Here is a 121,896-nt window from a genome sequence, read left to right as displayed (position 1 = left end):
CCCCATACAGCGATCTGGAACAGACATACTCATCCCCCATACAGCGATCTGGAACAGACATACTCATCCCGCATACAGCGATCTAGGACAGACATACTCACAGCGCTGCCAATATTGAGAAAGGCTTAAAAAAAAGTCACGGTATAAAAAACTGTAGAATTCAATAGGGAAGTGGAGGCAGACTTGACTAAGCACTGTTGTAAAGCTAAGAGTTGAAGAACTTGGAGTTAAAAGAGGGCAATTCATTATTATCACCAATTGGCATAAATGTTTTATGATGCCTATACAATGGATCAATGTCACACAGGAGTCAGGAGATGACCAATAATCAGTGAAACCAAAAGAGGACATGGACCCGTGTATTCTGGGTTGCCGCAAAGACTTCTGCATCCGCAGTGCAGTGCAGTATAGTGCGTGCGTGTGTGTGTGCGTGCGTGTGTGTGTATGGTCGACGTCACTTCGCTACAGTCTGCGGAGAAGCCTGAGAGCAAGCGAGCAGTAGCTTACTTCCTCGATCGACGGAATCACAGACGAGAAACTGAAGGGAAGACAAGAACAAGAAAACTCACGAAACAAGAAATAATCCACACGTTTGCAAGACGAGGTAAGTCAACGGAAAATGACTTTCGGTCATTCGGCCAATTGAGGAAATATATTTTTGTAACTTTTTTCGGTTTTGTTGTGTTTTGCAACCTAGTTTGAGAAGTTTTTCAGGGTTGATTATTGAATGCTTAAATAGCCTTTATACTTTTTACTAGTAGTTGCACTTGCGTGAATAGCGTACTAGTATTTCGAGTACTAGCCTACAACTGTAATGTTATCTGTTGTTTATGGCGGGCACTGACATGCGCCACATTCCAGATAAAAAAAATTGCACAGTAACCTACAGTTTCATGACGTGCAAGAGACGAATGAATCCTTCAAGAGAACGTTGGCCTTGACGAATACTTCAAATGTTTCTAAACTGTAAACGCCGGGGTCTTTTTATGAACAGACTGTCATATAAATCCAGACTTTTCTCAATTATGAGACATCAAGAAACTATTATTTTCTATTTGTAGAAAAGAGTGATGATACTGTACATAATAGCCTACCTTGCTTCCAAAGCGCTCTGGAGTTTCTCAAGATCACGACACGTTGAATTGACGTCTGTGCCCAGTGAGAAGGCATTGATGGAGAAACCGTTTTAAAGGCATCCACTTATCAACACTGTTCAATTCATTTCCCAATTACTTTACATTTCATGACCAATTCTGCATGTTTGTTGTTGGCTAATAACTGTTGAAATGAAAGGTACTTGACTGTGAAACTTTGGTCCCCCGGGGCCCTTTTGTATGCAGGTTTGCTTGCTAAGGGAATCCCCCTTTCATGTTGCATTGCATTGTGAGTCACCACTGGGCCCAATCACAATGCCTACTGGATTTGGTGAAGCACATTCACATCCAACTAACAGTGCAAAGATGAAACAAGAAGAAGACATGATCTCTGCACACCCAGCTGTTGACCAACTTGAACTGATCAGATGATGATGTTGAAGACACTGATCTCATTCTTCTCAAAAGGAAGTGTGTGTGTGTGTGTGTGTGTGTGTGTGTGTGTGTGCGTGTGTGTGTGTGTGTTCCGGTGCATGGAGTAAATTGACTCTTTAATATCTTATTCCGTTGTGTCTCACTATAAAGACTGGACTGATCATCGTGTTGCAGCCTCCATCACAGAGGGTGATCAGCTTTATCCATACGCTTCACTTTCATTGCCTGGAGTGTAGCCCATTGTGTGAGTGTGCGTGCGTGTTTATTTGCGCTGCTCAACAATCAGAAGATCATACCCCGACTGGAACATTGTTCAGCTCACTAGCTGCATGGCTTTGGCTGTGACTGCACTGGAGATGTTATGTCATAGATTAACAGGCTGAATAGTGGTCACTTTGAATGGCCCCATTAGAGTTTGAGTTATGAGTCTGTGTAAGAAGGCCTGTAGTCATTACCGCTCGCTCTCCGTTCATCCATCTCTCCCTCTCTCCCTTCATCTCGGTCTCTCTGTTAGATCATAAGTATTTGTTCTCGCCCGTTGGTTTGGTGACAGACTTCAACTTTATAGGATAAATTGCACTATAGATGGTAACACAAAAGGTGGACGGGGACATATATATATTTTTATCAGGTCAGATGAACACTCCAAACAGCCTACCAGACCGCTCTGAGGCGTCCGCATGGTCCTAAAGCACACCCTGGCTTCGTTTTGGATCACATTTTAATGATAAAACTGGGGGGGGGGGGGGACAAATGCAATTTCAGAATGTGGGTGGACAAATTGTACAGTACACTACTGGCCCAGTAGCCTTGAGTTACGAAGGAGGAGATTAGAGTCCAGGTCCTCTACAGTCTACTACAGGTCTTGTCTCCTGCAGGGTCTACTAGAAGTGGTCTGCTGTGAAAGAAATAACCATGACTGCCATAGATCGTATGAGCTTGTTCCAGGACTGCTGTCTCACTAGTGTGTGTGTGTGTGTCAGAGGGGTTTAAGCTTACACTTGTGTGACGGTCTCTCAGCTATAATAAGTGTTTGTCTCTGTGTATGGTGTGTGTGCTTGCATGTCTACTAGCATGAGTCTACCGTTGTTGCGTTGTTTGATCTCCACAGGGTGATGATGCAATGATGCTTCACTTCCCTGTCCAGATCTGTATTCTCTACATAAAAGTTTGGACTAACACACAGTTTCACACTCCGCCCACACATGCGCTCACGCACGCACGCACGCAAGCAAGCAGACACACTATTAGTGTTCGGTTTAAAGCTGGAATCCACATTAGGTGAAACAGCGCCAATGGTTGCCCAGGCGCATTTGTTACTGTTTTTGTTTTGTTTATGGAAGGAGGAAAGGAGCATCCAGCATATTGGTAAAACAAAAATGGAATATAAACTCTGTTTTACCACATGTGCAATGATGTCCAATGGGGAAGAACTGTCTTTGTTGTGATATCGCAAATGGACATGGCAGTTTCACTGCTAATGAGTCCAGCTTTAAGACCCACGTGATTTGATAGGATGTCTGATGCTTATTTATCACAGTTTCGTTGTGTGCTGTAATAGAATCCTCTACAGCCTTGTAAATACACCTGGCTACCCATGGCTGACTAGTAACTTACACGTTTCCAGTCTGCGCTAGTCATTTACCAAAAAGCTCTGCCACAGTTGGCCAGGCTAATGATGGCCAGTGTACTGTAGCACAGCTGTGTGATGTCATTGTCTGAGGTGCTGTCAGTCAGCTGTCTGTGAGTCAGAAGGGGATGATGTGTGAATGCATGACTGCATTGGGACAATATGCATATGTTTATTCAACACAGTTGCTGTGATTCACTAGATTGTCATACTATAAACAAACAAAGTGTTTGGAGAGGGAGGTGGACAGTGGACACAGGCGATGGGAGAGGAGGAAGAAAGAAAGCGATATGGAAAGGAGTATGAGCTCACAGCCAGGCTCATTGCTACCACATACAGAGAGAGAGAGAGAACCGGCTGGTGGACAAGATTATAGTGCTGAGCGATTAACCGAAATATCAGTTCTTTTTAGTTTTTTAAACAACTAATTGACCAACCTATTTGAATTCCATTTAGTTAGTTTTTTTAATGTGAGCTCAATGTGCACACTGCGCTGCACCTTTTCTGGAGATAAATTAGATCATGCCAGAACTGTGTGATATAGTAGTGAGTTGTAGTTTCCAACAGGCAATGTTTTACATAGTTTTGCGCAGAAAACATCAGAATTAACTACAATGACCATAATCCATTTTGCGTCTACTTGTACGGTCTGAGTTTATTTTACTCATGCTACGTAAGAGACAGAAGGATGTGCGATCAAGAGGATACATAGCAGAGCAGTTTACACACGCTCACCCATCACTCACATGCTACTGATGTACAGAGCAGTTTACACGCGCTCACCCATCACTCACATGCTACTGATGTACAGAGCAGTTTACACACGCTCACCCATCACTCACATGCTACTGATGTACAGAGCAGTTTACACACGCTCACCCATCACTCACATGCTACTGATGTACAGAGCAGTTTACACACGCTCGCCCATCACTCACATGCTACTGATGTACAGAGCAGTTTACACACGCTCACCCATCACTCACATGCTACTGATGTACAGAGCAGTTTACACACGCTCACCCATCACTCACATGCTACTGATGTACAGAGCAGTTTACACACGCTCACCCATCACTCACATGCTACTGATGTACAGAGCAGTTTACACACGCTCACCCATCACTCACATGCTACTGATGTACAGAGCAGTTTACACACGCTCACCCATCACTCACATGCTACTGATGTACAGAGCAGCTTACACACGCTCACCCATCACTTACATGCTACTGATGTACAGAGCAGTTTACACACGCTCACCCATCACTCACATGCTACTGATGTACAGAGCAGTTTCTTCGTGAGGTATCTCTACCTGAAAGTACATGATCTAAGTGATTGCTGGTAGGTTTTCAACAGTCATAAAAGTATGCTTTATTTACTTTGAAGAACTAATAAAATAGTGATTTTGTCAGACAGCATAGACAGCAGGTGTATAGAGATGAGATGATGACTTGGAATGAAATAATAAAGTCAGCAAATAAAACAAATGTAATATATACAACAACTGAAATATTTTATTAAAATAAAGTAATGTCAATAAGTGATGGTTAATAAGTGATAAGCAGTAATGGTAACTACCATCATGGGACTTTTATTCATTGTTTTATTCTGTGTTGTTGCAGCATTCAATCCACATAATGCATAGAGCATTTCATGTTTTAAAAAATGATCGGGCCTTCTGAGTGGCACAGCGGTCTAAGGCACTGCATCACAGTGCTAGAGGTGTCACTACAGACCTGGGTTTGATCCCAGGCTGTATCATAACTGGCCGTGATCGGGAGTCCTATAGGGCGGTGCACAATTGTCCCAGTGTCGTCCAGGTTAGGGGAGGGTTTGGCCGGGGAGGGGGGGCTTTACTTGGCTCATCGCGCTCTAGTGACTCCTTGTGGCAGGCCGGGCACTTGCAGGTTGACCTTGGTCGTCAGTTGAACGGTGTTTCCTTCCGATACATTGGTGCGGCTGGCACCAATCTCTGATAGCCTGGTAACACACACACACACACACACACACACACAGTTTATTATTGATCAACACCCGGAATCATCACAGCTCAAAGCTTGAACACATCGACTCCTGCTTTAATACATGCTGAATGTCATTCCTCTGTCTATCATTTTTCTGTCCTCTCTTACTTTTTCTCTTTTTTCTTTCCTTGTTTTTGCCATCATTTCTTTGTCTTCTGACATATTTTTGACGTGTATGGGTGGTGGTGTAAAGCTGGGGAACAGAAACACAGGAATGTTGTTGAGGAGCCCTCTTTAGACTTTGGACTTGTTGAGACTTGCTCCCTCCCAGGATGCAGGGAAATACCTTCAGTACCAGAGCTACAGTACACTCAGAGAGAATCACAGAGATCACACACACACATTCTTCAACACCTGCTACTATCATTTCACACCATACACACATTCTCACTGACAAAATTATAAATGAAGCTGTTCTTGACCGAAGTGCTTAAATGCCATGTTTTCTGTGTTCCTATTGTAGGCTATGTGTGTGTGTTGGTTTGGATTAGGGTTCTTCTAATGTGAGATTGAACCATCAGAGTTTAAGTTGAACCTAAGGTAAGGTTAAAGTCAAGTGGATGTGAGATATGTGAGAAGGGCGTTGACTCAGCTCCGTTTCTCATTAGTAGGTTTAGGCCTATGTCACAGAAAGAGTTTCTGTTTGTTAAGGTGACTCAGAATATCTTTATTTCTCATACACACCCATACTCTCCCTCGCTAACTAGACTCACTCACTCACTCACGCACGCACACTCACTGACACACGCACGCACACACACACTGTCCCACATACGCACTCACACACACACACAAATATACTCACTCACATAAATAGTGGCTGGTTGCACCACGGGTGGCTGGTTGCACCTTAATTGGGGAGGACAGGCTCATAGTGATGGCTGGAATGGAATTAATGGAATGGTATCAAACACATAAGAGTAAATACATAGTTTTACCTTCGCTAAGAACACAAAATCTACTTAAGATTTCCCATCCTAGATAAAGCAGATACATTTTCTTTCCATAGTTGAGTTAAATGAACTGTTATTCACTATTAACCATTTATAACTTGTTAACTGTTATAACATTACTGTAAAATGAATAGCTCTATGTGTTTGATGCCATTCCATTGACTCCATTCCAGACATTACTATGTGCCGTCCTCCCCTCACCAGCCTCCTGTAATATACACACATATGGATACATACAGAACCAGTCAAAAGTTTGGACACACCTACTCATTCAAGGGTCCTTTATTTTTGATTATTTTCTACATTGCAGAATAATAGTGAATAGATCAAACTGAAATATCACATATGGAATCATGTAGTAACCAAAAGAGTGTTCAACAAATCAAAATATATTTTATATTTGAGATTCTTCAAAGTAGCCACCCTTTTCCTTGATGACAGCTTTGCACACTCTTGGCATTCTCTCAACCAGCTTCACCTGGAATGCTTTTCCAACTGTCTTGAAGGAGTTCCCACATATCCTCAGCACTTGTTGGCTATTTTTCTTTCCCTCTGCGGTCCAACTCATCCCAAACCATCTCAATTGGGTTGAGGTCAGATGATTGTGGAGGCCAGGTCATATGATGCAGCACTCCATCACTCTACTTGGTCAAATAGCCCTTACACAGCCTGGAGGTGTGTTTTGGGTCATTGTCCTGTTGAAAAACATATGATAGTCCCACTAAGCACAAACCAGATGGGATGGCGTATCGCTGTAGAATGCTCTGATAGCCATGCTGGTTAAGTGTGCCTTGAATTCTAAATAAATCACTGACGGTGTCACCAGCAAAGCACCCCCAACCATCACACCTCCTCCCCCATGCTTCACAGTGGGAACCACACATGAGCTGATCATCCATTCACCTACTCTGTGTCTCACAGAGACACGATAGTTGGAACAAAAAATCTCCAATTTGGTCTCATCAGACCAAAGGACAGATCTCCACCGGTCTAATGTCCATTGCTCGTGTTTCTTGGCCCAAGCAAGTCTCTTCTTATTGATGGCCTTGAGTAGTGGTTTCTTTGCAGCAATTTGACCATGAAGGCCTGATTCACACAGTCTCCTTTGAACAGTTGATGTTGAGATGTGTCTGTTACTTGAACTCTGTGATGCATTTATTTGGGCTGCAATTTCTGAGGCTGGTAACTCTGATGACTTATCCTCTGCAGCAGAGGTAACTCTGGGTCTTCCTTTCCTGTGGTGGTCCTCATGAGAGACAGTTTCATCATAGCGCTTTGGTGGTTTTTGCAACTGCACTTGAAGAAACTTTCAAAGTTCTTGAAATTTTCCCGATTTTTTTGACCTTCATGTCTTAAAGTAATGATGGACTGTCATTTTCCTTTGCTTATTTTAGCTTGCCATCATATGGACTTGGTCTTTTATAACGACACAAGGCGAGACCCAGATGTAGACACAGGAGGCAGATGGTTTGAGCTCTGATACTTATTATAATCCAAGGAGTAGGCAAAAGGCAGGTCAGGACAGGCAAGAGTTCATAACCAGGTCAGAGTCCAAAACGATACAGGGCAGCAGGCAGGCTCGAGGTCAAGGGCAGGCAGAATGGTCAGGCAGGCGGGCTCAGAGCCAGGACAGGCAAGAGTTCATAACCAGGTCAGAGTCCAAAACGATACAGGGCAGCAGGCAGGCTCGAGGTCAAGGGCAGGCAGAATGGTCAGGCAGGCGGGCTCAGAGCCAGGACAGGCAAGAGTTCATAACCAGGTCAGAGTCCAAAACGGTACAGGGAGGCAGGCAGGCTCGAGGTCAAGGGCAGGCAGAATGGTCAGGCAGGTGGGCTCAGAGCCAGGACAGGCAAGAGTTCATAACCAGGTCAGAGTCCAAAACGATACAGGGCAGCAGGCAGGCTCGAGGTCAAGGGCAGGCAGAATGGTCAGGCAGGCGGGCTCAGAGCCAGGACAGGCAAGAGTTCATAACCAGGTCAGAGTCCAAAACGGTACAGGGAGGCAGGCAGGCTCGAGGTCAAGGGCAGGCAGAATGGTCAGGCAGGCGGGCTCAGAGCCAGGACAGGCAAGGGTCAGAACCATGAGGACGAGAAAAACAGGCTGCAATAAAACAGCTGGATTGACTTGAGCTAGGAGAAAAAACGCTGGTTCACTTGACAAACAAGACAAACTGGCACAGACAGACAGAAAACACAGGTATAAATATACAGGGAATAATGGGGAAGATGGGCGGCACCTGGGGGGGTGGAGACAAGCACAAGGACGGTTGAAACGGATCAGGTTGTGACACTTTTACCAAATAGGGCTATATTCTGTATACCACCCCTACCTTGTCAAAACACAATTGATTAGCTCAAACGCATTAAGAAGGAAAGAAATTCCACAAATTAACTTTTATCAAAGCACACCACATGAAGCTGGTTGAGAGAATGCCAAGAGTGTGCAAAGCTGTCATCAAGGCAAAGGGTGGCTACTTTGAAGAATCTCAAATATAAAATATATTTTGATTTCTTTAACACTTTTTTTGGTAACTACCTGATTCTATATGTGTTATTTCATAGTTTCGATGTCTTCACTATTATTCTACAATGTAGAAAATTGTAAAATAAAGAAAAACCCTCAAATTAGTAGGTGTGTCCAAACTTTTGACTCATGAAACAATGAATAAAACAATTATCCACATTAGTAGCATGTGACTGATGCTGGTGGATGTGTGTGTTTGCATGCGCGTGCGTGTGCGCATACCCCTCATAACAGATGGTGATGTTACTGAATCACGGCTGTCATGTGCGTATGAACAGGAGGCTGAGTGACGGACATGTCACTGCAAATATGTTGCCGTGGTTACATTCTGCTTGGCCATGTCTTTGAACAGGTGGCCCAGTGACACATCACCATGGCGCCCTTTTTGCGGATTGCCTTCAACTCCTACGACCTGGGTGTGCTGTCTCCGCTGGCCCCTTCTGATCCCCCCTTCTGTGCCATCAAGATGAAGGAGGCCCTCACCACCGGTGATAATCTGACTATTACTGTAGTTATTACTGTGTTATAGTAGGACTATTTTAGTCCCATTGTCCCATAGAATCACATTGTAACCTGTAACCAGTGTGGTACAGATGTGCACATTTTTTGATTGTTACACAAGAGTATGAAAAATCAGTCTCTTATCTTATCTTTTTAACCTTTATCTAACCTTTCTCTCTCCTTCCCCCTCTTTCCCTCTCTCCCTCCTTCTCTCCAGAGCGTGGTAAGACCCTGGTTCAGAGGAAGCCCACCATGTTCCCAGCCTGGAAGGCCAGCTTCGACGCCCACATCTACGAGGGGCGTGTCTTGCAGGTGCTGCTGATGAAGACTGCCGAGGAGCCATTGGCCGAGGTCACAGTGGGCGTGTCCGTCCTTGCCGAGCGCTGCAAAAAGGGCAACGGCCGTGCTGAATTTTGGGTAGGAGGTCTGCAGTCGGATTCTCTACCTTCCTGCCTGAATTATGTGTCTAATTTACAGATGATTGTTTGTGTTCAGGTGGACCTGCAGCCCTCAGGGAAGGTGATGATGGCAGTGCAGTTCTTCTTGGAGGGAGCAACTGATACAGGTGAGAGTCAGGAGACAAAGCCCACCTCTCTTCGTCTCATCCTCCACTTTTCCCTTCCTACCTGGCCTGTTTTGAATGCATCTTTTATGTGATGTTTGTCACACTGAAGCCTTCTGTCTGTTCCCTTGGTTCTCATCTGTTCTCTGCACTTACTTCTTGAATACAGACAGAGCAGACAGCACAGCACACACATTCTTGCAGTCATGTACAGGTCTTGTATATCAATCCCGGTTTTCTAAACATAGTTCTCTATTCTTGGCTTTCCTATATAAGGTTTTACCTGTTTTCTCATACTAACAGTGGACCAAGCACTCCAAATGTTGTCCCTACTGTTCCTAACGTTACATTCATGTTTCTAAATTGATGCGCTTCACTGACACTTCTCTCCCTGTCACCCATAGAGGGCAAGCTGCCCACGAAGGAGGAGGAAGGGGGGCCCACCATAAACCGCAGGCGAGGAGCCATCAAACAGGCCAAGATCCACGAGGTCAAATGTCACGAGTTCATCGCCACCTTCTTCAGACAGCCCACCTTCTGCTCCGTCTGCAGAGAGTTTGTCTGGTCAGTTATTCAGTCTGTCCAGCCATCTGGCTCTTTACTCCTAGCTCTATTATCTGTTAGCTTTTTGCTAACAGAAGTGATTCAATATTTACCCGTTTTAATATCGGTTCCATTCATCTAATTTAAGTGGCAACGTCTTGGTCGGTCTACTTCATGCTGAGAGACTGAGTGGGGAGATAATATTAGATAATGTCTTAGTAATCTCCTCCTATCTCAAATCAAATCAAATGTATTTATATGGCCCTTCGTACATCAGCTGATATCTCAAAGTACTGTACAGAAACCCAGCCTAAAACCCCAAACAGCAAGCAATGCAGGTGTCCTATCTATCTAACTTTAGACTTAGGGTTGGTGGCTAAGGAAGTGGGTCAGAAATCCTGCATTGTGTGGAAATACCAGCACAACATTTAGCAGTGTATTTGCAAAATCAGCACCGCTTACACTGCTAGTAATTTATTTTCAAGTGCTGTAGTGTGTTGTGTTCTACTAGAATAGGTGGTGTCTGTAGAGACGGTGACAGAGTCTCCGTTTGCTGCTGTATAAACAGTGCTCAACTGTCAGCTACAGTCACAACCACAATTATTGGCAACCTTGATAAAGATTAGCAAAAAAATACTGTACACTCTTAGAAAAAAAGGCTTCCAAAAGAGTTCTTGTCTCCATAGGAGAACCCTTTTTGGTTCCAAGTAGAAGCCTTTTGGGTTTCATATGGGACCCTATGTGGAAAGGGTTCTATGTAGAAACCAAAAGGGCACTTCAAAGGGTTCATTCTTTTACAGTAGGTTGTAGATAGCACCTTTTTTTTCTAAGAGTGTATAAAATCAACAGCATACAAATACTGAGCTATATTGTATGCTCAAACAAATACTAATACAACTGCTCTGAGAAAAAGATGGCTATCAAAATTATTGGCACCCCTGTTTTCAATACTTTGTGCACCCTCCCCTAGCAAAAATAGCGGCACTTAGCCTTGTTCTATAATGTTTTATGGGATTGAAGGGAGGGATGTTAGTCCATTCCTCCATACAGCATCTTTCCAGATCCTTGATATTCTTCGGTCTGTGCATATGGACTGCCCAACAAGGCCCCATGACCAGTGGAAGCAAAAAAGGCTCATGTGGAAGCAAAACAGCCCCATAACATCAATATACCATATTTTACAGTAGGCATGCGGTTATTTTCTGCATGTGCATCCTTCTTTCAAGGCCAAACCCACCACTGGTGTGTGTGGCCAAAGAGCTCTATTTGTGTCTCATCTGACCATAGCACCTGGTTCTAATCCAAGTGCCAATGTCGTTTACCAAACTCTAGGCGTTTACATTTGTTGGTTTCTCTCAATAAAGGCTTTTCTATGGCAACCCTTCCAAATAGTCTATTGGCATGGAGGTGGCGTCTAATTCTAGATTTGGAGACTTGGCAGCCCCAGGATGTGACCAAGTTCTGTAATTCTCCAACTGTTGCCATTGCTCTTTTCTTTGCCTCCCAAACCATCTTCCTCACTGTGCGTGGGGACGAGATACATGTGGGTCCACTTCCAGGCAAGTAATCCACTGTTTCAGTGGTTATAAACTTCTTCATTGTTTCCCTAATAGTGGTAAGCTGTATATTTGTTTGTTTTTTTCAGTCTGTTTTTTTTGTACACATTGCCTGATTTTATGAAAGTCAAAAACCATTTGTCTCTTTTCATTAGCGAGTTCTTTGCCTATCCCCATGGTGATGGATGACAAGTGGACCAACTTCTTTAACCCCAGTGAAACAGGAAGCCCTGAAAGGCCACAAACAGTTCCTTAAGCAGAAATTCACTTCAAACAAAGTTGAATGTTAATGCAGATTCAATTTTGTTCGATTTTATTCATAAGAATCGTTAGGGCTGCCAATAATTCTGCCAAGTATCTCTTTTTAGATTTTATTTTATGACTAAAAAAAGTTTTTTCTCCGAGCAATTGTATTAGTATGAAATAATATAATTTCCCCATATTTTTTGCATACAAAATAGCTCAGTATTTATGTTCTTTATTTTATACAGTCGTCTTTGCTCGTCTTTATCAAGGGTGCCAATCATTTTGGTCGTGACTGTACAGTATGTACTCCATTCTCACTTTATCTCCTTTCATCATCAGCACAACACCTAATCATTAGGTGATCATCATCTTCACTGGCCCTCCATAGTCTCTCACTCCTATACCTTTGTATTCTACAGGGGCCTCAACAAGCAAGGCTACAAGTGCAGACGTAAGTGTACAATAACATGGACAACCTACTGCTATACAAACCAATGCACACAACATCATAGATACACATTATAAACACTGTAGTTATGACCACTCCCACACTGCAGGGCAGACTATACAGCACTACCAGTGACTTTCATATCTGCCTGTATGAACGGTGCTCACCTGCCATCAATATACTCCATATCCCTTCTCTCCCAGAATGCAATGCAGCCATCCACAAGAAATGCATCGACAAGATCATTGGCAGGTGTACGGGCACGGCCGCCAACAGCCGGGAGACTGTGGTACGTTGGGACTACTTATTCATTCATTGATTAGGACATTTCCTTATTTACTTGTCCTGTGTCAGTCCAACGTGTAGTTTTCTCCCTCTCCCTGCAACCGTGAGTGTGAGTGTCATTCCAGTTTATCTAATCTGTTTAGTTAGGCTATTACATGTTATTCACTGATTATACAAAAAAAACTACACCTGCTCTTTCCATGACATAGACTGACCAGGTGAAAGCTATGATCCCTTATTGATGTCACTTGGTAAATCTATTTCAGTGTAGATGAAAGGGAGAAGACAGGTTAGATGGATTTTTAAGCCTTGAGACAGTTGAGACATGGATTGCGTATGTGTGCCATTCAGAGAGTGAATGGGAAAAAATAAAGAAATGTAAGCCCCTTTGAATGGGGTATGGTTGTAATCAAATTTTAATCAATCAAATGTATTTATGAAGCCCTTTTTACATCAGCCAATGTCACAAAGTGCTGTACAGAAACCCAGCTTAAACCCCAAGCAGCAGCAATGCAGGTGTAGAAGCACGGTGGCTAGGAAAAACTCCCTAGAAAGTCAGGAATCTAGGAAGAAACCTAGAGAGGAACCAAGCTCTGAGGGCTGGCCAATCCTCTTGTGGCTGTGCCGGGTGGAGATTATAGCAGAACATGGCCAAGATGTTAATATGTTCATAGATGACCAGCAGGGTCAGATAATAATAATCACAGTGGTTGTAGAGGGTGCAACAGGTCAGCACCTCAGTGGTAAATATCAGTTGGCTTTTCATAGCCGATCATTCAGAGTTAGAGACAGCAGGTGCGGTAGAGAGAGAGAGTCCAAATCAGCAGGTCCGGGACAAGGTAGCACGTCTGGTGAACAGGTCAGGGTTCCATAGCCGCAGGCAGAACAGTTGAAACTGGAGCAGCAGCATGACCAGGTGGACTGGGGACAGCAAGGAGTTATCATGTCATGAGGCATGGTCCTAGGGCTCAGGTTCTCAGAGAGAGAGAATTAGAGGGAGCATACTTAAATTTACACAGGACACCGGATAAGACATGAGAAATACTCAAGATATAACAGACTAATCCTAGCCCCCCGACACATACACTATTGCAGCATAAATACTGGAGGCTGAGACAGGAGGGGTCGGTGCCAGGTGCACAGGTTTGTGTCAAGAACTGCAACGCGGCTGGGGTTTTCATGCTCAACATTTTCCTGTGTGTTTCAAGAATGGTCCACCACCCAGAGGACATCCAGCCAACATCCCTTTGGAATGCTTTCGACACCATGAGGGTGTACAGAGGGCAAAAGGGGGGATACAACTCAATATTAGGGAGGTGTTCCTAATGTTTGGTATACTCAGTGTATATGACTATGATCAGTTACTGTGTCTTGTAAAAGACTCACGTATGGCCTCGTGTCAATTGAGAAGTCAGTAGTTCTCAATGATCTCCTCAGGGACCCCCAGTCGTTCCAGAGTTAGCACACCTGATTCAATTTGTTAATAAACACAATAATAAAATCTATGGATTTTTTACAATATGATATGGCTATTACACCAAAATAAATAAATAAACTCTCTGGTTCTACAAATAATCTTTGAGATTGAGAAAGGTTCTTTGTAGAACCATTCTCCATAAAAAAAGGGTTCTATATAACCCCAAAAAGGGTTGTAACCATAGCGGGGTTTCCTAAACTCGGTCCTGGGCCCCCCCCTTGGTGCACTTTTAGTTTTTTGCCCTCGCATTACACAGCTGATTCAAATAATCAAAGCTTGATGATTAGTTAATTATTTGAATCAGCTGTGTAGTGCACAGTCAAAAACAAAAATGTGCACCAAGGGGGGGCCCAGGACCGAGTTTAGGAAACTCTGTTTTATAGAACATTAGGAAAGGGTTCTTTATAGCTCTATACAGATTATATTTAGAAACTTAAACATGGTTCTTTATAGAACCTTCAACAAAAGGTTCCATATAGCACCAAAATGTGTTCTGCTATGGTTACAGCCAAATAACCCTTATTTGTAACTATATAGAACCATTTGTTTTTAGTGTGTAGCTGTGATGCCATTAGCTGTCGAAGTGTCATAGGGTCAGAGTCCAAACTAGCAGGCATCAATCAGACCTGCAACCAATCGGATGAGGTCCCCTCACATTCCAGTCAATATTAATCAATAGAGTGGACAAAAGAGCACAGATAACTGAGCTTAGTTACATTCAAAAGTGAGGGATTCTGCATTCACTCACACCTGAGGAGTGGTGAGAAGGGGCATGTTCTGAGTGAGAGAGGGGCTTAAATAAGGCCATCTGTAGACTAGAGATAGAGCAGGAGAGGAGACCAAGAGAAAGTGTGTCTGTCAGTCTGTGGCCTTCTAAGGAACCCCACGGACACTACTACAGGAAGCATCACACCACGGGATGCAAAACAAAAGGAGAGGGGGAGAGAGCATGGCAGGAGAGAGAGAGACAGAGAGAGAGAGAGGAAGAGAAATGGGGATGATGAGACAGGTGCGCAGGGCCATGAGGTACCCTCGCAGGCGGGTGTTTTGCCCCCAGTTGGTACCGATGGATCTGGGTGTTGATGAGTTGTGTGTGTGTCCATCACAGTTCCAGAAGGAGCGCTTTAAGATCGACATGCCACACCGCTTCAAGAACCACAACTACATGAGTCCCACCTTCTGTGACCACTGTGGCAGTCTGCTGTGGGGCCTGGTCAAACAGGGCCTCAAGTGTGAAGGTAGGGAGCTGTGTGTGTGCTGTGTTTGTTGTGTTTGTGTTGTCATTGTATTTACCTATACAGTATACTGTAACTCTTTCTATTCTCTTGTAGATTGTGCCATGAATGTGCATCATAAGTGTCAGGATAAAGTGGCCAACCTTTGTGGAATCAACCAGAAACTACTAGCTGAAGCGCTTACTCAAGTCAGCCAGGTAAGTGAGAGAGTTTGTTGTGTGTATGTGCAAGCGTGCAGGCATGTGGTCTGTGTGTTCCGTGTATGTGGACGTACGTTCTTGCAAGCAATTGCAGCAAAAGCAGTCATCTCGCTGTGATGTTCTCAGATGGATTTAGAGCTCTCAACATGTAAAAATACAAAATCATTTTGTGGAATTGAACAAGATCACTTTCTCTTGGTTACAGACAGCCAAAATCAATGTGTGCTTAAAGCTGAAGTTGCAATGAGTCAGCTGGCATTTGAATGGCGTCTCTGCGTTGCTCAGAGGACGATGGACAGAAAATGCGCTGTCGTCAGTTATATGAAATGGTGCCAATTTTGTACTGTCACTAAGTATGATCATATTTATTTTACAGTTATAAGACAGGTGAAATATTATAGTAAGTCAATTAGAATTAGATTGTTAGTATATTTAGAAATCATTTCAATTATTTCAATCATTTAAAGCCCTATTCCCGTACTTTTTTTCAAAAGGAAAAAAAGTCATACATGATTTTTCATATTTTCATATTTTTATCATGTTTGTACTGTGTAACTGAGCTTGTGTCCTCAAAAGTGACTGCACATCACCGATGTATACATTTTTTTACCAGAAAGGTGAGATTTGAATCTTTCTGGCAGTATAAGAATTGTTTGTATTTATTATCAATCCCCGTTAGCTGCTGCCAAGGCAGTAGCTACTCTTCCTGGGGTCCAGCAACATTGGGGCAGTTATACATTTTAAAAACATTACAATACATTCATAACAGATTTCACAACATATTAAGTGTGTGCCCTCAGGCCTCTACTCTACTACCACTTATCTATAACACTAAATCTATGTGTAAGTGTGTGTTTATTGCGTATGTTATCGTTTGTATGCATGTGTCTATCTTTGTGTTGCTTCAGAGTCCCCGCTGTTCCATAAGGTGCACTTTTATCTGTTTTTTTATCTGATTTTACTGCTCGCATCAGTTACTTGATGTGGAATAGAGCTCCATGTAGTCATGGCTCTATGTAGTACTGTGCGCCTCCCATAGTCTGTTCTGGGCTTGGGGACTGTGAAGAGACCTCTTGTGGCATTTCTTGTGGGTTATGCATGGGTGTCCGAGCTGTGTGCCAGTAGTTTAAACAGATAGCTTGGTGCATTCAACATATCAATAGCACTCACAAATACAAGTAGTAAGGAAGTCATTCTCTCCTCCACTTTGAGCCAGGAGAGATTGACATGCATATTATTAATGTTAGCTCTTTGTGTACATCCAAAGGCCAGCCATGCTGCCCTGTTCTGAGCCAAATGCAATTAACCTAAAGTCACTCTTTGTTGCACCTGACCACACGACTGAGCAGTAGTCCAAGTGTGACAAAACTAGGGCCTGTAGGACCTGCCTTGGTGATAGTGCTGTTAAGAAGGCAGAGCAGCACTTTATTATGGACAGACTTATCCCCATCTTAGCTACTGTTGTATCAATATGTTTTGACCATGATAGTTTACAATCCAGGGTTACTCCAAGCAGGTTAGTCACCTCAACTTGCTCAATTTCCACATTATTCATTACAAGATTTAGTTGAGGTTTAGGGTTTAGTGAATGATTTGTCCCAAATACAATGCCTTTAGTTAGTACAGATTGAAAAAAGTAACGGGCCTAGACAGCTGCCCTGGGGAATTCCTGATTCCCCTGGATTATGTTGGAGAGGCTTCCATTAAAGAACACCCTCTGTGTTCAGTTAGACAGGTAACTCTTTATCCACAATATAGCAGGGGGTGTAAAGCCATAACATATACGTTATGGCTTCCTTAGTCCGGCTTAATTTACTCTTGAGAGTTGAAATAGTAGAATGCACAAGGTGCAATTTCGAAATTGGTTAGCGCATCATCAGTTCCTCTTGTCATGTTAGTCATTGCATACCATAAGAGAGCTATTACTTGTCAGAAATGTCCAGATCAAGTTTGGTACAGCAAATTGGCCAGTGTTACCTAGTGTTGATTTTTCAGTGTAACATTTCTAGTGTTGATTCAGGAGTTGTTGTCTAGTGGACGGGTGGGGTGTTGGGGTTGAGATTTGGGTTAGTGGGGTTGGGGTTGGTGGTGATGGCCCTTTCCCTGCCAGTGTAGGAAGTGGCCCCTTTTCCAGCACAGGTTGCAGCGGCGTGTTGAGATACAGTCTGAGGTGGGATGGATGTCTTTACAGATGATGGCTGTGCAGGTTGCGGCCAGATGGCCCAGTTGGCCACAGTTCCTGCATAGTTTGGGCATGCTGTAGTAGTGGACAGAGCACCTGTTGTTCCCAAGTGTGATGGTTCTGGGGAGGTGTTGGACTCCGCCCACTCCATTTGATCCGGTCTTAACTGGACCAGCCATTTTCGTGCCCCAGTCCAGACATTGTTACCTTTCCTTCAAATCAAATCAAATGTATTTATATAGCCCTTCGTACATCAGCTGATATCTCAACGTGCTGTACAGAAACCCAGCCTAAAACTCCAAACAGCAAGCAATGCAGGTGTAGAAGCACGGTGGCTAGGAAAAACTCCCTAGAAAGGCCAAAACCTAGGAAGAAACCTAGAGAGAAACCAGGCTATGAGGGGTAGGCCAGTCCTCTTCTGGCTGTGCCGGGTGGAGATTATAACAGAACATGGCCAAGATGTTCAAATGTTCATAAATGACCAGCATGGTCAAATAATAATAATCACAGGCAGAACAGTTGAAACTGGAGCAGGTGGACTGGGGACAGCAAGGAGTCATCATGCCAGGTAGTCCTGAGGCATGGTCATAGGGCTCAGGTTCTCAGAGAGAGAGAAAGAAAGAGAGAATTAGAGAGAGCATACTTAAATTCACACAGGACACCGGATAAGACAGGAGAAGTACTCCAGATATAACAAACTGACCCTAGCCCTCCGACACAAACTACTGCAGCATAAATACTGGAGGCTGAGACAGGAGGGGTCAGGAGACACTGTGGCCCCATCCGATGATACCCCCGGACAGGGCCAAACAGGAAGGATATAACCCCACCCACTTTGCCAAAGCACAGAGCCCCCACACCACTAGAGGGATATCTTCAACCACCAACTTACCATCCTGAGACACGGCCGAGTATAGCCCACAAAGATCTTCGCCACGGCACAACCCAAGGGGGGGCGCCAACCCAGACAGGAAGATCACATCAGTGACTCAACCCACTCAAGTGGGTTGAGTCACTCAACTTCATCCATCCAACTTCAACCCACTCAACTTCATCCATAAGCCCTTCAGGTGTCGGGTGGACTGGGGCGTCAGGTCGGGCCGCGGTCAAGCCACTGTTACCTTTCCTTCTTCCACAGTCCTTCCGGGGTGTTGAGTGATCATGGACTAGGGGAACAGCACCAGCTGCGGTAAAGCCACTGCCAAATCAAATACAAGCGAGACAGATAGAAAAAGATGGTAGAGAGAGGGATACAACCCCTGGACATCCCCACCACACAGGGATGGGCATAATAAAGAGAAACCAGAGCTGTAACTAGTTACATTTTAGGTCCATTTATTTGGTTATTTCAAAATTCATTACATGTTAAAATGTCAAATCAAATTCCAAATAATAAACAATTCAAACAACAATCTGAGGAGCAAGCAGCCATGGAAGGTTGCCCGAGACCCAGAGGTCAATTGTCACTCCCCTGTGGTCCGCTCGCTCCTGGTGAAGGTCTGGTGTTTGGTCCCTCCTCGTCTGGTGCTGGGACTGGCCAATTGGTTCTGGATTGGTGCTGGGACTGGTGCTGGATCTGCAGAGGGGAGGAATGACAACCTGAGGAGCAAGCAGGCACACAAGGGAGCCCTAGATCCAGGGGTCAGTGATGGCATTCGCCTGTTGTCCGATCGCTCTGGGTGAAGGTCTGATGTTTAGCCCCCCCCTCCTCCCTCTTGTGGTGGTGGCTGGTTCCTGGTTGTGGGCTGGTGCCGGTTCTGTGAGCGCGTTAGTGGGAGGTAGGGGTAGAGAGACATGAAGAGAGAGAGAAGTAGAGATTGTGTCCATCGGCCTTTTGGCTGGCTTGGAAAATGTACCGTTTCCATCAGACTTCACTCGCGTAGAAAAGTTGGATGGAAACATAGTTAGTGTTGATTTAAGACTGAAGACTTTGCTGTGTCAGTGGTGAAAAGGAAAGTGTTTTTATTTGCTTCTCCCTCTCATCACCCTTTTGTAAACATTTTCTCTCTCCATCTGTCGCCTGTATGTTTTTCAGAAATCCTCCTCTCGGCGCTCAGACCCAACCCTACCTGACCCAGATATAGGGGTCTATGAGGAAGTCATTAGGAACTCCATTGGTGGTCTGGATGGTCAGTGTGTGTTTGATTTTATGAACATATTTGATGATGATGTGTGATGTTAAATTCACTGAAATCAAGTTGGTGTAAATTGTTTGAAGACAAATAAGTTTTTATATATACCCTTACAGAAAAAACACGATTTAACATGTGAAAACGTGTTTTTGGAACACTCCACATGATCACTTGTGAAATTTGTGTGTTTTTTCCATAAGGGGTAATGTTAATTATAATAATGATGATGATAATGATGATTGGGATGATGACTTTATAATGACCTGTGTGGGTTCCCCAGATGGCCCCTCCTATGCCAGGCTGTGGGAGGGCTCAAGCCCTCACCCCGCATCTCGCCTTACCCACCTGACACGCATCAACGTAGACAACTTTGTTTTTCACAAGGTCCTGGGCAAGGGCAGCTTTGGCAAGGTAAGCCTGGTACAGCAGACAGTCAGGATCCTAGAGCAGCACAGTTCACATACTGGACACCAGTAGACACAACAGACTTTATGGGACGATATTACCACCAAAATAATATTTAAATCAGGTTCACCCCTCTTCTTTTGTTTTCTCTTGTCTTCTTCTCTTCTTTCCTTTATTCTGTTATTTTCCTCTCATTTTATTCCCCTTACTGTCCCCCACCCTTCTCTCCCCAGGTCCTGCTGGCAGAGTTGAAAGGTCAGGGGGAGTGGTTTGCGGTGAAGGCTCTGAAGAAAGATGTGGTTCTGATGGATGATGATGTGGAGTGTACCATGGTGGAGAAGAGAGTCCTGGCCCTGGCCTGGGACAACCCCTTCCTCACACACCTCTACTCCACCTTCCAGTCCAAGGTACGGACTCTAGCCCTACACACACTCCTTGGTCCTCTTACTGTGTGTCAATCTGGCTATTACAGCAACATATAGCAATGTGATGTGCTGAAGAGAAGCAAAACCACAAAAGAAAGATTAGCCGTTGTTTTTTTCTGATTAGCATTAGCAAAAGATAAGTGTCTACAAAAGCTGTCTCCAATAAGAAGTGATATAAACGCATAACAAACTCGCTTTCATAGCTTATTACACTACTACTGTACTGGGGACTATACATTATGTGTTATGATGCCTGACGTTGAGCGTGTTGTCAACAGGAACACTTGTTCTTTGTCATGGAGTATCTGAATGGAGGAGACCTGATGTTCCATATTCAGGAGAAGGGACGCTTTGACCTCTACAGGGCAACGTGAGTTTCACCTGTCAGAAACACTGATAGTGTATAGATTCAGATAGTTTGAGTGAGGTCAAACACAGAGGAGGTACAGAGTCTCGTGAATGTTGAGCTCTTCTGAGTGTGTATCTGAAACTGGATGTTAAACTAACTGGTGCTCAGTTTGGGATTATGGAGATGTTCAGTCCTCGGGAGCCTGTATAGCCTCTGTGCTCAGGACAGGTGAGATGAGGAGGCATTCACTTCGACACGGTTGATCCAGCATGGGCTAGACAGTTTCAGAGAGAGAGAGAGATATTCACCCTCTCGCTGTATTAATCATTAACCAATTGTGCGTGTGTTTGTTTGCACACCACACAAGCTGGCATCGCAGAATGGAGTCTTGGTTTGGTTTCTTGGACAGATTGGTAAACTGCTGAGTTTCCAATGAGTTTCACTATCTCAGAACATAATGAACCTGTATTCACTGACTGACCCTAACCTCTTAACCCAGTGGCACAGACACAGTGGGCCATGACTAAATCACACTTAAGACATTACAGTAAATACACACTGTTTCTTAAAAAGAGTTGCCTCTTCACCATTTGGCATGTATTGTGCTGTTCCCTCAGACACAGTGTGTGCGTGTGTGTGCGCGCGTGCGTGTCTACATGCATACAGTGCCTTGCGAAAGTATTCGGCCCACTTGAACTTTGCGACCTTATGCCACATTTCAGGCTTCAAACATAAAGATATAAAACTGTATTTTTTTGTGAAGAATCAACAACAAGTGGGACACAATCATGAAGTGGAATGACATTTATTGGATATTTCAAACTTTTTTAACAAATCAATAACTGAAAAATTGGGCGTGCAAAATTATTCAGCCCCTTTACTTTCAGTGCAGCAAACTCTCTCCAGAAGTTCAGTGAGGATCTCTGAATGATCCAATGTTGACCTAAATGACTAATGATGATAAATACAATCCACCTGTGTGTAATCAAGTCTCCGTATAAATGCACCTGCACTGTGATAGTCTCAGAGGTCCGTTAAAAGCGCAGAGAGCATCATGAAGAACAAGGAACACACCAGGCAGGTCCGAGATACTGTTGTGAAGAAGTTTAAAGCCGTATTTGGATACAAAAAGATTTCCCAAGCTTTAAACATCCCAAGGAGCACTGTGCAAGCGATAATATTGAAATGGAAGGAGTATCAGACCACTGCAAATCTACCAAGACCTGGCCGTCCCTCTAAACTTTCAGCTCATACAAGGAGAAGACTGATCAGAGATGCAGCCAAGAGGCCCATGATCACTCTGGATGAACTGCAGAGATATACAGCTGAGGTGGGAGACTCTGTCCATAGGACAACAATCAGTCGTATATTGCACAAATCTGGCCTTTATGGAAGAGTGGCAAGAAGAAAGCCATTTCTTAAAGATATCCATAAAAAGTGTTGTTTAAAGTTTGCCACAAGCCACCTGGGAGACACACCAAACATGTGGAAGAAGGTGCTCTGGTCAGATAAAACCAAAATTGAACTTTTTGGCAACAATGCAAAACGTTATGTTTGGTTTAAAAGCAACACAGCTGAACACACCATCCCCACTGTCAAACATGGTGGTGGCAGCATCATGGTTTGGGCCTGCTTTTCTTCAGCAGGGACAGGGAAGATGGTTAAAATTGATGGGAAGATGGATGGAGCCAAATACAGGACCATTCTGGAAGAAAACCTGATGGAGTCTGCAAAAGACCTGAGACTGGGACGGAGATTTGTCTTCCAACAAGACAATGATCCAAAACATAAAGCAAAATCTACAATGGAATGGTTCAAAAATAAACATATCCAGGTGTTAGAATGGCCAAGTCAAAGTCCAGACCTGAAATCAATCGAGAATCTGTGGAAAGAACTGAAAACTGCTGTTCACAAATGCTCTCCATCCAACCTCACTGAGCTCGAGCTGTTTTGCAAGGAGGAATGGGAAAAAATGTCAGTCTCTCGATGTGCAAAACTGATAGAGACATACCCCAAGCGACTTACAGCTGTAATCGCAGCAAAAGGTGGCGCTACAAAGTATTAACTTTGCACGCCCAATTTTTCAGTTTTTGATTTGTTAAAAAAGTTTGAAATATCCAATAAATGTCGTTCCACTTCATGATTGTGTCCCACTTGTTGTTGATTCTTCACAAAAAAATACAGTTTTATATCTTTATGCTTGAAGCCTGAAATGTGGCAAAAGGTCGCAAAGTTCAAGGGGGCCGAATACTTTCGCAAGGCACTGTATGTATCACTGGCCACTTCAATAAATGGATCACTAGTCACTTTATACAATGCACTCTAAATAATGCCACTTTAATAATGTTTACATATCTTACATGACTCATATCACATGTAAACTCAGTAAAAAAAGAAACGTCCTCTCACTGTCAACTGCATTTATTTTCAGCAAACTTAACATGTTCATACAAATATTTACACATAACAAGATTCAACAACAGACATGTGACTAACAGAAATTGAATAATGTGTCCCTGAACAAAGGGGGTGTCAAAATCAAAAGTAACAGTCAGTATCTGGTGTGGCCACCAGCTGCATTAAGTACTACAGTGCATCTCCTCCTCATGGACCACCAGATTTGCCAGTTCTTGCTGTGAGATGTTACCCCACTCTTCCACCAAGGCACCTGCAAGTTCCCGGATATTTCTGGGGGGAATGGCCCTAGCCCTCACCCTCCAATCCAACAGGTCTCAGACGTGCTCAATGGGATTGAGATCCGGGCTCTTTGCTGGCCATGGCAGAACACTGACATTCCTGTCTTGCAGGAAATCACGCACAGAACGAGCAGTATGGCTGGTGGCATTGTCATGCTGGAGGGTCATGTCAGGATGAGCACCACATGTCTTCCCTGTAACGCACAGCGTTGAGATTGCCTGCAACGACAACAAGCTCAGTCCAATGATGCTGTGACACACCGCCCCAGACCATGACGGACCCTCCACCTCCAAATCGATCCCGCTCCAGAGTAGAGGCCTCGGTGTAACGCTCATTCCTTCGACGATAAACGCGAATCCGACCATCACCCCTGGTGAGACAGACAAAACCACGACTCGTCTGTGAAGAGCACTTTTTGCCAGTCCTGTCTGGTTCAGCGAGGGTCGGTTTGTGCCCATAGGCGACGTTGTTGCCGGTGATGTCTGGTGAGGACCTGCCTTACAACAGGCCTACAAGCCCTCAGTCCAGCCTCTCTCAGCCTATTGCGGACTGTTTGAGCACTGATGGAGGGATTGTGTGTTACTGGTGTAACTCGGGCAGTTGTTGCCATCCTGTACCTGTCCCACAGGTGTGATGTTCGGATGTACCGATCCTGTGCAGGTGTTGTTACATGTGGTCTGCCACTGCGAGGACGATCAGCTGTCCATCCTGTCTCCCTGTAGCGCTGTCTTAGGCGTCTCACAGTACAGACATTGGAATTTATTGCTCTGGCCACATCTGCAGTCCTCATCTGCAGTCCTCATGCCTCCTTGCAGCATGCCTAAGGCACGTTCACGCAGATGAGCAGGGACCCTGGGCATCTTTCTTTTGGTGTTTTTCAGAGTCAGTAGAAAGGCCTCTTTATTGTCCTAAGTTTTCATAACTGTGACCTTAATTGCCTACCGTCTGTAAGCTGTTAGTGTCTTAACGACCGTTCCACAGGTGCATGTTCATTAATTATTTATGGTTCATTGAACAAGCATGGGAAACAGTGTTTAAACCCTTTACGATGAAGATCTGTGAAGTTATTTGGATTTTTACTAATTATCTTTAAAAGACAGGGTCCTGAAAAAGGGACGTTTATATACTGTATTTTATACCATCTATTGCACCTTGCCTATGCCGCTTGGCCATCTCTCATCCATATTCTTACATGTACATATTCTCATTCACCCCTAGATTTGTGTGTATTAGGTAGTTGTTGGGGAATCGCTACAGTCGCATTAATATCTGCTAACCATGTGTATGTGACAAATAAAGTTGGATTTGATTTTATTTAGTATACTATGGTATAAATACTATAGTATTCACTGTTGTGTTTTTTAAGACTTTATTGTAGTATTCACTGTATTTTTTTGTGTTTTTAATATCCAATCTTTAAAAAATCGAGCTGCTGTCACGCCCTGACCTTAGATATCTCTGTTTTCTATATATTTTGGTTAGGTCAGGGTGTGTACTCTAGGTTTTTGTATGTCTAGGGTTTTTTGTATGTCTAGGGTTTTTGTATGTCTATGTTGGCCTGATATGGTTCCCAATCAGAGACAGCTGTTTATCGTTGTCTCTGATTGGGGATCATATTTAGGCATGCCTTTTTCCCACTTTCTGATGTGGGATCTGTTCTATGTTTAGTTGCCTGTCTGCATTATTCGTATAGCTTCACGTTTCGTTTGTGCTTGTTTGTTTTGTTTTGCTGAGTTTCGGTTTTATTAAAAACATGTGGAACTCATCTTTATAACGAACGTGACAGCTCTACTACAGTATGCTGGGAAATCTGAAAATGATGAGCATGGTTTTGATGGGAATGTTTTACTCTCCACAAAGTAAAACTGACTCAATCACAATCTCACACTCAACACATGTTAACACCAACACTGTTTTTTTTTTAAACCACTAGTGTTAATTTCACTCTTAGAGAGTTAATGTAACTACTGAATCAACACTAGAATGTTACACTGAAAAATCAACACTAAGTAACACTGGCCAATTTGCTGTGTACTTGTTAGTGATTGTGAGAGTCAAGGGAGAAACCTGTCTGCACAAAATCCACTTCCTGTCAATCAATCAGTCTCTTAATCCTAATCTCTCCATCCATATCAAGGCCCAATCAGTTCCCCCACCCCAGAGGTGAAAAGAAAAGCAGGTCAGAGATAGGCTAATCCTTTAGCTGTGGCTACGCTGGGGCCACTGGGCCAAGAGCATCTCTCAGGTTTCATTCATCCTTACAGTATGCAGCCATTGTTCAGCAGCCTCCTCTGTGTACCACACTATACAAATGGCATCTTCAGTAATACAGCTAGCTACACACTGGACTGGAGTCCTCAGGTACAGACAGCATTGTTCCGGGGCCAACTCAATAGGGAGATGGATAGATAGAGTAGTACTCTGCTGCCAGCTAGCTGGACCTCTAGACTGTGTAGTGATGTTTATATTTATTTTTCCTCCCTCCTTTCTTCTCTCCCTCCCTCCAGGTTCTACTCTGCTGAGATCATCTGTGGCCTTCAGTTTCTGCACTCCAAAGGGATCATTTACAGGTAAGTCACAAACACCATCATCGGCACTCTAATGTACACTCATTAACCACTCACTCAATCACATTACCATACAGATGAAAGAGAATGGCCAGAGCCCCTCCACCAAGGATTGATATAGTGATAGTGTCACATTGTGGGACAGTGAGTATGTGATTATTAGCTGTCATAACTCTAGTCACCCTCTCACCCTTTCCCCTCCACACCTTTCTTCCCATCCTATCTTTCCTCCTACTCTCCCTTACTTGTTTTGTCTCTCTACCCTCAGAGACCTGAAGTTGGACAATGTGATGTTGGATCATAGTGGTCACGTAAAGATAGCAGACTTTGGCATGTGTAAGGAGAACGTGTTTGGGGAGAACCAGGCTACAACCTTCTGTGGGACTCCTGACTACATCGCTCCAGAGGTATGGAACACAGACATATACATGGATGCGTCATCTCAAACGACACCCTATTCCTTATTTAGTACCCTGCTTTTGACCAGAGCCAGAGTAGTGCACTTAATAGGGAATAGGGTATTATTTGAAAAACTATCACTGTGAGGGTCTCACTATGATGATATCCTGTCACTTTTAGATCCTGCTGGGTCAGAAGTACTCCTTCTCTGTGGACTGGTGGTCGTTTGGAGTGCTGCTATACGAGATGCTGATTGGCCAGTCCCCCTTCCATGGTGATGATGAGGACGAGCTGTTTGAGTCTATCCGTACAGACACGCCCCACTACCCTCGCTGGATCACCAAGGAGGCCAAGGACCTGATGGAGAGGGTCTGTATGCCCCCCCCATACAGTGTCCCAATTCTGCCGCTGAGTTTGTTTCTCTCCTCCTTCGTGTGTTTTTATCCCTTTCTCACTGTGTTTCTCTCCTCCGCCCCTGCAGCTGTTTGAGAGAGACTCCACTCGCAGGCTAGGCATCGTGGGTAACATCCGTGTTCACCCCTTCTTCAAAACCATCAGCTGGTCTGCCCTCGAGAAAAGGGAGGTGGAACCCCCCTTCAGACCCAAAGTGGTACGGTCTAGACATGAGGTTTTATAGTGATGATATAGGACAGTTGTAATAGGCCTACCACAATATAACATATTTGGGGTAGTTTCAAAGGGGAGAAGAGGCTGTCACTGACAGCCATTCGTGTATCAAGTCAAAGATCTACAGTAATTCAACTACTGAATGCTCTGTAGAAATCCGGCATGTGCTGTTTATTATTTGAATCATCACTTACTGTCTCCATCTATCATGTATCCTCTCTTCTGATTGGCATATCTCTTCTGCCAATCACAGAAAGCCCCAAATGACTGCAGCAACTTTGACAGGGAGTTCCTCAGTGAGAAGCCCCGCCTCTCCCATGGTGACAAGAACTTCATGGATTCCATGGACCAATCAGCTTTCGCCGGCTTCTCCTTCATCAACCCAGAGATGGAGCACCTCTTGGAAAAGTGACGGAGGGGTCTCTCAGCCAATCCCCATGCTCTTAATTCTCAGTGACATCACTGGGGTCATAGGGGAAAGGTGAAGCCAGGATTACATTACTACTGTTTTAGGGTCACTTTGTCAAGGTGTATTCATTCATGTGATCAAACCTTCAACTTGAGTGAGCTGTTCTACGTTCAGTATTTGTGACTGTAATAGAAACACAAGTTTCCTCTTCGGGTACTTACTTAGTGAAATGATAAGAGTTAAACTTATACAGGAATTGGCCTCTGTTGTACAGATAGGTGTTATTGTGTGCATGCTAGTGTCCAGGTGTACTAGGGGCCTTATATTTTAATGGTCGTGTGTGTGTGTGTGTGTGTGTGTGTGTGTGTGTCTAAGGAAATGGAAATGTCAATGCAGAGGGTTTTGTGTGAATGAGCTGTTTGCATGCATAAAGACCTCATACCAACACCAACCACCTCTCAATCTCAACAACCTCTGAATGTGTGTCACGTACTCTTGAAAGATTAACTGAATCAAAGTTCAGTTTGTCACTGCATGGGGAGCCCTTGCATCTACTAGCCAAGTACGAGGGAGTTGTGGTCTGTGTTTGCCATAACAAGACCAAGTTCAGACTGAGCAACTACAGGTATCCCTGCCATTCCATGTAGCGTCATCTGGGACAGGGACAGATTTGGTGTAAGTGAATAAGTGCTTATTGTGTATGATGCTATATGAATGTCTTTATTTGAGTGGTACTTAGCAAGATTCTGTATATAGATCTATATGTATATTGTTGTTGCGTATATTATTGGTGCGCTAAGGATTAGCTTTTTTTACTGTCTCCATTTTACATCTTAATAAAAAATCATCAACTCCCAGTGTCTTTAGTCACTTGCCAAGTGTTACTCACTCTGTGATGAACATACAAAACAGTGATGTTTTATAAACCACACTCTCAGTGAACTCATCAAGAAATTGCCTATTAGCAAGATTGACCAATCAAATACCTTTGCTTTGTGCAAATTGTGAACTCTTTTTTTTATTGTATGTAATGTTGAATCTAAATTAAATTCCCATGAGAATTTACCTTAATTTCTGATTTAGTTCTTGTATCTAAAAATCAATATTGGAGTGACGATGCCTCCTACCGGGCCACTTGCATAATGTACACAAATCGTTCTGGCGACGTAAAGGGTCTTCACCATAGATATTGGTCGTTACTAGTTACCACAGCCACAAAGTCGTAAACCCGCCTAAATCTGAAAATAAACTCAATCATTGGTTACAGGGATTTATCTCTGAATGGTAGAATATTGCTCACAAAGGCTGAGGGTATTTCCAGGCTCACTTATGCTGCATGTCGAAAATCAGATAAGCAAGAACATTGATAATGTGCCTTTTAATCTTGTATGGAAGAACAGGACACATTATATCAAGACACACTGTGATTATTAAGAGGGTTGGTCTCAATTTTCTTGATTTTTCCACTTTGAATAGCACTCAAGATTAATTGGATTAAGCAATTCCTGAAGAATCTTAGCTGTATATGGAATTGTATCTCTCGATATGTTTTTTCTCCTTTAGGTGGCCTCAAAATGTTCCTAATGTGTAATTACAATATTGAAAAAATCCCGAATAATTCATCTAATTTCCATAACAATCCCTTTTAGCATGGTTTTTGATCTACAAGCACAATTTTTCTCCATACAGATATTTTATCTGGAATAATAGATTTAGGCATTTTATACAAAGGCAAGTCCCTGTTTTTTGATAAATGGTTCCTAAACAATCTCCTATTGGTGAGTCAACTGTTTGTTCAATGATAAAGGTGTTTTCTTTTATTATGTCAAATTGTTTAGCTTTTCATAAGATACTGATAACCACAGTTCACTGATTACATTTATATATTTTGTATATCTATTTGTGTGTGACTGAATATGCTCCTGATGATTTTTAGGTCATGTTTCGTGCACTCACCTTTCTGCTGAACGTGTTCACGCTGCGCTTTATGTCCAAAGAGCTGATTGGCGTGGTTAACGTCAGGTAAAACTGGTTTACTACACCTGGGGTGTATTCATTACTCGGATTCCGTTGCAAAAACGTTTGGCAAGGGAAACTGTTTACTCCAAACAGAACACATTTTACAACGAAAACAAGAGTTTCTATAGGACAAATTTCAGGGAGGTCCCTCCGCGTTTAGTTCGTTTGCTCTTTTTTCTTCCATTTGTTTCTTAAACAGTTACCATGTTACCATGATGAATACACACTCCTGCTGCAGTATGGGCTGCTGTGAACCTGCATTGAAACAAATACTAACACCACATAGTGTGTGTGTGTGTGTGTGTGTGTGTGTGTGTGTGTGTGTGTGTGTGTGTGTGTGTGTGTGTGTGTGTGTGTGTACAGGTTGATTCTGCTGTACTCCATGCTGGTCCTCTTATCCAGAGAAGCCTTCAGGAGAGCCTGTTTGTGTGGCGGAACAGATCACAACTGGAGACACGTCATCAACCTGCTATGGCTGCCACGAGTGGGACTATAGGGGAGCTACTGCTGTAGTGTTGTTGGCTCTTTCATCAGCACTATCTGCTCTACATCTTCTCTGCTGCTCAGGTACAGGTTGGATGATGCTGCCTCATCCCCTACACACTGATCTCATGTCAGTTTTGTCTACATTAGGATTTTGGGTAGTGTAATCGGATCCTTCGTTGAGCACTCAGGTACAGAGTAGGAGGGACAGGGAAAAAGGATAGGTGCAGAGGGTGTAGTCAGAGGAAGCTGTAGACAGTGAAAGAGAATATATACAGTACCAGTCAAAAGTTTGGACACACCTACTGATTCAATGGTTTTTCTTTATTTTTACTATTTTTCTGCATTGTAGAATACTAGTGAATACATCAAACCTATGAAATAACACATATGGGATCATATAGTAATCAAAAAAGTGTTAAACAAATCAAAATACATTTTATATTTGAGATTGTTCAAAGTAGCCACCCTTTGCCTTGATGACAGCTTGCACACTCATGACATTCTCTCAACCAGCTTCATGAGGTAGTCACCTGGAATGCATTTCAATTAACAACAGGTGTGCCTTGTTAAAAGTTAATTTGTGGAATTTATTTTCTTCTTAATGTGCTTGAGCCAATCAGTTGTGTTGTGACATAGTAAGGGTGGTAAAAGGAAGATAGCCCTATTTGGTAAAATACCAAATCCATAGTACGGCAAGAACAGCTCAAATAAAAAGAGAAACAACAGAGAAACAAAAGAGAAACAACAGCCCATTACTTTAAGACATGAAGGTCAGTCAAGCCGGACATTTTCAAGAACTTTGAACGTTTTTTCAAGTGCAGTCACAAAAAACATCAAGCGCTATGATGAAACTGGTTCTCATTCGTGGATCAGGCCTTCATGGTCCAATTGCTGCAAAGATACCACTACTAAAGGACACCAATAAGAAGAGACTTGCTTGGGCGAAGAAACACGAGCAATGGACATTAGACCGGTGGAAATCTGTCCTTTCGGTCTGATGAGTCCAAATTTTAGATTTTAGATTTCAATTCCTATGTCTTTGTGAGACGCAGAGTAGGTGAACGGATGATCTTCGCATGTGTGGGGCCCACCGTGAAGCATGGTGGAGGAGGTTTGGTTGTGCTTTGCTGGTGACACTGTGATTTATTTAGAATTCAAGGTACACCTAACCAGTATGGCTACCACAGCATTTTTGCAGTGATTTGCCATCCCATCTGTTTTGCGTTTAGTGGGACTATCATTTGTATTTCAACAGGACAATGACCAAACACACCTCCAGGCTGTGTAAGGGCTATTTGACCAATTAGGAGAGTGGTGGAGGGCTGCATCAGATGACCTGGCCTCTGTTGGGGAATAATCAGAATTAGTTGTGTAACATAATTAAGATGTTTTATTTTCATTATATGCTTGTGAGTTACTTCTCATCAGAATGTATTTTGTTGTACTATAGTGCTGGCCGGTTGCAGTTATCTGTTCTCTGTCATGGGGTCAGTTACTTGGACCGCAGAGAGGGGAGGGGCCAAGCTTGTCTTCATATGTAAACATATCTTTTAAACCAATTATTTCTTGGCTCCACAATGTCTGTGTGCCAGTCACTGTGTCTCTGTGATCTTGTCCAGGAGGGGTGTATTTGATATATGCCTGTAAATATAGGTTTTGTTTTATGGTCCTGAGAGTGAGAACATGGTTTAGGAGACAAAGCTGAACAATAATTTATACCCAATGCTGTCTGGCTATATGTGTCTTTGCTATAAAGGATCTCAGTTGCAATGTGTAAGGACTCTCAGAGAATTCATTTATAGACACTGAATTGATCTGAGAGTCACAGGGTTGTGATGGAGCTCATATAATTAAAGATGGACTTTATGATAACTATGACTTGTGTGTGGTTTGCTCTCATGATTTGGTAAATACAGGAAATGTCCACGACACCTCCACAATCACCTGACCTCAACCCAATTGAGATGGTTTGGGATGAGTTGGACAGCAGAGTGAAGGAAAAGTAGCCAACAAGTGCTGAGCATATGTGGGAACTCCTTCATACTAGTTGGAAAAGCATTCCTCGTGAAGCTAGTTGACAGAATTTGTGGGTGTGCCAAGGGTGTGCAGAACTGTCATCAAGGCAAAGGGTGGCTACTTTGAAGAATCTCAAATATAAAATATATTTTGATATGTTTAACACTTTTTTTGGTCACTACATGATTCCATATGTGTCATTTCATAGTTTTGATGTCTTCTCTATTATTCTACAATGTAGAAAATAGTAAAAATAAAGAAAAACCCTTGAATCAGTAGGTGTTGGTACTGTTTTTAATACTTTGTTTATTGACTTTTCAGCACCAGCATTTAGAAAATAATTGCCCTTGTAAGTTATTTGGTAGTAGTATAAAACAACACATCAAAGACAACAATACAGCAGAACATAGAGAGAGAAAAATAATACAACATTTAAAACTGGTTCTCAGAGTAAATTAAAAATAATAAGGAAAAATACACTGCTCAAAAAAATAAAGGGAACACTTAAACAACACAATGTAACTCCAAGTCAATCACACTTCTGTGAAATCAAACTGTCCACTTAGGAAGCAACACTGATTGACAATAAATTGCACATGCTGTTGTGCAAATGGGATAGACAACAGGTGGAAATGAATGGCAATTAGCAAGACACCCCCACTCTAGTGGTAGCATGAGACGGAGTCTACAACCCACACAAGTGGCTCAGGTAGTGCAGCTCATCCAGGATGGCACATCAATGCGAGCTGTGGCAAGAAGGTTTGCTGTGTCTGTCAGAGCATGGAGGCGCTACCAGGAGACAGGCCAATACACCAGGAGACGTGGAGGAGGCCGTAGGAGGGCAACAACCCAGCAGCAGGACCGCTACCTCCGCCTTTGTGCAAGGAGCACTGCCAGAGTCCTGCAAAATGACCTCCAGCAGGCCACAAATGTGAATGTGTCTGCTCAAACGGTCAGAAACAGACTCCATGAGGGTGGTATGAGGGCCCGACGTCCACAGGTGGGGGTTGTGCTTACAGCCCAACACCGTGCAGGACGTTTGGCATTTGCCAGAGAACACCAAGATTGGCAAATTCGCCACTGGCGCCCTGTGCTCTTCACAGATGAAAGCAGGTTCACACTGAGCACATGTGACAGACGTGACAGTCTGGAGACGCCGTGGAGAACGTTCTGCTGCCTGCGACATCCTCCAGCATGACCGGTTTGGCGGTGGGTCAGTCATGGTGTGGAGTGGGGTGGCATTTTTTTGGGGTGCTGCACAGCCCTCCATGTGCTCGCCAGAGGTAGCCTGACTGCCATTAGGTGCCGAGATGAGACCCTCAGACCCCTTGTGAGACCATATGCTGGTGCGGTTGGCCCTGGGTTCCTCCTAATGCAAGACAATGCTAGACCTCCTGTGGCTGAAGTGTGTCAGAAGTTCCTCCAAGAGGAAGGCATTGATGCTATGGACTGGCCCGCCCGTTCCCCAGACCTGAATCCAATTGAGCACATCTGGGACATCATGTCTCACTCCATCCACCAACGCCAAGTTGCACCACAGACTGTCCAGGAGTTGGCGGATGCTTTAGTCCAGGTCTGGGAGAAATTTGGGACAAATGTCTGGGACAAATGGTTGCCTGACTAGCCGTCAGGCCCTGAGCTCCTCCAAGATTGAAGGGATTTGACAGCATTAGACAATTCTTCAGCAGTGATTGGCTGCTCAAATTTTTGAACCAAATCCCGGCTGACAGAAGGCACAGGAAGTGAGTGGAAGAAATCATCCAATTCCAATGTATCCGCTTTACATTCTGAAGTATATAGAGACTGGTAAAATCTCTTGAACTCATCATTGATCCCTCTAGGATCTAATGATATCCCAGATGATGTACGAATTTTAGGAATCTGAAATGATGATGATAGCTGACGTAACTTGTGAGCTAATAATTTACTGGCTTTTTCTCCTTGTTCATAGTAAGTGCTCCTAGACTTGACAAGCAGTTCAGTAACCTGGTCTGTGTCAAATGTGTCAAATTCTGCTTGCAGAGTTAAACGTTCCTTATAAATATCTGGGGAGGGTGAAATGTCATAAATGTCATCTAATTGGGCAATACAGTGTGTTAACATAGATAGCCTATCCCTTTTCAGTTTGTTCTCATGTGCGGTGTAGGAAATCATTTCCCCTCTGATGTAAGCTTTCAAAGTTTCCCAGAGAGTAGACACAGAGATGTTCGGGGTTCTATTTGTAATCATGAAAAAGTCGATTTGACTCAAAACAAAATTGACAAAGTGTTCATTGCTGAGCAGTTGGGTATTTAGCCACCAAGGCCGTCGCAGATTTTCAACATTTTGAAAGGCTACTTCCATAGTAACCGGGGCGTGGTCAGATACAACAATTGGATTGTATGACCATGAAGATATGGAATGGAGGAGCCTGTCATCTACAAGGAAGTAGTCTATGCGTGTAAAAGTCTGGTGAACTGCTGAGAAAAAGAGAGTGTGCTTTTCCAGCTGGATTAAACATTCTCCAAGGACCTGAAACTGTGAATTCAGACAAAGGTTCGGACAACTCTACCTGAGGTTGATAAGGTGGTAGGTTTAGTGGAGGATCGATCCAAATGTGGGTCTAACAGTTAAAGTCACCACCTAAGATCAACATATGGGAAGACATATCTGGGTGTGTAGAGAAAACCGATTTGGAAAACAAATCACCATTGTCCCAATTAGGAGCATAAATATTAAGAAGTACCTTTGTATTGAGCAGCCTACCACTGACAATTAGGTATCTACTATGGGGATCTGCGATCACATTGGAACATGTAAAAGGTATCGATCTGTGAAGTAAAATAGCCACCCCTCTTGCCTTTGAAATGAGTAATGGAACACCTGACCCACCCATCTGCACCTAAGACTTGAGTGATGTGATACCTTCAGATGAGTTTCTTGGAGAAAGATGTGAGCTTTCAATTGATGAAGGTGCTGTAGCACCTTACTACATTTAAAAAAAAAAAAAATACCCCTTTTTCTCCCCAATTTCGTGGTATCCAATTGTTGTAGTAGCTACTATCTTGTCTCATCGCTACAACTCCCGTACGGGCTCGGGAGAGACGAAGGTTGAAAGTCATGCATCCTCCGATACACAACCCAACCAAGCCGCACTGCTTCTTAACACAGCACGCATCCAACCCGGAAGCCAGCCGCACCAATGCGCCGGAGGAAACACCGTGCACCTGGCCACCTTGGTTAGCGCACACTGCGCCCAGCCCGCCACAGGAGTCGCTGGTGCGCGATGAGACAAGGACACCCCTACCGACCAAGCCCTCCCTAACCCGGGCGACGCTAGGCCAATTGTGCGTCGCCCCACGGACCTCCCGGTCGCGGCCTGTTACGACAGAGCCTGGGCGCGAACCCAGGGACTCTGATGGCACAGCTGGCGCTGCAGCCTTACTACATTTAACTGGGTTATTTATGCCCCTGCAGTTTCAAGTGAGAAAATTAAAGCCATTCCCTCCAGCTGGATGGGCTACACTAGGCTGCGTCATGTCTTAAGAGAGAAATGACATGTAAAGGACAAGGTACAATGTAAACTGAAGATCTTAGTTGAACCTAAAAGCGCAAATTTAAAAAACAAAGACAAGCGACGAGGCACAAAAGACATAAACTAGATACGGTCACGATCGTCGTAATGAGTGGACCAAGGCGCAGCGTGATTGAAGTTCCACATCTTTATTTCGGTGAAATTTTAAACAAAAACAATAAATCAATAACGAAACGTGAAGAAGTGGTGCACATGCACAAACACAAAACAATATCCCACAAACACAGGATGGAAAAATGGCTACCTAAATATGATCCCCAATTAGAGGCAATGATTACCAGCTGCCTCTAATTGAGAACCATACAAAACACCAACATAGAAATGTTGAACTAGAACACCCCCTAGTCACGCCCTGACCTACTACACCATAGAGAAACAAGGGCTCTCTGGTCAGGGCGTGACAGTACACCCCCCGCCCCCAAAGGTGCAGACTCCGGCCGCAAAACCTGAAACCAAATGGGGGGGTTGGGGTGGGTGACTAGTGTCGGTGGCTGCTCCTGTGCGGGTCGTAACCCCCCCCCCCCAGACCCCGGATCCGACCATGGCGCCGGGCTGAACGCCGCCCTCTGCACTGTGGACTGGGCACCGGGGCAGAGGGCTCCGGCCCTGGAGCTGGACTGGACACTGTGCCTGGACTGGGCTCCGGCGCAGAGGAAGACTTCGGCCTTGGAGCTGGACTGGACACTGTGCCTGGACTGGGCACCGGCGCAGAGGAAGACTTCTGCCTTGGAGCTGGTACCGGAAGTACCTGGCTGGGGAGATGCACTGGAGGCCTGGTGCGTGGAGCTGGCACAGGTGGCACCGGACTGGTGGCACGCACTTCAGGGAGAGTGCGGGGAGCTGGCACAGGACATAATGGACTGGGGAGACGCACTGTAGCCCTGGTGTGTGGATGTGTGGGGAGAACGTTTTGGAAGGGTGGGGAGAACTGGCACAGGACTCACCAGACTGCTGACAGGCTCTTCAGGTCGGATGCCATGCAGAACACACCTACACGACATTTCTCTCATCTCTCTCCCAACTTCTCCATTGCCTCCCTGACGGTCTCTGGCTCTTCATGGTGAGTACGGGGAGCTGGCACAGATGGCACCGGACTGATGACACGCTCTTCCACTCTCCGCCACCCCTCGTGCCCCCCTCCAAAAAAAGCTTGGTGTTTCTGTGGCCGCGGTCCCCGGCGTCGTCACTGTCCTCCCACCTTCCTTGGTGTCTCACAACCTCCCATAATTTCTTCCCAGGTCCAAAACTCCTTTACCTCCATCACACGCTGCTTGGTCCTTGCTTGGTGGGATATTCTGTCACGATCGTTATGAGAGACGGACCAAGGCGCAGCATGTGTAGAGTTCCACGTCTTTATTTTGGTGAAACTTTAAACAATAAACCAATAACAAAACGTGAAGAAGTGATGCACAAACACAAAACAATATCCCACAAAGACAGGTGGGAAAAATGGCTACCTAAATATGATCCCCAATTAGAGGCAACGATTACCAACTGCCTCTATTTGGGAACCATACAAAACACCAACATAGAAATGTTGAATTAGAACACCCCCTAGTCACGCCCTGACCTACTACACTATAGAGAAACAAGGGCTCTCTATGGTCAGGGCGTGACAGATACATGTCTGATTATCTGTAATAATGGTATGGGGGGGGTCTCCTGGGTGGCACAGTGGTTAAGGGCGCTGTACTGCAGCGCCAGCTGTGCCATCAGAGACCCTGGGCCCTCTCAGGCGCCGCTCCAGAATCTCCCATAAGTGTTCAATGGGGTTGAGATCTCATATACACACCCCCTTTTGAGACCCCTCTTTCAAAGTCACTGAGATCTGCTCTTTCAGCCATGGTATCCAAAATATTCGGTAACTGGGCATTTTTATGCATGACCCTAAGCATGATGGGATTGCGTATTTAACTCAGGAACCACACCTGTGTAGAAGCACCTGCTTTCAATATAATTTGTATCCCTCATTTACTCAAGTGTTTCCTTTATTTTGGCAGTCACCTGTATGTGAGCAAGTCTACAGTCATTGGAGCAAGCACTAAAAACACTGTTTCACCTGCACGTTTTGTAATGCTTCAGAAGTGTTTTTGTATTTAATTTACTTTTATTTAACTAGGCAAGTCAGTTAAGAACAAATTATTATTTACAATGACGGCCTACAGGTGGATTTTGGCTGATTGTTTTGTTGTTTTGTTGTTGGCTGATTGTTTTGTTGTTGGATTTTGGCTGATTGTTTTGTTGCCTAGGCCCGATAAGATACTAGTGCATTAGGGCATCTTGTCATCCCATATTGTTGTTAAAAACATAGCAAAATAGTACATTTTTAGTTTTGTAGAACGCGCATGTAATATAATGGATCTACCAATTTACTCTGCATGATGGCAGGGAATATTGTCTAGTATAAATAATGGAAATTCAATGGAAGTATTTGCATCGAGTTTCCCACCACCCCACATCTGTCCTTTAGTGCGTCTCTTGGTGCTGTTGCCATGGAAATGGAGCAGACCTAATTACTGCTTGAGTCTCCACCCTGCGAAAGAAAAAAAAGTCTATAGTCATATGGAAAAAAAGTCTATAATCCTACCTGCCGAGTCTAAACCAACATTGTCTTTTGGCCTACAGAAATATACCATACAAATGAAAAGTTGCCTTTAGTCTATAGAGAATTCGATGCAGACAAGTCAAAAGATAGGGTATTGAATTGCATTGTTGATATATCTACTGGTCTGAATAAATATAGATAGCAAGACAGATGCACAGCACTGTAAATACAGAAAGCTAAAACATACATGGCTAAATATACGCACAATGCACAAGACAGCACTTTGCAATCCATATTGCGTTTCATACAGTTAGTGTGCTGTATAATTTATTGCCCGGCACAGCCAGGAGAGGACTGGCCACCCCTCAGAGCCTGGTTCCTCTCTTGGTTTCTTCCTAGGTTCTGGCCTTTCTAGGGAGTTTTTCCTAGCCACCGTGCTTCTACACCTGCATTGCTTGCTGTTTGGGGTCTTGGGCTGGGTTTATGTACAGCACATTGTGACATCGGCTGATGTAGAAAGGGCTTTATAAATACATTTGATTGCATGGCTCACGACGATAGCCTGTGTAGGCCTATTTTATTTTGCTTATCCTTGACCGCGTGTCTTTGTTTTTGAATTGATTTAGATATGCTGTTGTAATTTAAACAAAGACATCACAAAGTTTGGGGCAGAGTATGTTCATATTTTTCCTCTAATCGCTGAATTATATGACCAAGTCCATCGGTGCGGGACGCCTTTTCCTCTTGACAGCCCCAGTTTGAGAAAGTGAATGATCGAGCATGCGCAGTTGAGGTTTGTAACAAGGAAGCAGAGAACAAGAGAGGCTTGCGAGGGAGATGTTTTAAATTTACTTGGAAAAACTAGGAAACGGTGAGATTCACGTAAGTTTATAAAATACTTAGCTAATATTTACAATGTACTAACGGGCAAACGTATTTTCAGCTGCCTTAGTGGCTCACGTGTGTTTTTTCCTGGTGTAAAAGAAGCTGTGTTGTGCTCTATTGAGTACGCAGCGCCATACTAATACTTGACATTTCAGCTGCAAACTTGCTCGTGGACAGTGGGAACGGTGTGCAAGCTTCGCGCACCCGATCATTTTCATTGCACAGATTGATATCCACGATCAACATCGCAAAACCGCCAGAGTCACGCCTGGTTGTGTTATTCTCTTTTCAATGTTGTGAATTCAATTTTGATCACGACCACAATATAGAATTTAAAGTTGAGCTGGGCGCATGACGCTTTTGCCTGCAATATTGTGTCAACAGATTGTCATATTGCTGATGCTGACACAACCTTTCCCTGAAAAGTCTGACAATTTTTTTTTGTAGTCAATATGTTTTATTTCATGGTTGTTTAGCTTGCGATGTATCATTGCAAGCGTCTAATGTAACATTGTAAAATAATATACCGTGTAGCCGATTACACCGTTCCACGCTATTCTGTGGCAAAATGTGACCTATACTGTTTATTGCAACCTAACATAAACAAAGTATCAACATATGTGTAGGCAGGCTTTAGCATTTTTGTTCTGGTTTTGCCACGCCATGGTCAACCTACCCCTTTTCTGAGATGGGACGTCGTTAACCTACTGGCGGGAACACCTGTCACTGCAGGCTCCTATATATATATATATATAGCATACTCATATATATATAGTGCAGTTTATAACCTAAAAAGTGCACACTCATCGTTTGATATCACTGCTTTGTCACATTGACGTTATCGGAGGATATCAGGCAGGGATTTCTCAGGATGAGTTCAGTTAATGACTTCTTAAATGAATAAAGATGTCAACAACTCATAGGCTGATTGAAGGCTGTGTGTGTGGTAGGAATGGGTCTAGGCCAGATAGCCTGCTTTAAGCAGGGCTCTAATCCTTCCTGAGACTGATCACCCTTGACAGAGAAGGGAGAGAGATGGACAGTCTATTGAATTGAAAGAAAGCTTAAAGGCAGGGCCGGTCCTTGACGTTGAAAAGACGTCTAAAATATTTTCCAGTTTAGGTTCTGAATTATGGGGGGAAAGTAAGTATTTTCCAGGACGTTGAAAAAGCATAAAAAACATAGAAAAATACATATATTCCGGATGTTGAAGTCCGGTTCATTTTTGGTTATGAATGAAAGTTTAAAATACATGTTTCCCGTATGTTGAAAATACCTATTTTCCAGACTTTTAAAATATATATTTTCCGCACGTTGAAATCCGGACCCGACCAAAAATCAATGTCCGTTGATGTTGAAATCAAGGCTGGTCTGGACCACACCAAATCTGAAGCAAACATAAACATAGATGATTGGTTTTTGGTCCGGACCAAATATGAACCAATGTCCGTGGAAATCAAGACCGGTACAGACTGCAACAAAAAAAACGACCTCCAAAAGGCGACGGCTAAGTGGTAAGCCTACAGTTTGTAAAACACCAAAAAAATACGTCGGTTCCTGTTTATTTGGGTGTGGCCTACCATGTCTGCCCGCAATGGAATTTTATGAATGCCCATCCATGTGGTAGACCCACCATTTGTAAAACAGGCCGTTGCATTGGCTTTATTAGTCCTTATTCCTGTGTTAAATCAATTTGACTATTTTAAGCTCTGAATATCAGCTACCCAACTTTTTAGGAGTTATGGTGAGCCTATTTGCAATGTGTTTACACAGCAGGACATGCAGAAGTATATTATTTTTTCGCATGATCAGCTTGTCAAAAATGTACAAATACAAACTTGAAACCACTGATCATGACAATGGGGTGAAACTCCTGAACAGCTGTGAATGGCCATTCCATATTGTCCGTTTTACTTTGATCTGGCCTGCTTTTAGGATATGTTTGTTAGCATATCTTTTATTTGATTGGGTAGCATTTAGGTTAGGCTATTTGATTGGAGAAACCTGCATGATGTAAAAAGTGTCAGTCTCAATACATTCATACAGTCTATCTCCAGCCTGTAGGCTACAGAAAAGGCCATAAACTTTCCCGTAGCACTCGCTAGCACGTGCTCCAGCAAGTATATTTCACTGGCCAATTCCTCTTTGGCTGCCTTTCCTTCCAGTTCTCTGCTGCCAATGACTGGAACGAATTGCAAAAATCACTGAAGCTGGAGACTCGTATCTCCCTCTCTAACTTTAAGCACCAGCTGTCAGAGCAGCTCACAGATCACTGCACCTGTACATAGCCCATCTGTAAATAGCCCATCCAACTACCTCATCCCCATACTGTTATTTTTTTTCTCTCCTTTGCCCCCCAGTATCTCTACTTGCACATTCATCTTCTGCACATCAATCACTCCAGTGTTTTAATTGCTAAATTGTAATTATTTTGCCACTATGGCCTATTTATTGCCTTACCTCCCTTATCTTACCTCATTTGCACACACTGTATATAGACTTTTCTATTGTGTTATTGACTGTACGTTTGTTTATTCCATGTGTAACTCTGTTGTTTGTGTCACACTGCTTTGCTTTATCTTGGCCAGGTCACAGTTGGAAATGAGAACTTGTTCTCAACTAGCCTACCTGGTTAAATAAAAGTGAAATACAATGTTGGGGTAGAGCACCGCAGCGATGTGTCTCCAACAGCACCCTGAAGGGGCACGCTGGAAATGGACAAGCAACATATTTTGCACCCCAGCCTTTGACAAAGTGGGCACTGCTTATCACAGGGCGGCATCAATGCTCACCTAAAAAGGCCATATGCCACAAGTTGAGAGAAATTGTCATTGTTTTGGGGCAGAATTATGTTTTGTTGTTGGATGTGCGTCTTGGTCAGTTTAGCTCAGAAAATGCCACCCTTGTCAATCTGCCGCCATAGGCAGATGCCTAATGTTTATTTAATGTCGTCTTTGTATCTTTTTCAGTTGGATCTAAAGTGGTTTTAGCTACTGCTAATACAGTCTTCTGGGTGGTGTTGGGAACACAGTGGGGGCATCATGAACTCCGAGGCACAGGAATCTGGTGAGTCTCACAATGGTTCAATGGCAGTGGTGTATTTTTCTGTCTTTATAAATTAGTTTGTGTGTCTTTCAGCAGGGGGCTCTGACCTTGAGTCTGACTTCAACTGGGATGAATATCTGGAGGAGAATGGAGTATTGGCTGTTCCACATCATGCCTTCAAACATGTATGTCTTATTTCACTGCATCAGGGCCCATTTGTAGATATGGTACTCATAGTTAGGGCCCAGAGTTTTTCCTGGTCAGGGCCCTATTTATTCTATATCCACTCACACGTTAATTATAGTTGTCTTTCCCCTTCCCTCCCTGTCAGGTGGACCGTAGCCTGCAGACAGGGCTGGCCCCAGGGATGATGCTGGAGGTGTCTGTGCGTTCAGAGCCTGACCAACCCTACTGGGTAGCTACCATCATCACTGCCTGTGGCCAACTGCTGCTGCTGCGCTATGAGGGTTACCACGACGACCGACGAGCAGACTTCTGGTCTGACATCATGACCTCTGACCTACACCCTCTGGGGTGGGGTAGGCAGCAGGGGCGACCAATGAGACCACCCAATGGTGAGGGGGTGACATATACGTTTGTGTTGCTGTAGACCGGTTGGGCCCTGTGCTCAAATAAATGTATTGGAATACACAGTTTTTCATATACAGTTGAAGTCGGAAGTTTACTTACACCTTAGCCAAATGCATTTAAACTCAGTTTTTCACAATTCCTGACATTTAATCCAAGTAGAAATTACCTGTTTTAGGCCAGTTGGCATCACCACTTTATTTTAAGAATGTGAAATGTCAGAATAATAGTAGAGAGAATAATTTATTTATTTCATCACATTCCCAGTGGGTCAGAAGTTTACATACACTCAATTAGTATTTGGTAGCATTGCCTTTAAATTGTTTAACTTGGGTCAAACGTTTCAGGTAGCCTTCCACAAGCTTCCCACAATACGTTGGGTGAATTTTGCCCCATTCCTCCTGACAGAGCTGGTGTAACAGTCAGGTTTGTAGGCCTCCTTGCTCGCACACGCTTTTTCAGTTCTGCCCATAAATGTTTCATAGGATGAGGTCAGGGATGGCCACTCCAATACTTTGCCTTTGTTGTCCTTAATCCTTTTTTCCACAACTTTGGAAGTATGCTTGGGGTCATTGTCCATTTGGAAGATCCATTTGTGACCAAGCTTTAACCTCTTGAAGCTAGGGGGCACTTTTTATTTTTGGAAAAATAACGTTCCCAAAGTAAACGGCCTATTTGTCAGGACCAGATGCTAGAATATGCATATAATTGACAGCTTAGGATATAAAACACTCTAAAGATTCCAAAACTGTAAAAATATTGTCTGGGAGTATAACAGAACTGATATTGCAGGCAAAAGCCTGATAAAAATCCAATCAGGAAGTTACTCTTATTTTGAAAGCTCTGTGTTCCTATGCATCCCTATTGACCATTGAAAGGGATATCAACCAGATTCCTTTTCTATGGTTTCCCTAAGGTGTCTACAGCCTTTAGACATAGTTTCAGGCCTTTATTTTGAAGAATGAGCGTGAACGACCACATTACATAAGTGGTCAGGTGGGGGCTCTCAGAGTGATTATTGCGCAAAAAGAGAGATGCAGCCATTGTTCCTCCCGGTCCTAGTGAAAAGCCAACTGTCCCGGTTGATATATTATCGAATAGATATTTGAAAAATACCTTGAGGATTGATTATAAAAAACGTTTGACATGTTTCTGTCGACATTATGGATATAATTTGGAATTTTTGTCTGCGTTGTCGTAACCGCTAATTCTGGTGGATTCCTGGGCATAACGCACCAAACTAACGGAGGTATTTGGATATAAAAAATATCTTTATGGAACAAAAGGAGCATTTGCTGTCTAACTGTCTAACTCGTCTCGTGAGTGAAAACATCCGAAGATCATCAAAGGTAAACGATTAATTTGATTGCTTTTCTGATTATCGTGACCATTTTCCTGATGCTAGGTGTACGTAATGCTATGCTAGGCTATCGATAAACTTACACATGCTTGTATTGCTTTCGCTGTAAAGCATGATTTCAAAATCTGAAACGACAGGTTAATTAACAAAAGGCTGAGCTGTGTTTCGCTATATTTCACTTGTGATATCATGAATATGAATATTTTCTAGTAATATTTTTTGACTGTTGCGCTATGCTATTCAGCGTTGCTGATGACAAATATACCGGATCCGGGATGGGTAGTTCTAAGAGGTTTTTAACTTCCTGATGTCTTGAGATGTTGCTTCAATATAATATCCCCATAATTTTCCTTCCTCATGTTGCCATCTATTTTGTGAAGTGCACCAGTCCCTCCTTTAGCAAAGCACCCCCACAACATGATGCTGCCACCCCCGTGCTTCACGGTTGGGATGGTGTTCTTCGGCTTGCAAGCATCTCCCTTTTTACTCCAAACATAACGATGGTCATTATGGCCAAACAGTTCTATTTTTGTTTCATCAGACCAGAGGACATTTCTCCAAAAAGTACGATCTTTGTCCCCATGTGCAGTTGCAAACCGTAGTCTGGCTTTTTTATCGCGGTTTTGGAGCAGTGGCTTCTTCCTTGCTGAGCGGCCTTTCAGGTTATGTCAATATTTGACTTGTTTTACTGTGGAAGTGGATACTTTTGTACTTGTTTCCTCCAGCATCTCCACAAGGTCCCTTGCTGTTATTCTGGGATTGATTTGCAGTTTTCGCACCAAAGTACGTTCATCTCTAGGAGACAGAACGTGTCTCCTTCCAGAGCGGTATGATGGCTGTGTGGTCCTGTGATGTTTAGAATTGTGTGCTACAGATGAGCGTGGTACCTTCAGGCATTTGGAAATTGCTCCCAAGGATGAACCAGATTGTGGAGGTCTACAATTTATCTTCTGAGGTCTTGGCTGATTTCTTTTGTTTTTCCCATGATGTCAAGCAAATCGGCACTGAGTTGGAAGGTAGGCCTTGAAATACATCCACAGGTACACCTCCAATTGACTCAAATTATGTCAATTAGCCTATCAGAAGCTTCTAAAGCCATGACATAATTTTCTGGAATTTTCCAAGATGTTTAAAGGCACAGTCAACTTAGTGTATGTAAACTTCTGACCCACTGGAATTGTGATACAGTGAATTATAAATGAAATAATCTCTCTGTAAACAATTGTTGGAAAAATTACCTGTGTTTCATGCACAAAGTAGATGTCCTAACCGACTTGCCAAAACTATAGTTTGTTAACAAGAAATTTGTGGAGTGGTTGAAAAACGAGTTTTAATGACTCCAACCTAAGTGTACAGTATGGGAACTTCTGACTTCAACTGTATACAATAATTAACAGCTTAAAGATGCACACAATTTCTGAATGTGATGTGGGTCCAGGTGTCCGTGAGAAACATGGTGACTGGGAGGCTGTCCTAGAGGAGGCTCTGGCTCAGGGAGGGAGTGCACCAGCACACCTGCTGCAGGGGGTGAGTCTGGGAGAGGGAGGAGTGGGGACACCAGGACCATAACTATAGCTAGGACCTATTCATCATCACCTCTCATGTCAGAAAAGCTTGATTATTTTTTTACATTTTCAGTATTTTTTTTAAATAAAAAAATGTCAACATGTCCAGGCTCAGGCAGGGGGAGACCCAGCAGACTTGTTTCCCATGGGGTGGTGTGTGGAGCTGCAGGACAGTATGGACCCAGGGGTGGCCTGGGGGGCGCAGGTGGAGGACAACATAGGGGGCCGTCTGTGTCTGCGCTACGCTGGGACAGAGGGGCTCACCCAGTCACTGGCCAGGCGATGGGTATTCTACCTGGACCCCCTCCTGCACCCACCTGGCTGGGCTGAGGAGAACAGCTGCTCTCTCACCCCACCTGCTGGTAAGGAACAGAACTGCCTCTGCACCTTGTGGTGCACCTTGTGATGCTTTTGACCAACCCTGGTCCTTGAATAAGGTGTATTAATGCTGGGCTGGTTGCCTGCTGACCACTGTTGCCTGCTGACCACTGCTTGTGTTTGTTTGGATGCTTTGTGTGTGTTTAAGTATTAATGAGAGTTACTTAGTGATAATGTCACTGTTGTGTTTCAGTACTTTGTGGTTTGCGCAGTGAAGCAGAGTGGGAGGAGGTGAGAAAGACCATCAGACAGCCTAAAGAAGAAGCCTTCAATCGAGACTTCTTTAAGGTATGCTTTACATCTCCCTCTCTCTGCCCTCTCTGTCTCCCTCTGACATATCTTCTGTGTGTTTGTAGGACAGGCCAGTCCTCTCTCCTCACTGCTTCTCTGAGGGGATGAAGTTGGAGGCGGTGAACCCCGCTGCCCCCTTCAACATCAGCCCAGCTACTGTTACCAAGGTAACGCCCCCATGTCACCAACAGACGTTAAACACTTTTTTGCATTGAAGTGTGTAGACTACCACTGTAAGCAGTAGGCCTACTGTAGACAATGTTTCAGAATTTGTGGCAGTGCAGCATATTTAGGTTTGGGGAAAAGTATATACAAAATATTATTGATTTATCAAACAATCTTTTTACAGGTCTTCTTCAATTTCCAATTGGTTTTGTCTTTCTGACATGTTCAGACACAGCAAAAGAAAACATTCTGCCAACCTCTCCAAAGACAATTGATTAAGTTCGCCTTGCATTGCTATTTCCTTAGAAACTGTCTTGGCCTAATTACAATACTTCCAAAGTATACAGCAAATAAGGGCATTATTGTCACCATAGAAGGGGAATGATGGGCAGTTTTCATGTGGAGTTATAATGCTCGTTCATGCGTACACAGTTTCCCCACAGGTCTGATTTATAACGGGAAACGTGTGGTGTGCTCCCAAGTTTATAAATCTCAATATTTTTGTGCGTGCACAGTCTTTTCAGAAGTGGCACACAGCTATTTAGTGTTACATTTACACAATGGTTATAAATGATGTCACCACAGTAACACCCCCACCGCACCCACACAGCTTCTTCCGTGTTTATCAATTACGTATAGTGTGTGATAGGTTGCACCTAGTTGTATGGGGCTGCATCAGTGATGTCATCATTGTGTTCCCCAGGTGTTGAGTGAACAGTACTTCCTGGTGCAGATGGACAGTCTACAGGGAGACAGTGAGGGGGCGGGGCCTGGCTCATCATTCCTCTGTCACCATGGAAGCACTGAAATCTTCCCTGTCCAGTGGAGCCTTAAAAATGGGGTACCCCTCAGTCCCCCTCCAGGTGAGGCAGAATAAACCAGAGGTGTGGACTCGAGTCACATGACTTGATAGAAAATAAAATAACTTCAGACTTGGAGCATCAAGACTCGTGACTCGATTTTGACTTGAGACTGAACTTATCTGGCCAGGGTTTTGTTACTAATTTTGTGGCAGAGAGTCTCCGGATATTCAATGCCTGCTTTTTATTTTATTTTTACCCATCTAGCAATAGGTGCTCTTTGTTGCGAGGCATTGGAAAACCTTCCTGGTCTTTGTGGTTGAATATGTGTTTGAAAATCACTGATCGACTGAAGGACCTTACAATTATCTGTATGTGTGGGGTACAGAGATGAGATAGTCATTCAAAAATCATGTTAAACAGTATTATTGCATACATACAGAGTGAGTCCATGCAGCTTTTTAAATGTATTTATTAGGCAAGTCATTTAAGAACAAATTCTTATTTACAATGAAGGCCTACCCCAGGCTAAACCAGGACTACGCTGGGCCAATTGTGTGCTGCCCTATGGGACTCCCAATCACGGCCCGGGTGTGATACTGCCTGGATTCGAACCGGGTACCTTAGACTGCTGCGCCACTTGGGAGCCCGTTATGTGACTTGTTAAGCAAATGTTTATTCCTGAACGTATTAAGGCTTGCCATAACAAAGGTGTTGAATACTTATTGGCTCAAGACATTTCAGCGTTTAATTTTTAATTCATTTGCCAAAATGTCTAAACGTAATTACACTTTGACAGTACGGGGTATTGTGTGTGTAGGCCAGAGACACAATCTCAATTTAATCCATTTTAAATTCAGGATGTAACACAGCAAAGTGGGAAACTGTCGAGGGGTGTGAATACTTTCTGAAGGCACTGTACAGCCTACCATTTGGATTTTATATTTATTCCTTTGTTTATTCAATCTGGCCACTAACATAGACCTACGGCATTGCACAAAATTCTTCTTTCAAAAACATCTCATCTGTGCTTCAGAACCAAAAAGTGGCGCATCTTGACTGTTGACCAGTCATCAGCATTGGTGCGCAAAGACGGGCTCACATCCAGATTAATGACCAGACAAGACGGCACTTTAATTTTCTCAGGTTTTTCCTGGCACTTTTTTTTCTTCATATAAAATACCATTTAGCAATCTGCTACTCACGCATCTTTACCAGAACAAAAGACTAGCTGGATATTTCAGATGGGACTAGTTTGGATGGGTTAGTTATATAGCTCAGTGGTGGGTAGGACTTCTGGCTACAGATAGTTCTAACCTCAATACTCATGGGATGAAGATGCAACATATTCTGGCTAACTAATTATGATATTTGTGAGGAAGAAAAAGTCTACAGACAAACCATGCTTTCCAACCGATCCTGCAACCTCCGCTGGATACAGGCACGATATCCCAGGTGGATATTGAATGCTAACATGAAGGACTTTCAGCTCCAAGTGCAGGTGTCTTGTGCTTTTGAAAACGCAGCACCGTTTATATCTGAAATGACAAGCGACATCTGTTAGTGTTCAAATACTGGAGAGTTGAGACCAAATCACGGACGCTGGACAGAGTGGATTTCAGTTGTAACGAAAGACAGTTTTAATGAGTCAGAGATATCTTGTCCCGCAGTTTTACGTGCACGGACCTAGTTCACATAACTCGGCAAGGAGCCAGGTGAAAAAGAGGCCTATACAATGGTTACATACATTTTTATACATAGAATAAAGTAGGTGGAGTCTTGTCGTTTCGGTCTTCTTGACTGGTCGGAGGGTTGGAGGCGGGCCTTGCTCTAGCCAGAGCGGGCCCCATTGGTGCACAGCAAAAGTTCTTTGCTCTTGGGACCGGCCAGTTAGAGGGAGATGAGATGTGTGTTTATATAAGGAAGAGGGGGTCAGTCTTCTGGCTGGGTGTATGTGTTCTTACGACGGAATGTCTTTGTTTATATGAGCTATGTGTATGAATATTTATATAACAAATCCCCCTCTTCACGTCTATTAGACGTGAACTATAGCAGAAAGGTGGCGGTTGCAATCGTGGGTATACATAAGGTGGTGCTCCTAACCTTGTCTGATTTGCATGGTGGGTCTGTAGGTGTAGTGCTACGTTTGGGACGGGAGTGATTGGAGGGAGTGATATCAGGAAAGGAGTTAGGGACATGTGTAGGGGTTGGTGTATGTGATGTGGCAGGGTGAAATAGTTGTTCAATTAACCATGTGAAAGTCCTAGGGTTACTCCAAATATCAGTATGAATATCACAAATAAGGGACCAGATATCCCCAGCCTCACCCAGAGAGGGAGAAATTTCCCTCTAACTGGGCGAGGTTCCCTTCTCAGGGGAGGCGGAGTTTGATGCCGCATCACCTGAGGAAGGAGTGTCTTCATTTGGAATTGAATTTAGGCCGCTCAAATCAGCTCTGACTTCAGTCAGTGTTCTAGAAGGAATTGGGGCTGGGGTGCAATGTGTAAGGCGGTGTCAAGGTGTGCCTGATTTACCTTTGACCTGGACTGAGTGTGAAGTAACCTCCTTCACTTCGTACGGTCCAGTCCACCTGGGTTCCAGCCACTTTCTCTTGTGGACTGTAACCTTCACCCCGTCACCAACCTTTACCTTCAGTAGTGGCGTGTCCCCCGGCAGCTCCCCCTCCTGGACCTTGTGAACCTGGGTAGAGAGTGCTGCAGAGAGAACCGTCAGTTTTTTCACATAATTAGACATTACAATTTGTTGTACATCAAGGGCGGGCATATGACCTCCCTCCCTTGGTGGACCATGCATGACTCTACCAGTCATTATCCCAAAGCTATCTTAGCTTTTGGTTTGACGTTCCACCAGATTTTGGGATTGGGGCCTGTACACAGATCCAAATCTGTGGGTTATGCCAAATCTTTCTTCCACCTGTCTCAGGTGTTTGTTAAATGTGAGCCATTTGTCAAATTTGATTTGTCTTGGGATGCCATACCTGGGTATTAGTTTGGTTTGTAGCCACTTAAAGACTGACCTAGCATCCTCCCCTTTTGTTATTATTGCCTCTACCCATTTGGAGAACCTATCTACTATGACTAGGAGATAGAGTTTGCCTTTAGATAAATTTTCGGGGCCCATGTCGGTGTAGTCTATACTAATATCCTGAAAACATGCATTAGGTATTACGTATGAGCCCATTGGTGTTTGATATGGTTTCTTTGGGTTGTGTCTGTCACAACCATTGCATTCGTCACAAAATAAATCATCGTCATAAAATAAGTCAGTCATATTTTTTATGTGAGGGTGCCACCAGATGTGCGAGGCCTTTTTGGAGGGTCTTTAGTTTGCCTTCGTGTGTGGGGCCATGTGTTTCTCATAAAAGTTCTGGGTCCATCAGTGTGGCCTGCTTCATGGGCATGGGCTGAGTCTGTATAGATATTCAGTCTTTCCTTTTCCTCTGATGAGGACCTGCGTCAATCCGATGATTTCAGCTAATTTGGCCGATGCTGGTTGAGGGTTGATGGCTGATTGAAGGGTGACATGTGAACCGTCTGGGAGTTGCTGTTTCCTTCTTCTGCCGTGGGTGGTGGGCATTTTTATGACCAGGGGATGGTGCTCCCAGTCATTCCCTGGAACTGCGGTTGGTTGTATGCGGGTTGCTGATGCATGGGTGTGGGTCCTGGTTGCTGATGTTCGTACTGTTGAGGTCTATTTCCACCCCTTTCCTTCCCATATGGACCTCTCGTAGAGTTCCACTGGCGTTGTTGTGGTGTGAGTGGGTATGGACACTCTCGTGAGTAGTGCCCTGGAGTTCTACAGTTGAAACAAACCCCTCTTTTTGGATGGCCTGGTATCCATTGCGGCTGGTATGCAAATTGTGGTTGCGGGGGATACCAAGGCCCCGGGTTGGCTGGTTGAGGACCGGCCTGCTGTTGAATCATCTGGGAGATAGTCTGGGCCACTATTTGAGAGATGTCTGTTTTGGTGCCCGTCTCCTTCGTTTCTTCCGCCACCATCTGTTTCTTAGGTTTTTCTCCTTGTTGTGCTTCCTTCAATTGGAGTTTCAGGAGTTGTACCTGGAGGGACTGCACCTGGCTCTCAGCACCCCCTCTTTCCTTGTTGTGCTGGGTCACATGGTGGTGCACATGAGTGTTGAATTGGGTCAGAGGAAGTGCAAACAACCCTACCGTTCCTCTGAGTTTGGTTTTAACATCTCCGGGACACCCGTTGACCACCATTTCCTTCCACATGCTGAGTGTGGTATCAGTGTGATCGAATGGTTCTTCGTGGACCGATCTCCATGTGGTCTTAGCCCTGTCCAGGTATGCTGCAGGTTGCTCACCTGGGTTGATTGTAAAGGAGGATAAGGTGGCATGGTTTCTTTCTGTAGGGTATGCTCTCCGTAGAACTTCCCATAATCTGGTACGGAAGTGGTCTATGGGCAGTGTTGGGGCCCGCCATCCAAGGTCAGCTGCTGTCATGAGGGCCTCCATGGTTCCGTGGTCGGTGGCTCTTGCTAGAAGTGCTTTCATATCTCCTAGGCAGAGTTGCAGGCCTGACGTAAGTGTCTGCAGTTGAAGTAGCCACGCTGAAGCTCCTCCATGTAGGCTAGGCATCTGTCCCATCAGTGTTGTTAAATCAGTCATTTTCCAGGGCTGGTACTCCACAGTGTGTGCATCACCTGGTGTCGGTCGCAGGGGGTACTGTCCTGCCATCTCCTGCTCTCGCTCTCTTCTATCAGCAATTCTGGAGGACCGACGGAGTGTTTCGGACCCCATTGATTCGGTAACTTTGGTTACTGTTCCTCTCATTATGCCTTCCACACGGTAGGCTCCCTCTCTGTTGTTATCTTGGTTAGCTATTAGCTCCCTGAGTTCCTTAGCTCGAGCTATTGATGATTTCAGCAGCTCCTGCATCTTAGTCACGTTTGGAGCTCCCATCGGAGCTGGGGTGAGCACCATGTCAATTTCTTCTTCGTTTTCGATATCCATGTTCTGATGACAGTCCTCCCTATCCGTCTGATAGAAGTGGTTTGAATCTAATCTTGTTTGTAGGTGTCCTCTGGTTTCAGAGGTGAGCGAGTTCACAGAGGAGCATTGCGGCCTCCGTTCCTGGGGGAGGTCTCCTGCTCCTGGAATCCCAGTTTCGAACTGTTCACATACCATATGGCCAGCCGTTATCCCCAGGGTAATTTCCCCTTTTAACTCCCCTTGGTCTATTCTCAGAACTGGAGCCTGTATTGTGGGAGGTGCCCTGGGCAGGAATGGGTTGTGTGACGGGCTCCGGTGATTTTGTCCCTTTGAGTATGGCGGGGGCTGAACTGCCTCCATTGTCAATTGTGGATATAGTGAGGGAGAAACGGCCACAGGGGGAGCCGTGGGCAAGTTCTCAGGCGGAGCTTTAACATCCCCCGACGCCACAATAGCCACGCCCATCATGTCTGGTGTGTTTTTGGGCAGCACCCTCCTACTCTCCTGTATGGCCCATGTACCTATCTTGAGCTCCCCCTCTGCTCTCTCTCTCTCTCTTGTACCTACTTTTTTGAACCTGTGTATGTTGTTTCTCTCCGCCTCACTCGCTTTTGCATGCTCTACTGCGTCCTCTAATTCTGTCTGCATATCTTGGAGTTTCGCCCCTGTAGGTGGTCCTCCGCTAAAATAACCTGCTTGTGTCCATCTTATCCGTAATCCTTTCCACACTTTCTCCACTTTCCCATACTGTTTTTTACCTCCCGCTCTATCAATCATACTCTGATCTAAATAATCATTGAATTTTAGTTTGGGCGTGGTAGCTGCAGACATTTTATCTAGTTCGTCTGATAATGTGTATAATGCGTTATTTAGGTATATTCAATCCTTACTATGTGGTGTTTATTTCTATCGTTGTATGCTTAGCCTGTCCCTGGTCGAGACAAAGGGGGTTATCAGTATGTGACGCCCGCCACGTGTGTATTTCACCGGTATTTTATTTGAATTTGTTCAGCGATTCGTTTAGGTATTTTCTATAAATGATTCTGCGATTTCCTTTTGGAACAATATATCAGTGAATATATGCGGTTCTATAACAATTTTCAGAGTAATTCTAGCTCTTTAGGAAATATAGATAGAATTTCTAGACAACTAAGAGTTGTTCAGTGAATTATTTAAATACTTTCTGTAAACAATTCAGTAAATTCCTTTATGAACTTATATCAGTAAATTCGAGCGATTCTATAGCAATTGTCAGAATAATTCTATATATTTAGGAAATATGGATAGAATAGAAAAACCCCAAAATCAGTGTGTAGCTTTTAGCGTCTGTAAAACAAAGTCTGTACTAAGCTCGGCGGCTTATTTAAATACTTTCTAGAAACAATTCAGTAAGTTCCTTTATGAACTTATATCAGTAAATTCCAGCGATTCTATAGCAATTGTCAGAATAATTTTAAACTTTAGGCAATATCAACAGGAATGAAAAAAAACGAAAATCAGTATTCCGGCCCGGCTGCTGTCAATCAAAATTGCACGGCCATTCGATACTAATGTGGCTTTGTCTACCAGCACGTGTGCATAATAGCCCAGTTACGTATCCCAACCTACTCCGCGACAAACGTTTCTTTCAATTTAATTTCCCCCATCTCCAAATCATGGAATGTCAACTCTGGTTCATCTTATGTTTATTGTTTGATGTGCAATAGCCACATCATTCCCGATCTCTGTCTAGTGGAAGGCCAAACTTACATATCCTATATCTATTCGACTACACCTCTAACATAACCAATTAAACAGTTTACAACTCATTCAATAGGATCTTTTACATGCAGATTCAGTCGATCTATTAATTAACTAAATCTCTAAACACAACCAATTAAACAGTTTAGAACTTATTCAATAGGAACTTTTACGTGCATACTACACTTCTAAACACAACCAATTAAACAGTAAGCACTTATTTAATAGGAACTTTTACATGCATACTACACTTCTAATAATAGGCCAATTGATAAAAAATAAAAATACAAATAAAAAATAAAAACGAGCAAAACAAGATCTCCCCGATCAATGTCTTAGGTTCTTATGTAAAAAATTTGGGCACCGATTCATACTCACGTCCAGTACTTTCTGATCAAAATTTGGTTTAGACTATAATACAATATGCAGATTTCGATATAACGGGCTCTGCTCACCTTTATATAGAGCGCTCCGATCAGATTTCCTGAGGCAAGATGAATGGCTGGGGAAGTCACTCTTCCGTCTGATTTTTTAGCCGTGATCAGTCTCGTCCTCTCACACTAACTTATAATAGATCGAATTCAAGAACAACCAAACTCTGCTACCAATTTTGTTAGTGTTCAAATACTGGAGAGTTGAGACCAAATCACGGACGCTGGACAGAGTGGATTTCAGTTGTAACGAAAGACAGTTTTAATGAGTCAGAGATATCTTGTCCCGCAGTTTTACGTGCACGGACCTAGTTCACATAACTCGGCAAGGAGCCAGGTGAAAAAGAGGCCTATACAATGGTTACATACATTTTTATACATAGAATAAAGTAGGTGGAGTCTTGTCGTTTCGGTCTTCTTGACTGGTCGGAGGGTTGGAGGCGGGCCTTGCTCTAGCCAGAGCGGGCCCCATTGGTGCACAGCAAAAGTTCTTTGCTCTTGGGACCGGCCAGTTAGAGGGAGATGAGATGTGTGTTTATATAAGGAAGAGGGGGTCAGTCTTCTGGCTGGGTGTATGTGTTCTTACGACGGAATGTCTTTGTTTATATGAGCTATGTGTATGAATATTTATATAACACATCTGAACAGAAATTGTGTACACGTGCGTGCGCGGGGCTTTGAAACACTCCGTTTGAGAACCACTAAGCTAGCGAACAGATGGCTGATTTCCTGACCAGCTGAAGGATCGGGTGCAGCACAAACTGCACTTTGTAGGGAGAGCGGTTTGCCATAAATAAATATGCAGCTCCAAAAATAGTTTGGTGATCAAGAATATTAACGGTTTACTTTGCAAGCTCACCAGTAATGGGGCATCAATCAACAATGACTAACATATGTCTGCTGGTCTTTTGGTATGTCAAAATTGCTTGAAATTGATCAATGAAAAGGGCTGCCTGGTAGCTTAAACATTTTTTTTTAATAAAGGTTTGTTTTTTACTTGTGACTTGACTTGCCCTTAGAATGCACAACTTGGACTTGACTCGGCCGGTTCTCGACTTGAGACTCGGACCTTGTGACTTAATAATAGTGACTTGGTCCCACCTGTGGAATACTCATCTCATGCACTGTACTGCAGTTACCAGTGAAATTGTACTGTGTTCCTGGGTATGTGGGTGTGTAGGTTACCAGGGTCAGGACTTTGACTGGGCGTATTACCTGAAACAGTGTGGCGCAGAGGGAGCGCCAGAGAGCTGTTTTCCTGTGGTGAGACATGCACACACACACACACACACACACACACACACACACACACACATATATTATACCACTGACTGATGACAGGTGTTTTTCCTCCAGGAGCAGAGTGATCATGACTTTGTTGAGTTCATGAGGCTGGAGGCGGTGAATCCCATCTCTCCTAAATACATCCACATGGCAACTGTAACCAGGGTCAGAGGTCAGCACATCTGGCTAGGTCTAGAAGGTGAGAACAGAACAGCTGTAGAAGGGAGAGAAAGTGCTGGGTTGGAGAGATGTAAGGGTTTTGGGGGAAGGATGTTGATCTTGTGAATATTATCACTACGACCAAGTCAGTTTTGGGTGGTAATTTCAGCTACCTGAATTCTCAGTGTTCTATTTACATAGTGTTTACGTGTTCAGCCACTCATAACCTCCTCCCTTTGCTCTGTGTGTTCTCTCCAGGGTTGAAGCAGACTCTGCCTGACGTCATCACGCATGTGGACTCCCTGGACATCTTTCCAGTCAGCTGGTGTGAGAGTAACGGCTACCCCCTCCAACACCCCTCCAAAGCTACAGGTCAGGCTCCAAACAAGACCCTCCTGTCCATTTTGGGGATTGGTCTCTGTCAGTGTTTCATCTGTCGGTCACTGTTAAATGTAGTTTGACTTTTGACCTCTTCTGTTGCAGCTCCGAGGAAGAGCTGTGTGGCCGTGGTGCAACCAGAGAAGCAGTGAGTTTTTGCAGACTGCACATTACTGAGAGAGAGTGGGAATCTAAATGAAAAAGCTGAACCTATTCCTCTACTCTTACCCAACTTTGACTTGTCAGTTTTCATTTCTAACTGTATGTGTATTTGGGTTTGATCCGATGGCAGATCTCAACTTAAAGCCACGCCCCATGCAGCGAGGCAGCAGGATCTGAGCCAATCAGAGAGCGGTGAGTGTAATTCCTTGTGAAAAATAATTTGTGCAAAAATAATGCGTATGAGAATCTCACGTCTGTGTCTGTCAGCAGCTCAGGGGAACGGAAAGTACAGCTGCCCAAAGATCTTCTTCAACCACCTCTGTTTCTCTGGCCCCTACCTGAACAAGGGCCGCATCGCAGAGCTGCCCCAGAGCATCGGCCCCGGCAACTGTGTCCTGGTGCTGAAAGAGGTGAGTGAGACAGCAGCACACATCTACAAGCTCCTCTCAATCTAAAAATATCAGGCCAATATCCAATCTCCCCTTCCTCTCCAAGGTTTTAGAAAAAGTGGCTGCTGTACAGCTCCAGGACCATCTCAGTCTGAACAACAGTATTTGAGAAGTTCCAGTCAGGTTTCTGGCCGGACCACAGCACTGAAACGGCCCTACTCAGGGTCACCAACGACCTGCTGGTGAAGGCTCCCCCTGTCCCCTGATCCCCCTGGACTTGAGTGCAGGATTTGACACTGTCGCCCACCCCATCCTACTTGAATGCTTCCTGGACGCCACCGGACTGTCTGGACCAGCTCTGAGCTGGTTCCACTCCTACCTCTCACAGGACTGAGTATGTGTTGCTAGGTGGGCCCAGGTCCCGGACCCACCACGTCACCTGCGGTGTACCACAAGGATCTGTTCTTGGACGCATCCTGTTCGTCCTGTACATGTTCCCCCTCGTGTCATTACCCGGCATGGAATCCCATTCCCTGTTATGCTGATGAACACATGCCTTGAGTAGATGGATGAAGGAAAACGTCCTTCAACTGAACAGCAGCAAAACCGAGGCCCGACATGTTGGCACCCCGCTCCAGGTCCAGCACTCACCAATAACACCTCAACATTGCAGGACAGCACATCCCTCTCTCTCCCTCAGTTTCCAATCTGGGTGTAAAGCTTGATTTCTCCCTGACCTTTGACAGCCACGTAAAGCGTCATTCTATCACCTCAAGAACATTGCCCAACTCCGTCCCACCCTCACTCAGTCTGATGCAGAGAAGCTCATCCATGCCTTTATCTCCTCAGGGCTGGACTACTGCAACACACTCTTCATCAGGAGCCCTGGCAGGAGTCTTCAGAAGCCCCAATACATCCTGTACAGTGCTGCCAGGATCCTGGTCAGTGTGTGGAAACACCATCACATCACCCCCATCATGGCATCTCTGCACTCGCTCCCCGTCTCATTCCGTATTGACTTTCCGGTGTATTCGTGGCAATACCCCTCCTTATCTCAAAGAACTGCTCTCCCTCCAAAACCTCACCCGCACCCTCAGGTCAAGCCATAGCCTGCTCCTACACGCCCCCAGGATGAATCTCCTTTCCTTGGGGGATTAGGCTTTCATCTCGACCTCCCCCAGCCTCTATAATGCCCTCCCGGACCACCTGTAGGCACACTTTAAAAGGGGCCTAAAGAACTTTCTCTTTAGGAAGAATTTCAGTTGATAGCTGTGCTTCTTGGTGTCCGTGTCTCTTGTAGCGTCAGCTGTGTTCTTTGTCAGTTTCCCTGTCTAGTTGTGTCTGTTTTTTTAATTCATTTGGTTCATTTAAAAAAAATGTTATGCACTTTTAGATTATTCTGTAAAATGAAAAGCGCTTTACAAATGTAATGAATTATTAACACATGCGCGCTCCTGTAGATGACTTCTCACTGATATCACCATACAGATACATGATCCACTCTAGTGTCCTGTTTAATTCTGTGCTGTATCCTACAGTGTGTACTTCTAACCCCCCGTATCCTCCTGCCCTGTGGTCCAGGTGTTGACGCTGCTGATCAGCTCGGCCTACAAGCCCAGCCGGGTGCTGAGGGAGCTGCAGCAGGACCCAGAGCTGAGGTGGCACGGCCAGGGAGAGACTCTCAAGGCCAAGTCAGTCTACCCAACCAATAGACAGACCACAGTATACACCATAACAGCACTAAAATGATAGTGATACCATGACGGTTTAGATTGTACAGTATTAGGATAAAATGAGAAACGGTACGCGCACTAATCCGAACAGAGTTTTCTGTACGAGGTAGATTTGCTCTGTTCTGGGTCACTATGTAATCACCATAACACCACTGTATATCAATTCAAATTGTATTGGTCACATTTAGCAGATGTTATTGTGGGTGTAGCGAAATGCTTGTATATGGTAGTAGTCACGTGACACTGAGGATATGCGTTCTCTCTGCTCCATGAACATCATACTGGATGCAGGAACTGGGAGAGATGCTCTCTGCCACATTGGTCTCTGACAGACCGTATTAATGTACCTATCCTGCTCTGGATGGTGGTGTGTAGGTACAAAGGGAAGAGTTACCGGGCCACTGTGGGGATTTCCCGTACGGCTGACCAGGTGACTGAGTTCTGCAGGAAGACATGTGTGAGGCTGGAGTGCTGCCCTAACCTGATCACACCTCACATGGTGCTGGAACACTGCTCAGAGAACTGTTCCCTGCTCACCAAGACTAAAAACAGTACGTGCTACCTTACACACACACACACACACACACACACACACACGTATGCATGTATAGACAGACACACACCGATTTGTATTCACAATGTACTTATCAATATTTAGCTATACAGTCATGAATACCACTCCTGTTATTATTTTTCTAAGATAGTTTCCTTGGTGTCTGTCTATGTACTCTATAGCTCATTACTACAGTAAGAAGAAGACCAAGCGCATTGGCCGTCCCCCTGGCGGTCACACTAACCTGGATATCAGCACCAAAGAGGGGAGCAGGAGGAAGAAGAGGAAGCTGTGCAAAAAACGCCTGTTTACCTCTGTGGACAGCACCCCTGCTTGCTCCCCACTGGTACTGCATATACTGACATTCAACACATTAAAGTAACTGTTCAGTGAAAATCTCACTTTGAAAAGATTATATTCTGTTGACCAGTGGCGTTGATGCTGTTTAATGTTTTTTTCATGCCCCTTTTTTTCCATTACAGCATATTGGCTGACTGTCATTCATATTCCATTCACCCAGTTCAGCGATCGGTTTAGGCTACTACATGATACTCTAATTTTCCCTATACCCATCATGAGGTTGCTACAACCTTGCCTATGAATGAAAGTTTACAACGTAGGCGCACACAGGTCGAGAGACAAATTTAAGGTGACATTAAATACTGCCTTGCACACTCTTGCCTGCATCTAGCTGATATAGGGTGTAATTGTTAGTCCAACAGTTGCAAACAAGTTTCTGTTGGACAAATCCAGGTTTGTTTATACCTGTTTCGTTCTGTGTGCTTCTGTTTGAGAAACGTTTTTACAACAGAATTGGCGGAATGAATACATCCCTGATCACACGTGAACACAGTTCACTTTCATAGCAGCCACGTTGTATTCCTTCTCACTTCTAGGCGCTTTCCTCCTCTCACCTTGTCCTTTTGCTTGTGGACTTCATTGCGCAACACATCAGCTGTATGTGACCAGGCGAGAACCTTTCCAAGCCAAACCATATTAGAACCGCTGCACACAGCCTACATTGTTGTCACCATACTAGCTAGTAACTAGCTAAGTAACGTCATAATCAACATAGCTAATGACACATTAGTAAACCCACTACAATCATGCAGTAATGTTAGTGTACAGTCATTAAGCAGTTTAGCAGTTACACCAGCGGGCCCCGATGGCAATAAATCAGTAAAACCAAAAGCTTTCCTTGACTTGGAAGAGTTCCAGTGTTGTATTGGATAGTCATAGCATCCCTCTCTTTGAGCCTGGTGTTTGAGTAGGCTAAACTAGCTAGCTGCATTTGCTAGCTAAGTAAGTGAAACTTAAATATATTTTTTTATTGAAATATCTCTCTCGCCATCTCTTGCTTCTCCTTCATTTTTGAAGAAATTAATTTGTTCAAAACTCTTTCTCTTTGAGTCAACTACTCACCACATTTTATGCAGTGCTAGCTAGCTGTAGCTTGTGCTTTCAGTACAAGATTCATTCTCTGATCTTTTGATTGGGTGAATAACATGTCAGTTCATGCTGTAAGAGTTCTGATAGGTTGGAGGACATCCTCTGGAAGTTGTCATAATTACTGTGTAAGTCTATGGAAGGGGGTGAGAACCATGGGCTTCCTAGGTTTTGTAACTGTCCTAGCTGTACATTTTTGGAAGGGAAGCTAGAAGTTTAGTTTCCCTCAACCACTGGTCCAAGGTCAGAGATTTTTGAATAGTTAAGGTTAGGATTTGGGGTAGGACGCAGTGCAATCTGATTCTACATCTGATTTTATGGGCAACTTTTATATGTAAAGTAATCAAACTCATAACTGTACTCTTTCTTTGCACCCCAGGGTAGTGGAGAGGAGGAGGAGGACCTGGATGAGGACTACTCTCTGAGTGAGGAGGATTCGGGCTCAGAGCAGCAGGGTGACTCTGAGGTGTTAGAGAGGGAGTCCCAGCCCGCCTCTCCCCGTCCCACACCTCCAGAACCTCGCCCTCGGGAAGGACCCCAATTAACCTCCTACTCAGATGATGATAACCAGCCCCCCTCACCTACGGTAGTGGCTGTTGCATAATTACACACACACACACACACACACACACACACTGATCCTAGAACTATATATGTGGAACTCCTTGTTTTTGTGTTCTGTCTCAGAGTGGGCGGGTGGAGGTGCAGGAGAAGCTGCATCTGGACAGTAGTCCTCTGGGCTGGAGCATCACTGACGTGACTCACTTCATCAGAACCACTGACTGTTCCCCGCTGGCGCGCATATTCAGGGACCAAGTAGGAGTGACACACACACACACACACACTTCGGTGTGGAGAAGGCCATACACATGTGTACACACATACACACGCACAGTGCACTGAGCCATGTTGTTGTGTGTGTTGACAGGAGATAGATGGTCAGGCCCTGCTGTTGCTGAGCCTGCCCACAGTACAGGAGTGTATGGGGCTGAAGCTGGGCCCTGCCATCAAACTGTGTCACCTTATAGAGAGGATCAAACTGGCCTTTTACCAGCACTTTGCCAGCTGATGAGTGTGTGTGTGTCTGTGCGCATGCATTATGTACACTGTTGTTTTCAATTATGTGTATAAACCCTGGATGACTGATAGGGGGTGTTGTATTGAAGCCACCCCACAGCTATCTCTGTACATCTCCACTGTAAAAAAGATGTTGGAAGCTATAGAATCATTTTTGACATGTGGCCAATACATAGCATCAGCAATCCAGGGTTTATATACATCATCGGTTGTTATGTACATTATAATGTACATTATATGCTGCTCCAGGATGGACACAGCTTATAGCCTCAGCTGTTCACCCCTGGAATATGTGACTGAATTCTGTATCTTTCAGGGATTTCATGTTTGTTTATCATTTGTTTGTACACAGTGGATGGGAATTGAACAAAGTCATGATGGAATTATTTTCCATCCATTCATCACTTAAGCCTTTGGTTGAAATGAAAACCCAAGGTAAAGCATATAAACAAAATAGATCCGGATACCTGTTTAGGTACTAGTTTACCTTTTATTAATGCAAAGCCCCCTCATTGTGAAACCCTAGACATGTTGAATCTGTATAATGTGAATAACAGCACCTTATGTGGGGAGACATATTTGCACTATCATCACCAGGTTTTTACATCGGTCTACAAGGTTAGGGTAATCAATTTCACTGACTTCAGACTTTTGGGGCCGGTTTTCCACACAGATTAAGCCTGGTCCTGGACTAAAAACCATCTTCAGTGGAGATTCTCCATTGAAAATGGTTCTTAGTCCAGGAATAGTCTTAATCTATCTCTGTGAAATTAATCTTAAATGCATCCTATTAGATTCTCAATGGGTTAGGCAGTTTCTCAATGGGTTAGGCTGTTTCTCAATGGGTTAGGCTGTTTCTCAATGGGTTAGGCAGTTTCTCAATGGGTTAGGCTGTTTCTCAATGTGTTAGGCTGTTCTTTACCTTTTTGTCTATGATGACTATGATCACTTTAGTTGTTTACTATAGTAAGTCAGTCACTAGTTATGGGTGTTCATGGAGTGGTCGACAGGGTTATAAAATGGTCCTGACAATTATGGACGTCTCCGATCAAAAAGTATTTTATTATTGAGGACCTGTTTGGCCTCATTTTACCTCTTGTATATTGCAGCTTGATCAAAGTATAAACTGAACCATTTAAGTATTTGTAAAGATTGAATGTCAACTATGTTTAAAAGTGTTTTGCAGATTGCTTTGAGTAAAACATTTATTGATTTATATAAAATAATGTAGGATAATATAAAATAATGTAGGATAGGGGGGGGGTGACACATCTCCGTTGCCATGTAAGTGACTTGTTTGCCCATTGAATGACTGTCGAGTGTTGAACGTAACCATTAGATTGGTCCCTTCAGTTGTTACTGTTGAGGACAGAAAGATGCGTCTTGATCTCATTTCATTTTTGGCCTAGTGACAAGTAGAGGACGAGGAGGGCCATGAAAGAATGTGATCATAGTGGAGGAGTTGAGTTTTAGACTTTGATTTGTGATATTTTATTAGTCTGTGAAGAGTTACTTTAAAAGAATGCAAGACCATTCCAACTGTAGACAAGATCACGTTATTCACTCCCCAATGATCATCCCCACATGCTTCACTGTGGGGATAGGGTTCTTGGGGTGATGAGGTGTTGGGTTTGCGCCAGACATTGTTTTCCTTGATGGTCAAAAAGCTCAGTTTTAGTTTCATCTGACCGGAGTACCATTCTTCCATACGTTTGCAGAGTCTCCCACGTGCCTTTTGGCGAACACCAAATGTTTGCTTATTTACTTCAATCTCCGCTGTGGAGGTTTGCAGCTCCTTCAGTGTTATCTTTGGTCTCTTTGTTGCCTCTCGGATTAATGCTCTTCTTGGCTGGTCCGTGAGTGTTGGTGGGCGGCACTCTCTTGGCAGGTTTGTTGTGGTGCCATATTCTTTCCATTTTTTTAAATAATGGATTTAATAGTGCTCTGTGGGATGTTCAAAGTTGTGGATATTTTTCTATAACTCAACCCTGATCTGTACTTCTCCAACTTTGTCCCTGACCTGTTTGGAGAGCTCCTTGGTCTTCATGGTGCTGTTTGCTTAGTGGATTTGCAGACTCTGGGGCCTTTCAGAACAGCTGTGTGTGTGTGTGTATATATATATGACATTGCGCACAGGTGTACTTTAACTATGAGACTTCTGAAGGTAATTGGTTGCATCATATCTTATTTAGGGGCTTCATAGCAAAGGGGGTGAATACATATGCATGCACCACATTCCCATTTTAAAAATTTTTTTGACACAAGTACTTTTTTTCACTTCACCAATTTGGAAATATGTCCATTACATGAAATCCAAACAAATCTATTTAAATTACAGGTTGTAATGCAACAAAAAAGGAATTACACCAAGGGGGATGAATACTTTTCAAATCAAATGTATTTATAAAGCCCTTCTTACAGCTGATATATCAAAGTGCTGTACAGAAACCCAGCCTAAAACCCCAAACAGCAAGCAATGCAGGTGTAGAAGCACAGTGGCTAGAAACTCCCTAGAAAGGCCAGAACCTAGGAAGAAACCTAGAGAGGAGCCAGGCTACGAGGGTTCACCAGTCCTCTTCTGGCTGTGCGGGATGGAGATTATAACAGAACATGGCCGAGATGTTCAAATGTTCATAGATGACCAGCAGGATCAAATAATAATCGCATTGGTTGTCGAGGGTGTAACAGGTCAGCACCTCAGGAGTAAATGTCAGTTGGCTTTTCATAGCCGATCATTCAGAGTATCTCTACCGCTCCTGCTGTCTCTAGAGAGTTGAAAACAGCAGGTCTGGGACAGGTAGCACGTCCGGTGAACAGGTTAGGATTCCATAGCCACAGTTGAAACTGGAGCAGCGGCACAACCAGGTGGACTGGGTACAGCAAGGAGTCATCATGCCAGGTAGTTCTGAGGCATGGTCCTAGGGCTCAGGTCCTCCGAGAGAGAAAAAAGAAAGCGAATTAGAGCGAGCATACTTAAATTCACACAGGACACCGGATAAGAAAGGAGAAGTACTCCAGATATAACAGACTGACCCTAGCCCCCCGACACAAACTACTGCAGCATAAATACTGGAGGCTGAGACGGGAGGGGTCAGGAGACACTGTGGCCCCATCCGATGATACCCCAGGACAGGGCCAAACGGGCAGGATATAGCCACTTTGCCAAAGCACAGCCCCCACACCACCAGAGGGATATCTTCAACCACCAATTTACCACCCTGAGTCGAGGCCAAGTATAGATGACGCTTGGCATACATGACGCTTGGCATTCAGGCAAAAGAGTTCAATTTTGGTGTCATCAGACCAGAAAATCTTGTTTCTCATGAGTTATAATGAGTTCGGTGCCCAAACTCCAAGCAGGCTGTTATTTGCTTTTACTGAGGAGTGGCTTCCATCTGGACACTACCATAAAGGCCTGATTGGTGGAGTGCTGCAGAGATGGTTGTCCTTCTGGAAGATTCTTTCATCTCCAGAGTGGAGAGGTACTCCGGTGCTCACCACCAAGGCCCTTTTGCCCCGATTGCTCAGTTTGGCCTGGCGGCCAGCTCTATGGAGAGTCTTGGTGGTTCCAAACTTCTTCCGTTAAAGAATGATGGAGGCCACTGTGTTCTTCTTCAATGCTGCAGACATTTTTTGGTACCCTTCCTCAGATCTGTGCCTCCACACAATCCTGTCTCGGAGTTCTACGGGCAATTCCTTCGACCTCATGGCTTGATTTTTGCTCTGACATGCACTGTTAACTGTGGGACTTTATATAGACAGGTGTGTGTGTGCCTTTACATTCAATTGAATTTACCACAGGAGGACTCCAAGTTGTAGAAACATCTCAACGATGATCAATGGAAACAGGTGCATCCATTGATCATCCTTGATGTTTCTCAATTTCAAGTCCTATAGTAAAGGATCTGAATACTTATGTAAATAAGGTATGTTTTTTTATTTGTAATTTGCTAAAATTTCTAAATCTGTTTTTGCTTTGTCATTATGGTGTGTCGGGTGTAGATGGATTCAATTCAATTTTAGAATAAGACTAACTTAACAAAATGTAGAAAGTCAAGGGGTCTGAATACTTTCCGAATGCACAGTATGGAGAAGTGTTATAAAACAAGAAGAAGTTAGTGTGAGTAGAGTTCCTTACCATGATTACGTTTCCATATATGATTACCACTCCATATACAGGACAGTTGAGGATGGTCAAAGACAAGAGGGAGACACACTTTACTGTCAAACACTGTGCCCCCCTCCCCTCTCCCTGCTGCATGAACTATAGATGATGGAGGCAGTACATACAGTACATATCCATCGAAAACCACACTGGTGTGACTGAATGTGCCTTGTTTTGGTCAAGTATTTCTTAACTGTTTTATTAAAAGCTTGAACCCTCATTCTATAAGAAGTCAGAATGTCAAGAAATTAGTTTAACTGGGCATTAACTGGGTGTCAAGTTGAGTAGGTGTAACATAACTTTAGTCCGTCCCCTCGCCCCGAACCAGGGACGATCTGCCCACATCAAGTCACCCTCGAAGCATCGTTACCCATCGCTCCACAAAAGCGGCGGCCCTTGCAGAGCAAGGGGAACCACTACTTCAAGCTCTCAGAGCAAGTGACGTCACCGATTTGAAATGCGACTAGCGCGCACCACCGCTAACTAGCTAGCCATTTCACATCGGCACTATTGATTCTTTATGAATATACACTGAACAAAAATATAAATTGAGTTACAGTTCATATCAGTCAATTTAAATCATGTCATTAGGCCCTAATCTATGGATTGTATGACTGGGAATGCAGATATGCATCTGTTGGTCATAGATACCCCCATTTGCTTCATACAGTGTGACACATCTCCTTCGCATAGAGTTGATCAGGCTGTTGATTGTGGCCTATGGAATGTTGTTCTACTCCTCCTCAATGGCTGTGCGAAGCTGCTGGATATTGGTAGGAACTGGAACACGCTGTTTATCCAGAGCATCCCAAACATGATCAGTGGGTGATATGTCTGGTAAGTATGCAGGCCATAGAAGAATTGGGACATTTTCAGCTTCCAGGAATTGTGTACAAATCCTTGCGACATGGGGCCGTGCATTATCATGCTGAAACTTGAGGTGACGGCGGGAGATGAATGACTTGATAATGGGCCTCAGGATCTCATCACGGTATCTCTGCATTCAAATTGCTATTGATAAAATGCAATTGTGTTTGTTTTCCGTTCCTTATGCCTGCCCATACCATAACCACACCGCCACCATGGGGCACTCACAACGTTGACATGCCATACACGCTACGCTGTCTGCCATCGAAACCAGAATTCATCTGAAGAGCACACTTCTCCAGCGTGGCAGTGGCTATCTAAGGTGAGCATTTGCCCAATGAAGTCGGTTACGATGCCGAACTGCAGTCAGGTCAAGACCCTGGTCAGGACGACGAGCACGCAGATGAGCTACCCTGAGACGGTTTCTGACTGTTGTGCAAACCCACAGTTTCATCAGCTGTATGGGTGGCTGGTCTCAGATGATCCCGCAGGTGAAGAAGCCGGATGTGGAGAAACTGGGCTGGTGTGGTTACACATGGTCTGCGATTTTGAAACCGGTTGGATGTATTGACAAATTCTCTAAAACATAATTGGTAGAGAAATGAACATTCAATTGCCTGACAACAGCTCTGGTAGACATGGTTGCAGTCAGCATGCCAATTGCACACTCCCTCAAAATTTGAGGCATCTATGGCATTACGTTGTGTGACACAACTGCTCATTTTAGTGGCCTTTTATTGTCCTGGCACAAGGTGCACCTGTGTAATGATCAGAGTTGTGGATTCAAGTCACATGAATTGAGTCTGACTCAAGTCACAAATTTGATGACTTGGAGCCTCAACTCGACTTTGACTTGAAACTGATGACTTATTTATATGTACATATTCGTATTCATTCCGTTACACTTGTGTGTATAAAGTAGTTGTGAAATTATTAGATTACTTGTTAGATATTACTGCATGGTCGGAACTAGAAGCACAAGCATTTCACTACACTGCCATTAACATCTGCTAACCATGTGTATGTGACCAATAAAATTTGATTTGATTATCTGTCCAGGTTTTGTAACGGTTTGTTTTTTGGCACAGAGGCTAGGTGGATTACGCTACACGCAGCCAGAGACAGTAGTCGCAGCGTCACTCTTGCCAAAAACCTTTAACTAATTTGGCTATTGAAAAACACATTCGGCACTCTGATTGGACCAACAAACTCAATCAACACATAATGTACTTATAAATCTTCCATTTGGAATTTGTTGTTCAAATGAATTATTACTGTGGAGAAAACATGCGCTCTCCAAACTCCCGCCAGGGGGGGGGGGGTCTACATTTTTAAACGTTTGCTGTTGCTTTCACACGTTTAAATACATAGACCCTATGTGGTAAATCAATATTCCATATAATATGACAATTTCTAGGGTTTCATCATTACATCAACGTACCGTTTATTCCAACAGGTAGACATTTCTGTTCCATGTCGGAACTCTGACATAACCCGGGACAAAGGAAACCATGCACGAATGAAATAAACATAACTTCTACCTCATGAGTCTTACGAACGTCCATGTGCGCTTTGAACATCACGCCGATTTAGAGCAGGGTAACACATGGTTTGCTAAATGGAAATGTATCTGTAGGCTTATCAAACACGAAACAGAAATGTCTATGTAGGACTATCCAACGTTCCGTGTGTATGTGTCCTATTTCTGTCGTTTTTGTTGCTCTTAATTGGAGAGCGCAACAGGGCCGGCGCCACACGCTTTAGAGTCAGAACGTAATTTAAGAGAAAATGATTGTTCCATGTATGCATGATGTTTAAATATCATTAAGTCTGATTAAGACGAAGGTATCAATGTAACAGTGGATGTGAAAAGTGCCTTTTATATTGTAGAACCCGTTTATTGGTTATAGTTGCCAATTGGGTAATTGTATGGTTCTGGGGACCCTGTGCTTATATTATGCAGGCCTACCTGTTTGACAGATTCGATTTGGTTTCTCAAGGGGAGGCTGTGCATTATTGCCCTCTACCTGTGTCGGTTCAAATAGGTCAGGTTAACCCTTATACGGAGGCGATTTCTTTTGGGCTATTGCCCGTGTATATTTGGATCACCAATACCTGTAAATAAATGTACACTGAGCATGTCAACCTGCCTTGCCTTCTGCTGATTTCACGCCCTTAAAACCTGCTACAAGTTTTCCATTACATATGCTAATCAACACGTGTTGACAAAATAATGAAAGGGCTGCCTGTAGCCTCAAAAAATAGACAAATATTTGTAGTTAAACAAGTAATTTTTTTACTTGACTTGCTCTTAGAATGCTTGACTGGAGTCGACCTGTTCTACTTGGTAATCGACTTGAGACTTGGACCTTGTGACTTGCTGGGGACTCATGATAGTGAGTTAGTCCCACCACTGTTAATGATCATTATTTTTAAATCAGCTTCTTGATATGACACACCTGTCAGGAGGATGGATCATCTTGGCAAAGCAGAAATGCTCACTAACACGGAAGTAAACAAACTTGTGCAGTTTGAAAGAAATAGGCTTTTTGTGTGTTCTGAACATTTCTGGGATCTTTTATTTCAGCTCATGAAATCAACACTTTACATGTTTATATTTTTGTTCAGTGTATTTACCTAGTATTCATCATTGTACTATATAAGACGCATCTCTGTCATTCCCAGTCCTTACACTATCAGTATCACTAGCTAGTGCAGTATAGTTAATCTAGCAGTGTCTATTCTATGTATCTGAGAATAAGTCTGCGAGCAACAATGACAAACAAATCTATAAAAAAAAGTTTTATTAACAAGCAAAAGAACCTTAAAATGTTTTTATCAGAACGGTACAAACCACTACAGTCTGAGGCACGGGGGGGGGGGTTGAACAAGAGACAGGATGTAATACAGGACAAAAGAAAGAAGATGAACTTTACATGGAGAACTGGGAGATTTTTAAAAGAACTGCCAGGGCAAACATGATGCTTAGCCCTGTGGTAGAAACTGCAGCTGAGGGATGTATGAACTAGAGAAGGGGTGTTAGTTCTTTATTTCATGTACTTGTGCTGCTGGTCCTGGAGGATCTTAGCGGAGGACTTGGCATCGTAGAAGAGTTCGTTGATCTCCTCCACCTGCTCCCTCTCTACTCCCTCCTTCCCCTGGACTCTGCCTAACAGACTGGCTGGGGTCAGCAGCTGCGCCGCATACCTGACAGAGGAGGGATAGGCGAGTCAATATACACACACGAGACAAGTGGAGTGTGTGCACGCATGTGCAGAGTAACAGATTGGTGAGTGTTACCTGAGGGTGGTCTTAGTTCCAATCTCTCCCAGGTGACTGAGGGCCTCCTCGCTGATGTTGATCCCTTCAGTCTGAGCTCGGATTTTAATGATCTACAGACCACACACACTGTCAGCATCACACCAGTGACCACACATAAACATAGCATATCTTAAACACACACTTCATATATAGGAATGCCATCACACACACCTGCTTCATCTCCTGTGGTGTGTAGAGCATGGTGCGGATGATCATGACCCTGTCCAGCAGGTCCAGAGGAATGCCATGAGGAGAGCTGATGTCCTCTGTCCCCCTGAGAAACCAACCACACAGAAGGGTCAGTGAACAGAGCAAAGTTGGCTTCCAAAACAAACAGATTATCACTGACTCATATTCAAACTGACTGAGTTGCAATCTCGTGCATGCACATTAGCACACCCACCTGATGAGGCAGTTGCCCCTGTTGGAGGCGAACACTACGATGGGTGCGATGGTGCTCTCCAGGGCTCGGTGCAGGTAGGTGAAACACTCAATGTCCAGCATATGCACCTCGTCCACAAACAGCACCCCGGGGACCAGCTCAGCCACACCCTGGTCAATGTAACGGTTTACCACCTTGTTGATCTCAGCTCGCAGCTTGTCTAATGGACAGCAGGAAGAGCCAGGGGTCAGGCAAGGGAGCCAAGCAAAAGGTAAGGAGAGAGCAGAAAGAATGGGTTTCTTTTGAGTGATGTTTATTGTGGGGGAGGTTGGGGTTTTGAAAGTACAAGCTGCTATTTCAACAAGGATATGGGAAGTGGGTTTTAAAGAAGTTAGACTCAGTTGTTCAGGTCTTACCTGTGATCTCGGTCTTCTTGGGCTTCATCAGTTGTCCCATCATAGACAGGATATCTTGACCTCCCTGAGAGGAGAGCAATCACACTTTATTCCTTAAGAGTAAGTTGTGGGGGGTGTGTGGGGGAGGGGGGGGGGTCATACCAACGATCATTTAGATTTCCATTAGGTGCAGAAATAGACTCGGTGGTTAACAACCAAAGATCAAGTGTGTTTTTTTGTTGTTGCACATAATTGTTTTCAGAGCAATAGTTATTTTCCTGAAGTGTATATCTGCAGTGCAGTGCACTTTAACCAGGCTCTAGGGGAGACTGTGTCTGTGTGTGTACCTGTGGTCTAGGAGAGACTGTCTGTGTGTGTACCTGTGGTCTAGGAGAGACTGTCTGTGTGTGTACCTGTGGTCTAGGAGAGACTGTGTCTGTGTGTGTACCTGTGGTCTAGGAGAGACTGTGTATGTGTGTGTACCTGTGGTCTAGGAGAGACTGTGTATGTGTGTGTACCTGTGGTCTAGGAGAGACTGTGTCTGTGTGTACCTGTGGTCTAGGAGAGACTGTGTCTGTGTGTACCTGTGGTCTAGGAGAGACTGTGTCTGTGTGTACCTGTGGTCTAGGAGAGACTGTGTCTGTGTGTACCTGTGGTCTAGGAGAGACTGTGTCTGTGTGTACCTGTGGTCTAGGAGAGACTGTGTCTGTGTGTACCTGTGGTCTAGGAGAGACTGTGTCTGTGTGTACCTGTGGTCTAGGAGAGACTGTGTCTGTGTGTACCTGTGGTCTAGGAGAGACTGTGTCTGTGTGTACCTGTGGTCTAGGAGAGACTGTGTCTGTGTGTACCTGTGGTCTAGGAGAGACTGTGTCTGTGTGTACCTGTGGTCTAGGAGAGACTGTGTCTGTGTGTACCTGTGGTCTAGGAGAGACTGTGTCTGTGTGTACCTGTGGTCTAGGAGAGACTGTGTCTGTGTGTACCTGTGGTCTAGGAGAGACTGTGTCTGTGTGTACCTGTGGTCTAGGAGAGACTGTGTCTGTGTGTACCTGTGGTCTAGGAGAGACTGTGTCTGTGTGTACCTGTGGTCTAGGAGAGACTGTGTCTGTGTGTACCTGTGGTCTAGGAGAGACTGTGTCTGTGTGTACCTGTGGTCTAGGAGAGACTGTGTCTGTGTGTACCTGTGGTCTAGGAGAGACTGTGTCTGTGTGTACCTGTGGTCTAGGAGAGACTGTGTCTGTGTGTACCTGTGGTCTAGGAGAGACTGTGTCTGTGTGTACCTGTGGTCTAGGAGAGACTGTGTCTGTGTGTACCTGTGGTCTAGGAGAGACTGTGTCTGTGTGTACCTGTGGTCTAGGAGAGACTGTGTCTGTGTGTACCTGTGGTCTAGGAGAGACTGTGTGTGTACCTGTGGTCTAGCGTTGGCAATATCCAGGTCGTGTAGCGTGACGTCTTGGATTATCTCTTTCTTCTTGTGGACGTCCCCCTTGGGCAGCGGCACGTACTCCTCAGCCTCCAGGTCAAACTCTGTGGCAAATGTGTCACACCGACCTTGTCTCTGCGCACATGCCACACACAGATGGAATGGTTAAACACAGAACACAAGCATACTGTTCAAAAATATAAACGCAAGATGTAAAGTCTTGGTCCCATGCTTCATGAGCTGAAATAAAAGATCCCAGAAATGTTTAATACGCACAAAAAGATTATTGCTCTCAAATTTTGTGCACAAATGTTTACATCCCTGTTAGTGAGTATTTCTCCTTTGCAAAAATAATCTGTTTAATGCTGATTAAAAAAGCATTATCATTACACAGGTGCACTTGTGCTGGAGACAATAAATGGGAACTCATATTTTGTCACAACACGATGCCATATGTCAAGTTTTAAGGAAGCGTGCAATTGGCATGCTGACTGCAGGAATGTCCACCAGAGCGTTTGCCTGTTAATTTCTCTACTATAGACCGCCTGTCTTTTTAGAGAATTTGGCAGTACGCCCAACCGGTCTCAACCACAGACCACATGTAACCACGCCAGCCCAGGAACTCCACATCTGGCTTCTTCACCTGCAGGATCATCGGAGACCAGCCACCCGGCCAGCTGATGAAACTGTGGGTTTTCACAACCAAAGAATTTCTGCAGAAACCATCTCAGGGAAGCTCATCTGTGTGCTTGTCGTCCTCACCATGGTCTTGACCTGACTGCAGTTTGGCATTGTGACCGACTTCAGTGGGCAAATACTCACCTTCCATGGCCACTAGCACGCTGGAGAAGTGTGCTCTTCACAGATGAATCCCAGTTTCAACTGTACCGGGCAGATGGCAGACAGCGTGTATGGCGTCGTGTGGGCGAGTGGTTTGCTTATGTCAACGTTGTGAACAGAGTGCCCCATGATGGGGGTGGGGTTATGGGAAAGTATAAGTTAGACACAATTGCATTTTAACGATAGCAATTTGAATGCAGAGATAACGTGAGGAGATCCTGAGGCCCATTGTCATGCTATTAAGCTGCTGCTATCACCTCATGTTTCAGCATGATAATGCATGGCCATGTGGCAAGGATCTGTATGCAATTCCTGGAAACTGAAAATGTCCCAGTTCTTCAATGGCCTGCATACTCACCAGACATGTCACACATTGATCATGTTTGAAATGCTCTGGATCGACGTGTACAACAGAGTGTTCCAGTTCCCATCGATATCTAGCAACTTTGTACAGCCATTGAAGAGGTGTGGGACAACATACCACAAACCACAATCAACAGTCTGATCAAGTCTATCTATGCAAAGGAGATGGGTCGCGCTGCCTGAGGCAAATGGTGGTCACACCTAGGGTTGTGGTGGTCAGGACATTTGTCAGCATGTGATTGCCAAGACAATAACTGCTTGTCTCAACAGTAATTGACCATTAAACACATTTAAATCTCCTGGCTTCCACACACAGCCTACAAGCCACTGATGCAGACCTTTGGAACATCTACATTTTAACAAGTCTAATAAATCCATGTAATATAGCCTACACCTTCACAATAAATCCATGTAATATAGCCTACACCTTCACAATAAATCCATGTAATATAGCCTACATCTTCACAATAAATACATGTAATATAGCCTACATCTTCACAATAAATCCATGTAATATAGCCTACATCTTCACAATAAATCCATGTAATATAGCCTACATCTTCACAATAAATCCATGTAATATAGCCTACATCTTCACAATAAATACATGTAATATAGCCTACATCTTCACAATAAATCCATGTAATATAGCCTACATCTTCACAATAAATCCATGTAATATAGCCTACACCTTCACAATAAATCCATGTAATATAGTCTACACCTTCACAATAAATCAATGTAATATAGCCTACATCTTCACAATAAATCCATGTAATATAGCCTACACCTTCACAATAAATCCATGTAATATAGCCTACACCTTCACAATAAATCCATGTAATATAGCCTACATCTTCACAATAAATCCATGTAATACATCCTACACCATTACAATAAATCCATGTAATATAGCCTACACCTTCACAATAAATCCATGTAATATAGTCTACACCTTCACAATAAATCAATGTAATATAGCCTACACCTTCACAATAAATCCATGTAATATAGCCTACACCTTCACAATAAATCCATGTAATATAGCCTACATCTTCACAATAAATCCATGTAATATAGCCTACATCTTCACAATAAATCCATGTAATATAGCCTACATCTTCACAATAAATCCATGTAATACATCCTACACCATTACAATAAATCCATGTAATATAGCCTACATCTTCACAATAAATCCATGTAATATAGCCTACACCTTCACAATAAATCAATGTAATATAGCCTACACCTTCACAATAAATCCATGTAATATAGCCTACATCTTCACAATAAATCCATTATTTATTTTAGACAGGTCTAAAGAAACAGGATATGAAGAAAATGTAGTCTATTTCAGAACAGAATACTGAGTTGTCCTTATGTTAGGTCCTGATCTGGCTATGCCATATGACTGTGGGCTACAATAGTTCATTCAGCAGACAAGATTTGCTTTAAATTCCATGCCATTATTTTGTATTTTATTGCATGAAGAATACAATCGAACATAGCTTAATAAAATAGAAAGGATATTTTCTCCAAACAATTTCAAAAGGAAGTGTGCACATGTGGCTATTCTGTGTTGAGCAGTTAACAAAGAACTGGTCCTCCTACATGCTTTATTTAGAAATGATTTATTTAACTTTAGTTGTAATAGAAACGTTGGGCTATATGTTTTGATGTTTAATACATTCTAAGGCTGCATGATGGGACTCTGATGATTTGAGAAAAGTCAAAAGCTGCACATACTTCAGTCTCTCATTCACAATTTGACAAGCACTTGATAATATTCTCACCAAGCCTTGAATTTCCCAGCGGCCCACCTTGTGTGGCCATAATGCCTCCTAAAAAAAGCCATGTAATTTGCTGACAAAGTGGCCGTTGTGCCCTTGGGCTGAATATAATAGGCTAATTATACTTCCCTACTCCTGGCTGCCGTGCTCCAAAGCACCCTTCACTCACATGGCTCTCTCAGATGTAGCCAATGCCAGTCACATGATCGGATCCTTCTCACAGGCATTTCAGCTAAGTAGGCTACAAGTGAACGAAGACCGACACATCGGTGATGCCAGTGCGCGCGTCCCTCTTATCGAATTCCCAGGCACATATTGAAGATGTTAGAACTGTCCACATTTAGCCTACTTTTCGTCAGCCATCAAGCTGAGTAGGCCTAATGAACAGCAAAAGCATTAGCCTATGTCAATTTAATATCCCCATAGTACAAACGTTGACCTAGTATATTGGTCAACTCGTCCTTCTCTGCAAGGAATTAATATTAGAAACATACTCTGGGACAGCAGGGGTGAGATGCGATAGAGACCATATTAATACCACCACTTTCATAAAAAAAATGTTTAAAAGCAATGAGGCTGATCGTTTAGGTTAAAATGTTAATAAACTATTAGGCCATTTTTTTCACATTATAAGAACAGCAATGCGCACACGGCAGTGGGCTATTAGCGCGAATGTTCCAGAATGCAAGAAATTAGCGGGAAAACACCGTTCTCGAAAGTGACGGCAAATGCGATTTATGCATGCGATGCTTTATTTTAAAGGTACATTTTTAATGGTGAAAATTATCTTCCCCAAACGTGAATATACATTTGCATTGATGGGAGAGTGATTAGAGGGACAATAACAGCAACAGAGCTTGAAAAAGCCTAATTACTGTGACTAAACGGTCACGTGGAATTTGACCGCGTTCATGACTCGTGACCGCCAGTGTGACAGTAATAGCCACACCAGATACTCACTGGTTTTATGATCCACGCCCCCCTATTTTTATCTTATTTTTTTATAAGGTTTCTGTATTCCCAGTCATGTGAAATCCATAGATTAGGGCCTAATGATGGTATTTAAATTGACTGATTTCCTTATATGACCTGAACTAAATCTTAGAACATTTTGCTTTTATATTTTTGTTCAGTGTACTAACTCAATCCCATCAGAGGAGGTCTGGTGGCTGAAACTATGCTCATCACGTCATAGGGGAATAAGATGAAGGGAGGAGGCGGAAAGCAGGGGTATGACTGGACTCAATGCCAACTCGAGGAGGGCATGAAAGAGGCAAGGGGATGAAAGAGTAAGATTCAGGGAGGGTCCTGCAAGGGCTGTCAACAGCAACAAATGTAAGGACCACCCCTCCCCACCTGCAACCTCAGCCCACCTGCACCAATTAAAGAGGCCGTCAACACACGTGTCAACACAGGCCACGAGGCCCGTCCACCAGAACAGAGGGAGAGATGGAGAGATAGGGGGAATAAAACCCGGTGCCGATGAAGAGCTGGAAGAATTCCAGTGTACAGTAGAGAGATGAAACAGAGCCGGAGGACTGACGGAGATGAAACAAAGCCGGCATGGAGGACTGGGGCATAAGGGCACAGCGTTTAGTGTAGTTTGTAAGAATATTCTTAGTTTGTGTACTTGCTTGTTAGTTTTTGTAGTATGTCAATTACTTTGACTTTGAATTGTTTGAGCCACTGTAAATGTGTAATTTGTGTATGGGAGCCTTTTCAAGGTGAGTGTTTGTATAGAAGTGTATTAAATAGGTGGAAGTGTATTGATACCTTGACGGCTCCACTGTTTGATTCAATATAGATGACGTCTCCCGCCTCCACACGCTCCTTCTGCAGGCTCTCATAAATACTGGGATCCAGCTACACACAAACACAGACAGTAAGATAAAAATGAGTGTTTTTACAGAGCGCTTCGTGCCGATTCATGAGTAGAATGAAGTTGTCGCTAGACACTGAGCTAGGGCCAGTTGTGTCCCCCACCCTCCCTAACTGTTATAGCTGATCCTAGATCTGTGTCTAAGGCCAACTTTTACATGGACTGGTCTAGCCTCCGACAGGTGCCTGACCTTGAGCTGCTTGGTGCCCTTGCCTGTCTTCAGTCCGATGATGACATGGCTGATGGTCTTCCCGTAACCACCCATGGGGTTCTCTGTCTCACAGGGGGTCAGCTCTGTGACCTCCCCCTCATACACCTCCTTGGTTTCCTTGATACGCAGCCCTGGAGGATGAAGAACAGGGTCACACATACTGAATGAAGACTCTGTAAAGCCTTTATTCTCTTGAACCAATAATACCATCCTTTATTCTACCTGGCAGATCATTTATTGGAGAATGTGAGAGGAGAGTGTGTGTGTACAGTGCATGGTCCTCTTTCTGTGTAATGTGATCACACTGTAGCCCTTGTTCCTTCTGCATAAAGCCTCTCGGTGTGTGAGTGGTGCACAGGTGACTGGGCTACTGTTGGGGGGGGGGGGGGGGTGAGAGCCACGCTTCTGAGGGGGAGGCTGTTTTTCAGAGTGCACTTTTCAGGGGGGTGTCAACATGCTCAGAATGTACCCTGCCCTTTCCCTCCATCGTAACACTCATGTTAGGGGAGGGGTGAGGGTGTTGACCACCACCTTTCAACCCAAGCTCCATTCCCTTCTCTGTGACAGTGAATAATAATAATTTGGCGTGGTGCTTATATTTGTCCTGCGACACACATGTAATGGAAATTAGTTTTTTTTTTTTGCATATTCCAACTCTCCCCGAGACACCTGCAGGGAGTGGGCCATGGCCACCAAGTTAAGTGCTTTGCTCAAGGGCACAGCAATACATTTTTCACCTTGTCGGCTCCGGTATTCGAACCAGCCACCTCTTGGCTACTGGCCCAACGCTCTAACCTCGAGGCTACCTGCCATAATGTTAACACTCGAACAAACCCCTTCCCCCAATGCCCCTTTCAAGCGTTTTCCCCAGTGTCAACAGCCACACTGATCCCCTACCCTAGTCAGCCTAGTAGGAGGGGCGTGGAAGAGAACCCCTGACTATTCTGATGGTGGTGTAGCTGGTGAATGAAGGGACCAGTTATCTGGTCTCCAATTGACCCAGGTATGTGTGTGTGTGTATGTAACTCATTCCCAGTGGCCCGTGTTTGTGTGTGGCCCCTCACCTATTGCCCTCCTGAAGTTCTCCATCAGCACCTCTGTTTTCTTGATCTCTGAAGAGTAGACCTCACTACCCACCATGGGGCAGAATGGCACCTTGTTGCCTAGTTCCTGTGCCATAGCCAAAGCCAGGGCAGTCTGCAAGGGGGAGAAGTAGGGTTGGTTAAAGTCTCAAGCCTCGTAATATTTCTATTAATGTGGAGGTCAAAGGTATAATCATCAGTCCAAAAGTATGTTTTGCAACAAAAAACAAGTTTCTATTGGACACATTCAGGTAGGTCCCTCCCCATTTTGTTCACTTCCATTTGGTTCTAGTTGGTTCCTAGTGAATACACCCCTGGAGACACAGTAAGCATATTAGACATTTCACAATTACTTTCGGGTGTCATTGAAGTACTGCAGTAACATTTGGTCTACCTTTCCTGTACCGGGAGGTCCAGCCAGCAAAACTGCCCTTCCTGACATCTTCTTTGAGCGAATCAGTTCCACAATAATACCACAAGCCTGTTGACAGAAAAAAACGTAATTAACATAAAATATTGAAAGACATAAAATAAAGAACATTCCAAAGGACAATGACCTGCAAAGCCACGTGATATCACAAATACCGTGGCTAAATAACTAAAAGTAGCCAACTTCAAGACTTACGTTCACGTAACTAGCTAGCTAGGCTAACTTACCTCTCTTGCAGCCTCCTGCCCCACAAGACCTGACGCATTTTGCTTTGCATTCCCGGCCTCGTCTAGCCCGAGTCCTTTCACATGGCTGTGAGAGGCGACGCGCTGCGTTTTCGTGGTGCTTTTCACTTCTTCGATCTTCATGGCTGTGTTATGTTTATTAAAGTCTTATAAGTAACCAATAACATCTAACAATAATGCCCCCTTGCTCGTTATTTATTCAATGTTTGAATCTGTTATAATCGGCGCGTTAACTCCAAACACACATAGAACCGGTCTGTTTCCATGTGGGTTACCAAGGAAGTACAACCGTAAAGTTATCTGTTCTGGGGGTACACTATTGGACAATTATGCTCTTCTATTATAAAGCGATTGGATATAAACACTGTCACTCTCACTCATAAGAAAACACCACGCCTCTCTTTGGCTTTTATTTCCGCTTGTGTTACGTCACTTTGACGTTACGGAAAATGGTACAGACTTTGAGATTGGTTCCATCCGATGTGCATTCCATCGCCTATAATCTCTTATCGAAGTTCTAGACGGATATTTCTTCACATCTCACATTTATTTTGTAGCTATGCTTGCGGGAGGGACTAAAACGTTACTCCAACCGGCATATTTTCCAGATGACTTTTTATTGATACACAGTTGACAGGAAAGTTTTGTGTAATTCGACAGCTAACGTTAGTGTTCAGCTAAAGTAAACTATATTTAATAAAAAAATATGAATGAATTGTAAGATTAAGAGTTTAATGAATGACTGTTAGTTTAACGTAAAAGTAGTCTATTGTGTTACGTGTAATTACGGAAAGTAAACTAGAGTTCAAGGTCCAGCCACGCTACTTGCTGAGACTTGTTGCGACAGGAACATGTAGCTAGTTAGCCAAAACTACCAGTCATGGCAGACTCGAGCAACAACCACCCGAAGACCCTCAATTTTAACGTGGGGAAACTTGGGCATGTCGACAGCTGGAAGACGCTGCAACACTGCGTCCACGGCTGCCCCCCTGCTGCTTTAACAGCCTCCACGTATCTGGGAAGGCTTTCCACTAGTTGTTGGAACATTGCTGCGGGGACTTGCTTCCATTCAACCACAAAGAGCATTCGTGAGGTCGGGCACTGATGTTGGGCGATTAGGCCTGGCTCGCAGTTGGCGTTCCAATTCATCCCAAAGGTGTCAGATGTGGTTGAGGTCAGGGCTCTGTTTTGGCCAGTCAAGTTCTTCCACACCGATTTTGACAAACAATTTCTGCACAGGGGTATAGTCAGGCTGAAGCAGGAAACGGCCTTCCCCAAACATTTGCCACAAAGTTGGAAGCACAGACTTGTCTAGAATGTCATTGTATGCTGAAGTGTTAAGATTTCCCTTCACTGGAACTAAGGGGCCTAGCCCCGAACCTTTAAAAACAGTGACACAATGACTTCTTACGTTGAAAGTCACTGAGCTTTTCAGTTAGGCCATACTGGTAAAAAGGTTTGTCTGTGGAGATTGCATGGTGGTGTGCTCGATTTTATACACCTGTCAGCAATGGGTGTGGCTGAAATAGCCGAATCCACTATTTTGAAGGGGAGTCCACATACTTTTATTTATATATAAACATGAAGAATAAATACACAATTAGTAACGATAACTTGGCTATATACACAGGGTACAGGTACCGAGTCAATATGCAGGGGTACGGGGTAATTGAGGTGGATACAGTGCATTCGGAAAGTATTCAGACCCCTTGACTTATTCCACATTTTTGTTACGTCACAACTTTGTTCTAAAATTGATTAAATCGTTTTTTTCTTCATCAATCTACAAACAATACCCCATAATGACAAAGTGAAAATGTTTTTATATTTTGCAAATTTTAAAAATAGAAATACCTTATTTACTTAAGTATTCAGACCCTTTGCTATGAGACTCAAAATTGAGCTCAGGTGAATCCTGTTTCCGTTGGTCATCCTTGATCATTCTGTGGTAAATTCAATTGATTAGACATGATTTGGAAAGGCACACACCTGTCTATATAAGGTCCCACAGTTGACAGTGCATGTCAGAGCAAAAACCAAGCCATGGGGTCGAAGGAATTGTCCGTAGAGCTCCGGAACAGGATTGTGTCGAGGCACAGATCTAGGGAAGGGTACAAAAAATGTTCTGCAGCATTGAAGGTCCCCAAGAACACAGTGGCCTCCATTCTAAAATGGAAGAAGTTTGGAACCACCAAGACTCTTCCTAGAGCTGGCCGCCCGGCCAAACTGAGCAATCGAGGGGAAAAGGGCCTTGGTCAGGGAGGTGACCAAGAACCCGATCATCACTCTGACAGAGCTCCAGAGTCCCTCTGTGGGGATGGGAGAACATTCCAGAAGGTCAACCGTCTCTGCAGCACTTCACCAATCAGGCCTTTATGGTAGAATGGCCAGACGGAAGCCACTCCTCAGTAAAAGGCACATGACAGTCCGCTTGGAGTTTAAAAAAGGTGCATAAAGGAATCTCAGACCATGTGAAACAAGATTCTCTGGTCTGATGAAACCAAGATTGAACTCTTTGGCCTGAATGCCAAGCGTCACGTCTGGAGGAAACATTGTACCATCCCTATGGTGAAGCTTGGTGGTGGCAGCATCATGCTGTGGGGATGTTTTTCAGCTGCAGGGACTGGGAGACTCGTCAGGATCGAGGGAAGATGAACGGAGCAAAGGACAGAGAGATCCTTGTTGAAAACCTATCCCAGAGCGCTCAGGACCACAGACTGGGGTGAAGGTTCACCTTCCAACAGGACAACGACCCTAAGCACACAGCCAAGACAATGTAGGAGTGGCTTTGGGACAAGTCTCTGAATGTCCTTGAGTGGACCAGCCAGAGCCTGGACTTGAACCCAATCAATCATCTCTGGAGATGAAAATAGCTGTGCAGCGACGCTCCCTATCCAACCTGGCAGAGCTTGAGAGAATCTACAGAGAAGATTGGGAGAAACTTGCCAAATACAGGTGTGTCAAGATTGTAGCGTCATACCCAAGAAGACTCGAGGCTGTAATCGCTGTCAAAGGTGCTTCAACAAAGTACTGAGTAAAGGGTCTGAACATTTCTAAAAAACGTTTTTTGCTTTGCCATTATGGGGTATTGTGTATAGTTTGATGAGGGGGACAAAAACAATTTCAGTCATTTTAGAATAATGCTTTAACGTAACAAAATGTGAAAAAAGTCAAGAGGTCTGAATACTTTCTGAATGCACCATATGTACAGTGTAGGGGTAAAGTGACTAGGCAGTAGGATAAGTAATAAACAGTAGCAGATGCGTGTGTGATGAGTCAAAATAATTAGTGCAAAGAGGGTCAATGCAGGTAGCTATTTGGTTAATTATTTTGTTGTCTTATGGCTTGGGGGTAGAAGCTGTTCAGGGTCGTGTTGGTGCATCAGTACCGCTTGCCGTGCTGTAGCAAAGAGAACAGTCTGTGACTTGGGTGGCTGGAGTCTTTGAAAAGTTGTAGAACCTTCCTCTGACACCGCCTTGTATAGAGGTCCTGGATGGCAGGGAGATCAGCCCTAGTGATGTACTGGGCCGTACGAACTACCCTCTGTAGCGCCTTGCGGTCGGATGCCAAGCTGTTGCCCGTCAGGAAGTCCAGCATCCCGTTGCAGAGGGAGGTGTTCAGTCCCAGGGTCCTGAGCTTAGTGATGAACTTGGAGGGCACTATGTTGTTGAATAGCTGGGTTTCTTTTTGTAATCTGTCATAGTTTGCAAGCCGTGACACATCAGATGAGTGACAGAGCTGGCGTAGTAGAATTCGATCTTAGTCCTGTATTGACACTTTGCCTTTTTTATGGCTCGTCGGAGGTCATAGCGGGATTTCTTATAGGCGTCCATATTAGTTTCTTACTCGTTGAAAGCGGAAGCTTTCGCTCAGTGCGGATGTTCCCTGTAATCCATGTATTTTGGTTGGGAAATGAAACGGGCCAGTCAGCTGACTGACAGCTGGTACTCTAGCCCTGAAGTTTGATAGTCAGGTACAGGAATGGCAAGTGGCAACATACAATGACATTATAAGATAAGGACAACGTGTTCATGGATAATTGATTGAGGGTGGTAACTTCCGATACTGTAGAGTTTACTGTATTGTCTGTGAACTCAGGAAATGCTGTCAGAGTTCAGCTCTAGATCCAGCCAGCAGAGGGCGAATGAGGACTGCAGAATAAAGACTACACAAACACCCGTACAAATACAGTACCAGTCAAAAGTTTGGACACCCCATCTCATTCAAGAGTTTTTCTTGATTTTTACTATTTTATACATTGTAGAATAATAGTGAAGACATCAAAACTATGACATAACACATGGAATCATGTAATAACCAAAAATTATTTAAACAAATAAAAATATATTTTAGAGACTTCAAAGTAGTCACCCTTTGCCTTGATGACAGTTTTGCACACTTGGCATTCTCTCAACCAGTTTCATAAGGTCACCTGGAATGCATTTCAATTAACAGGTGTGCCTTGACAAAAGTTAATTTGTGGCCTTTCTTTCCTTAATAAGTTTGAGCCAATCAGTTGTGTTGTTACAAGGTGGGGTTGGTATACAGAAGATGGCCCTATTTGATAAAAGTTAAGTCCTCATTCATTTAAGGCATGAAGGTCAGTCAACTCGGACAATTGCAATCGCAAAAACCATCAAGTGCTATGATGAAACTGGCTCTCATACCATCACTCATTCATATATTTTTTATGTACATATTCTTATTCATTGCTTTACACTTGTGTGTATAAGTTAGTTGTTGTGAAATTGTTAGGTTAGATTACTCATTGGATATTACTGCATTGTCGGAACTAGAAGCACAAGCATTTCACTACACTCGCATTAACATGCTAACCATGTGTATGTGACAAATAAAATTTGATTTGATGAGGACCGCCACAGGAAAGGAAGACCCAGAGTTACCTCTGCTGCAGAGGATAAGTTCATTAGAGTTAACTGCACCTCAGATTGCAGCCCAAATAAATGCTTCACAGAGTTCAAGTAACAGACATCTCAACATCAACTGTTCAGAGGAGACAGGGAATCAGGCCTTCATGGTCGAACTGCTGCATAGAAACCACTTTTAAAGGACACCAATAAGAAGAAGAGACTTGCTTGGGACAAGAAACACGAGCAATTAGACCGGTGGAAATCTGTTCTTTGCTCTGTAGAGTCCAAATTTGAGATTTTTGTTTCCAACCACCATGTCTTTGTGAGACGCAGAGTAGGTGAACGGATGATCTCTGCATGTGTGGGGCCCACCGTGAAGCATGGTGGAGGAGGTGTGGTTGTGCTTTGCTGGTGACACTGTGATTTATTTAGAATTCAAGGCTACCACAGCATTCTGCAGCGTTACGCCATCCCATGTGGTTTGCGCTTAGTGGGACTATCATTTGTTTTTCAACAGGACAATGACCCAACACCTCCAGGCTGTGTAAGGGCTATTTGACCAAGGAGAGTGGTGAAGTGCTGCATCAGATGACCTGGCCTCCACAATCTCCCGACCTCAACCAAATTGAGATGGTTTGGGATGAGTTGGACCGCAGAGTGAAGGAAAAGCAGCCAACAAGTGCTGAGCATATGTGGGAACTCCTTCAAGACTGTTGGAAAAGCATTCCTCATGAAGCTGGTTGATAGAATGCCAAGAGTGTGCAAAGCTGTCATCAAGGCAAAGGGTGGCTACTTTAAAGAATCTAAAATCTATTTAGATTATTTATTGAATCAACCATGCAAAGCAGCCATTACATGGTTAACGCAGACTGACTGACTGGCCCCTCCACTATCCTGTGGCTTTGCAAGGAGAGAGAGAGGAGGAATGGGTAGAACTCTCCAGGAGGACGAGAGAGATTTCCTTATCCTTACGGCTCAGTTGAACTCTGCTCACTCATTTCCCCTCTCTTCTTTCTTGCTACTATCCCCCTTCTCCCCCCCCCCCCCCCCCCCCAAATGAGTGTTTGTAGGTTTGATCCACTTTGTTTTATTATTTCTATTAATATCAGGAGTTGACAATATGTATCCTGTAAGAGGAGACTGCTTTGACAGGCCTGAGAGGTGAGGGTGAGCAAACTGGGCATTGGTGGGAGAAGAGAACAGAGGGAGTCACAGTAGAAGGAAAGCAGGATAAGGCGAATATACACACACACACACAGGAGTGCAGCCTGAGTCAGTGTATATGGCTGGTAGTTTGCTATATAAAGCCAGTGTGTCCCTGTGGATGGCACATGCTGTGGATTAGGGCGGAAGGAAGGTGTGGGGAACGGGGTATGTAATAAGCTTCCCCTCCTATCCCCAATGGGGAGAGCACAGGAAAGAAAGGGAGCCAAAGAGAGGCAGAGCAAAGAGGGGAGCACAGGAAAGAAAGACTGCCAAAGTGAGGGGAAGAAAAGAGGGAGGAAAGACAACCAAGCGAGCTGGGGCTCTAATTTCAGCCCTCTAGCCCTTCTCCCTTCTTTACATCCCTTTGTACCCTCCCTCCCGCTTTCCCTCTCTTCTTGTTCTGTTGTTATTCTTGGTTGTCTGTTCCTGTTGCTCCATTGGTTGCTTAACTTATGAATTTGGTCATTTGGCCCTCCAGGAGTCCTGTGTAGAGGAGCTGTAACCATGCAGTGCTGAGTGTGCACAATCATTTCACTGCAGTAGTTTTGGACTGCGGTGTTTATTATTGACAAGTCATATAGCATAAATGAAAGTATAATTGTGCGTGTGTGTTCCAGGGACTCAGATCACAGACCTGATGATGCTGGTGGTAGACGTGGTGAAGGGCGTCCAGACCCAGACAGCAGAGTGTCTGCTGATAGGAGAGCTGACCTGCAACCCGCATGGTGGTCATTCTCAACAAGACTGACCTGCTGCAGCCCAACAAGAGACAGACCGCCATCGACAAGATGACCAAGAGACTGCACAAGACCCTAGAGAACACCAGGTAACACACACACACACACACACACACACACACACACACACAGTCATTCTAAACCCTGTTTCATCCCGTTGACCAGATTTAAAGACTGTCCTGTGATTGCCGTGGCAGCGAAGCCTGGGGGTCCTGAGGCCCCTGAAACAGAGGAACACCAGGGAGAGTGCCTGACTTAATGGAGGTAAAGACCCTGAACACACTGGTGCCCCAGGATGTGCCTGCACTATTAGCGGTATGGGTTAATATTCTGACGAGACAGGACTAACCCGTTTTCCCGATCTCTGGTATATCATCAAGATAAATTAATCACAGCACGTTTTTGGAGTCATTCAGCAGTTTGTGCCTGGTTAATTAGAATGTTGTTGGAAATTAATGTTGAAAGCAAACATTTTGTATTCTTAAAACAGCTATCGCTGATTCCTGTTGACAATAACTGTTCATAAATAGGCCAATGTCAAAACACAGTTTTGAAGTGTCCAAATCAATAGATACAAAAACTATTTGTGATATTGAAAACCTAAACATAAAATGTACTACCTACATATACAGTTGAAGTCAGAAGTTTACATACACTTATGTTGGAGTCATTAAAACAATTTAAAAAAAAATTATGTTAACAAACTATAGTTTTGGCAAGTCGGTTAGGACATCTACTTTGTGCATGACACACGTAATTGTTCCAACAATTGTTTACAGACAGATTATTTCACTTATAATTCAAGGTATCCCAATTCCAGTGGGTCAAGTTTACATACACTAAGTTGACTGTGTTTGGAAAATTCCATAAAATTATGTCATGGCTTTAGAAGCTTCTGATAGGTTAATTGACATCATTTGAGGCAATTGGAGGTGCACCTGTGGATGAATTTCAAGGCCTACTGTCAAACTCAGTGCCTCTTTGCTTAACATTATGGGAAAATCAAAAGAATCAGCCAAGATCTCAGAGAAAAGTAGACCTCCACAAGTCTGGTTCATCCTTGGGAGCAATTTCCAAACGCCTGAAGGTACCACGTTCATCTATAAAAACAATAGTACACAAGTATAAACACCATGAGACCACGCAGCCATCATACCGCTCAGGAAGGAGACGCGTTCTGTCTCCTAGAAATGAACGTACTTTGGTGCGAAATGTGCAAATCATTCCCAGAAAAACAGCAAAGTACCTTGTGAAGATGCTGGAGGAAACAGGTACAAAAGTATCTATATCCACAGTAAAAACGAGTCCTATATCGACATAACCTGAAATGCCACTCAGCAAGGTAGAAGCCACTGCTCCAAAACCGCCATAAAAAAGCCAGAATACGGTTTGCAACTGCATATGGGGACAATGATTGTACTTTTTGAAGAAATGTCCTCCGGTCTGATGAAACACCAATAGAACTGGTTGGCCATAATGACCGTCATTATGTTTGGAGGAAAAAGGGGGAGACTTGCAAGCCGAAGAACACCATCCCAACCGTGAAGCATGGGGGTGGCAGCATCATGTTGTGGGGGTGCTTTGTGAAGGAGGGACTGGTGCACTTCACAAAATAGATGGCATCATGAGGTAGGAAAATTATGTGGATATATTGAAGCAACATCTCAAGACATCAGTCAGGAACTTAAATCTTGGTCGCAAATGGGTCTTCCAAATGGACAATGACCCCAAGCATGCTTCCAAAGTTGTGGCAAAATGGCTTAAGGACAACCAAGTCAAGCTATTAAAGTGACCATCACAAAGCCCTGACCTCAATCCTACAGAAGATTTGTGGGCAGAACTGAAAAAGCATGTGTGAGCAAAGAGGCCTACACACCTGACTCAGTTACACCATACATGTCAGGAGGAATGGGACAAAATTCACCCAACGTATTGTGGGAAGCTTGTGGAAGGCTACCTGAAACGTTTGACCCAAGTTAAACAATTTAAAGGCAATGTTACCAAATACTAATTGAGTCTTCTTCTGACTCACTGGGAATGTGATGAAAAAAATTTAAGCTAAAATAAATCACTCTCTCTCTCTACTATTATTCTGACATTTCACATTCTTAAAATAGTGGTGATCCTATCTGACCTAAGACAGGGAATTTTTAAGAGGATTAAATGTCAGGAATTGTGAAAAACTGAGTTTAAATGTATTTGGCTAAGGTGTACGTAAACTTCCGACTTCAACTCTACATGTGCCCAACAGTAATATTGTATTATAATTTTTTTACGAGCACCTTATAAACTGCATATGCACCAAAAACAAGTGGCAATAATGTTTTGACAAGTGTCAATAAATCACTCGTATTTATTTTAGGGGAATCAGTTTGTATGCACAACAAAAAACACACAGGAACTGTAAATATTGTTTCCATCACTGGTTAGAGGAAGACAGCCTGCTACATTTTGGAGTGATGCATTTTAATTTGGGGCTCACCAAAACGGAAAGAGAAACGCAGCACTTATTTGCCAATCACTCACAATCGATATCACGTTGAAATCAATAGAACGAGAGGGGGGAGTCAGGTTGCACGTCCTGTTCGAACACTACTGAAAAACCACACTGAATCTGTGAATAGTATGTATAATGTATCACTGGTTAGAGGACAACTTGTAAAAAAAAACATCCAGCTACCTTTTCGATTGTTGCATTTTGTTTCAAGTGGATTGCCAATGCAGAAAGGTAAACACAGCACTGTTTTGTTAAAGAGATACTTTGGGATTTTGTCAATGAGGTCCTTTATGTACTTCCCCAGAGTCAGATGAACTGCAGGATAGCATGCTAGTAGATACCTATAGATTTCCAGTAAATCTCTTGGGAAGTAGATGAATTGTCAATAGCCCGAAGTATCCCTTTAATCACTCATATCAATATCACATTGAAATCAATAAAGTGAGGCAAACGTCTGGGTGGTAGGCGCTGTTTGAAAGGCCACATTGAGGATATTTTTTGATATATCACTGGTTAGAAGTTAATTTGCTAAACACAGCAGTCTACATATTGATTTGCTATTTAACTGACATGAATCACGCCCCTGCATATGATATCAACACTGACAACGTTTGGCTGTTATGTCAGTGATAGTTTGAATCTGGTGGGAGGCTAGCAACTTTTATAGTGAGACCACCCCAAATTCTCCATGCTGTTTGAGTTCCAAAATGAGAGCACAGTTCTAACTCCTGTGACCCACAGTGTGTATGTCTTAATCACAGGACAAAACCAAAGAGATTGATCTGTTTTAAGCAAATGATCTCGTGCCATCATGCTGACCATACACTTTTATACTAACATCACCAATCTGAGGTAAAAAGGATGTTTCATTCCCCACCAATTTGATGTAGGGAAATTCCACGGTAATGGAATTACTGAAAATTGTACCAAAACACATTTACAAGAAGATCTGTGCTGATGTAAAGTTTGGACATCTGCACAGTTTTTCCAGTAGATGTGTTTTTCTACAATTTTCTGTTGAATTTGTTAAAGTAGTCCTTGTGCATAGAGCTGTATGGTTTGTTAAACTTTTGAAATCAATAGTTTGTGTTTGATATACATTTTGAAGTGAAAAATCGGTCTCAGAGTAATTTGGTTAACTTGGAATTGCCCTGTGGTCAAAACGTGAGCTTGTGTAATGTAGTAACACATACTGTCCACATCATGGAACGTAGCGTCATGTAAATTCATTAAATGTGGCATAGAAATGCAATATTTTAATTTAGGGTTATAGTTAGTTAACGTACAATAATCACCATATATTTCTCACTAGTTTACCCATTTAGAGAGTTAAGTGCTCTCAAACACATTTGAACCGTGTGCTCTAGACTACAGCTTCCATAGTGTCTGTGCAGCAGCCTGAACGTTCCATGCCGTGTTTCTTACTGATGTGAAGACCACTTCAATGACACCTACAGTATCCTTTAATTGAAATGACACAGTAAAGGGTAGATACCATAGAACAAAGATGCATATGACAGACACTGTCCTAGGGCAGAACCCCCTGACCTATGATTAAAACACAAGAGCCACTGTCAGGAAGTCTTTATGAAACCACAGGATACACAGACTCAACACTAAGATATGCTTCTGATTAGGACGGGCCCTCTAGTCTGTGTGTGTGTGTGAATCACACTCATGCCTACGGTGACCGTACAATGTTATGACAGCAGTTTTGACTTTGCTCTGTATGCACGTCTCCCCGAGCTGTTGAAGAGCCAGACGTGCCTCCCTCACAGAGACCCGGGGGAGCCCTGCTGATGGCGGTGCACCACTGCTTCTCCAGCCGCGGTCAGGGCACGGTCATGACCGGAACCATCCTACAGGGGGCGCTAGCTGCCAACGACACCGTGGAGATCCCAGCCCTTGAGCTACGGTCACTGACCACAGACCGTTGATTTGCATGACCACTGAAAGAAGTCCCGATCAGTGGTTCTCAACCTGCTAAGTCTATTGACCAGCAACAATTATTTGTGATATTGCTGATTTATTATAGTGCGTTAGTCAGTTGAATTAGTTCCATGGCATGCTCTTAGTCCCTGCTTCAAGAAAGGTGGAGAATCGTTGTTGCAGTAGAATAACCCTTATTCAGATGACCTGGACAGCACAAGACTGAAGTAGAATCTACAGAGTTCATAAGTTGACTGGAAGAGGAGGGAGGGGAAAGAGGGATGGTAGTGTGGGGGTGGAGGATGTGTGTGTGTTTTGGAAAGGGCAGGATGGGGAGACTGGAGAAGAGGGGTGGGGGTTGACAGTACAGGAGCTGACTAATTTACACCAGATGCAGTCACTCACATTTGTTTGTAGGCCAGCCTAGTCTAAACACCAGCTTATTGTATTCAACCTTACTATCAACTGGTGTCATTATAACATCCTCCATCAGGTGGCAGCAAAAGCCTGAAAAAAACTGGCTTTTGTCTCAGCATTCAGTGTCAGAGAAGAATGGTGGTTAGGCCACAACGACCATACTCTCCGTCACAACACTACAGTGGACACACAACAAAAACAACACTCAGTGATGGGTAGGATAATTGGCCCTGTAACCGAATGGTTGCTGGGTCAAATCCCTGAGCCGACAAGGTAAAAATCTGCCGCTCTGCTCTTGAGCAAGGCAGTTAACCCCAACGACAATTGCTCCCGGGGTACCGATGATGTGGACGTCGATTAAGGCAGCCCCCAGCACCTCTCTGATTCAGAGGGTTTGGGTTAAATGCGTAAGACGCATTTCAGTTGAATGCATTAACTGAATGCAACTGAATAGGTATTCCCCATTCCCTGTTCTGTTGTATATTGTACATGGTAATACCTCGTAATTTGTCAATTGCAAAACTAACCTTGCTCAAACAACAAACAAGAGTCGGTTAGTTTGATTGTCTGTCTGTGTTTGTCTTTTAACCCCTAGGAGACCAAGAACGTGAAGTTGATTCAGATGTTCCGGCAGCCGGTGTGTGGGGCTATGCAGGGTGACCGCATGGGTGTGTGTGACCCAGTTTGGCCCCAAATTGCTAGAACGGGGGGTGGTGTGTGCCCCTGGCTCCCTACACACCCTCCATGCTGCCCACATCTCCGTCAGAAAGATTGGCCACCCGTGCCAAGTTCCACATCACCGTGGGCCACGAGACCGTCATGGCCAGGGTCACCTTCTTCGGTCTGCCCACTGGGGAGACCCCCCAGACTCCCAACACGGACCCCCAACCACCACCCTCCGACCCCCACTCCCCACTCCCCTCAGCCAGAACCAAGCCCCCTGAGCTCACCCTTCTCCTTTGACCGGGAGTACTTCCACCAGGACGAGTATGTGATTGGTCAGCGGGAGGCCGGAGGAGCTAGGCCAGACCCGAAGCAGTGGGCGCTGCTGGAGTTTGAGCGTCCGGTCACGTGTCCCCCTCTATGCCTGGTGATAGGCTCCAAGCTGGACACAGACATCCACGCCAACGCGTGCCGGCTGGCGTTCCAGGGGCGTCTGCTGGAGGGCTTTGAGGAGAAGAGCTATTCTGAGACTACGCAAGGAGGGAGCGGTGGAGAGGGTGAGTGGACGCCCTGCTCGCCTCTCTCTGACACCCTGCCCTCTCATCACCCTTCATGGATCTTTGTCCTTGCTCCTTTGCCCTCTCTCTCACCCCTCTTCTCCCTCTTTCTCTCTCTCTCTAGTCTTTGTTTGGATTTTTCATTGCTGGTGGTGCTGGAGCGTGTTGCAGGGACTGAGCTCCCATTGTGTGCACACACACAGAGTCCCTGGGGCGGTGCGGGAGGGCAGCGTGGAGAAGTATGCGGGGCCTTGACCTGTGCTGGGCTGTGACACAGGCGTGTGGTCCCCTGATGCCAGAGGCAGCAGCCAGACAGACTGGTGCTGTTTGGACACACCTGAGTGGCACAGAAATATACCCACATGGCTCTCTGCATTCCTCCCGACCCGCACTCTAGCCTTTGCTCTCTCGCTCGCTCTCTCTCTCTCTCTGTTCTCTCTGCTCTCTCTCTGCTCTCTCTCTACTCTCAGCTCTCTCTCTGCTCTCAGCTCTCTCTGCGCTCTCTCTCTCTCTGCGCTCCCTCTCTCTCTTCTCTCTCTCTGCTCTCACTCTCTCTTCTCTCTCTCTTCTCTCTCTCTCTGCTCTCACTCTCTCTGCGCTCTCTCTGCTCTCTCTGCTCGCTCTCTCTCTCTCTGCTCTCTCTGCTCTCTCTGTTCTCTCTCTGCTCTCTCTGCTCTCAGCTCTCTCTCTGCACTCTCTCTCTCTCTGCGCTCTCTCTCTCTCTGCGCTCTCTCTCTCTGCTCTCTCTCTCTCTGCTCACTCTCTCCGCTCTCTTTCTCTCTCTGCTCTCTCGCTCTCTCTGCTCTCTCGCTCTCTCTGCTCATTCTCTCTCTGCTCTTTTTTTTCTTTCTCTCTCTCTTTGTGTACTCGATCCGTCATGTTTTTTGTCTCTCACTTTCAGCCTCTTTCTCCCTGGCTCCATCTCACTCTTGTAATATATTTCTATGTTCCTCAGTTTGTTTTTGGCTCATAAGAGTCTTATCTGCCTCTCGTTGCTCCTGTCTGTCTCTGTCTGTTTGAGTGTTGTCTGCCACCCAGCAGCAGCCAGCAGTCTGTCTGTGTGTACACACCCTCAGTCAGGGTCGCTAACAGGTCAGAGGTCAAGTGTGTGGACAAGTTTTACTGCTGTTAGCACCTCAGGCTGTCGACAGCCAACCCCACAGTTACACAGCAGTCCTTGACCCTCTCCCTGTGAGGTCAGACTCTGTTCATGTGGGTGTGTGTGGGTTCCCCTCACATAATGAGGAAGTGCTGTTTGTTTTTTGTCTTCTAAGAGGACACATACCTGAGATGTTGGAATGTTTGAGATATGACTGTGTCTTTATGTCATGCCTTTGTCACAGTGTTGTCTGACATGTGTACCAACTGTAGCTTATCTGTGGTCACGCTTCAGTCAGAACCCAACGTCAGAGAGAGAGAAAGGGAGCGAAATGGGGAGGGTTCAAGAAAGAGTGAGGGGGAGAAGTAGAGAGAGAGACAGAGCGGTGCCCTCCCTTTATCGGATCAGTGACGGTTGAGAGAGTCTCAGTGATGGAGAGAAAATACAAACAACAAACAGAAGAAGAATGTGTAGAGGAACGAAAGAGGAGATACAGACAAGCTGGTGGCAGGCCTAGGGCAATGTGGCTCGTTGGGTTGGGACGGGGTACAGAACAGTGTCATGGTGGGGTCAGCCACCCCCCACTATGGCGACAGAGTGGCAGCATGGTAACACGAGGTCATGCACCAGTGTCTGTTAAATCAGAGAGAGGAACATAGAAAACAAACACACACTGACCTCTCTGTGCTGGAGGAAGTTTATACTGTCAGACTCAATAAATAATTAAAGGATATGCTGGATAGTTTTAGGAGATTTTCCACGTGTATTATTTGCTTTTATCATTAACTGGAAGCTGTTCGTTGAATAATAATTATTACATTAGAATAATCATATTTTATATATTTTTTATATGATTTCTTTGTGTCTGTCATTGGTGCCCCTCATGTCTCTTTAGTCATCTCTAATATTTATATATTCCTTAATTCCGTTCTTTTACTTTTAGGTTTGTGTATTGTTGTGAATTGTTAGATATTACTTCACTGTTGGAGCTAGCAACACAAGCATTTTGCTGCACCCTCAATAACATCTGCCAAACACGTGAATGTGACCAATAACATCTGATTTGATTTGGTCAGGTAACAGATGACTACACTGTGATTGGGCGAAACCTGTTTAAGAAGTAGACCAACCTGCAGTTGTTTTTGGGGTTAAAGGTCACTCTCAATCGGCGGGGCAGGGATCATCGAGGGCGGCTTCAGACAAAGCATCAAGTTTACGATCTGGGTGCCAGGTAAGTAGTGGTGGGGCTGGAGAGGAAGGTGGAGGTGGTGAATGAATCTGTTTAGGAAGAAAAGGACCGCGCCGACGATTGGTTAAAATCAGCGGACCCATGGGCGTCCTATCACATCTGACCATCACATATTGCAGTGGATGGGCGTCCTATCACATCTGACCATCACATATTGCAGTGGATGGGCGTCCTATCACATCTGACCATCACATATTGCAGTGGATGGGCGTCCTATCACATCTGACCATCAGATATTGCAGTGGATGGGCGTCCTATCACATCTGACCATCCGATATTGCAGTGGATGGGCGTCCTATCACATCTGACCATCCGATATTGCAGTGGATGGGCGTCCTATCACATCTGACCATCCGATATTGCAGTGGATGGGCGTCCTATCACATCTGACCATCACATATTGCAGTGGATGGGCGTCCTATCACATCTGACCATCAGATTTTGCAGTGGATGGGCGTCCTATCACATCTGACCATCAGATATTGCAGTGGATGGGCGTCCTATCACATCTGACCATCAGATATTGCAGTGGATGGGCGTCCTATCACATCACATCTGACCATCAGATATTGCAGTGGATGGGCGTCCTATCACATCTGACCATCAGATATTGCAGTGGATGGGCGTCCTATCACATCTGACCATTAGATATTGCAGTGGATGGGCGTCCTATCACATCTGACCATCCGATACCACCCATAATTTTCTATTAATTTCCTGGCGATTCTACATGTTGATCTGCCACTGTTCGTTGACAGCAGGTGATCTACTGTGCATGGCCAACGTTCCCTATGGTGTCTCTCCTTCATAAGTTCCATAAACAGTCAAGATAAGGACTGTATCATTTGAGTTTCTTACTGCGTTTGTTGCCAATTTCTTATTCCATCTGTTTATTAGTCAGAATTATGCAATTACATTTATAGTACAACCAAAGAATGAAAGGGGCCTTCTCCTTTTTTCCTGTATCTCTCTCTCTCTGGTTCCTGTGCTCGCAGTACGTTCGTTATCAGGATCAGGATGTGGTTAGAGTGGTGGGCTGGGAATCCCACTCCAGCATTCCCAGGATTCCTCTGGGGGTAGCTCTGGGTCCGAGGGAAGTCTGCTCCCTGTTTATTTTACCTTGTGTCTCTCCGCTCCCCTCCGACCCACAGCTAGGCTCCACACCGGGCCGGGCAGGAAGAGAAACCAAAAACATTTAGAAAGAGAAGCCTACCTATATCCTCTCAACTCACTCACATTCACGTACACACTCACACACATGCTCTTACATACACACTGACATACTTGGCTAGTCACTGAAGACATTCAGTATGCTCATTGCTCGTACACACTCATAGTATGACGGTGCTGTGTGATCCTCTGACCTCTAGCTACCCCAGGTATGTTTGTGTTGTGTGTGCTCCCTTTCTCTCGTTGTTGTTCTTTTCTTCTCCCCTCAAACCCCTTCATGGCACATGATTAAAGACAGAGAAAGCCACGGAGAGAGGGAGAAATGGAAAGAGGAGGGCTAGTTAGATTTGAAGGGCTTCTTTGAAGGCCCTCCAGGCCTCTCCACAACCTCCCCCCTCTCACACAGGCACTACTGTCCAATCCCCCCGCCATCCGCCCTCCCCTGGACCTGACCCCAAACTCATCCCCTGCAAGCCCCTAAAGGCCACCAGCCTGGCACCAGACAGTTATTCTGTCTCTCCAGAGAGAGATGGAGGGATAGATGGAGGGAACGGAGCAGAGAAAGATAGGGGAGTAGTGTGGTTTGTGTACGTGATGTCCGCTTGGATAGAACAAATGTTTTCATTATGTGGTTTAAATCAATACCACAGCTTGTTATACATGTGTGAAGGTGGCTTCAGGAGGGTAATTCACTGTGTATTTTACTCAAACCTTGAACTAGATTTGACCGTTTTATTGGACACTATCACATGATTCATTCTAGTTTGTATTTACTGCTATTTATCTAAGTGCTTCCCTTTGTGTGATTGTTTGCGTGAGTGTTTGTGTGAGTAAGTGAATGAGAGAAAGCGAGAGAGAAGTGGGGTAAGGCCAAGCGAATAGATCGGAGATATCCATCCCCGTAATCCTAACAACCCTCATGCTGGCATAACCATAACAATCTCCTCGGTGGCGCCGTGTGACGCGGGTAGGCGAGGTCAGCCGATGCAGAGGTTTGCTCAGGGAACATTTCTCAGCTACACACACACACACACACACACACACACACACACACAGGAATAGATGCCCCAGAGGAATCCAGAGCACGCCCACAACCGCCTGACGACTGTCAGACACCAGCGTAAATGTCAGCCAGGACAGGACCGCCACAGAGAACCCTGACAGAGACACGTTTCTTCTACAACTATAGGAACTGTGAAACAAGACCAGCACAACAGATCTACACTATATAAACAAAGTATGTGGACATCCATTCAAATGAATGGATTTGGCTATTTCAGCCACACCCATTGCTGACAGGTGTATAAAATGGAGCATGCAGCCATGCAATCTCCATAGACAAACGTTGACAGTAGAAGGGCCTCACTGAAGAGCTCAGTGACTTTCAGCATGGCACCGTCATAGGATGCCACCTTTCCAACAAGTCAGTTTGTCAAATTTCTGCCCTGCTGGAGCTGCCCCGGTCAACTGTAATAGTTGAAGTGCTGTTATTGTGAAGTGGAAACGTCTAGGAGCAACACCAGCTCAGCCGCGAAGTGGTAGGCCACACAAGCTCACAGAACGGCACTTCCGATTGCTGCAAGAGTGCAGTAAAAGAACGCTACCTGCCCGACTGCATCGTGCCAACTGTAAAGTTTGGTTGAGGAGGAATAATGTTCTGGGGCTGTTTTTCATGGTTTAGGCTAGGCCCCTTAGTTCCATTGAATGGAAATCTTTACATTTCAGCATACAATGACATTCTTGGTGATTCTGTGCTTCCAACATTTTGTAGCAACAGTTTGGGGGAAGGCCCTTTCTCGTTTCATCATGGCAATGCCGCCGTGCACAAAGTGAGGTCCATACAGAAATGGTTTGTCGAGATCGGTGTGGAAGAACTTGACTGGCCTGCACAGAGCCTCAACTGCTCGTGGCTGAATGGAAGCAAGTCCCCGCAGCAATGTTCCAACATCTAGTGGAAAGCCTTCCCAGAAGAGTGGAGGCTGTTGTACCAGCAAAGGGGGAACGCCATGTTAATGCCCATGATTTTGGAATGAGATGTTCATAAAAACAGGTGTCCACATACCTATGGTCATGTAGTGTTTCTGTTCTCTCTCCCATCTGTCATCAACACTCTAAAGAGCAGATACAGTGCCTTGCGAAAGTATTCGGCCCCCTTGAACTTTGCGACCTTTTGCCACATTTCAGGCTTCAAACATAAAGATATAAAACTGTATTTTTTTGTGAAGAATCAACAACAAGTGGGACACAATCATGAAGTGGAACGACATTTATTGGATATTTCAAACTTTTTTAACAAATCAAAAACTGAAAAATTGGGTGTGCAAAATTATTCAGCCCCCTTAAGTGAATACTTTGTAGCACCACCTTTTGCTGCGATTACAGCTGTAAGTAGCTTGGGGTATGTCTCTATCAGTTTTGCACATCGAGAGACTGAAATTTTTCCCCATTCCTCCTTGCAAAACAGCTCAAGCTCAATGAGGTTGGATGGAGAGCATTTGTGAACAGCAGTTTTCAGTTCTTTCCACAGATTCTCGATTGGATTCAGGTCTGGACTTTGACTTGGCCATTCTAACACCTGGATATGTTTATTTTTGAACCATTCCATTGTAGATTTTGCTTTATGTTTTGGATCATTGTCTTGTTGGAAGACAAATCTCCGTCCCAGTCTCAGGTATTTTGCAGACTCCATCAGGTTTTCTTCCAGAATGGTCCTGTATTTGGCTCCATCCATCTTCCCATCAATTTTATCCATCTTTCCTGTCCCTGCTGAAGAAAAGTGTTTGCAAATGTATTGAAAATGAAATACAGAAATATCTAATTTACAGAAGTATTCACACCCCTAAGTCAATACTTTGTAGAAGCACCTTTGGCAGTGATTATAGCTGTGAGTCTTTCTGGGTAAGTCTCTATGAGCTTTCCACACCTGGATTGTGCAACATTTGCCCATTTATTTATTTCAAAATTCTTTGCTAGACAGTCATTTTCAGGTGTTGCCGTAACTGTTTTAACGTCACCATTGGCCTCGTGGTGAAACCCCTGAGCGGTTTCCTTCCTCTCCGACAACAGAGTTAGAGAGGACGCCTTTATCTTTGTAGTGACTGGGTGTATTGATACACTGTCCAAATGTAATTAATAAACCAGAAAGCCATAGCAATGCTAATTATAGCCTAATGTTAGCTAGCTAACTATGAATCTAGTTGGTTAGCTTTAGCTACCTGCAGATTCATACTCCAGCATTTCATGCATGGTGGCTAGCTATGACAATCCATTTTGCACTGTAGCTATGGGCTGGGATTATGGTTCATTGTTTAGCTAGCTAGCTAACATAACTTTAGTTCTGCTAGCTAGCTACATGTCTAAACAAAATACTCCACGTCGCAAGAGAATGATTACGTGCCCCATCAATTTAGCCTGGTGTGTCTGGGGGTGATTACGGCCATCTATTGTATTTCATGTACATGTCTAGACAATAGTGACCCATCCACTTAGATGTGGCTGGGGGGGGGGGGGTGGTTATAGCATTTCTTTAACATGACCCATCAATTTAGGGTCTGGGTAAGCATCATCTAATACTTCTGAAATAGTTATACAATATATTTAGCTGGACACTTTCAAAGTAAGATTAGGATATAGGCCACGGACGAGATATTGTGCATTGTTACCTGGAGATTTTCATTAATGTAGGCTACTACTTAAACCATGTTTAGTCTTGAAATCTTTGGTTGTTTCAGTCTCTCAGTCAACTTACCTGGTAAAATAACAGATTAAATAATAATAATAATAATAATAATAATAAATAACCCAATCCTGATCTGTACTTCTCCACAACTTTGTCCCTGACCTGTTTTGAGAGCTCCTTGGTCTTCATTGTGCTGCTTGCTTGCTTGGTGGTGCTGCTTGCTTGGTGGTGCTGCTTGCTTGGTGGTGCTGCTTGCTTGGTGGTGCCCCTTGCTTGGTGGTGGTGTTTCAGAACAGGTGTATATATACTGAGATCATGTGACAGATCATGTGACACTTAGATTGCACACAGGTGGACTTTATTTAACTAATTATGTGACTTCTGAAGGTAATTGGTTGAACCAGATCTTATTTAGGGGCTTCATAGCACTATACCACATATACCACCCACCACTTTTCTGTTTTTAAGTTTTGTACATTTTTTGAAACAAGTAATTTTTTCCATTTCACTTCATCAATTTGGACTATTTATTGTCCATTACATGAAATCCAAATAAAAATCCATTTAAATTACAGGTTTTAATGCAATAAAAATAGAACCACCAAGGGGGATGAATACTTTTGCAAGGCACTGTTTTATTTATTTGTCCTTTATTTAACTAGGCAAGTCAGTTAAGAACAAATTCAAATTTTCAATGATGGCCTAGGAACAGCGGGTTAACTGCCTGTTCGGGGGCAGAACGGGGATTTGAACTTGCAACCTCCCGGTTACTAGTCCAACGCTCTAACCACTAGGCTACGCTGCCACCCCTGAATGATGTGTGAAATTTGTTTTGATTTAAAAATGGACCATTGTCATAAACCTGTCTTGAAACAGGGGCAGCAGAAAAAAATACATGTCATCTATGCACTTAAATAGCAAATGGAGGACGCTTTTCCTGTGGTTCATTTTCTTTCTTTTATTTTTCTTTCTTTGTTGAATTTTACCCCTTTTTCTCCCCAATTTCATGGTATCCAATTGTTTAGTAGCTACTATCTTGTCTCATCGCTACAACTCCCGTATGGGCTCGGGAGAGATGAAGGTTGAAAGTCATGCGTCCTCCGATACATCCTACTATTGACCATCAGCAGCATCAGAGCTTGGAGAAGCCTAATTACCGTGACTACGCGGTCACGTGGAATTTGACTGTCAGCATGATTCGTGACCGCCAGTGTGACAGCCATACTCCTGCCCAATGACATCATCATGATAGAAAGGTGACAGAGTTAGCGTGGGTTAATTCTGTTTTATTTCAGCTGTGTGTGTGTGTGTGTTTTACTTTCACCAGGCCTTAGAGGTATGCCAGTGGGGTATTGAGGATGTAGTGTGTGATGTCAGCAAACTGTCTCTGTGGACCCGTTCTGTATCTGAGCTGGAATCAGTGGAAATAGGAGGGAGGGAGAATGAGAAGGGGATACTACCAGGATTGTTCCTCTGACTGACATTCCTTTTAGTCTTATCTCCTCCTGTTCCTCTTATAGAAAACCTTCTCCCTGTTCCTCTTATAGAAAACCAGACGAAGGGTAAAAAAAAACCTCTGCCTGTTCCTCTCCTTCTCTCTTTCTCCAATTTCTCCCTTGCTCATGTCTGTCCACCCAGCTTTTTATTTTTGCCTCTATGTCACTCGCTCAACCCCATTTCACATTTTGTCTTCCTAACTTCCCACTCTCACATTGTGTCAATGTTTCCTCAGTAGCACCTCACAGCTCTTTGTGTGAAACCTCTCTACTCACATAGATTTTAGAGTTAACTAGAACGATTTACCAGAACATGGATGCGTGTATGTTCATATACACATTATTTGCACAGCTGTGTATATGTAGTGAATATGTGTGTGTTTGTACACAGATGCATGTGCATGCTAATGTATGTTTGTATGTGTACCCAATAACATTTCCTCAGACGGAGACAGTGCGGCTCAAGGAGGATTGTGGGAATGGGGAAATCTTTACATATATTGCTTTATTGTGTTGGTGTTGATCTGTGCGGTAATGTGACAAATGTGACTAGGTGTTGATTTGTATACATGCCTCAGATATGAGCACACCAACCAGACAGAGAATAACAGTGTTACCGGAGTAATAAACCATTGTCATTGGCCGTCAGACTGTCATCATCATCATCCATCCATTTTAGCTCGTCTCTGTAGTTCTGCTTTTCACGCAGATTTATCAGTCAATTACATCAATAACGAACAGGGGTTTTCCCTGTATAATCTGTCATACTGTATAGATCTTAAATACTCATACGACCTAATTGGTTTTTAGTGTGTCTATTCTGTTTTTGCAAAGCAAGACAGAAACCCTACAGAACGTAGAGAATTGAGGCAGCATTTGTTGGGGAACAGAGAAACAGTTAGAGATGGAGAGAAAATGTTTTAGTGATCCTCTTGTTTCAATCCCTCTCTTCATTCTTTTCTCCCGCCGTGATAAAGATCTTTTCGCGCTTCATTAAGACAGACAAGCCAGTGTGGGCTGCTTTCTTCCCTGTGTGTGTGTGTTATAAGATGCATGCTAATCCTGTTGGCCAACTTGGCCTGTGTGTGTGTGTGCTTGGCTGATTGCGTGTGTGTGGTGCTGGGAGCATCACTGGAGCCCTATCTAGGCTTAGGTGAGGAGGGTTAGAGGGGGTGGGGGTATAATCTGGTTTTAGAGCCATGGCTGATTGTGGCAAGAGGAGGAGAGGAGCCAGACAGGGAGGCGATGTGACTTGGGCTATGGGGTAACATTCTCGCCCCAGACCCTCTTAATACACCTGACAGACAGACAGGTGAACAGACAGACAGGAGAAGAGACAGACAGGAGAAGAGAGACACCAGATAGAGCGATCACACCTTTTAGGTACCTTTCCCTTTTCTTTCCTCTCAGACCAGCACACAGACGCCCACATTCAATACGTGATATTACTAGATTGCTTGTGTGAGTCTATGCTCACTTTCTGTATTTAACCACATTTAATCCAGTGACTGAGATAATCAATCTGATGGAGAGGTTTTTGCCTGGTCCTCTCTCCACACAGAGATAACAATGACGTGTTTCAATTTAGGTCTCCATTCACCCTAGTATCGTCAAAGATGGTGGATAATGAAGATATTTCACTCAGGTCGTTTACCATTATAAAAAAGGTAAGTTCTGGTCTACTTAAATGGGTGTCTCCCCCATAGACACCAATGCAATAGCAGCTTGTTCTGGTCTACTTAGTTTATTGACTTTCATTGAACCAGAAAAAAACTGTGAATTACATGTCTCACTTCGTCCTCCATATCTGGTATCGTCTCTGTCCACCTCAGGGTCACGACGGGGCCAAGGGTCAACCGCTGAGCAAACATGTTTACAGACAGGAGAGAGGGATGGAGGAGACAGAGAGAGAGAGAGAGAGAGGGATGGAGAAGGAGACAGGGAGAGAGAGGGATGGAGGAGACAGAGAGAGAGAGAGGGATGGAGAAGGAGAGAGAGAGAGAGAGAGAGAGAGAGAGATGAGAAGGAGACAGGGAGAGAGAGAGAGAGAGGCTATAGAGGAGTGGTGAAAGAAAGGGAGTTGAAGGGAGGGGGATGGATGGAGAAGGAGAGAGAAAGGGAGAGGGAGAGAGAGAGAGAGGGATGGAGAAGGAGATAGAGAGAGAGGCTGTAGAGGAGTGGTGAAAGAAAGGGAGCTGAAGGGAGGGATTGGTAGGAGGGTAATTGGCAAGGGAAAGAGAGAGAGAGAAGGAGAAAGTGGCAGGAGGCAGAGGAAGGAGATTAAAAATAATAATTAGCAGGCGTTTGACTGATAAATGAGCATGTGGTTAATTAACAGCCTTTTAACAGTGTGGATGTGGTTAGGCTACTAACGTCCTCTGTTTCTCCTAACTCTTCCTCCCTCTCTCTCACCCTCAATCTCTCTCATTTACTTTTGTAGCGCTGGTATCTGTCTTTTAACTCCATGATTTGTTTGGATCATGTGCGTATTCTTCTCTGTCACTCGCTGCGTCTTTCGATCATGACTTGTACAAGGTTCGCTCAGAAGATAGAATTTGTTGTCAAGTGCCATGGCAGGCCTATAGTACATGACCCTATTCTCAATGTCCTGTTCTCAAAGCGCTGCATTCACATGAAGCCATCCATGTTTATGTTATTGATGATATGAAGAAGGAAATATGGTTGCTGTTTCTATTGAAAAGAAAACCCCCGCATTGTGTAGATGTCCCCGAGTGATCAAATAATGAGAGTGCAGATAAAATCACCCTCTCCTTCTCTCTCGCCTTTCCCTCGCCTTCAAATGTAATTAACTGTGGTTTAAAATGGCCATTCTTAAATAAATGCCACACCGCCTCTTTTCTCTCTACCTCTCCATTTCCTGTCTCCTATTTCTCATCTGTCCATCTGCCTTTTCTTTCCCCTTGTAGCTGCTGTTTTGTTCTCTCATTCTGTCCCTCTACTGCTTGTGTCATCCTCAACATTGATTGATGTGAATTGTGAACATTAATGTACATGTGCAGATTCAGCAATTTTTTCGCTTAACGGTCTTATTTTGCCGTCAAAAGGACGCTACCGGTAAAGAGCTTAGGAAAGTCAGAATCTCCATCTCTCTGTTCTCTCTTTTATGTTCATTCATTTATACTGCTATTTGGCCAAAGGATGGATGGATCTAAATACATATGTATACTGTTGTACTGTAGCCTATGGGAATACATTTAAATGATAGGCTCATAGGATTGTTTTAACAAATAAACATGTGTGTTGCCGTGGCCTCTGCCCTGCTAACAGGCCTAATGCCCACAATGTTACTGTCTAAGCAGAATGGGGAAGAAAAGTAAGTCCTTCTGACTGAATGTATACATGAATATGGAAACTATGTTGTTTTGGATTAGCTTTCTTCGGGAACATGAGAACTGAGTATGGTTTCAATAAAGCAGGGCACTGGTCATCATGGGATCCAGCATACTGCCGTTTTCACCCTCCCTCCTCAAAATCCTAGGTCTCAGAGTGCCTTATTAAATGGGGGAGAGGAAGCGAAGGGAGGTGTTTAGGATTTGGTCCAAGTTGAATGGGAAGAATGACAGGTGGGGGAGTTAAGAACTTTCAGTATTGTATTATAACAACTTCATATGAGCCATTCTAAGGGTGATGCGTCTTCAAAGTCCATGAGGCTTTTTATAGCTCTACGGGTCGCTCTACGGGTCGCTCTACGGGTCGATCTACGGGTCGCTCTACGGGTCGCTCTACGGGTCGTTCAACGGGTCGCTCTACGGGTCTCTCTACGGGTCGCTCTACGGGTCGCTCTACGGGTTGCTCTACGGGTCCTTCTACGGGTCGCTCTACGGGTCCTTCTACGGGTCGCTCTACGGGTCGCTCTACGGGTCCTTCTACGGGTCGATCTACGGGTCGATCTACGGGTCGCTCTACGGGTCTCTCTACGGGTCGCTCTACGGGTCGCTCTACGGGTTGTTCTATGGGTCGCTCTATGAAAAGAGTACCTTTTGTGTTTCTTTGATATTTTAAGTAGGAATTGTGCACCAATATTTAATTTTAAAATCCTGTTATAGTCAACAAAGGCCCCTTTAATGTAGACCACATGGAGAATTAAATAAATCTGATTTTTAATATGAAGAACGGCTTGTTTTATTGGAGTGTTATTAGTGTTTTTTGGGTTGGCTTCGTCCTGACATTCGTGGTTTCTAGTTTTTGATGATTTTTTTGTATACTTTTCTGACGTTTTGAGTGTACTGTTAAGGAGTTAGTAACTCAAGCATTTCACTGCACCCGCTATAACATCTGTTAAACTGTGTGCACAACCAGGTTGGAACTTTAATTTTGTTTGCTGAAGTGTCCGTCAACCCTGTATCCTTTCTAGGAAGATTTTAACCCACTTATTCCTAAAATGTCTCTAAGTTTCACCATTCTAAAGTCCTACTTACATTGTTGCTTTGACAGTCATTTCTGAAGATGATTATTTAATGTGATTCATTTACGTTTGTCCCTCATTTTAAGGTCAACCCTGTTACGTGAACTGAACTCTTGTTTTAAAATGGTGAAATTATTCCTTTTTCAATATGTTTTTCAAAAGAAACATTGAGCATCTAATAGTCAAATCATAGTTTAAAAGCAGGTGAGCTGGTTCTACTCTTTTTGGCAATTTTCTGGTGTTTTGTGGTGGAAAACTGAGTGGGTTGATCATAACACGTCAACCCTGTTGCCCATAACACGTTTTTGACCTTACAAATATTTCTGGTACCATCCCCAGGATCTGGAAGGCGGCCCATATACTCCTCCTTCACATTGGTGGTGACGTGATTTAAATAATTGCCCCATTTCCAAACTCTCTTGCCTAGCAAAAATTCTAGAATCCTTGCTAAAACTTCAAATGTACAAGGTTCAGACCAGGTCATAGTTTCAAAGTTTATTCGTCACGTGCACAGGATACAACAGGTGTAAAACAGTACAGTGAAATTCTTACCTTGACAGCTCTTTCTCAACAATGCAGTGATAATAAGAACATGCTGTAAATACAAGTAAGAATAAAAACTATACAAGAACTAAGGTGAGAATTAAAGAACACGAGAATACAAATACAGTACCAGTCTAAAGTTTGGACACACCTACTCACTCGAGGGTGTTTCTTATTTGTACTTTTTTCTACATTGTAGAATAATAGTAATGACATCAACACTATGAAATTACACATACGGAATCATGTAGTAACCAAAAATAACCAAAATATATTTTATATTTGAGATTCTTTGCACACTATTGGCATTCTCTCCACCAGCTTCACCTGGAATTCATTTCCAACAGTCTTGAAGGAGTTCCAAATATGCTGAGCACTTGTTGGCTGCTTTTCCATCACTCTGCGGTCCAACTCTTCCCAAACCATCTCAATTGGGTTGAGGTCAAGTGATTGTGGATGCCAGGTCATCTGATGCAGCACTCCATCACTCTCCTTCTTGGTCAAATACCCCTTAAACAGCCTGGAGGTTTGTTGGGTCATTGTCCTGTTGAAAAACAAATGATTGTTCCACTAAACGCAAACCAGATGGGATGGCATATCGCTGCAGAATGCTGTGTGCCTTGAATTATAAATAAGACAGTGTCACCAGCAAAGCAACCCCACACCATCACACTACCTCCTCCATGCTTCACGGTGGGAACCACACATGCAGAGATCATCCGTTCACCTACTCTGCGTCTCGTAAAGACAGGTTGGAACCAAAAATCTCAAATTTGGACTCATCAGACCAAAGGACAGATTTCCACCGGTCTAATGTCCATTGCTCGTGTTCTTGGCCCAAGCAAGTCTCTTCTTATTATTGGTGTCCTTTAGTAGTTGTTTCTTTGCAGCAATTCGACCTGCAATTCGACCTGATTCACGCAGTATCCTCTGAACAGTTGATGTAGAGATGTGTCTGTTCCTTGAACTTTGTGAAGCATTTATTTGTGCTGTAATTTCTGAGGCTGGTGACCTGTTTAAAGCCTTTGACACTGTGGATCACTCATTACTTATTCAGAGGCTTTCGTCAATAGGCCTGGCCCAGGCTACGTGTTTAATGTACAAAATGCAGTGTGTATTTACAGATGGTGTTACATCAGGTCTTCTGAACATAACAAAGGGTGTCCCACAGGGATTGATTCTTGGTCCTGTTCTTTTCTCTATTTACATTAACAATATTGGTTCACTTGTATGCAGATGACATTGTGGTGTTTGCTATTGCCTCCACAGCTGACCAGGCTCTGTCAGAGTTTCAATCTGCCTTTGTTGCCCTGCAGAAAGCCTTTATTGAACTGAAATTGGTAGTTTTGCAGGTATAGCAAGTTTGTTATTTTCCAAATCAAGTAAAAATGTATCTGAAGGATGGGACCAAAAACAAAAAAGATAACTAATGTAAAATATAGTGTGTCCGTAAAATGTATATAGAATGTAGAAGCCTAAGTGTTGTTGTGTTGTCCATTAGTTTACTCCAATTAGGGGAGAGGTTGTAGGGTTAAAGGAAAATAATATCTATATTTAAAATTATATACATTTATTAAAAAGATAGAAGGGCAATTGTAAATGATGCAGACAATTACATTGATAGAAGCCACAATCTATTTGCAGTATTATTGCTGATCCACCCTTTATAAAAAAAAAAAGAAATGTGTCTGATGTATGCATACATACTTTGGATGGTGCCCTCATTGATCATGCCCCCGCTTATGAATATCTCAGCATCTGGATTGATGAAATGCTCACTTTCAAAAAACATGTTGAGTTAAGAAATTAAGAATTAAAATAGGCTTCTTCTAGAAACTGGTCCTGTCTTTCGTTTAATAGAACAAAACACATTTTTCATTCAACATTCATTCCGGTTATTGACTATGGCAATATCGTCTATGTGAATGCAGCTCCCCACTGTACTGTATTGAAGCCATTGAATGCAGTTTAGCGTACTCCGTTACTCTTTATTACTGGTGATTGTCATGCCCTGGCCTTAGTTATCTTTGTTTTCTTTATTATTTTGGTTAGGTCAGGGTGTGACATGGGGGATTTATGTGTTTTGCCTGGTCTAGGGTTTTTTTTGCATGTTTATGGGGCTGTTTCCTTTCTAGGTAGTTTGTATGTCTATGGTTGCCTAGATTGGTTCTCAATTAGAGGCAGCTGTCTATCGTTGTCTGTCTCTTGGGAACCATATTTAGGCAGCCATATTCTGTGGGTAATTTGTGTTTGGTTGTCTTCTGTCTTTGTGTCATTGCACCAGATAGGACTGTTTCGGTTTTCACATTTGTTGTTGTGTATTGTGTAGTGTTCTCGTGTTATGGTCTTGATTAAACATGTTGAAGTCTAACCACGCTGCATTTTGGTCCTCCTCTCCTTCAGCGGAAGAAAACCGTTACGTGATAGGTTCAGTGAACATCATTACATTTTGTATCAGAAAGTAGGCTAGCCCTCATTGAAGTCTCGTAGATTGATACATTGTGATCTTTTTGTCTATAAAGCCCTCTTGCATTAACCTCTCCCACATCTTACCTCATTGTTAACCTTCAGACGTACAAGTTACCAGACCCGGACTCAGGGATGGCTGTTACGATCAACCCTGGCACTTACTATACCTCGGGATTAAATAGTGAAGTTTGAACATGTACTCTTTGTGACAGGATGTTAAAACGAGGTGAAATCTAATGCGTTTACACCTCTCAAATCTAATGCGTTTACACCTCTCAAATCTAATGCGTTTACACCTCTCAAATCTAATGCGTTTACACCTCTCAAATCTAATGCGTTTACACCTCTCAAATCTAATGCGTTTACACCTCTCAAATCTAATGCGTTTACACCTCTCAAATCTAATGCGTTTACACCTCTCAAATCTAATGCGTTTACACCTTGCAAATCTAATGCGTTTACACCTCTCAAATCTAATGCGTTTACACCTCTCAAAAGGCACTGAATTGGTAGAACGACCTCCACAGTTATCCCTATAGGCTTAAACATTCACTGATTCATGGCAAACATCTTGAGCACCGTATGTACCTGATTTGAGTTGATGTCTTTTAATATCATTAGATGTAAATAGCAAAAAGAAAAGATGGCATGAGTTCAACAACACTGGATCGCACACTGCTCCAATCGGCTGTGATGATAACATATGCATGGATCCAAGAATCCCTCAGAAGTTCAGCTACCAATTCCACATTTCTGTTTTATTTACATACAAAAGAAACCCATTAGCTGATCCCTCAGTAAAACTGGTGCAAGGTAAAAAAGCAGAATACCCTTATGAAAGAAAAGCAAATGACCCTTCAAGGCCACCATTGTTCCCCCATCACCGCCTGCTTGTTTGCATATCTATTCCTGTCTCATTACTCACACAGAGAAAGACAGTCATGCAAATTAGTGCTGGCACCCCTGCACAGCATTGTATTGATATACTGTTTCTATATCCCTGACGCACGCACACATGCACAAACACACCAACCTCTCCCACCCAAAGGTCCAGTTATTGTGTGACTGCTGTCTTTGTGTTTACCAGCCCTGTCATTCCCATGCTCTCCATGTCGCTTTAAGAAGAGGATGGCTGCAGAGAAAGAGAGAGAGTGTGTGTGGTTGTGGGTGGGGGGCTGACAGCTAAAGAATAACCGGCAATCATAGCGACTGAACAGAGCTCAGCAGAACCCAGCCACTGAGGTCAGGGGGCAGCGGCACATTGAGAAATGCCAGGCAGCCCCACTGTACCAGCGTCACTGTGTCATCCTGTCCATCCTAGACCCCCTATCACCCACCCCCCCCCCCCCCATCTGTCTGCAGCTGTGAGCCAGAGATTGGGACCTCTGTGACAGGGTGCTGGAGTCTGGTAGACTTGCGGGGGGGGGCCTGCATTGAAAAGGCCTGCTGACCGCTTAGGACTGCTAGTCAGAGAGTGAGTGAGAGAGAGAGAGAGAGAGAGAGAGAGAGAGAGAGAGAGAGAGAGAGAGAGAGAGAGAGAGAGAGAGAGAGAGAGAGAGAGAGAGAGAGAGAGAGAGATTAACGGTAAGGGACACTAGCCCTGTTGTGTGTATACTAAAGCAATAGCTCTTTGTTGTTTGAGTAGATAGAGATGTCGTTAATTTGTCATGGACATGCAACACCAATTCTCTCCCCTGGGCCAACTACTGCACACACACATCACAGTGATGGGAGAGAGAAATGGGGAGAGATGAAGAGAGAGATCTGTGGGAGGTAGAGTTATGGAGGGCTAGATAGATGAAAGAGTGAAAGGGGTGAAAGAGAAGAGAACAGGGATGAAAAATGTTTAAGCCAAACTTAGTTTCAGACACAAGCTGACAAGAGTCCATAAGCAGTTTGTGTTTCACAATTATGATGAAAGTACGTATTTATTTCCCTCCCTACCACAGTTTGTCAGGGAGACAAAGGGAGATCTCCCTTTTCCCTCTGCGGTTCGTGTTTTATTCAAATTTCTTTAACCACAGAACCATTTTACTCTTGACTTTCCTGTCCCTAATTATGCCCATGCCACATTGACTGCACACAAGTGTTGTCACAGTTAACCGTGAATGCTCTGTGTAGTAGACTGTGACCTGGCCTCAGGGAGGGGAGGGGTGTGGGGGAATTCTGTGGCACAATCTGGCAACCCCACCATGCTGATCAGTCAATGTCACCTTTGATCGGGGGCCAGTAGGGTATCATGACAGCATGGTGACATCATGGCTCTGGACTGCCATTGTTACAGATTGAATGTTCAGAATATAACAGTTGGCAGATGTTTGTGTTAGCTCTTTCTCTCTCGCTCTCTCCCTCTCTCTATCAGTAAATGAACTTCTAACCCAACATAATCATCATCTTCATCATCATCATCATTAACTCAGTGTGGAGGTTATTTCACCATGTTCAAATAGCAGGGTTGGGGTCAGGGGTTAGGTGGCGGACAGAGGGGCATTTACTGGCTGTGTTAGGGAAGCCCCTAAGGCATTCTGTGTTTATCCCGGTTGTGGGGAGGGAGATTGGGGTACAAGATGTGAGTGGGGGTCTGAGAGTGAGGGGTGGGGGTAGTCACAAGGATGTGAGGTTGGAGCAAGACTTCTGCTTAGAATGAGATGTGAAAGGTCGTGTGAAAATTCCTCTTCCTCACTGGATGACCTAAAAGAGTATGCTGCACACTCCATCCCGGAAGTGATGTCACAGAGCTTGTCAGTGTTGTCTTGGGGTCGCTCACTCCTTCTCCATGAAAACCTCATTTTCATTTGACCTTTAACCCTGAATGACAGCATTTTTAGATATGTGCTTCATGCTATTCTTATTACTTTAGTAGACGTGCATCTCTATTTAAAGGTGTAGCTCATGGATGCTCCATAGAGAGTTGTTGTTCAGCTTTACTCTTGACCTGCTGCAACCATGGAGGGTGTTTTAGGATTAGTCCTTTAAATAGAAAATATCATCTTTACTATGCCACATGTCAAAGTTGTCTGACTGTCTGTCTGACTGTCTGACCTGTCTGACTGTCTGTCTGACTGTCTGTCTGACTGTCTGTCTGTCTGTGGATAGAGACCACAGACAGACAGACAGACATCACCAAAAGTATGTGGACCCCCATTCAAATTAGTGGATTCGGCAAACCATACAGAAATGGTTTGTCGAGATCAGTGTGGAAGAACTTGACTGGCCTGCGCAGACCCCTGACCTCAACCCCATCGGACACCTTTGGAATGAATTGGATCGCCGACTGCGAGCCAGGCCTAATCGCCCAACATCAATGCCCAACCTCACTAATACCACAAGCCCCTTCTCCCCAATTAAGGTGCCACCAACCTCCTGTGTTTTATATTCTGTTGCATGTATCTCTCTAAACTACAACTGAGATGCTATTTATATGATAGCATGTTATGTGTATATGTTCAGTATGTACGTGTTGTATTAACAGTGTTCCTGATACAGTACTGTATCATAGTGAAAGAGACTTTGTTGAAACTCTAAAGTAATGTTATCAGATCAGGGCAGTAGAGGATTTATTGTGGCCTAAAGGCTGTGCTGTATGGACTGTAATAGCAGCAGACTGTATACAGAGTTAATCCTGGCCTGACAAGCTCAAACCAGCCAGGGTTCTTGTGGGGGTGGGGGGTGGGGGGGCTATGGTAGAGAAGGCTGTGCTGGGGACCTAAACATGGGGCTGGATCAGGGCTGTTCTGACCGTCTGCGACCCGTCTAGGACTGTCAGGCAGGCCCAAGGAGGAGGTAGGGGGGGGGGGGGGGGGGGGGGGGGGGGCTCGGGAAGGGGGGGGGGCTTTTAGACCGGCAGGCAGAGTGAGTGACGGAGGTTTGGAGGAGACCTGACAGGGCAGACTGCAGAGCTGCTGTTTATGTATGTATGCTGGCCCTCCAAAACTGTGTTTATGAAAACAGTGGCCTACTGCCAATCAGATAGGGCTGGGATGGGGACTGAGGGAAACCGAGAGAATGGAAGAGAAAGGGAGTGAGAGAGAGAGGTGGGGAAAGAGCGGCATAGTAAAGGATGGTAAGAAGATCAGAGAGAGTAGATGGTAAATGCAAAGGATGAGAGACTAGATAAAGAGAATATATATATATATATATATATAATGTTCGGTGTAGGAATCTATTCTAAAGTATATCCACTCTGCAGCACCAGCCAAACCTTTCCTAATCCATCTCTCTGTATCCATCTCTTTATCACCTTCCCTCTCCCAAGTTTCTGCTCCTCCTCTTCCTCCCTGTGTTAGCCGAGCTCAACTCTCTTACAGAAGTAACACAACTTTGTCTGTTTCACTAATCCTCTCCTGCCTCTAATTTGATTCGTCTCTCCTCTGTAATTAGATCCTCTCGTCTCCCTCTGGTTTCACAGATTGGGAGCGTTGACTCGCACACGGCGCTGCCCCAAATCAACCATATCTACCTCCTCTCAATACTTCTCCCTCTCCACCCCCCTCTTTCTACCCCATCCGTCCTGCTTCCCTGGCACTCCGGGAGCCAAAATAGCGTTGTTGTACCGACACAGCCCCCACCCCTCCCTCCCCAACTCCTACATTGCTTGCCCACTGGCTGCAATTGACTGAGTTCCCTTGTCTTTGAAGTGACACATGCAGAATGGAGATTCTGTGGTTGTTATGCCCTGCTCCGTGCCCTCTACTATAGCCCACAGGCCACAGTGTGCAGATCGCTGAGTCGCATTCACAGCCCATAACTGTTCCTGTGTGCATGAGATGTTTATTTGAGAACGTTTATTTGTCTCTGTGTGTGTGTGTGTGTGTGTGTGTGTGTGTGTGTGTGTGTGTGTGTGTGTGTGGGTGTGAATGTGTATATTCTTTCTAAATACTTTTATACTTTCTGTAATCAATGGCATATTTTGTCAATGTACTGTATATTGACAAATGTACTACATCGTTAGAATCATGTACAGTATGTGTTTAAAAAAAAGTTATGTTTTATTGTCGAACACTCTAGATTGGTGCAGTGAAATGTGTTGTTTTACAGGGTCAGTCATAGTACTAGTAGCCATAGTGCTAGGAGGAAATGAGGGTTAAGTGCCTTGCTCAAGGGCACATCGACAGATTAACCCTTTTGCCTACTGGCCCAACGTTCTAACCGCTAAGCTACCTGCCACCTCAATTTACATGCCACTTACTTGGTTCATCTGACACATCTTGTGTCCATGATATTTCCTCTGTGTATGGTCTTGTCTGTCTGCATTGCGCCTGTGTATTTGTGTTTATAGGTCCACAGAGGCCTGTGTATTTGTGTTTATAGGTCCACAGAGGCCTGTGTATTTGTGTTTATAGGTCCACAGAGGCCTGTGTATTTGTGTTTATATGCTCCACAGAGGCCTGTGTATTTGTGTTTATATGCTCCACAGATGCCTGTATAATTGTGTTTATAGGTCCACAGAGGCCTGTGTATTTGTGTTTATAGGTCCACAGAGGCCTGTGTATTTGTGTTTATAGGTCCACAGAGGCCTGTGTATTTGGGTTTATAGGTCCACAGAGGCCTGTGTATTTGTGTTTATAGGTCCACAGAGGCCTGTGTATTTGTGTTTATAGGTCCACAGAGGCCTGTGTATTTGTGTTTATAGGTCCACAGAGGCCTGTGTATTTGTGTTTATAGGTCCACAGAGGCCTGTGTATTTGTGTTTATAGGTCCACAGAGGCCTGTGTATTTGTGTTTATAGGTCCACAGAGGCCTGTGTATTTGTGTTTATAGGTCCACAGAGGCCTGTGTATTTGTGTTTATATGCTCCACAGATGCCTGTATAATTGTGTTTATAGGTCCACAGAGGCCTGTGTATTTGTGTTTATAGGTCCACAGAGGCCTGTGCATTTGTGTTTATAGGTCCACAGAGGCCTGTGTATTTGTGTTTATAGGTCCACAGAGGCCTGTGTATTTGTGTTTATATGCTCCACAGATGCCTGTATAATTGTGTTTATAGGTCCACAGAGGCCTGTGTATTTGTGTTTATAGGTCCACAGAGGCCTGTGTATTTGGGTTTATAGGTCCACAGAGGCCTGTGTATTTGTGTTTATATGCTCCACAGAGGCCTGTGTATTTGTGTTTATAGGTCCACAGAGGCCTGTGTATTTGTGTTTATAGGTCCACAGAGGCCTGTGTATTTGGGTTTATAGGTCCACAGAGGCCTGTGTATTTGGGTTTATAGTTCCACAGAGGCCTGTGTATTTGTGTTTATAGGTCCACAGAGGCCTGTGTATTTGGGTTTATAGGTCCACAGAGGCCTGTGTATTTGGGTTTATAGGTCCACAGAGGCCTGTGTATTTGTGTTTATATGCTCCACAGAGGCCTGTGTATTTGTGTTTATAGGTCCACAGAGGCCTGTGTATTTGTGTTTATAGGTCCACAGAGGCCTGTGTATTTGTGTTTATAGGTCCACAGAGGCCTGTGTATTTGTGTTTATAGGTCCACAGAGGCCTGTGTATTTGTGTTTATAGTTCCACAGAGGCCTGTGTATTTGGGTTTATAGGTCCACAGAGGCCTGTGTATTTGTGTTTATAGGTCCACAGAGGCCTGTGTATTTGTGTTTATAGTTCCACAGAGGCCTGTGTATTTGGGTTTATAGGTCCACAGAGGCCTGTGTATTTGTGTTTATATGCTCCACAGAGGCCTGTGTATTTGTGTTTATAGGTCCACAGATGCCTGTGTATTTGTGTTTATAGGTCCACAGAGGCCACCTTACTCTTTCTCTACTTTGTTTTAGTCACATGACATTCTAGTAGTGTGTACAACAGGATAGAGGTGAGGGAAAAGTGAAATGACTGCAGTACGTACTTCAAGAGTGTGTTTCAAATGTCCTTCATTGTTTTGTGCTTCTTTTATTTATATCTGTAATATGCAGAATCCCCTGAAGCTGCTTTGTGGCTGAAATACTGTTTACTTCCTTTGATTTGGAATCCTTTGGCTTTTTACTGCTAGCGTTAATTAACCTTCAATAGGAAAAATTAGCAGGGAGGCACATACTGTTACAGGCACACATACAGTAAACACACACACTGTTACAGGCACACATACAGTACACACACACACTGTTACAGGCACACATACAGTACACACACACACAGACGCAGAACTGATGAAAGTTTTCTCAGTTTTTGATCTGACATATCCCTCCCCGCTGTTTTTATTTTCTGTCTGCAAACTCTATTACAAACATGTTCTCTCTCTCGCTCTCCTCTCTTTATGTACAGTGGTCTGTAATTCCATCTAGTCTTTGTTGCCTCCTTTCACTGATTCTTTGAACTTCTGTCAGAACAGAAACAACATAACAGGTTCAAAGAATAGACATGTTTTTACTGTTTACAATAATTCCCTCTCTGCTGTTAACTTTGTCTCTCCCTTTTGGTTTCTCTCTGTCTACGCTATGTCATCATCTTCTCTCATGTTTCTAATTTCCTGTAAATGGCCCATTGTCTGGTAAAACACTCCATCGTTGTGATACAGCCTCTCATTAGCTGTTCAGTTTAATTAAAAAGCTCATTCATGTGAAAATGGGACTGATAGTGATTTCCCTCCCAATCATCTACCTCTCACAGCAACTTTTAATTAGAATCCTGTTTGATTGACATTGGGCTCGCCGACTGTTCTCTCTGTGGACACACAGGAAGCACACACACACACACACACACACACACACACACACACACACACACACACACACACACACACACACACACACACACACACACACACACACACACACACACACACACACACACACACACACAGAGTGACAGCCTACTAGCACTGCTCTTACTTAGTGTGAACTCTCCTTCGTCTTCTCCTTGCACCTCTCCTTCTCTCGTTCCCTCTCTCCTCTCCCCACCTGTTTTCTAAACGTGCCGCTGGTGTCAATGTCCTGATAGGTTCATTCACTCAGTGTTTACTGTGCTGAAAAGATTCCCTTCAGGCCTCTTTCTCGCTCTCTGTTATTCTTTTATCTCTCCCTCTTTTCTTTTCTCCTTCCCTCGCTTCGTCTCTGCATCTTAATCAGGTGTGTGTGCACAGCTTCATCATAGGAAGGCACACAGAGGGAGCGGGGGATGGTGGAGACAACAGAGGAAGAGGAGGGGATGAAAGGAGGAAGGGTGACATTGAGCAGCAGACACAGTGAGTGATGATGTAGGACAAACACATCCCATCTTCCTCCTCTGTTGTTTTTGATGGTGTACATTGATACAGATTCATATCAATATTGTGAGCTGGATCCAGCCTCACCTTTGTGTGTATTATACAGCCAGGTCAGACTGTGTGTCCGTTCCTCAGGAAGGGAAATGCAGTGAGGAAATCAGATTAGACACACTCCCAACTCAGATTCTCGTTCCATACCGAAGGGGGGGGGGAGATGGACAGACTGGGAGTTTTGAAGGAGGGGGCGCGGTGGACTTGGTTAAACTGGGTCTCCACTGCAGTCAGGCTCAGAGATGCAGGGTAGTGTCCCACGGAAATGAGCCATTAGAATTTTGGATTTATTTATTTATCTCCTTTATTTTTCCTTTTCTGCGGTGGGGGGGAAGGGATGTTTGGGAATGATTTGAGGGACAGACAGGATAGCCCCCACGGCAGCCCGGGTGTGGGAGTGGGATGTCGTGGTGGAAATGTTTCTATTACCGTATGGCTTTTTTGTTCAATCAGGATTATTTAGGGATGTGGAGATGGAACGTCTTGGACATGTCCGATCCACTTCAAATCAAATCAAATCAAATCAAATTTTATTTGTCACATACACATGGTTAGCAGATGTTAATGCGAGTGTAGCGAAATGCTTGTGCTTCTAGTTCCGACAATGCAGTAATAACAAGTAATCTAACTAACAATTCCAAAACTACTGTCTTGTACACAGTGTAAGGGGATAAAGAATATGTACATAAGGATATATGAATGAGTGATGGTACAGAGCAGCATAGGCAAGATACAGTAGATGGTATCGGGTACAGTATGTACAAATGAGATGAGTATGTAAACAAAGTGGCATAGTATAGTATAAAGTGGCTAGTGATACATGTATTACATAAGGATACCGTCGATGATATAGAGTACAGTATATACGTATGCGTATGAGATGAATAATGTAGGGTAAGTAACATTTATATAAGGTAGCATTGTTTAAAGTGGCTAGTGATATATTTACATCATTTCCCATCAATTCCCATTATTAAAGTGGCTGGAGTTGAGTCAGTGTCAGTGTGTTGGCAGCAGCCACTCAGTGTTAGTGGTGGCTGTTTAACAGTCTGATGGCCTTGAGATAGAAGCTGTTTTTCAGTCTCTCGGTCCCAGCTTTGATGCACCTGTACTGACCTCGCCTTCTGGATGATAGCGGGGTGAACAGGCAGTGGCTCGGGTGGTTGATGTCCTTGATGATCTTTATGGCCTTCCTGTGACATCGGGTGGTGTAGGTGTCCTGGAGGGCAGGTAGTTTGCCCCCGGTGATGCGTTGTGCAGACCTCACTACCCTCTGGAGAGCCTTACGGTTGAGGGCGGTGCAGTTGCCATACCAGGCGGTGATACAGCCCGCCAGGATGCTCTCGATTGTGCATCTGTAGAAGTTTGTGAGTGCTTTTGGTGACAAGCCGAATTTCTTCAGCCTCCTGAGGTTGAAGAGGCGCTGCTGCGCCTTCTTCACGATGCTGTCTGTGTGAGTGGACCAATTCAGTTTGTCTGTGATGTGTATGCCGAGGAACTTAAAACTTGCTACCCTCTCCACTACTGTTCCATCGATGTGGATAGGGGGGTGTTCCCTCTGCTGTTTCTTGAAGTCCACAATCATCTCCTTAGTTTTGTTGACGTTGAGTGTGAGGTTGTTTTCCTGACACCACACTCCGAGGGCCCTCACCTCCTCCCTGTAGGCCGTCTCATCGTTGTTGGTAATCAAGCCTACCACTGTTGTGTCGTCCGCAAACTTGATGATTGAGTTGGAGGCGTGCGTGGCCACGCAGTCGTGGGTGAACAGGGAGTACAGGAGAGGGCTCAGAACGCAACCTTGTGGGGCCCCAGTGTTGAGGATCAGCGGGGAGGAGATGTTGTTGCCTACCCTCACCACCTGGGGGCGGCCCGTCAGGAAGTCCAGTACCCAGTTGCACAGGGCGGGGTCGAGACCCAGGGTCTCGAGCTTGATGACGAGCTTGGAGGGTACTATGGTGTTGAATGCCGAGCTGTAGTCGATGAACAGCATTCTCACATAGGTATTCCTCTTGTCCAGATGGGTTAGGGCAGTGTGCAGTGTGGTTGAGATTGCATCGTCTGTGGACCTATTTGGGCGGTAAGCAAATTGGAGTGGGTCTAGGGTGTCAGGTAGGGTGGAGGTGATATGGTCCTTGACTAGTCTCTCAAAGCACTTCATGATGACGGATGTGAGTGCTACGGGGCGGTAGTCATTTAGCTCAGTTACCTTAGCTTTCTTGGGAACAGGAACAATGGTGGCCCTCTTGAAGCATGTGGGAACAGCAGACTGGTATAGGGATTGATTGAATATGTCCGTAAACACACCGGCCAGCTGGTCTGCGCATGCTCTGAGGGCGCGGCTGGGGATGCCATCTGGGCCTGCAGCCTTGCGAGGGTTAACACGTTTAAATGTCTTACTCACCTCGGCTGCAGTGAAGGAGAGACCGCATGTTTTCGTTGCAGGCCGTGTCAGTGGCACTGTATTGTCCTCAAAGCGGGCAAAAAAGTTATTTAGTCTGCCTGGGAGCAAGACATCCTGGTCCGTGACTGGGCTGGGTTTCTTCCTGTAGTCCGTGATTGACTGTAGACCCTGCCACATGCCTCTTGTGTCTGAGCCGTTGAATTGAGATTCTACTTTGTCTCTGTACTGGCGCTTAGCTTGTTTGATAGCCTTGCGGAGGGAATAGCTGCACTGTTTGTATTCGGTCATGTTACCAGACACCTTGCCCTGATTAAAAGCAGTGGTTCGCGCTTTCAGTTTCACACGAATGCTGCCATCAATCCACGGTTTCTGGTTAGGGAATGTTTTAATCGTTGCTATGGGAACGACATCTTCAACGCACGTTCTAATGAACTCGCACACCGAATCAGCGTATTCGTCAATGTTGTTATCTGACGCAATACGAAACATCTCCCAGTCCACGTGATGGAAGCAGTCTTGGAGTGTGGAGTCAGCTTGGTCGGACCAGCGTTGGACAGACCTCAGCGTGGGAGCCTCTTGTTTTAGTTTCTGTCTGTAGGCAGGGATCAACAAAATGGAGTCGTGGTCAGCTTTTCCGAAAGGGGGGCGGGGCAGGGCCTTATATGCGTCGCGGAAGTTAGAGTAACAATGGTCCAAGGTCTTTCCTCCCCTGGTTGCGCAATCGATATGCTGATAAAATTTGGGGAGTCTTGTAGAGTAGACACAGAACTCTTGGTCTCAATCCACACTCGCAGGCCCAGACAGTAAAGCAGGCCCAGACAGTAAAGCAGGCCCAGACAGTAAAGCAGGCCCAGACAGTAAAGCAGGCACAGACAGTAAAGCAGGCACAGACAGTAAAGCAGGCCCAGACAGTAAAGCAGGCCCAGACAGTAAAGCAGGCCCAGACAGTAAAGCAGGCACAGACAGTAAAGCAGGCCCAGACAGTAAAGCAGGCCCAGACAGTAAAGCAGGCCCAGACAGTAAAGCAGGCCCAGACAGTAAAGCAGGCCCAGACAGTAAAGCAGGCCCAGACAGTAAAGCAGGCCCAGACAGTAAAGCAGGCACAGACAGTGAGTGTCCCCTACCCCCTCCTCGCCACCAAAAACAAGATAGGGGTCGAGCAGTAGCCGAGCCATATTCCAGACCAATACTCATGTTCTTTTCCACCTCCTTGCTCTTGACTGTGGCACTTCTGAGCACTTTTTTGACAACTTTGTCTAGTGGGGCTGAGGACAAGTCTCCCACCCTACTCCCCTGCCCCACCCTACTGCCCCAACCTACTCCCCTGCCCCACCCTACTCCCCTGCCCCACCCTACTGCCCGAACCTACTCCCCTGCCCCACCCTACTGCCCCACCCTACTCCCCTGCCCCACCCTACTGCCCGAACCTACTCCCCTGCCCCACCCTACTGCCCCACCCTACTCCCCTGCCCCACCCTACTGCCCGAACCTACTCCCCTGCCCCACCCTACTGCCCCACCCTACTCCCCTGCCCCACCCTACTCCCCTGCCCCACCCTACTCCCCTACCCCAACCTACTCCCCTGCCCCACCCTACTCCCCTGTCCCACCCTACTCCCCTGCCCCACCCTACTGCCCGAACCTACTCCCCTGCCCCACCCTACTGCCCCACCCTACTCCCCTACCCCAACCTACTCCCCTGCCCCACCCTACTCCCCTACCCCAACCTACTCCCCTGCCCCACCCTACTCCCCTGCCCCACCCTACTCCACTGCCCCACCCTACTCCCCTGCCCCACCCTACTCCCCTGCCCCACCCTACTCCCCTGCCCCACCCTACTCCCCTGCCCCACCCTACTCCACTGCCCCACCCTACTCCCCTGCCCCACCCTACTCCCCTGCCCCAACCTACTCCCCTGCCCCACCCTACTCCCCTGCCCCACCCTACTCCACTGCCCCACCCTACTCCCCTGCCCCACCCTACTCCCCTGCCCCACCCTACTCCCCTGCCCCACCCTACTCCCCTGCCCCAACCTACTCCCCTGCCCCACCCTACTCCACTGCCCCACTCTACTCCCCTGCCCCAACCTACTCCCCTGCCCCACCCTACTCCCCTGCCCCACCCTACTCCCCTGCCCCACCCTACTCCCCTGCCCCACCCTACTCCCCTGCCCCACCCTACTCCCCTGCCCCACCCTACTCCTCTGCCCCACCTTACTCCCCTGCCCCACCTTACTCCCCTGCCCAAACCTTACTTCCCTGCCCCACCCTACTCCCCTGCCCCACCCTACTCCCCTGCCCCACCCTACTCCTCTGCCCCACCTTACTCCTCTGCCCCACCTTACTCCCCTGCCCCACCCTACTCCCCTGCCCCACCCTACTCCCCTGCCCCACTCTACTCCCCTGCCCCACCTTACTCCCCTGCCCAAACCTTACTTCCCTGCCCCACCCTACTCCCCTGCCCCACCCTACTCCCCTGCCCCACCCTACTCCCCTGCCCCAACCTACTCCCCTGCCCCACCCTACTCCCCTGCCCCACCCTACTCCCCTGCCCCACCCTACTCCTCTGCCCCACCTTACTCCCCTGCCCCACCTTACTCCCCTGCCCAAACCTTACTTCCCTGCCCCACCCTACTCCCCTGCCCCACCCTACTCCCCTGCCCCACCCTACTCCTCTGCCCCACCTTACTCCCCTGCCCCACCTTACTCCCTTGCCCCACCTTACTCCCCTGCCCCACCCTACTCCTCTGCCCCACCTTACTCCCCTGCCCCACCTTACACCCTGCCCAAACCTTACTTCTCTGCCCCACCCTACTCCCCTGCCCCACCCTACTCCCCTGCCCCACTCTACTCCCCTGCCCCACCCTACTCCCCTGCCCCACCCTACTCCCCTGCCCCAC

General features: G+C 44.5%; 3 protein-coding genes across 5 annotated transcripts; 2 read left to right on the top strand and 1 right to left on the bottom strand.

The window, feature by feature from the left end:
• The first annotated feature begins 450 nt into the window (after positions 1 to 450).
• LOC139371066 (protein kinase C, delta a) lies at positions 451 to 28,971 on the top strand. The gene is made up of 18 exons (XM_071111115.1): positions 451 to 604; positions 9,018 to 9,153; positions 9,384 to 9,583; positions 9,662 to 9,731; positions 10,133 to 10,292; positions 12,493 to 12,524; positions 12,725 to 12,810; positions 15,392 to 15,521; positions 15,615 to 15,715; positions 19,936 to 20,029; positions 20,313 to 20,443; positions 20,671 to 20,844; positions 21,141 to 21,232; positions 26,416 to 26,478; positions 26,744 to 26,882; positions 27,055 to 27,243; positions 27,356 to 27,484; positions 27,755 to 28,971. The coding sequence occupies exons 2-18, from the start codon at positions 9,039 to 9,041 to the stop codon at positions 27,911 to 27,913; spliced, it is 2,064 nt and encodes a 687-aa protein (XP_070967216.1). The 5' UTR covers positions 451 to 604; positions 9,018 to 9,038; the 3' UTR covers positions 27,914 to 28,971.
• Positions 28,972 to 39,330: 10,359 nt separating this feature from the next.
• LOC139371065 (scm-like with four MBT domains protein 1) lies at positions 39,331 to 64,905 on the top strand. Of its 3 annotated transcripts, none has more exons than XM_071111112.1 (21): positions 39,331 to 39,432; positions 42,405 to 42,501; positions 42,574 to 42,665; positions 42,812 to 43,055; positions 45,867 to 45,955; positions 46,103 to 46,355; positions 46,565 to 46,659; positions 46,728 to 46,829; positions 47,531 to 47,690; positions 55,952 to 56,034; positions 56,128 to 56,254; positions 56,473 to 56,586; positions 56,698 to 56,740; positions 56,885 to 56,946; positions 57,025 to 57,164; positions 58,725 to 58,834; positions 59,252 to 59,427; positions 59,612 to 59,775; positions 61,255 to 61,461; positions 61,563 to 61,691; positions 61,804 to 64,905. In XM_071111112.1, the coding sequence occupies exons 2-21, from the start codon at positions 42,477 to 42,479 to the stop codon at positions 61,942 to 61,944; spliced, it is 2,556 nt and encodes an 851-aa protein (XP_070967213.1). In that variant the 5' UTR covers positions 39,331 to 39,432; positions 42,405 to 42,476; the 3' UTR covers positions 61,945 to 64,905. The 3 variants fall into 3 exon arrangements, with proteins under 3 accessions (XP_070967213.1, XP_070967214.1, XP_070967215.1); XM_071111113.1 differs by having other exon boundaries at positions 56,134 to 56,254; positions 61,804 to 63,139; XM_071111114.1 differs by having other exon boundaries at positions 39,341 to 39,421; positions 56,134 to 56,254; positions 61,804 to 63,327.
• Positions 64,906 to 69,530: 4,625 nt separating this feature from the next.
• LOC139371064 (ruvB-like 1) lies at positions 69,531 to 79,647 on the bottom strand. The gene is made up of 11 exons (XM_071111111.1): positions 79,328 to 79,647; positions 79,065 to 79,151; positions 78,653 to 78,785; positions 77,568 to 77,719; positions 77,272 to 77,361; positions 72,488 to 72,637; positions 71,104 to 71,167; positions 70,709 to 70,907; positions 70,477 to 70,579; positions 70,285 to 70,376; positions 69,531 to 70,191 (listed from the first exon to the last, which is right to left on the bottom strand). Exons 1-11 carry the CDS (start codon positions 79,466 to 79,468, stop codon positions 70,032 to 70,034), a joined length of 1,371 nt encoding a protein of 456 aa, XP_070967212.1. The 5' UTR covers positions 79,469 to 79,647; the 3' UTR covers positions 69,531 to 70,031.
• Positions 79,648 to 121,896: the final 42,249 nt, after the last annotated feature.

Source organism: Oncorhynchus clarkii, chromosome 17 (genome assembly GCF_045791955.1).
Source record: "Oncorhynchus clarkii lewisi isolate Uvic-CL-2024 chromosome 17, UVic_Ocla_1.0, whole genome shotgun sequence".
NCBI lineage: Eukaryota > Metazoa > Chordata > Actinopteri > Salmoniformes > Salmonidae > Oncorhynchus > Oncorhynchus clarkii.
Note: the sequence above shows the minus strand (reverse complement) of the source record. Positions and strands in the feature narration are given on the sequence as shown.

Bases quoted from the DNA above. Each gene is read 5' to 3' on its own strand.
- LOC139371066 (XM_071111115.1), top strand. From the start codon at position 9,039: ATGGCGCCCTTTTTGCGGATTGCCTTCAACTCCTACGACCTGGGTGTG. The intron at 20,444-20,670 runs GTAAGCCTGGTA...TTCTCTCCCCAG, and splicing joins GCAAGGGCAGCTTTGGCAAG to GTCCTGCTGGCAGAGTTGAA. The intron at 26,479-26,743 runs GTAAGTCACAAA...CTCTACCCTCAG, and splicing joins TCCAAAGGGATCATTTACAG to AGACCTGAAGTTGGACAATG.
- LOC139371064 (XM_071111111.1), bottom strand. From the start codon at position 79,468: ATGAAGATCGAAGAAGTGAAAAGCACCACGAAAACGCAGCGCGTCGCC. The intron at 71,168-72,487 runs GTACACACACAG...CTCTCCTCTCAG, and splicing joins TTGCCAACGCTAGACCACAG to GGAGGTCAAGATATCCTGTC. The intron at 70,377-70,476 runs GTGTGTGTGATG...TGTGGTCTGTAG, and splicing joins CACCACAGGAGATGAAGCAG to ATCATTAAAATCCGAGCTCA.
- LOC139371065 (XM_071111112.1), top strand. From the start codon at position 42,477: ATGAACTCCGAGGCACAGGAATCTG. The intron at 56,035-56,127 runs GTGAGACATGCA...TTTTTCCTCCAG, and splicing joins CAGAGAGCTGTTTTCCTGTG to GAGCAGAGTGATCATGACTT. The intron at 59,776-61,254 runs GTACTGCATATA...TTTGCACCCCAG, and splicing joins CCCCTGCTTGCTCCCCACTG to GGTAGTGGAGAGGAGGAGGA.